We start from the raw sequence: 144,179 nt of genomic DNA, 5'->3' as shown, positions 1-144,179 counted from the left end.
TTAATCTCTTTATCTTTCCTGTTATAACTATTCCATTCAAATCTTAAATTGAAAAGCTGACATTTTTTTTTAATTGAGGTGTCCATGAGAGAAAAGATCAGTTCCCTCTTATTTATGATTGTGTTTAAGTTTGTATCACTAAACTTAAAGGACTTCCATCTATCCCCTTGTATACATTAGTAAAATTGCATTTTTGGTAACAGCAGTCCCAAAATTAAAGAACAAGTGCATTCTAATAAGTGAGGAAAGGGGAGAACCAGTGCTATCAGGCTAAGAAGGGTGTTCCTGTGCTGACAGCAGGAGTCCCCAGCTCCTGATCAGTTGAGTAGCCCATTTTTTCTTTGGAGACACAGAGCAGGGTTATTTGTACAGAACACACCTCACTCACTTCTTCAAGGCTTTGTTCTAATTTTGATTAATCAAAATTCCCCTGATGGTTAGAAGATTATTAAGCTCTAATTTTAGTTTCTATTTCCATTGGCAAATCTATCTCTTTTTCTCTTATAAAAGTTGGATGATGAAGAGGTGAATGACACATGTATCTTTCTCTTACTAGGAAATTCCCTCATCCATTTGAGCCATTTCATGGTAAAACAGCATATAAACACATAACATTTTAAATAGTAGAGGATGTTTTTATTATTGTGCTGATAAGGGCAGACTGATCTGAATTTGTTTAGCATTTCAATTCATTTGATTCCTTTCACTGAATAATATTATCACCACATAAATGTTTGATTATGACTTGGTTTCCCATAGAGGTCTCTGTTTATTACTTTTAGTCTTTAAAACATTCTATGTTAAAAAAAAAACACACAATATTTTCCCAATGGTTTTCATGTCACTTAAAGCTGAATGGCTTAATTATATGAGTTCTGAAATACTTGTTAGAAGATCCAGCTTCAGTTTGGTTTCACTACTGATAAACTTCCTGGTATTAGGCAATTCTTTTCACTTCCCTAAACTTTAATTTCATTTTTTTTTCTAATTTGGTAAAAGGAGAAAATATTAGAGTAAGTGATCTTAAAGTTTCCTTTCAGCTCTGATAGTCAAGTACTTCTATGAAGTGTTGAAGTCTGTTCCAGGTTATAAGATAAGCTAGCAATAGAAGTGGAAATAAAGTTCCAGGATATTCTTTAGCTATAATCAGATGACCTTGAGAAAAGAGAGAAATTTCATAAAAAATAAAGAGTGGAGGAATAAATGAATCAAAGGTGATATGGCAAATAATGTAAGAAATATGAAATGTGAAAAAGAATAGAGATAAAATTGTTTCAAAAACAGCCAAGGATAAACTAAAGGCATTCTGACATGAATGTACAATTTTCTTCTTATGATCTATATTTTTACAAAACCTAGATTATTCAATCTAATCATTCCTCTACCTCTTCAAAAGTATGTGTTATGCAGGGATCTGTGAAATAATAAATCCCTGTTTATATACCTCTTTTCTTCCATTTTGCCTGTACTTTTTCCCTAGAATCTTCCTGAATCAGATTTATCTTTTCCCAGCAGCCTGACATGTGCCATCGGCCACTATGAATGATTGATACTAGTCTTCTATACCACTCTTCTCTTCTTCCATCAGCTCCCTAAACTGTGGCTCATGTCTCTACTGAGAAATAATCTATGATGTTTTTCATTTTCTGATTGTGGCTCACCTATACAAAGACTGTGGAACAATGACATCTTTCACCAGCACCCTCTGAATGTGGCCAAATCAGCCAAAAGTGGTGATTCAAGAAAAATAAGAGATGTGGTTAAATTGTGGACCCAAGTGGCCAATTGCTTCAGGGTTTTATTCTAATTTTGATTAATCAAAATTCCCTTGATGGCTAGAGGATTATTGTACCCTAATTTTAGTTTCTTTTTCTATTTTTATTTTTTTAAAGATTTTATTTATTTATTCATGACAGACACAGAGAAAGAGAGTCAAATGTACATACAACCAATGGTTTTTCAATCTTTATACTTAATTTAATTTTAATTTTATTTAATTTGTACTTTAATTATTTTAATTTAAATTGATTACATAATTCATGATCATTACTAACAATAAAGTGTTAGTAATGTTAGTAATGTATGTCAGTTACATGAAAAAAATACATACATTTCCCAAGAACACAGAACGATGTAAAATGCTATATTTGGACTCTGAAGGGAAGTATATAGAATAAAAAAAAAGAAATTAAAGGAAAACTTTGCTGTTATAACCAGGGTATAATTCTGCAAAGCTCTTCTCTCCTGGTGATAAGATCAGTCCATGGCCCTAGCTGCTTCTAACCTGGGGCCAAATGACAGCTTCCATATATTGAGAGCCCTACAAAACATGTAACAATATTTTATATGCTTTATACATAGTTTTTTTTTTTAAGATTTTTTATTTATTCGAGAGGCAGAGTGGGGGAGGAGAGAAAGAGGGAGAGAATCTTTAAGCAGACTCTCCACTGAGCATGGAGCATTATGTAGGGTTGGATCCTATGACCTGTGAGATCATGACCAGAGTTGAAATCAAGAGTGGGACGTTTAACCAACCAAGTCATCTGGATGCCCCTACACATAGTTTTAAAAACAAGGGCTCATAATTACTTTTCATTTTAGGTAGTTTGGTCTTCATTTCACAGATATAAGTAATTTCTCCAAAGGTCCATACCATTAAGTTATGAGGCTGAGTTTGAATTTAAAACCTAAATCCGTAATCCTAAATCCATCTAGCACTGCCCCTTCCAACTATCTGTTTTCTTCTCTCCATCAGAAACCAGTACTCTTGATTTCTTAAAGCTCAGGGGTTTAGACACATAAAATAGGTCCAAACCTGGGTTCAAATCCCAGCTCTGCTATCATAAAAATGGGGAATAATAATATCTCAAGGATCATTGCTAATGAGAGAAAATAATATGCAAAAAGCTTTTACTCAGTGTCTAGCACATTGCAGCTCTTCAATAATGTTGACAGTAGTTATTTTTGTTTGATGTCAAGTAATTTGGCATCAATGCTTTTATCTTGGATTTTGCCCTAAATTTGTAAATAACCTATTGTCTCACCTAGAAAGCCTGAGCCCTCTTTAAGACCTCAGAGTCATACCCATACTCAGAGTTGGGTATGTTTTTTCAGACCCATGACCCATTGAAAAAATTTGTCTCGCAGAGGCCTCCTGTGAGGATGTGGTACATAGGAGCCCAGATTTCAGAATGCACAAAATGTAAAACTATCAAATATATCTCTCTAGGTGAGAGGATACTGAGGATATAAAAATTTCAGTATTTAAGAGATATTTGTACAGATGCCATATTCTCTAATAGAGTTTGTAGCAGGATCTTTATCTGACTCCACTGGAAAAAAAAGTCAATATATATTTATTTGGCATATTTCTTTAAGGATAGAGAAATGAGTATCTGGAGGCTGAGACTGAAATTATTGACTAGTTTTCCGATATATTTAAGTTTGAACATTTCACTTCCCCTTTTATTCTAATTGCTAACTGAAGCAGCACTGGTATTTCTGAAAGATCATCTTTCCTCATCCATTTAAAAAGAAAATCCTGGAAAAATGACAATTATAACTATTAGAGTAGAATTCTTCCCTTTTAGTCAAATTCATCATTAAACTCTTACTGCTACCAAGTTACTTTCTTCTTAAAAATGTAAAAAATATATATATTAAAAAGAGATATATGTATATACAGCAATATTGTATATATTCTTTATTGGAGTGAATGATCCAGAAAGTTGCATATGCATATACCTATTAAAGGCATATGGATCAAATTCAATATGCCCACACACCTGAGAATCAGCACAGCAGGCCCCTCCCACAGAGGACCAGCTAGAAGGATAGGGGAAAAGCAAGTTTTTGACCCAGCACTGGAAAGTTCCAGGGGAAGTCAAGGGATTTATAGTATACAGAATCAGAGGATACTCCCCCTTGTTTTTTGTTTTCTGTTTGTCGCCCCCCCCCCCCCCGCTTTTCTTTTCCTTTTTTTTTCTCTCTTTTTCTCCTTTTTTCAAGTACAACTTGTTTTTGGCCACTCTGCACTAAGTAAAACGACTAGAAGGAAAAACTCACCACAAAAGAAAGAATCAGAAACAGACCTCTCTCCTATAGAGTTACAAAATTTGGTTTACAATTCAAGGTCAAAAAGCAAATTCAGAAGCACAATTCTACAGCTACTGGTGGCTCTAGAAAAAAAGCTTAAAGGATTCAGAGATTTCATGACTGCAGAATTTAGATTTACTCAGGCCAAAATTAAAAATCAATTAAATGAGATGCAATCCAAACTGGAGGTCCAAACGACAAGGGTTAATGAGGTAGAAGAATGAGTGAGTGACATAGAAGACAAGTTGATGGCAAGGAAGGAAACTGAGGAAAAAAGAGAAAAACAATTAAAAGATCATGAGGATAGGTTAAGGGAAATAAATGACAGCCTCAGAAGGAAAAAATTGCAGTTTCCGAGGGCTCTGAAAGGGACAGAGGTCCAGAAACTGTATTTGAACAAATCATAGCTGAGAACTTCCCTAACTTGGGAAGGGAAACAGGCATTCAGATCCAGGAGATAGAGAGATCCCCCCTAAAATCAATAAAAACAACTCAACACCTCGACATTTAATAGTGAAACTTGCAACTTCCAAAGATAAAGAGAAGATCCTTAAAGCAGCAAGAGACAAGAAATCCATAACCTTTATGGGGAGAAGTATTAGGATAACAGGAGACTTCTCCAGAGACCTGGCAGGCCAGAAAGAGTGGCAAGATATATTCAGGGTCCTAAATCAGAAGAACCTGCAGCCAAGAATACTTTATCCAGCAAGGCTCTCATTCAGAATAGAAGGAGAGATAAAGAGCTCCCAAGATAGGCAGAAACTGAAAGAATATGTGACCACCAAACCCCCTCTGCAAGAATCATTAAGGGGGACCCTGTAAAAGAAAGAGGAAGTCCAAGGAAACAATCCACAAAAAACAGGGACTGAATAGGTATCATGATGACACTAAATTTGTATCTTTCAATAGTAACTCTGAACGTGAATGGGCTTAATGACCCCATCAAAAGGCACAGGGTTTCAGACTGGATAAAAAAGCAGGACCCATCTATTTGCTGTCTACAAGAGACTCATTTTAGACATAAGGACACCTACAGCCTGAAAATAAAAGGTTGGAGAACAATTTACCATTCAAATAGTCCTCAAAAGAAAGCAGGGGTAGCCATCCTTATATCAGATAAATTAAAGTTTATCCCAAAGACCGTAGTAAGAGATGAAGAGGGACATTATATCATACTTAAAGGATCTATCCAACAAGAGGACCTAACAATCATGAATATTTATGCCCTGAATGTGGGAGCTGCCAAGTATATCAATCAATTAATAACCAGAGTTAAGATATACTTAGAAAATATTACACTATACTGGGAGACTTCTACACGGTACTTTCTACAAATGACAGATCTTCTAAGCAAAACATCTCCAAAGAAACAAGACCTTTAAATTATACACTGGACTAGATGGATTTCACAGATATTTACAGAACTTTACATCCAAATGCAACTGAATACACATTTTTCTCAAGTGTACATGGAACTTTCTCCAGAATAGACCACATACTGGGTCACAAATCAGGTCTTACCAATAATCCCAAAAGATTGGGATTGTCCCCTGCATATTTTCAGACCATAATGCTTTGAAACTAGAACTAACTCACAAGACAAAGTTTGGAAGGATTTCAAACCCATGGAGGTTAAGGACCATCCTGCTAAAAGACGAAAGGGTCAACAAGGAAATTAGGGAAGAATTAAAAAGATTCATGGAAACTAATGAGAATGAAGATACAACCATTCAAAATCTTTGGGATACAGCAAAAGCAGTCCTGAGGGGAAATGCATCACAATACAAGCATCCATCTAAAAACTGGAAAGAATTCAAATACAAAAGCTAACCTTGCACCTAAAGGAACTGGAGAAAGAACAGCAAATAAAACCTACACCCAGCAGAAGAAGAGAGTTAATTAAAATTCAAGCAGAACTCAACAAAATCGAGACCAGAACTGTGGAACAGATTAACAAAACCAGGAGTTGTTTCTTTGAAAGAATTAATAAGATAGATAAACCATTAGGCAGCCTTATTAAAAAGAAGAGAGAAAAGACTCAAATTAATAAAATAATGAATGAGAAAGGAGAGATCACCACCGATATCAAGGAAATACAAACGATTTTAACAACTTATTATGAGCAGGTATACGCCAATAAATTAGGCAATCTAGAAGAAATGGATGCATTTCTGGAAAACCACAAACTACCAAAACTGGAACAGGAAAAACAGAAAACCTGAACAGGCCAATAACCAGGGAGGAAATTAAATTAGTCATCAAAAACCTCCCAAGACACAAAAGTCCAGGGCCAGAGGGCTTCCCAGGGGAAGTCTATCAAACATTTAAAGAAACCATACCTATTCTACTAAAGCTGTGCAGAAAGATAGAAAGAGATGGAGTACTTCCAAACTCGTTCTATGAGGCCAGCATCACCTTAATTCCAAAACCAGACAAAGACCCCACCAGGAGAATTATAGACCAATATCCCTGATGAACACAGATGCAAAAATGCTCAACAAAATACTAGCCAATAGGATACAATACATTAAGAAGATTATTCACCATGATCAAGTGGGATTTATCCCCGGGATGTAAGGCTGGTTCAACACTCGTAAAACAATCAATGTGATAGATCATATCAACAAGAAAAAAAAACAAGAACCATATGATCCTCTCAATAGATGCAGAGAAAGCATTTGACAAAATACACTATCCAATCCTGATCAAAATTCTTCAGAGTGTAGGGATAGAGGGACATCTATATAACATCTTAAAAGCCATCTATGAAAAGCCCACAAAAAAATATCATTCTCAGTTATATAACATCTTAAAAGCCATCTATGAAAGCCACAAAAATATCATTCTCAGTGGGGAAACACTGGGAACCTTTCCCCTAAGATCAGGAACAAGACAGAGATGTCCATTCTCACCACTGCTATTCAACATAGTACTAGAAGTCCTAGACTCAGCAATCAGGCAACAAAAAGAAATAAAAGGCATTCAAATTGGCAAAGAAGAAGTCAAACTCCCCCTCTTTGCCGATGACATGATACTCTACATAGAAAATCCAAAGGACTCCACCCCAAGATTGCTAGAACTCATACAGCAATTTGGCAGTGTGGCAGGATACAAAATCAATGCCCAGAAATCAGTGGCATTTCTATACACTAACAATGAGACTGAAGAAAGAGAAATTAAGGAGTCAATCCCATTTAGAATTGCACCTAAAAGCATAAGATACCTAGGAATAAAGCTAACCAAAGAGGTAAAGGATCTATAGCCTAAAAACTACAGAACACTTCTGAATGAAATTGAGGAAGATACAAAGAGATGGAAAAATATTCCATGCTCATGGATTGGAACAATTAACATTGTGAAAATGTCAATGTTACCCAGGGCAATTTACATGTTTAATGCAATCCCTATCCAAATACCATGGACTTTCTTCAGAGAGTTGGAATAAATCATCTTAAGATTTGTGTGGAATCAGAAAAGACCCCGAATAGCCAGGGGAATTTTAAAAAAGAAAACCATAGCTGGGGGGCATCACAATGCCAGATTTCAGGTTGTACTACAAAGCTGTGGTCATCAAGACAGTGTGGTACTGGCACAAAAACAGACACATAGACCAATGGAACAGAATAGAGAATCCAGAAGGGGACCCTCAACTTTATGGTCAACTAATATTCGACAAAGCAGGAAAGACGATCCACTGGAAAAAAAGACAGTCTCTTCAATAAATGGTGCTGGGAAAATTGGACATCCACATGCAGAAGAATGAAACTAGACCACTCTCTTGCACCATACACAAAGATACACTCAAAATGGATGAAAGATCTAAATGTGCGACAAGAATCCAGCAAAATCCTAGAGAACACAGGCAACATCCTTTATGAACTTGGCCACAGCAACTTCTTGCAAGATACATCCACGAAGGCAAAAGAAACAAAAGCAAAAATGAACTATTGGGATTTCATCAAGATAAGAAGCTTCTGCACAGCAAAAGAAACAGTCAACAAAACTCAAAGACAACCTACAGAATGGGAGAAGATATTTGCAAATGACCTATCAGATAAAGGGCTAGTATCCAAGATCTATAAAGAACTTATTAAACTCAACAGCAAAGAAACAAACAATCCTATCAGAAATGGGCTAAAGACATGAAGAGAAATCTCACAGAGGAAGACATAGACATGGCCAACATGCACGTGAGAAAAGGCTCTGCATCACTTGCCATCAGGGAAATACAAATCAAAACCACAATGAGATACCACCTCACACCAGTGAGAATGGGAAAAATTAACAAGGCAGGAAACCACAAATGTTGGAGAGGATGCGGAGAAAAGGGAACCCTCTTACACTGTTGGTGGGAATGTGAACTGGTGCAGCCACTCTGGAAAACTGTGTGGAGGTTCCTCAAAGAGTTAAAAATAGATCTGCCCTAGACCCAGCAATTGCACTGCTGGGGATTTACCCCAAAGATACAGATGCAGTGAAACGCCGGGACACCTGCACCCTGATGTTTCTAGCAGCAATGTCCACAATAGCCAAACTGTGGAAGGAGCCTCGGTGTCCATCGAAAGATGAATGGATAAAGAAGATGTGGTTTATGTATACAGTGGAATATTACACTCAGCCATTAGAAATGACAAATACCCACTATTTGTTTTGACGTGGAATGACCTGGAGGGTATTATGCTGAGAGTAATAAGTCAATCGGAAAAGGACGAACATTATATGGTCTCATTCATTTGGGGAATATAAAAAATAGTGAAAGGGGAAAGAAGAGAAAATGAGTGAAAATATCAGTGAGGGTGACAAAACATGAGAGACATTTAAGTCTGGGAAATGAACAAAGGGTAGTGAAAGGGGAAGTGGGCAGGAGTTTGGGGTGACTGGGTGATGGGCACTGAGGGGGGCACTTGTGGGATGAGAGTACTGGGTGTTATGCTATATGTTGGCAAATTGAACTCCAATAATTTTTTTTTAAATTCAATATGCCACTTGATTTTTTTCCCCTAAAGAAATGAGTTTTTATATTTATAAAAAGTTGAACATAAATCCAAAGAATAATATTACACATTAAAATAATATGAAATTCAAATTTCAATATCCATAAAATAGTTTTATTAGAACATAGCCATGCTCATTTATTTATGAATTGTTCATGATGGTTTTCATACTATAACAACAAACTGTGTATGGCCCACAGATCTTAAAATACTTATCATCTGAATCGTTATTGAGAAAACTTGCCAGTCTCTGATATGAAACAGATACCAACTGTAATTATATATTGTTCCCTTTGCTATACTTGAGCTCCTGCAGCCTACTGAACAGGCTTCTGTGTTTTTCATTCCCCTTACCCACACTAGCTCTCTTGTGCATTAATTGTACCCCTCTGCTGTTTCACCCACAAACTTATTATAATATAGTTTAACTACATTCCTTATCCCATGCCAGTTCTTCCATGTGTGATCACTTACTCCTCTCCTCTGCTTTTCCTCAGTGAGCACCCTTTCCCTAAGAAAAGCACCTGTTAATAGAAGACACTCATTTTCCTAACTCATGGAATAGTAAGAAAATTTTTTAATAATTAAACTTTCTAATGATAGTTTTACACCACTATCCCTCCCTATATGTCAATAACATTTTTCCCTGTACATCCACACCTCTCTTATATATTATACTCTTACTAATTTATTCATCCATTCAGCCTTCCATTCATCTATCCATTTATCCCACGAACATGTATTAGGTACATGCCAGACAAGAAGGAAAATAACATCCAAGCTCTGCCCTTGCAGAGCTCCCATCCTGGTGTGGGAACAGACACACATATGAAAATATGAGCACTACATTAGGGGAATTTATTGAGGAGGATAACTAAGGATCAGAGAGAATGAAACTTCTATATTTTACTATCACAGCCTTCCAACCTTTTCAATAGTCTTTTAACTTTGATATTTTATCAGTATTTTACTTCCACTCAATTTCTTAGCATCATTATGATCTCTTAGTACCTCAAGCTCCTCTACCCTGATAATGCCCAAATATACTTCACTGTTACTTACCCACACAAATGACCACAGTTAAGGTCTTCCATAGTGATTCTGAAATTCTTCCTCTGCCAGTATCATTAGTTCTGGTTTTCCTGCTTTACTGAAGCTATTCTTGACTCATATTATGGCCTCCTTTCTTCCACATGTACAATCAACCCACACTAACTTTGCTACTTCCATGAAACAGAGAAATCCTCCAGTGTCATATCAACTGTGCCTCACTAATCTCCCATGTATTTCAACTTTTGATCTTCATTTGTACTCATATTGCCACCCTGATACTTTTCACCAATATTTGTTTCCTTTTCTGCATTATATTTGAACGACTGCTGCATATAATCAGAAAAGAGTGCTGAGTTGTTCTCTTAATCATTTGTGCTTTCTAATATCAGCTTAGGCTTCAGTGCTATATAGTATTCTTTTAAGTGCCTATTGAAAACAAGTTCCCTTCCAAAAGCTCTCAAACTCTCTTCCATTTTTTCCACTGAGTTTCATCATAATAAAGTTTTTGGATTCTACTGTTTTCATCTATATGCCATCTGTGCCAAAATTTGGTCCCCACACCCTTCCTTGTACAGTTCAGGTTTTGGAAAAGAACCTAGGGGGATCCCTGGGTGGCGCAGCGGTTTGGCGCCTGCCTTTAGCCCAGGGTGCGATCCTGGAGACCCAGGATCGAATCCCACATCGGGCTCCCGGTGCATGGAGCCTGCTTCTCCCTCTGCCTATGTCTCTGCCTCTCTCTCTCTCTCTCTCTCTCTCTCTCTCTCTCTCTCTGTGACTATCATAAATAAATAAAAATTAAAAAAAAAAGAACCTAGGTAGTTTCCTGGACCATTAGCCAAATGGAAATTTAAATAATTTCTTCCAAAATTCATAAAAGAAGACTTCCATATTGCCTCCAAATCAGCAGATATCAAGGACTCAACACAGAACTGTAGTGGGGGAACATTCAGTAATAGGAGATAAGTGGGGTGGCAGGCTGCACCATGGTTGGAACAGAAAGTAGTTCCTTTTCTGTACACATCATAATTAACTGCAGGACAATGAAGGAGCCACACTTTCACCTGCCACTGAATTAGAATAAAATTTAAGGCAGTTCATTCCACAGAATCAGTTAAGAATGAGGAAGTAAGAATTATCTGTTTGTTATGGATGTATTAACTAACACTATGCCTTATGTACACAAATCTGACTTTGCCACTTACCAGCTATTAGGATTTGGATCAGCCACATATTGCATTGCGTTCAGAATTCTGTGTGTACAATAAAGTAATATAACCCACCCTCTGACACTGTTCTATTTAAAATGAGACATTGCATACAAAACATATATCACATATGCCTGGAACACAGTGACTGCCCAATAAATGATACTTTTTTAAAAGATTTTTTAAATTTATTTATTCATGAAAGACACAGAGAGACAGAGGCAGAGACATAGGCAGAGGGAGAAGCGGGATCCAAGCAGGGAGCCTGATGTGGGACTCGATCCCAGGATCCCGGGATCATGCCCTGAGCCAAAGGCAAACACTAACCACTGAGCCACCCATGCATCCCCAGTAATACCCAATACTTTTAAAGCCATACAGCACTATGTCAACAGATTAAAAATATACTCCAGTAATATAAAAATGATTACATTATGGATATAAAAATGATTACATCCAGAAACCTTATTCTTTTGGTTATTTTGAAGCAAAAAAAATACTTGCCAATATAAGATGAAAATAAAGCTGCTCTTGGAAGATGAGTGAAAATAAAAGTTCATACATATTTTAGTTCTCTTTACACACCATCATTGGAACTATGTACATGGTGTTACCTGACACTGCATTCACTGTGTCAGGGTCAAATTTTAAGATAAATATAGACTGTTTCTAATATGATGGCTCTTTAGTGCACTAAACTAAATGCATTTAAAAGTAAATATAGTCTGAGAAACTTTCCCCAACCCCTCAATTCCATATGTCTCCATTTAATACTCCTAATAATTTTTAATTTTTCCAAGAGAGAACTAAAATTATTTTCTATCACAAATTAACCTAAGAATCATTATGTCTTGTCCATTCCTCCCACCTCCCAAGTCCAATTTATTTTTTCTCACGCCACATGACAATGTGATTCTTATCCTCTCCATCTTTTACATTTATTTTTAATTACCCCTTCACTGCAACATACTATCATTGTCTCCTACTAAATATTCCTGCTACAGTCTCTGTCCTAGACAGTGCATGCTTCTGGCTGTTAACAGACTGATATTCCTCAAAGTACATTTTAGAAAGGCCATAGAGAGGGTACCTTAACATCTATTTGGGTAGAAGAAAGGAAATGACTTTTGTAGGCAAGTTTTTCACATCCTCTAATCACAAAGATACCATAAATTCCTTTAAAGAGAGGTCCATACATTATTCACTTTTGTAAACCCTGTACCACCCAACATATTGCCTGGTTCAAAATAAAAGTTCAAAATGTTTATTTGTTCAATAAACATTGAATGGGGCCCTTGATCCACATCATTACCTGATTCCCTGTTACTATGTTATCACAGAATGTTTTCTCTCATCCTTATTTATTTTAGCTAGGTGTAAGTGGAACATTTAACACCATTTATGACTGGCGGGAAATGCAAGAAAGATGGGGGGGGGATAAGCCTTAGAGATTCAAGAAGTTGGGTGCTTTAGCATTCTCTTCTATTCCATGTCTCAGAAATGAGGAGGCCTGCATATACAATTCGTTAATGTCCATAATGGTATTCAGAACTTCAAAACTGCATTTATGAAAAATAGTAAACTTAAGAGAATTCTAGGATTTAAATGGATAGGGTTCTGGCAGTACTCACTGGATAAAATCTAAACAAGAAGAAAACTCAGAAAGAAAGCATTGACTTGTGTTACATTCAATAACCAACATATGGGGTGCCCAGGTGGTTCAGTGGTTGAGCATCTGCCTTTGGTTCAGGTCATGATCCTGGAGTCCCAGGATGGAGTCCCACATTGGGCTCTCTGCATGGAGCCTGCTTCTCCCTCTGCCCATGGCTCTGCCTCTCTCTGTGTATCTCTTGTGAATAAATAAATAAAATCTTTAAAAAAATAACCAACATAAAGCTATACAGTGAATCAAATTTTCTTTTGTTCTTCCAGGCATATAAGTTTTATTATCCCATTGTAAAGCAGGCACATAAAAGGATAGTTAGGAGAGTTATATCAAAGTACAAGTGCTATGTTTTGTTTGTTGTGCAGTCATATAAATTAAACCTTTTAAAATATGCCCCCCATTTTTTTTCCACTCTAACTACCTTGGTTCAGGTCACTTTTATGCTAAACTATTGTCTCAGATAAGCATCTTAAATACCTCTCTACCTATTGAATGTAATCCACTGTACAGTTTTCCATCAGAGTTCCATGTGGTCCCTTGACTGAAATCTTCCACAAGACATACTTTTTCTCCCTGGAAAAAAGTGCAAGTAACTTTTAATGGGCACACTTCCCCTCAAAAATGATCCCAAAGTACCTGTATAGTTGTTGAATGCTTTCAGGAAATCATTTTTCAGAGAAATGCAGTTATAAAACATACCCAATAGGAAATAAATCCCAGAAGGTTGTGGGACAGAAAAAAATACATCATAGTAATGAAAGCATAGAGTTAAAGCAGGTTTTGTTTTTGCTGTTTATTTCTCACCTAAACTGATCTGTGCTGTGGTCCTTAAGACCCTCTTATTTGTATATTTACTAGAAGGAGTCACAAGATTCATCATTTCCTTATTTCATGGCTAAGACTTATTAAAGCGATGTTGGAAGGATATACAGTATGTGGAGTCTGGAAAAATCCATGTGCAGGATTCCTTATGTTTTCTTCCTCCCATGGTGGCTTCATGAAGTATATTTTTCTTACACAGCAACTAAATACAACAACATGGGTGCAATGTTTTTACTCAGGGAAGCCCATTAGAGACTTGATTCCAAAGTATGTATTGTAGGTGGTGACACAGTCACCTTCTGTCTAACATGTGCCAAAATCTCAGGCTCCCAGAAGGAAAGCAAATGCTCAGCATAAATCATATTGTTTGCACAGAATGTCTAGGAACAGTGAGCCACTTTTACCAATCAACTGTTACCAAAGGATCAACTTGCAAGCAGGTTTTATAAGATCACAGTCTTAGTCTTGCTAAGTTAGCCATTTTTTTTTTGTACACCCTCAGACTCAATATCTAGAAACAGAGTTTAGGAAAGTGGGAACCTGAATGTATCAGAAATAGTGATCTAATCCTAGAAGGAGAGGCATGGGGCAGATTGCATTCTATACCCAACACAGAGCAAAAGAGATGGCAGATGGAATAAATAGGATCGAAGAATATGGTTAGTGTACCTAGTTCCCTATGAATACAGGTGCACAGAAATCCTGTACATTTGGTAAGGATACATGACAATTCTGACAGGAAACACAAACCATCATAACCCAAAGAAAAGGTAGAGATGCCACCATGTGCAGAAGTATTTAAAACCAAAGTGAGTGAGAATCAGATTCCAGTGGTTGTTTCCACCCCTCATTCTGAACGTCTAGAAAGATCAGTCACATCTCAGTGTATGTCTGGAACCAAATGTCATCAGCTATTTTGCTCCAGGGAACAAATACTACAAATACTGCAAGGACAGAGTAAACTCACTTGTGCATTCACACTTCATCTTGAGAGTTGATAGGGGATGGGGTGCAGAGCAGGGAAATGACTATTTACTAACCAAAGTAGATGACCCCAAACTGAGGTCTGATATGAATGGACAAAATATCAAATTTGTAAAAAAAAAAAAAAAAAAACTTAACCTAAAAGAGATATTAATTGACCGGTCTAAGTTGTGATGCTATCTAGTAGGGAAACATTGGGGAATTCATGAAAAGGATTTCATAAATTTTATGAAATAAAAATTTATACTACCTTTCTATATTTTTGTTGTATATTTTCAAATTCACAATACAAATAATTGAACATGATACTTTTAATACTATCTTTTATACAAAGATAAAAAATAGAGTGATAGATAATGACTTCAGTAGGAAATTATCTTGTAGATTCATTGATTAGGAAGCCTCACTCTTGAAGGACATTTTTTTGAGACTTGTCAAAAAGGACCTCATAATTCAAAGTTCTCAACTGAAAATGCTCTAAACCTAGAAACAACTAGAGCAAAATCCCCAAGTGTGGAACAAATTTAGCCAGAAAAAGGAACTAAAAGAAATTAATTTTGCAATAGTCTAACAGAGATGTAACAGTAGAAGTAAAGGGATTAGTTAAGCATGTGGAATTGGGCTGAATACGGAAAGAGAAAGGGGAAAAAAAGGGATCCAGGGTGCTTTCCAAATCTTTACTTCTCTTTATCTGAAGTCCAAATAATTAAACTTATGTTTTTGGCTAGTGTGTGTGTATGTGTGTGTGTGTGTGTGTGCGTGTGCCTATATGTATGTGTATGCATATATATGTTTATATATATATATATATATATATATATATATATATATAATGGTACTTTTAATATAAGAGAGTTGCAAAGCAACACTTTAATTCTGGCTCTTATTTCTTGTGGCTTTTATTACTATAAAAATGCTTTTAAGCTTTCAGATGAAAACTAGAACAGAAATCTAATGTTCTTTATACGCTCTTATGTATTCAAGTTTGTCATGGCTAAGGCAGATAAAGCAACTGCCTTAGAATAAATAGAAGTATATAAATTCAAAGCAGATAGAACAGATACCTTAGCCAGAACAAGCAGAAGTGTATAGATTCTACTGAGGTCTGAATCATTGGCCACTTTATAATGTTTATGATAATGAAGGTGTAATTAACAGATACCTGGATGAAACGTACTTCCTACTTCAATGAAAACATCCTCTTAATTGAGATGCAATATGTAGTCTGCATTGGTATGCAACAAAATCAAAAATACTTTATCATATTAAAATTATGACACATTGCTTTCATTTGTTAGCCTTTAATCTTGGAATACATAGATTTATTTACTCTCAATTATTTTTATTCATTTTGTGTATGACTCAGATGATTTGCCAACTACTTTAAATAGACAATTGAACCCAAAAACTGACTCTTTAATTCTGCTGTTAATAAGAACTAAAATATAAAGACTTCTCCAGGAAAGACATATAACAGGAATGTTTGTTCTTTTATCATCAAAAGCCAAAATACAAAAACCAGACTTGAAACACTAAGATTGAAATCTTTTCAAAAAGAACACACACACACACACACACACACACACACACACACACTTTATTCTCTTTTCCAAAACAATTAAATATTTTTTTCATAAATAGCTAATTTAATTCATATATATTGAATTTAGTATATTTTACTAAAGCTGCTGTACAGTGCTGCAAATGTTAAAAAGGAAAGAGAATTTCTACCTACAAGGGAACCTGTGAACTAGAGGGAGAGTCTCAGGATTATACTGATTAACCCTGTAATGCACAGCCAGTATTCACATGGGAAATTCTAGCCATTAACTTCTGTACCTAGAGGAGTTTGGGGAGGGTTCAACACGTATTGCAATTCCGTAAGGGAAACTGAGGTAGAACTCTTATCCGGGAGATATTCTCTTCCCACTAAATATTTCTATCTTTGTAGTGCAGGATGAAAATGCTCCAGTTAGAGACAACAGGCATGTGTAGACTTGGAGGTGAGATACAATTCCTATATCCGAATGTGTTATGTAAGTATGAACCTGGAATATCATCTTCTGACTAAGAAGGATCAGAATTTTCTCTTTTATTTTTCTATAAATTGCCATCTGTTTATCTTGCTTTGATGTATATAACAATATTAGCACATATTTATTGACTACTGCCAAGTGCTTTGCAAAATTGGTTATATTGGTCATCAACCCAATATTCATTCTTCTCCTCTTCCTGCAAATCCCAAAGTACCTGAAGTTTGAAGAAAACAAAACAAAAACCCAGCAACTAAAAAATACAAAAACAACAAAAATACTGATGTTCTGTTTCTTTTTTTTTTTTTTGGGGGGGGGGGAAACAATCTTTATTTCTATTTTTTTTTTGTTTTTGTTTTTCTGTGTACTTACTAAAGTTTGCTCTTTTGCTACAACATCTTAGACCGGGCAGATTCAGTAATTTCTTTTTTTTTTTTTTTTTTTTATAAATTAATTGTTCTGTTTCTTATGCAGGTAGACATAAAATGAAGAGGGCAGCAGTGAATATGCCAGAAGTGCAGAATTCTTTAAAATTGTTAAATACACTGTCAGGGATCCTCTTGCCCTACCAAATTTCTTTTTTTATTATTTATTTTTTTATTATTATTTATTTATGATAGTCATACAGAGAGAGAGAGAGAGAGAGGCAGAGACATAGGCAGAGGGAGAAGCAGGCTCCATGCACTGGGAGCCTGACGTGGGATTCGATCCCGGGTCTCCAGGATCACGCCCTGGGCCAAAGGCAGGCACCAAACCACCGCGCCACCCAGGGATCCCACCCTACCAAATTTCTGACACAAAGACTAATGCTACAGAAGTTGTCACTTGCTAAGCTATGTCCCTTCAGGGCCTTGACTTGACATAGAAAGAATTTCAAACTTTCCCAACTATTTTCCCATTAATTTGATAGCCATTCTGTGGTTGAGGATCTCCTCAAATATGGAAGAGAAATTTATACCACTGTCCCTGCTTCCAATTTTAAATCATTCCAAATTCTCTCTAGGCCTCAGGTCTTCTCTTAGTATCCTTTCTCCCCAAACTTCAGAATAAAATTGTACTACCTAAAGACTGGCCACAGACCAAGATCTGGTACCAGAGACACAAGAAGCAGGGATTATAGGGGTGGGTAGGAAGGTAGGAGTGATTCGACCCATTTGTGTTCCAGCACCTGTGGCTTCAGGGTTTACTTTTATTTTTGTCTTAAACCTTACGAAATGAAAACAAAGCAATCATACAGCCTTCATGGATCGATCTGAAGAGAGCCCAGCCCAGCCCCTGATGCAAAATGGGTAGAGATTCCTGTACTAGTAAGAGCAACAGGCAATGTTTGTAATATGTTTAAATATACATCTTTCAGACACAGTAATTTTGAAAAATTTAGCCAGATTTAAAAAAATCTTTGTATGCATGCAGATTTTTACAAAAGTGTATTTGTCAGAGAGACAAACTGAAATACTATTAAGAGGAAAACATTTATGTAAGTTAAATACATTAATATACTGAAATAAAATATTTTAAAAGTTATGTTTATATATACAAAGATATCAAGTGCTTGAAGGAATGATTATAAGAGAAAATATGATATAATAATACTGATAAAATATATGATTTTAATTAGACATGGATAGGCAGGGATTTATGTATAAAAAAATCACATTTAGAACAATTTCTAACTGGTAATATTATCTTCCTTAGTATTCATTACTTTCATTATTTTAGTATTTAGGAAAAAACATGAAGGTTTTTGGGGGGGATTCTTTAAGTTCTAGTAAATTAGATTTTTTCTCCCTGATGGATGGCCTATTTGAGAAAATAGCTTTTAAAACAGTGCATAAATAGAAAACTTAGCAACATTTTTAAGTAAACCTTTAACGGGTCTCATTTTGATATGTCTTTCTTTTTTTTCTTTCTTTCTTTCTTTCTTTCTTTCTTTCTTTCTTTCTTCTTTCTTTCTTTCTTTCTTTCTTTCTCTTCTTTTTTTTTTTCTTCAATTGATTCAGTTGAAGATTTCCTGTGGGCTAGCCCATAGTCCCTTGTCTAGAACTAACCTACTGCTGGGTGGCACTACGTGTTTGTTGGACCAGTATAGTCCCCTCCCTCTGGTTATTCCTTTCCTGTAGTGAAGACTCTTCCAGGGTACTTCATACTTCATTCAGAGTCGTTTCTAACCTGTCTGGAATTATCTTGTATGATTCCTTTGTAAGTAATGCTTCTGCTTGCTTTTACTTTAATTCCTTTTTCTGTCCTTTTATTGTACTCTAGTAGAGATAACAAACTAGGACAGCTCCCAAATAGCTACTTAATTCATGGGAACCTTGTTTACACTGTTTCCTTCATCAATGATTTATATTTTCTCAAGAGGGTAGAACTGCTAGGCTGCAATGGGTCTGACTGATATTTCCTTTGGAAGATACACTCATGTAAAATACTTATTTCCCTGAAATGTTTTTTTCAAGTTTAATCACACTGGGATGCTCTTATCTTGAAACTAAATTCCCTTATTTTGCTGAACTGTACTCTCAGTAGGAAATACAGCTGGTAAAAGAACTTAAGCTGCAACCCAGCAGTTTTTCTCGACTTCCCCATTTCTAGATGAAGAGAAAATCTTGACTATCCTATTGGTATTAGAGAATCAAAAAAATCACAATCTACGAGGAGGAAACTTAGGTTAAACTGCTTTAAAAATACACACTATAATTAAAAACTTTGAATTCCAAGTGTAAGAATCACTGGAGGCATGACCTGAAACAAGTTACTTACACTAATAGCCTTTAGTTTCCTCCTAGGAAGGAATCCCCACCCTATAGCATTCTTGTGAAATTAAGTAAACTACTTCAGGTAATATGACTGAAAACTGATAGCCTTGAAATGTTTGCTATTTTCCTCATACGTGTTAAATCATCAACTATGTAATTGTGTTCTTAGACCCACTGCCTAGATAATAATGAAATAAGCTAGTTCACGTGTATCTTTAATCTATAAATCCTTGAGAGGATGTTGGGATTGTTTTGAGTTTCAGATATTGTGTTTTACTGGTGATGTAGAGTTATTGAATCTCTGAGATACAATCAAAGAACCTAGAAGATTGTTGAAACAATGTTCTGACTATGCTGACAATTCCTCTATAGGATAACTAATATATTCACTTGTGTATTCCAGTCATTCATTTGACATGCATTTATTAAGGATACTTTGCTTTCATGTTGTATAAGGCATAAAGAAGTTCTACAGATGAATATAATAATTTTTACACTTTAAAAGAACTTAGAGTTTATTCAAAAAAAGAAAGAAACAGAGTTGTGTATATGTAAATTTAAAAAAAAATAAAGATACATCCATCATATAATGGGAGCCTGGTTGTAGCTCTGTAGGTAGTTATTGTGGAGGGATCTGACCTTGAAATTTTATTTTCTAGGAGGAAAAACTTTTCCTTTACCCTCTTAGACTTTTGTGTAGGAGCCTGCAAATTAAATTGACAACTGGGGAATAAAACAGGTTTAATTATATATGTAAGCAAAAGTTCATAAAGAAATGTGACTCAAGGAGTCAGAATTTGTGGCTTATAAAATCTTAATATGGAATAGGAAAGGGTTTAGGGGCACTTCTGGGAAAACAAATGACTTCTTACAAAGGGGAGGAAAAGGCACTTAAGGAAAAATAAATGAGTTTTTGCAAAGATAAATGAACCCTTAAGAGACTAGATGGGACAGATGATAGCTTTGTGATAGTGTCTGTTTGGGTGTGGTGCTGACTTCTTTTCTCTGAGATTAGAGTTTCTCCCTAGGAGTTTATATGGCAATGGCGTTCTTCCAGGAGATGCTGCTTTTAGGCAGATATGGGATTTCAGGAACTCCGATGTTTTCCACTCAAAATTAATTTTTATGCCATAGTAGTTTATATGGACCACTTGTTTACTATCTTTAAGAATAGAGATTTGAAAATTGAATACAGAAGTGGACAGAGAGATTATAAACAGATAATGCATCTGTTTATATGCAGATGCTAGGGTCAGTTCAGTTTTACAGACCAGGGGATGAAGAAAGAGTGCTGGGTACTGTTTAAGAAAACCAGAGCTGGACATTACTTAGAGTGGTAAGTACAGATTTAGTTCAGGAACGATTCCAATAGGGGAAATGACATCTTAGCATAGGACTGGGCTCAATACCAAGTACAACAAAGACAAATGGGGATTTAACCAAGATGCAGAGTGGGATCAATAGATATAAATTTACAAAGAAATATGAGGTGGGAGGATTCTGCTTAAACTGACTTGACAAGAGTTTCTAAAGACACCTAAAGGTGATCAGATACCACGGGTAGGGAATGAGGAATTTCATCAGGCATCAAAGGAGATTATCAAGGATAGGACAGTCTGGCTAACCTGATTTAACAGGATTCTTGCTAAAACTGAGTGATGCAAAGATATCATGACCTAATTACAAGGGCGGCTCAGAGGAGCCTGAGGAAAGTTCAGTCAAAATAAATCTATGTCAGTATGAAAGTAGGGGGTGGGGAGAAAGGGTGGCAGTAACAGGTGTAAATGGCAAATAGGGTGACCTCCCAGAATTCTTGTATAGAGAATTTACTGTCTCTGATTTTCTTTCCTTTTCCGTCCTTTTCCTTCCCTTCCCTTACTTTTAAAAATTTCTATGTTAAGCTCATATTGCAACCATTGGTCTAGATTTGCTATACTGCTGTGCCTTCAGGCAGCAAATAATTTTAAATGCAAAGAATTATTTGGGAGAAAGTTACCAAACTGGCAGGACTAACTACTCTGATGAGGTCAGAGCCTTAGTGGAGAACAATATCGATCATTAAGGGAAAGCTTTGCTGTAGTTACTCTTGAATGGACTGAATTGCTCAGTGAGAAGATTTTCTATTGAAAAGAAGTTGTCAGAATTGCTCGAATTCCTCTTTCTTAATTAGGCCTTTGAATTTGAGCTATAATTTCAGACAAAAAAAGGGGGTAATGAAATTCTATAGCCGAGGAGGGATGGTGAATGGAATAAAAGGATAATTTTAAAACCTCATGAAAACAGAAAATAACAGCAATTCGGGGAGCTCATTGACATCATTTTACTGTGTCTAATTGGTAGGCAATTAGTATGCAATTGTCCCATCTTAGTTGGTTTTCAGAAAGTTTTTTTCCCCACACACTGGAAAATTATTGGCACTTTTCCTCCCAGATTCTTTTGGCCTTTTCTTACAGGTCTTACTTTTTTCCTTTTAATCATATATCACTTAGAAAGTGTATATGTTTTCCATAACAATGTTGCCAAACATAGAGTCCACATGCTTAAAGCTACAACTTCTTGCCATGGAAAACACAACTTGATTTTTACTTGCTGATGCAGGGATAGTTGTTAAAATTGTGTGATCTTAAGAGTGACAAAATTTTTTTTCTGTACCAAAATACTTTTCCAACTGATGCCTGAAATTTCCTAAGTAAAGATTAATTTATTGGTACTTAGTGAAAATTTTCCAGAAATGTAAATGTCTCTTTGTGGATATTAAATAAAATCTGAATTTAGGATGGATTTTCTGTTTGTTTTATTAAAGAGAAAATCATTCAACGATTCTTGTTAAAAAAAATAGTGAGATAGACTTTACTCAAAAAGACTGTCATCATAAGGATATAAGGGGACTATGACAATGGGGTTTTGTAGTAGGGGAGAGAGATAGGGCTGACCTTTGAACACAGAAAGGAAAAGTTGGAATTTATACCAAAGAGCAAGGCAGGAGTCAGTGAATAGAAAATTACTCAGAGGAAACATCAGGGTAAGGGAGAGTCTAGCTAAACCAATCTGACAGGATTTTTGTTGAAAGGAAGCCGAGGTGATCAGATATCACCTGGGGGTTAATAGATGTGGCACTCAATCAGAGATTAAGGATGGCTAACCCGATTTAGCAGAATTCCTGCTAAAACTGGACAAGCAGAGACAAACATGGAAGTCCAAAAGTCAAGGTCTACTTGAAAAAGAGCTCAGAAGAGTTTCAGTAGAATTTGCTCAATGGGAGAATCTTTGTCAGTGTTCACAAGTTTATTTTCAAGAATTTCCTCCCCTGCTATAGTGCAACTTTTCTGAATACAAAAAAAAAAAAAAAAAAAATTGTGCTCCCAGGCCAAAGGTGAAGCACACAGAGTTATTCAGTTACTACTTCCAGCAAAAAGGCCTGAATCCAGATGTGATCCTGATACCACTGGGTCAATGATCACTGTAATCAACTACAAAATTCACACTATATAATAATAGAAGGAAAAGAAGATAACCTAAATGGATCTTCTCTATTGTCATTTTCATGCCATGTTGTACAGAGAATCAGCTCTCCTTGTGGAGGCCGAGAAAAATCAAGGCCATTCCACCTCAAGTTCAGCGTTAGCACAAGTACAGCCATCCCAGGCCGCTGTGAAGAGCTGAAATTTACCTTACTTCAGTTACAGGAACAAGACAGTTTACAGCTTAACGTCCTAGAAAGCCCCATATTAGAATAAGAACAGAGCCCAAGCCAAGGGCAGGAAGCCCCTATTAGAATGAGAACAGAGCTCAATGCCCTTGAAAGCCCCATATCAGAATGTAAACAGAACTTGAGGAATTGCTCCCCCCCCTTCTGGAGGTCCCCTAGACCAGCCCTTAAAACTAAGCTGAAACCCACCTCGGGGTCCAAGTCCCTGCTCCGCTGTGTCGGGTATACTTGGACCCAAGCTCGAGCTTGTAAATAAACCCTCGTGTGTTTGCATCGGCGTCGGCTCCTTGGTGGTTCCTCAGATTCGCGATCTTGGGCACAACATACTTTTTCTGATCTGGAGTGTTGTTACCATTGGCAAGCTTGGATTTTCTCTGTCAACACAATCTTGAAAACACCATCAGCTACGTTATATGTCAATTCCAGTGTTCTCCAGTACTTAATAACCAGAAATACTATTGACTCATGGTCCTGTAACATCTATCTTACTTTTCTATGTTTAGTCTCTAAAACTAAAAACCAGGCAGTTTACACCTCAACTAAATGTCCCTATACTGTACCTTGTATCTAAGCAAAGTGAAATATTTGGCTGGAACAGTAAGGCATGGCAAATTGCCTCTCTGCCACTTGGCTGTCCTCAGTGAAAGGTACATTATGACATAATCACTACCTTTTCAGATCATTTGGTACTCATCAGGAGATATTTGGGAGGATCTTGAGATACCAGTCTTCTCTTTTTCTCTGGCTCCTCAAGTGTCCATCTTTTGTTAAAAGTTTTTTGCTGCTTCCTTTTGCTACCAAACATATTAGTTTACAAACATCTTTCTCTTTTATGTGGAATATTTTATTTTATTTTATTTAAAGATTTTATTTATTTATTCATGGGAGACACAGAGAGAAGCAGAGACATAGGCAGAAGGAGAAGCAGGCTCCCTGTGGGAAGCCTGATGCTGGACTCGATTCCAGCATCCCAGGATCATGATGTGAGCAAAGGCAGATGCTCAACCACTGAGCCACCCAGGTGCCCTGTGGAGTCTTTTAAAAGGATGTTGGGAGCAGCCTACACATAATCCAAGTTTCTGACTTTTTTTTTTAATTAAACTTCCAAAACTCACACAAATAAAAGAATGCCTATGAAGACTGAGAGGCTGATAGTTCAAACATGATTCAATGACAAGCATTATTATTACCATCATAATATCCTAATCAGATATAAAAGAATCTTCAGATATAAAGGGATCTTCATTACTTACCATCCCCAAATCCTGTGTATTGGAATTTGTCACATTCACCACTAGTAGTATCGTCACTATTACTCAAGGTTCAAGTTGCAAAAGACAGAGATCCATTTCAAACAAGCTTAAGAAACGAATAATGAAGATGTATTAGCTCACTTACTATAGGAGTCTAGAGAGGGAGTTGGTCTCTGAAGCTTCAGAAATCCAAAATGCTTGATTTTTCACACTCTCTCCTTTCTTATTTCTCCAAGATCCTTATAAGAGTTTTGCACTGCCGGGCACCTGGGTGGCTCAGTTGAGTAAGCAGCTGCATTTTGATTTTGGCTCAGGTAATGATCTTCGGGTTATAAGATTGAGCCCCACATCTGGCTCTATGCTCAGTGTGAAGTCGGCTCCCTCTCTCTCTCTCCTTTTGCCTCTCCCTGCACTTATGGTTGCTCTCTCTCTCTCTCTCTCTCTAAAATAAATAAATAAATAAATAAATAAATAAATAAATAAATAAATAAATAAAATTTTAAAGGGTTTTACTCCAATTTCCCTCTGTTTCTAGAAATGGAACTTTACCTACACAGAAATTAAGGCTTGAATTATCTGAAATTTATAAACCAAAAAGAAAGAGAAAGACTCTTGGTGGTAGTCAACTAATAATGAGCCCATCCTTTGACCAATCACTCTAAAAGAAGGAGCAGGGAAATGGGGTATAATGATTAGCCATTATTGGGTCACATGTCTATTTCTACAGCCAGAGAACTCTAAATGTAACCTCCAAGAACTACACAGAAATTGGGATGGTAAATTCCTCAAAGAGATAAGTGTTTTATTTTGAAAAAAGGCAAGGTATGAGCAGAAAAATGCAATAGTATAAAACAGATGTCCATATCATATAGCTTTTCTCCATTTCCCTTGAGATAAGTACATTTAGATTCAGATTCTTGAAGCAAAGCAGTCATTTTCAAATACAGTTGCTTTCCCTTTTGTTTACTATAAAATAAACAAATCTTCAGGGGTGCAGGTGTCATATTTTGATAGTTTTGCCAAGAAAAATATGAAAAGGAGCAGTTGGTTGGAACTATTTATGCTCTAAAATATTTTTCCTGCCACCCTGAGATTTCATCATCTGTAACTCCATTGTTCAAGCCATTAAAAGTCCTTACAAAAAGCTCTATAGAATTGGGATTTGATAACTGGAAGGGACTATAAGTGGGAAGGGAATTGCAGGACCATTAAGTCTACTTCCTAAACCATTCAAGGAATACTATCTTTTTAGTGGTCAGGCACTTTCTACACCTGACCCAACCTTACAGTGAGTCTACTGTACCTTAAGACAACCTGGTCTGGTGTTGGACATGTCTGATTATTAGAGAGCAATCTGAATATATTATGAAAAGAGATATAAATTTTAAATGCTACAAAGTATTTTTGCATAATATTGGGATGAAAGAAGACTACTCTCCTGTAATCTCTTCTCATTAATATTAGAACAAATAAATCTTGAGACAACCCTTCATAAATACCTGAAGTCAGCTGCATGTTCCCTATGCATCACTTCTCCTTCAAGATAAGTATTGCAAATTTCTTTAGCTTTTTCCTCACTTAAATAGGTCAAATCATTCTTTTAAAAAAAAAAAGATTTTATTTACTTATGTATTTATTTGTTAGAGAGAGAGAGAGAGAGCACAAGCAGGTAGAGCAGTAGGCAGAGGGAAAGGGAGAAGCAGGCTCCCAGCTGAGCACAGAGCTGACATGGGGCTTGATCCCAGGACTTTGGGATCATGACCTGAGTGGAAGGTAGATGCTTAACTGACTGAGCCACCTGGAGGCCCCTCAAAGTCATTCCTGTTAAAAATTAATTTCATTTTTCTTCAAGTTCTTAAAAAGTATGAAAGGAAAAAAAAAACACAAAAACTCTCCCTCCCACCCTGTCTCTTTCTTTATGCATCACAGCATAAACATTCCTGTTATAGGAATGGTTTGATGCTAATCATATCAGTTGGGTGACACCCATTTATTCTGCACTTCTAATGATTCTGAAAACAAGCTACAAAACAGAAGAATCTAAATGTTATACAAAGTGAAAGAGTTTAGTCATGGAAGACTATATATTATATGATTCCACTTATATGAAATGGACAGAAAAAAAACAAATCTATAATAGTAGATGCCTATGGCTGGGGGCTGGATGTGGGAATGGGAATAAAGTGCAAATAGATACAAGGTCTTTTAGGGGGGGATTGGGAAGGTTTCAAGAATGTATTGTGGTGATATTTGCATGATTTTAAAAAATTACTATAAATTAATGAATTGAACATTTAAAAGGGGAAAATTCTATGTTATATAAAGTCCTTCAATGAAGATACTAAAAAAGAAAAGGGCCTTTGTAAATAAAAATTAGAAAGGACTAAAGAAGCAAGCTGCAGAGTTTGTACTGTGATAATTCTACTCTTTGTGTACTCTGAGATGTTATAAATTATGTCATAGCATCATTATTATTAGCATATATACTAAATTTCTGCCAATTACACTATAACAGTGTTTATCTTATAATGTTATGTTTAACTAAAAAGTACTTTTAAATTAATTTAGACCTAAATTTGTATCATATATTACAATATGTACAACTCTGATATAGTTCACATGTGCCCTGATAATAACAACTAAATCATGATTTCTGTTTGACTGACTTTAAGACCCCACAAATTCAAAGGTACATGTTAATTTCAGAAATAAGAAAACATGAAAAGCATGTGTATTTGAGACTCTGATAAACAGCAGAATGAGAAGAAAACTAAAGACCCAGAGTAACCAATATGTGAGACGTAAGAGTCACTTAGTTTAACACCTGGGAGAATGATGTTTTACTGGGGATAAATTTGGTAAAGAAAAAGGGTCCTAAGTGGAACCAGCTAAAGACGGGCAGGGGGTAATAACCATATATCAGTATCACAACAGAAATGCATTGAGGCTGAGCCAATACCTCAGATAACCTGTCAATCAGCATTTAAGCATGCATCACATGTCTTCTCTACAAAGGAGCCATATCCACTGGGTAAACCTCCCTATTTACATGTGCTTATACACCCAGACCCTGTAGGTTAATTTATTGAAGTGTGATCTGCTAATGTCTCAAGATTTTCTAAGCTTCATCTTAACTAGAGTGCCCCCTTTCCTGGAAAAGGTTTAGAATACTCAGAAGCCCATTCACCCCTAAAACAGAATGTGCAATCTCTGTTACTTGGAGAGATGGAAGAGAAGGAAGAGTCCCAGTACCTGTGCTCAGGTAGAACTGGAAAGCAATAGACTTATCTCCCTTCCAGGTATTACTCTGTGTTTTAAAGGAAAAATATGTAACTGGGTTTATTGTGAATACTGCTTGCTTTAAACAATGTCTTAAGCATACTCTAATGAGAAAACGCATGACTTTTGAAAGCAAACAGATCAAAGTGTACATCTTATCTTTGACACTTACTAGCTACTTGACCGTGTACAAGTTATTTCAACTGCCAGAGCTTCAGTTTCCTCCTTCTGAACTAGGGACAGTAATAACGGTCTTCCTAGCATTTCTGTAAGAATTAAATGAGACTGTGTATAGTACATAATATAGTACTTGAATATAGTGAAAACTCAATAAAAGTGTAACATCATTATGATTACCAGCATTATTACCACCATTATAATCATAACCCTTTTATCATCATCATGGTTAGTTTATTACTAAGAGGCTCAATCTGGAAAGCAAGCATGCCTTTTCTTTTTTTAACTTTTTTTTTTTTTTTAATTTGTTTCTCTCACTGCAGGCTCCTGTAAGGATGAAGGTAAAGTTTTGACTTGTGAACTACCCTTACTTGGGCAAGTGAGTGTCATCAGTTCAAATCCATTACTGAAAGTATAAAAGACTAGCCATATGCCAAAATGCCTTTATTTAATGAACAGTATACAACATATTATTTTCAGAGAGTATGAAACATTTAATTCATTCTATCTAGTCTTTTTATGTAAGTATATTTCCCTATGACCTTAATGTAAACTATACTTCATAACTACAAAGATAAAGCACATGACAGCTGAAATCCAATGTACTTAAGTTTCATTTCTGGTTGTCTTTTAACTGGCTATATACTTCATCTACTTAAGTTACTGTCTGATATTCCATCACTACATCCAAATTTGATGCAGTGCAAAAATTCTTGTTTTCAAGATTATAGCACCATCTCTCAGTCCTTGGCTTGTCTTTCTGGTTCTGCAAACACTGACTTAGTAATGAGTTACCCCATTGCAAGGCTGATTCCAAAGTATGCTATCCAGGAGCACCAGTCATTGAAGTTAATACTTGTTAAAAATTAGTACCTTACACTACAAAATGTAAAAAAAAAAAAAGTATTATTGTATATATGTTCATACAGGGATATGTATGTCTCATATATCCCAGCAATACAGAAACTACACCTAAGTATGGGATAAATTTCTCTTTCTCTGTGATTTTAAAAATTACCAAACTATTGAATTGTAGTGTGGTGTAAGACCAGAGGTTTGAGGGACACCTGGGTGGCTCAATGGTTGAGCATTTGCCTTTGGCTTGGACTGTGATTCCAGGGTTCTGAGATCGAGTCCCACATCGGGCTCCCTGCATAGAGTCTGCTTCTCCCTCTGCCTCTCTCTCTCTGTGCCTCTCATAAATAAGTAAATAAAATCTTAAAAAAAAAAAAAGACTGGGAGGTTTGATATGGATGTATTCTAGGTAGAATAAAGTAGTTCAAAGTCAACAGATTTCAAAAACAGCCCACTCATTTCTATTGTAGAACACAAAATGATTTCTGTCTTATTATTTCAGGAATCATAGTAAACATATCTGTATGTAATTATTTCATATTAATTATCTTAGTCACATAATTTAAGTTGTTTCTATCCTAATAACACTCTTAATTACTGGAATAAGGTAAATTTTTCATTTTTAACAAATGAGGTGGGAATACAAATAGCAAGTCATATTAAAAATCAAGTGTACCATAATGACCTAATTTGAGTTGAAATGTGTTTAGATTTCCAATTAATCCAAATATCTGTGGCAATTCATAAATAAATGAGAAATAAAATATAAAAAATTAGGTTAATAATTCTTCGAGACAAGAATACTGTTTTTTTTACTTTCAATCATTTTCTTCTCAGTCTTTTTCTTGTGAGAAATAAATAGAAAATTTAAACTAAAAATCAAAGCGCAGGGGGAAGAAAAGGAATCCTGAGTTTGGCAGGATTACTGTATGAATCCTTTATAGTGCCATAAATAGGTATATTTAAAATTAAACTTTTTCATTTCTGGGAACATATTCTTAGTCTTTTATAATTGGAAGGGAAATTTTGTAGAATTTTGTGGAAAGAAGTACTTTACAACCCATATCAAGAAGTAGGTTTCTTTCTCTCACATGGTGCATGCCTGTGTGCATGTGTGAGACAAAGAAAGAGAGAGAGAGGGAGAGAGAAAGAGGGAGAGAGAAAAGGGGAAGAGAGAGAGTGCATGCAAGTAAGCACGTTCAATATGTTTTTGTTTACTTATTGTTTGGAGTTTTATATCTACTTTCCAGCTTAATTTCCTTCTGCTTTACTTCAACTAAAGGTGGTTGAGTTGTCTGAAGTAAAGAAAGTGAGATATGAGTTATCACTAGTAGGTGATAAGACACATTTTATAAAGAACTCAGCTATGATTCAGTTCAACTATACCCTAAGAAGAGCTCACACTTGGATGTTTGTTAAAGAGAGCAATACAGATAGGAAGAGAATGAACACAATGAGTTAGAAGCTGTATGTTATGTCTTCATCTAAACTGTGATAGACTTTTATTTCTTATAATAGTATTTGCTGAGGTATAATATAGTCTGAAATTTTTAAAAATCTACACATTTTAAACTCAGTTACAATTTTCAGAAGTTCCAAAGATGTTTGACATAGACTATATCCTGGAAAAGCTGGCTCTCTCTCAATAGAACATGGCTTTGTTACTTATGAGACACATTGCTTACTTCTGTCTCTAGACTTTAGTTTTTATATTTGGGAAATGTGATAATAAAACTTACCATTTGGAGTTACATAAGATGATAAATGCTCGGTATCATATATATAGTTAGGTACAAAGATTATTGAAGACTAAGTAGCTAGTCATCTAAAATATTGCAGTTATCAATTAAATAAAGACAAATGACTTTTATTCATGTTTCCCCAACATTTTTATTTTAAAATGTTTCCATCATACAGAGAAGTTAAAAGAGTAGCATAATAAACACTTAAATATTCTTCACCTGTTTCATTAATATTTGCTCTTACTGGCCTCATTTCTTACTAGAGGTGAATGGATAGATAGATTGACAGATAGATAGACTATATTTGCTGAACTACTTAAAAGTAAGTTGCAGAGTATAGCTAATGTCAGTAAATGGCAAAATAGATAGTTCCTAGTTTTGGTCCCCTCTCACAAAATAGCAATTAGCAATATGCATAGAAAGATTCTTTTCCGAAGATCTTAGTACCTAGGAATGAAGCTAAATCACCCCCCTTCCCATCTTAGACCATAAAAAACGAAAACAAAAAAACAAAAACAAAACAAAAAACCACACCCCCCCCCCAAAAAAAAAAAAAAAACCAAACCACCAAAGCAAACAAACAAACAAAAAACCACCACCAACAAAAAAACAACAGAAGGACACCTGGGTGGCTCAGTGGTTGAGTGTCTCCCCCCAGCTCAGGGCATGATCCTGGGGTCCTGGACTCAAGTCCCACATCAGGCTCCCTGCATGGAGCCTGCTTCTCCCTCTGCTTGTCTCTGCCTTTCTCTGTGTCTCTCATGAATAAATAAAATAAAATAAAATAAAATCCCAGAAAAGTAAGAGAAGCAGTTTCACTTTGACTACACTGCCACTCCACCAAATTAGCACAGATTCACATTGAGGGCATCCCCTAAACCTATTGTTTCTTCAGTGGGAAAATGAAATTCTAAAACCCCCACCTAATTGTATAGCCCAGCTTACAGCCCCATCAGACTAGAGAGCTTGGCTATTGACCTCTCCCAAGAGTGGAACACAACCAGTGGCTCACTCAACCATGAAGCTCAGCCTATGTTCTCACCCAAAAGTACAGGCCAATATTTATGATAAATATAGATGCAAAAATCCTAAACAAAACACTAGCAAACCAAATTCAACAACACATTAAAAGGATCATACATGATGGTTAAGTAAGATTTATCCATAGGATGCAAGGATGGTTAAATACATGCAAATCAATAAATGTGATCTACCACATTAATATGATGAAAAACAAAATCAAGTGATTATTCAATAGATGCGGAAAAATCATTTGTTAAAACATAATATTATTTTATGATAAAAATACTCAACAAATTGGGTATAGAAGGAACATACCACAACATAATAATTGCCATATATGGTAAGGCCACAACTAACATCATACTCAATAATGAAAAGTTGAAAGTTTTCCTTTAAGATTAGGCAAGATAAGCTACCTAATTTTACTCCTTTTCAATTTAGTACTGGAAGTCCCAGCTAGAGTAATTAGTCAAAAAAAGGAAATGAAAAGCATCCAAATGGGGAAGAAAGAAGTAAAATTGTGTCTGTTTGTAGATAACATGATCTTTTATAGAGAATATCGTAAAGATGCCACCAAAAAATAGCTAGAACTAATAAATAAATTCAGTAAAATTGCATGATACAAAAGTAGCATGCTGAGTTAGTTGTATTTCTATACACTGAGAGTGAACTATTTGAAAAAGATATAAAGAAAACAATCCCACTTACCATAGTATTAAAAATAATAAAATAGGGATCCCTGGGTGGCGCAGCAGTTTGGCGCCTGCCTTTGGCCCAGGGCGCGATCCTGGAGACCCCGGATCGAATCCCACGTCAGGCTCCCGGTACATGGAGCCTGCTTCTCCCTCTGCCTGTGTCTCTGCCTCTCTCTCTCTGTGTGTGACTATCATAAATAAATAAAAAATTTTTAAAAAATGTTAAAAAAATAATAAAATACTTAGGAATAAATTTAACCAAGGAGGTGAAAGATCTGTACACTTAAAACTCTAAGACACCACTGAAAGAAATTGAAAAAGGCACAAATGGAAAGATAGCCTACATTCATTGTTCAGAAAAATTAATATTGTTAAAATGCCCATACTACCCAAAGTTCTCTACAGATTCAATGATTAAGGACTTAAATATAAAGCCTGAAACTATAAATTCCTGGAAAAAAATATAAAGAAAGAGCTCTACTGGCATTGAAAATGTTCTAAGACATTGGTTTCGGCAGGGATTTTTTTGCATAGAACACCAAAAGCACAACAACAAAAGAAAAATTAACGTGGGAACATAGCACAAAAAAAGAGCTTCTGTAAAGCAAAAGAAACAACAAAATGAATAGGCAAACTACAAAATGGGAGAAAATATTTGCAAATCATATATCTTACAAACATTTAATAACTAAATGTATAATGAACTCATGCAATTTAATAGCAAAAAAAAAAACCTAAATAACCACTTTAAAAATGGGGAAAGGATCTGAACATTTTTTACAAAGGAAACATATAAATAACCATTAAGTACACGAAAAGGTGCTCAACATCACCAATCATCAAGAAAATGCAAATCAAAACCACATACACATCCACTTTTAGCATAGCTATTATCAAAAAGGATAGGAGATAACAAGTGCTGGTAAAGATATGGGAAGCCTTTCTGTACTGTTGGTAGGAATGTAAATTAGTACAGCCATTATGGAAAATATTTGGAAGTTTCTTAAAAAATTAAAAATAGAACTACCATATGATCTAGCAATCTCACTTGTAGGTATATATCTGAAGGAAATGAAATTCCTATCTTAAAGAGACTATCTGCATTCTCAGGTTCACTGCACTATTCCTTCTAGCCAAAATACAGAAACAAGCTAATTGTTCATTGATAGATGAATGGATAAAGAAAATGTAAATACACACACACATATGTATATATACACACATAATAGTGTATTATTCAGCATTAAAGAAGAAGCAACTCCTGCCATTTGTTACCACATGAATGAGCAGCAACAAGAAATGCTGCATACTTTCACCTGTATGTGGAATTTTTAAGAAGTTGAACTAATAGAAACAGAGAGTAGAAATAGGGTGGGGGAAATGGTTTTGATCTAAAGGTACAAAATTTCAGTTATAAGATGAATCTGTTCTAAGCATCTAATGCATAGCATAGTAAATATAGTTAAGGACACTCTATTGTATACTGGAAATTTGCTAAGAGAACAAATCTGAATTGTTTCACCACAAAAAAAGTAACTGCATGAAGTGATGGACATGTTAACTAACCTTAATGTGGTAATCATTTCACAATATACACATATACTAAACATCATGTTGTACATCTTAAACTTTATCAATTGTATCTTAGTGAAACTGGAAAAAATAAAAGCAAGTTGTAGACATCATGATATTTCAAACCTAAGCACTTCAGCATGCATTTCTTAAGAAATATTATTTAAGTTTTTAAGGCACGAGTATGGTTATTTTTACAAAGTCAGATTTTGTGATTATATTTGAGCCAAAGCTCAGCAAAAAATAAAATTCTATCAGTCACTTTCTATACGAGCAGATCACTGTGCTTTTCAGAAGTCATATGCATCCACTGTCTCATAGATCCAACCCTAATTCCAAGATGTGGGAAATACAGTCACTATTGTACTGTGTTTCTAGTAGTAATAGTAATTTAGTAGAGAAAAATAAGTACAAAGGATTAAGTGATTTGCTGGAAAACAAGCGGTGTGTTTTAAAAAGCTCTATAACTTCACTTTCTAATTTCTTAAGTGAATAAAAGGACAGAGGTTAATATCAGGCAGCCTGCTAAGTGTTGAAAATTTTAATTAATCTTTACCAATTTACTATCTCTATAAGGTAGGTATCATTCTCCTCAGTTAACAGATGATCCAGAAACTCAGAGGAAACAAACTTTTCACCAAAGTCACAGAGAGAGTGGTAGAACTGAAAGTTAAAAAATTTATTCTTTCTGACTTTTAAAACAATGGCACTTATATCACCAAATTGAGTCTCTCCATATGCCTTTCACTGCTCAGTGCTGTACCACTTTATTACAGAATGCCATCAATTGCAGTTAGAAGCTATAATTTAGTACATGTCTCTTTCTCTGTCTTCAGTATAAATAATAAATAAGTGGAAAATAGTAAACAAAATTTACCTGAAAGATAAATTCAAGGTATAGAAAGAACTAGTGCCTAGATGCATATTAACTGACATGCACTAGGCTAATACCTATATAATTAATCTTCAAAAGAACCCAATTATATAAAAATATTTCCATCATCATATATGAGATAAAAATGATAAATCAGAAAGTATACATTTAACTTTGGGATTTTGTATATGCTGTTTTCATTTGCCAACATATTGTATATCAATGGCAAAATTTAGTCTTGCATATTATCAAGAATGTTATTTTGAAGTAAGTTCTGGATAAGATAAATTCAGAAGACAGTGGCCACTTTTTGGAAGCTTGCTTCCTCCACCTTTCTATCCTTCCATCACCCTTCCTGACACCATGTGCTTCTTATTGCCTTGAGTCATGGCTTAGCAGAATGACTTAATGGCTTAGCAGAATGACTAACAATCACTTTACTTTCCAAAAAAATAATTGTATTTGAATGAAATCTCCAATTTGGCAAATTATCTATCATAGTGGAGACACTATCTTGTAGAGCTGGGACATTTAGTTGACAAAATGGTGGGATATAGTTGAGAAAAAAAATTGTTGGTCACTTCTCAAATCAAACAATGGTGATGAAAATTATATTATACAAAACTAAACCAGATCCGGGGCACCTGGGTGGCTCAGTGGTTGAGCGTCTGCCTTGGGCTCAGGTTTTGATCTCAGGGTCCTGGGATGGAATTCGCATCAGGCTCCCTGCAGGGAGCCTGCTTTTCCCTCAGCCTGTGTCTCTGCCTCTCCCTTTCTCTTTGTCTCTCATGAATAAATAAATAAAATCTTTTAAAAAAAAAAAAGAAAGAAAGAAAAGAACAAGATTACGTGTAGACCAAAAGAATTTACATTCAGTTAAGTTGAACCAACCCCTCTCCTCTCTAATAATAAAAATATAATAAAATAATATATATTCATATATTAGTGACACTGGGAAGGAACAGATTGTCTCCTCTGATCTCTGAAGCATCCACCTGTCAAATCAATCCTCCTGGAATAGCTCAGTTCTAACTTGAATAGAAGGGAATCCTTTTTCTCTAACTGCACATGTATTCCCTTCCTTAACAGATGTTTATGAATTTTTATCAATTTTATTTATTTTTTTATTTAAAAAAAAGATTTTATTTATTTATTTGAGAAAGAGTGAGAGAGAGAGAGCACAAGCTGGGGGTGGGGAGAGGTAGAGGGAGAGGGAGGGGGAGGGAGAAGCAGGCTCCCCACTGAGCAGGGAGCCCAATGTGGGGCTTTATCCCAGGACCAGGGATCATGGCCTGAGCCAAAAGGCAGATGCTTAATGGACTGAGCCACCCAGGCACCCGAGACTTGTATCAATATTAGAGTGATTATGATTATAAACATAAAAACACAAGAAATAGACACTTGGGGCAAGTATGTTGCTAAAGGCAGAAGTGACAATTACATTTTAATTACAATTATTTAACTTTCTAGGAGAATATGGTTAATGATCTAGAATTACTCAATTGATAATTTTTTTTTATCACATTTTAGCTGCACAGACACAGTCTAAGTCTCTCTTAGTGAGAGCAGTAAGGATTGTTCTGGAGCTTACCCAATACAGCAAAAAACCTAATCCAGGTCCATAAATGCAAAGGATAATAATAAGGATTTAGTATTTACATAAGTGCTTTATTAATATCACCATATGTTTTTAATTTAACTTTGTTCAGCATTTCCATAAATTTCTTCTCAAATAAAAAAGAAAAATGTTACTCACTTGCAACAACTTGACATGCAGATAACAGATGGCTGTGGGTTTTTTTCTTTTCAGAGTAAAAAAGCATTCAGAATGAGGCATATCATCTATTATTTTGCCTTGCCCTCTTTATCACTTTCAATCTAAACAAAAAAGTGATGTATTACAGGAAAATGGCCCCTTCTGTGACATTTCTGATATGACTATACAATTTCAACATCAGGGTGGTTCATTTTCTGAAATAAATGAGACATACTTTAACATTTCACGAATTCCATGTTTTGGAAATGAATGTTACAGAAATTCATTAAGCTACTGCAAAAATTCTAAATATCAGAAATTATATAATTTCAATGACAAAAATATCCCAAGAAGCACCTCTGTGAAGATTTGTTTTCCTTTTTCAGTAGCAAATAGCATTTGTGATGATTTATGCTGTGCTAACTGAATACTCTTCAGAGGTAAGTGTGATTTTGAATTTGCCTCACAACAACTATCCCATTAATACAGATAGTTTAAGAAACATGTTCCAAATAAAATATTTAATAAACTGTGAAAGTAGGACTTGAATACAGGGAACTTGTGGCCCAAATTCTAGGCTTTTAACCAGTTTTACAGTTTTGGGATTTTGGTTTAAAATGTCACCTGTATAAATATGTAATTATTGTGATAATGTACTATAGCTTATGATTAGAAGGAAACAAGGTTTACTCAGAAAAATAATAAAATAAAAATGTTGATAAGAGGCAGCCCTGGTGGCTCAGCGGTTTAGCACTGCCTTCAGCCCAGGGTGTGATCCTGGAGACCGGGGATCGAGTTCCATGTCCGGCTCCCTGCATGGAGCCTGCTTTTCCCTCTGCCTGTGTCTCTGCCTCTCTCTCTCTCTTTCTCTCTCTCTCATGAATACATAAATAAAATCTTTAAAAAAATGTTGACAAGACTATTTTTTAAAAGAATTTATTTATGTATTCATGAGAGACAGAGAGAGAGAGGCAGAGACCTAGGCAGAAGGAGAAGCAGACTCTTTGCAGGGAGCCTGATGTGGGACTCGATCCCAGGGCCCTGAGCCGAAGGCAGACATTCAACTGTTGAGTCACCCGGGTGTCTCCATAAAGCTCTATTTTATAAATTTTCCTTTTTTCCAAATAATTCTTCCTATCATTATTAGAAACAAATAGGTAACAGTCACTATTTTAGAAGGAAACTGCTTTTTCTTGTCTTAAAAATTATCTAAATTTACAGGGCAATAAATATTTCCGATTATTAAATAAAACTGGGAAGTTTCCACATCTCACAGACTGTGGGGGGAAAATAAGATAGCAATAATAAAGTGTTTAATTCCTCTGCTCTCCTCTGCCACTGCTCTCAGCACAGCACAGTACAGTACTGTCCTGCTCTAAAATCACTATGGTCTGTGCCTATGTGGAACATTTTGCTGGCATGATGCTTCAAGCTGTCCTCTGCATCTCATCATTATTGAAACTGAGGAAATGCCCACAACCCTGACGTATCACCTTTCTTACAACCCTGATTATTGTTCCAATATGAAATTGCTAGCTCTTCCTGTTGGACTCTTTAAGGGATATCTCTGACAAAGACATTTGGGTCCTGAGATAATTAAATCTTTTGGCATTATGTATACATAATTCTTTCTGTAGGAAATACAGACATTAGAGTGACTGGATTACAAAATTTTAATAAAAATTTCTGGAGTTTACTCAAAACTATTTCTCATTTCGAGTGCATAGGCCTTGTTTTATACATCAACCAGATGAAAACACAGCTACTCTAGATGAAGTGGGATTGGAGAAACCTAGCTGTAAAGAACTTCCCAATCTGGCTCCCTACAGTGGCACCCAACGCATACACAAGAAACAAATTGTACACCACTGATCTATAACACCAAATGATTGCTTTTTACAATATTATTTATCTCTATACACAATTAAATATTATTCCCCTAAATTAAGGACATGATTCTTGTAACTGTCTCTTGATACAAAGTCCGGGATGTAAGAAAGACATAATTATGTACCTGATTATTTGATTTAAATGTATGCTAGTATGTTTCTGGAATGGCCTTCTGTTCAAAATCTTAACATATATACAAACCTAAAAATAAAACATTTTTAAAATAAAAAATGCCCAGATTTTTTATGAATAAGAACAATTAAAAATGTAAACATTGGATTAAACAATGTAAAATATTTTTACTTTTTCCCAATCAATTATACAGATACACTTATAGTAAGGGTATTTTAAAATTAGGTTTGCTATTTCCAAAAGTAGCATGTTATAGCCAATTCTCACTTCACAGTGGAACTAAAATCCAGAAATGAATAACCTATGGCCCATGGCCAGGCACCCACAGGAGAGATGAATAGTTCTGCCATCTGGCATCCCAATGGGGCCTTCATAAATAGCACCAGACTGTCAGAATTAAACTGAGTTTAAAGAGGGACAGCATGGCAAAAACAGGAGAACACACCGAGGGCATGAGCAAAGGGGGGGGGGAGAAATCTAGACAAAATAACATTTCCCTTAAATTCTCAAGAGAGAAGTACACATATTATCTTCACTCAGAATAGAGCTCAGACTTTTTCAGGAGAAAAACAAGTCCTGATAAAAAAATGTTTGGACTTGGCTCTGCTACTAATCATCCATACAAAATGACAAAAATGTCAATTGTCTAGTTTTCCATTTATTTATTGTTAAATGCATAAATGTAAATACACACACACGTGTGTGTGTGTGTGTGTGTCTTTTTTAAAAAGCTATTCTTGGGGCTCTTACGAGTACATAGTTCTGTGATGATACATAGAAACTCCTTTCCCTGACATATTCCACTAACATTTCTGCCTACCCAAATTGTATTTTCTTTCTCTTGTTTATAGCATATCATTGTGTCTGCCTTGTTGTGCTTATGTCTCATTAAAAGGTGGTACTGTTTAATGGAATAGAAAAACTGCACTTATAAATTATTCTAATCTAGAAAAGATGGGCATTCAGCATCTCTTTTTTTGTATAATTACTCAATTGAATGTGATATTGCAAAATCATTAGTCGAATAAAACAATCAGGCGAACAAGCAATTTCATTGTGAGTCTAGGGAGATTTAAATTGGGTTCCGCACTAGCAAGCAGTATTGTTCACTGGAAAGACCTTCTAGGTATGTTCTATGTACTATGAATGATAAGTCCTGAGGTAAAAGGCATAATTTAATGCTCAAGAGCTACTGTACATCATAGAGTCATTTATTATACAAGTCTTTGTTGCGGGATATGAAGAGGAAAAATGTATTTATGTGGAGAAGGGAACATTCTGATATAGCCTATCATTTTCAATTCCTCAAGTCAGCTTAGTGGTTATTAGCATTCCACCTGGCCACATTTCCAGAAGGACTGAGGGAGCATTCTCTGCCAAAGGGTTTCAAAGTCACATGAAAATGTCAAGTTTTGAGAAAAAATCCCAGATTCCTAGACTTCGGGTTGGTTTGCTGTTTCTTAAAAGCCTGTGAATTATTACTGAATGCATTCATCATTACTGAATGCGTTCAAGAGACAACTGAATATATATGTGATCTAGTATAGTGCAGCTTGCTTTATTAAGTGAGAAGCTTTAAAGAACTTTGACAGTTGTGAGATTCTATAGTTTTCCGAAGCTTTCATTCTATGGGCAATGTATTTTCAGCAGATTCATAGTTTTACAGATGTTTCCTTTTCCTTTTTTGTTTGGATTATCTGAGTATACATCAAGAAATTCACAGAAGGAAATAATAATATTAATCGGGATACTGAGAAAATATACTTGAATTTTAAAATCTGTTATTAATCCTCAGTAAAATTTAACTAGAAGCACATGTATATATATATATGCACATATTTGTGTATATATATGTATTTATATTGCTTTCTATATATACAGAAGAATATATATAAAACACAGAAGTATACATGCAACACAATTACATATAATATACATTTAATATATATATAATATATACTTACATAAATATACATATCAAATATAAAAAGGTCTTAATGCATATTTATCTTAAAATTTTAGCTTTGAAATTAGCTTGGAAATCTATTCTGTACCTTCTCCTAAGAAGAATCTTTTAATGTACTCAAGTTTAGCAATTACATATTATTTTCATTATAAATGTTTATTTATATGCATTATATAAATATAAAAATATATGCATAGGTACTCTACATTTTATTATTTTTATTTCATGATAAAATTTTGTTAGCACATATTCTTGACCTTATTACATTGACTAGAATTTCCAGTACTGTTGAATAAAAGAGGTGAGTGGACTTTATTGCCTTGTTTCTAATCTTAGGGAGAAAGCATTCATTCTCTCACCATTATATATAATGTTAGCTATATATATCACAGAGGCTCTTTATCAAGTAGATGAAGGTCACTATAATCCCTAAAATTTTGAGAGGTCTTTTCGTCTGTTTCATTTTTGTTTGTTTTAAAGGAAGGCAGACTGCCACATGCAGTGGATCATTTGGATGTGTCTGGAGTCTTGGAAGCTTGATTACTCTACTTTTTCCTACGAATGGACTATGAAAGCTTGTTTGCAGAAGCCCAGCTATTCCTATTCCCTTGATGGAAGAACGGTCCTCCTCTATCAGGGAATGTTGCCTTCTTCCACCAAACCCTCACCTTGGAGAGGTTGCACTTGGAGCTGCGAGGGAGGAGGGAGGAAGGGGACATCCCTTTAGCCAACCAGATCAGCAGAATTAATCCTGGCAATCAAGAGGGTGATAGATGTTGCAGCCAGATCGCCCTCACATCCTATTCTGAGAGTTCTTGTCATGGACAGGTATTGAATTTCATCAAATGCTGTTTTTGAAACAGTTTGTATGATCATGTGATTTTTCTTTTTAGTCAATTTGACAGATTTCATTGGCATATTATGAATATTGAACTAGCCATGCATCCCTGGAATAGAGTTCACTTAGTTACACTGTATTCTTATGTTTATATACTGTTGAATTCAGTTTGCTAATGGTTTGTTATGAACTTATCCATTGTAATTCATGAGGAATATTGGTCTGTAGTGTTTTGTTTTTGTTTTTGTTTTGTATTGTTGTCTGGTTTTGGTAACAAGGTAATACTTGCTCCATAAAATAACCTGGGCAGTCATCCTTTTTCTGGCAGAGACTGCATAAAATTGGTGGTAAAATTCTTCTTTAATTTATTTAGTGATACCAGTGTCTACAGATTTCTTTTTGAGAATTTTTTAAATTATGAATTTTACTTCATTAACAGCTCTACATATATTCAAAGTACAGATTTCTTATGAGGTGAGTTGTGGTAGTTTGTGGCTTTTAGGGAATTCATCCATTTCATTACATCATCAGTTTTAAGGGCGTTGAATTGCTTATAGCAGCATTCCTTTATTGTCCTTATAATGTCTGTGAAGTCTATAGTGATATCCCATTTTGTTCCAAATATAGGTAATTTGTATCTTCCCTCTTTTTTTATTGTTGGTCTTTCTAGAATCTTGCCAATTTTCTTGATATTTTCAGAGAACCAGTTCTTTCTTACATTGATTTTCTCTATATTTTTTTCTATTGTTAATTAATTGATTTCTGTGCTTATAATTCCCTTCTTTCTGCTTACTTTGGGTTTACTTTGCTCTTTTTTTTTTCTCAGTTGTTAGGGTGGTATCTTAGATCATAGAGATCTTTCTTCTTTTCTAATGTATACATTTCATGCTAGGATATCCTTCTTAATACTGCTTTAGCTGTGTCTTATAAATTTTGACATGCTGTTTTTTTTTCACTTTCATTCAGTTCAATGTGTATTTTTAATTTCCCTTGAGGCTTCCTCTTTAGCCCATGGATGAATTAGTAGGGGCTTGTTTGATTTCCAAGTATTTGGGTCTTTTCCTGTTATTTTTTTTTCTGTTATTATAACGATCTCTAATTTGATACCATTATGGTCAAAGAAAGTTTGCTTTATGGTCCAAGATGTAGTCTATCCTGGCATATGTTCATTGGACACTTGTAAAGAATGTATGTACTACATTTCTGGAAGTAGTGATTAAGAGCCTTAATAACGTTAAACTTCTTGACATAATAATCCTGTTTTTATGAATATACATTAAATAATCAGAAATACCCATATATATATATATATATATATATATATCCCACAACATTAAGCATCTGATGCTTATAATAGCAAAAACTGTGTAGTTGAGTGATGTATTAATGCCAGTTGTATACACCTATACCCAATTCTGCATTTAGTGATCATATGCTAATAGCTTACAATCAGCAATAACAGGAATTTTTATATTACATAAATTGGTAAACTCTACAAATCACTTCCCATCTCCACTAACAGGGGGTAGTTAAATATTTACCAGTACCCCACTGGAAAATTTAGTAAATTATGAAACATCTACAGAAACAGTACTGGAAAGCAATAGGGTTATTTCATCAAGCAATATTTAATAAAAGGGGAAAATTCTTAATAAAATTACTGAATAGAATATAAAACTATGTGCACTCACAAACTGATAATATTTCACAGATATGATACAGTACAATAAAATATTAAGAATCTCATAAACATTCTGTATTTATAAGATATTAAGATACATTTTTTAATTTTAATATGTCAGAAAAATTATAAAAAAGCTCTACATTATAATTCTGGTTACATACATTCAGGAGAGATTGTTTTTAAATGTAGTAATAAAATATTTTTTATATTATGACATAAAGACTAGTACTGAGCAAAATCAATGCTCTAGCTTTTAGTTTATATGAAGTATCAAAAACTGTAAGTGATTACCCTCATGCTAATGTATACATATGGCAGAAAATACAGCACAAATATATAACACTACAAAATTTCCCAAGTGTCTGACATAACTAAAATAAACATTGAAGGGAATCCAAAAATTTAAAGCTCTGATCCAGATACCTGTGCTCTAGCCTAAAACAACAAACTGAGTAAATCATTCTTTCTATCAGATTTGAAAGGACTAACACACCCTTTAAAAAAGAACAATAAAAAAGGTGATACAAAGAAATGGAAATGTGTTTTGCTGGATTAAAAAGAAAAGTTGAAAAAAATGCCATAGAAGAAAGAACATTCTAAGTTTTTAATATCCTAGGATTTTCTCTTTCAAGAAGACAGCAAAAATCCAAAATATGATCACCTTAGCTTGCTGATACCATTCTTCTTGCTAAAAAATATCTCACTGCACATTAAACTTGAAGCTGACTTGGCTTCTTTCAGACCACGTGTGCCAGTTTTACTTACTAGATAGATTGTTCTTTTCTTTTTTTTTTCTGTTTTAATATGATCAGGTGGCCACTTGCTTTCTCCCTTTCTTCTGATTTTGAATGTTTTAGTTTTTCCTAATCCCTACTCCTGGTTCATTATATGCTCACTATCAAATCTTCTGTATCAGGTGATACATCTGTTGCCTCTGGCTGGAAGTACATCCCTACACTATCACTCCGGTGTCTCTGCATAATGTGGACTACCATATAGTTTGAAGACTGTGTTTTAATGACCTAAACTGGCTATTTTACCATCACATACAGCTGGTTCTTTCATCCCACATCCATCCCTCCTTTGCCCAGGGGTACCCGTCAGTGTCAAGGTTTTGACCTGCTCATTTAGCTAAAAACAATGTGTTCAATGAGCAGAGGGACCAAAAAAAAAAAAAAAAAAAAGAGAGAGAGAGAGAGAGAGAGAGAGAGGCAAACCAAGGAACAGACTATTAACTACAGGGAACAAACTGATGGTTACCGGAGGGGAGATGGGCTGGAGAGATGGGCTAAATAGGTGATGGGGATTAAGGAGGGCACTCATGATAAGCATCAGGTGTTGTATGAAACTGTTGAATCAGTATATTGTACAACTGGAAATAATATTACACTGTGTTAATTAACTACATTTTAAATAAAAACTTAAAAAAATAAAAAATGAAAAGAATTTGTTAATTGCAAATGAATATTAATATATATCGTATAAATGATTAGAAAATTGTAAAAGTCTTTTTTCTATGCACAGCTCATTAATGGTTCATCTGCTATGTAAACATAGATGTATGTGTTTTTAAATATTTTTCACCCTATTTTGTGTGTTTCTTTGTTTGCATGGTAAAATAGAACCTGCTAATTATTCCCAACTGAGTAATATGTATTTTGTGAAACTCTTCCTGAAGTGCAAGTACTAAATAGTATTTACTTTTTGTTGTAAGAAAAGAGGGATGCCTGGGTGGCTCAGCGGCTTAGAGCCTGCCTTTGGCCCAGGGTGTGATTCTGGAGTCCTGGGATCAAGTCCCACATTGGGCTTCCTGCATGGAGCCTGCTTCTCCCTTTGCCTGTGTCTTTGCCCCTCTCTCTCTCTGTGTGTCTCTCATGAATAAATAAATAAATAAATAAATAAATAAATAAATAAATAAATCTTAAAAAAAAAGAAAAGAAAATACCATTATTCAGGATTTCCTTTACATGTAAAAGGTATAAGAACATATCAAAATAAATGAGAGTTAAGATAATATATGATAGTAAAAATAAAGTACTCTAAAAGATAAAATCATCAATACATAAGCAGTTTTTTTTGCTTTTGTTTTTCTCATAACTAATGTTAGAACATTATCCTGTAAAAAACAGTTAGATGAAAATTGGAAAAAAGTAAAAAATAGGTTCCATAGGAGACTGAGCAAGGAACTGAGGAAGGATCCAGTGAGCCCCATGGTCACTGCAGTTTCCCCTCTGACAACTTTATCAAGATTTTAAGAAGTTCAGTTAACAATGTGTTTACACTAATAGAAAACTAAAATAGACAATAGATAGGTCTTGTGCAAAAACAAGAAAGATAAGGTAGACATTTATTTGCCAGTCTTCCAGTCAGTGAACAGTTTTTAGCCTTAAATACTTATCTCTATAATAGTATGCTGTATTCTGAAAACATTGCATTACGTAGACCCTGACCTTTTCTCTCAAGAAATTTATAATCTAGTTATTGATGGCATAGTCCTTCCAAGCTTCATAATACAAAGAGATTAAATAACAGTGTGAAATAATAACACTAGAAACAGCACATGACATCTTACGTAAGGCATGCAATAAATATCACCTATTATGAAAAAATATAAGGTTGCAAATAGTTTAAAGAAGGGGGACATCACTATTACTGGAATGATTCAAGATAACTGTATGGAGAACATGTACTAGGCCTAAAAGCATGGTTATAATTTAGATAGATTAGGGATATAAAAGGGAAAGTTTATATAAATACTGTCATACAATGTGAAGTACCAGAATAGCAGTGCGAAAGAATAGAGACCACCTTGGTTTATGTATAGGAATTATAGAGACTATTCAAATAGAAGAAAAGGAGAAAAGGTAGTTGTTTCCTGAGTTAAGAGGGACTTGGAGACCTACAAGATATTTATTTTTCACTGGCCTTCAGATTCTTCATATGGATAACAAGGGAGTTAAAATATATAATTTATAAAATAATTTGTTGCTTCTTCATTTTATAAAGGTGTGATTAAGTTCTATGGAAATTCTACATAACATGGAGGAAGTCAAGGATTGGTACTGTACCAGAGTCTTTTGGGGAATTGTGAGTGCTAAATCAATTTCAGGTTTAATAGAACAGGATGGGAAATCTCTCTGTCTTGAAGACATGGCCTTAAAAATCATTTTTATTCATAAGATGAAAATAGATACTGCAATGCATACTTTTCCCCTTTATCTTGCCTGTGGGGAAAAAAAATCCTAATAATGTTTCTAGTTAACAAATCAAATAAAACACAATGACAAACTCTTAATGGCTTTTTAAATGATTGCCCACAACTCTAATGAGTAATTATGTCATTTACTGTAATGGCATTCATGAAATTAATTATGGATTTTTAAGGAAAAATATATATGACATTACTGTGAAGAAAAAAGTGAGGCAGGAGTGCTAGGCTAATGATGGTGAATTGTACACATTTTGTATAATTACACTTTTATGCAGCTTGCAAACATTTTCTTTTTACATGTATTGGTTCTATGTTAGCTTTTTTTAAAGCACTATTCTCAACATTTTATTGAATTTAGTTGAATGTGGTCACCAAAAAAAAAAAAAATGCAATCTGACTTTCAACACAGGTAATAAACTAGTCCTTATTACACTGAAGGGATTTACTTGAGGACACACAGTCAATCAATCATTGGTAAAAGATAACCACCAATGTGGATTCTATATTTTGAAATTCTATTTCTCACACAGCATAATAGAATTCTGATGTTGATAAAGTGTATAGAAATTCAAATCAGAAATGTATATGTGAAATTATTTCGCTAATATTTTAGAAGGTATTTGTTACTCATCAATATAAGATTACCAATGATCAACTGAAAATGACTGCTCGGTAAAGCAGTAATGAACATACACAAATGTAATTAACTTTTTCTCTTTTTTGGTAATTTCACATGTTTCCAATTTGAATTCTAGTTCACAATCTCAAAGAATGCATTTCTAAAACAACCATGTGGATCATGAATTTTTGGCAGTTTGTCTCTAGCTGTAGCCCCAGACCCACAGTATTGTCAGAGTTCAGGTCATTAAATTTCAAATGCTCTTAAACCTTCTTAAATGGAGATTATCCCCTTAATTACCAAATTCATCTCTTCAGATCCTGCCCCTCACAGCACAAACAAAAAATGTTGGCGAAATTAGCTCTTTAATTCCTGGCATCTGGAAGGACAATTCATGAAGAGTAAGCAACTTCTCTATGTGAAATCTGTGTTGGCTCAAGGTATCGTCCCTCATAACAAGTCTCTTCTTAATGTCATTATGAAGAAGAACTTGGGTTTCAAACAAGTTTCCACCATTTTCCTATGGGTAGAAAGAGTAAGTGGATTCTTGTTCCTATGCTTCTTTCAAAAGATATCAAAGGCCAAAGGAACATCTGGAGAATTTAAAATATTTCTTCCAAGGTCATTGTCATTTTTGCTCTATTGCCTTCTCTGACACATAACTCTCCTACAAGGCAAATGTCCAAGAATCACAAATGAAAGGTAAAGAGAAAGGTGGAGTTTTCAAATTTTTTATTCTTTTTTTTTTCCTTTAAGAGAAGAAAAACAGCTTCTTTGACTTCCTAGGAATAATACGTCAATATTTCACTCATTCTTTAGTTTTTTTGTGTCAAAGACCCATAAATCTTTGTTAGATCTTTTCAAATAATCTTCTCCTTATTTGGGAACTTATTTTATACTAGATCTTCACAGGAGTTTTTTGGAATTAATAGTTATGAAACATAATTATGACAATTACAGAGATTCAAATAATTAGGAGTCCTCAGGTCCTATGGCATAAGCTAGAAATGCCTATATCCAGCCAGATTTGTTACTGAAAAAAATTTACTAAGGTCTAGATGTAAAATAAAGTTGTGAGTTTGATTTGGGGGAAAAAGTCTTTTGGTGAAGAATTTTCAATGAAAGTGTCATTGGAAATTATTTCTATGACTGGAAATACTCATTACCCATTCACTCAAACACAATGATCAGGGTCAGGAATATTGGGAAATTCTCTTAATAATTAAAAAGAGGAGGCAGTATGGTGAGTGAGTCTAACATGTCATTTAATCACAGGCCTCTTTTCTTAGTCATAGGACTCAGACTATTTATACCACACATTGGAAAATTTTACTAAAGAGATAATAGAAAACTGAGCTATTGAGGGTTTTTTTTTCTTCTAGTCTTAAATTTACATCTTTCTAACTTTATGAGTAAGACTATTCACATTATCCTCAGTGTGCTTCCATGATTTTACATATTGATGTAAACAAAATAATTGCTGAATGCTTATTAGGTGGCAGGTACTGTGATAGCAAATAGGAGATATAGGAAAATAAGAAAATACCCTCTCTTCTCTAGAAATTTATGGTTCAGGATTGTAAGTACAGTATAGGCAGGAAAGCTACAAGGAATTGTTACAATACAGTGAGACAATTGCTTAGTTATAATTAGTAATAATAACTTTTATTTAGTGAGGTCTTCCTACTATCTTGACTTTCCCACTTCATTTCATTTAATCCTCATAAACAACTACATGATGCATAAATTTTATCAGTGCTTTACAGATAATGAGATACTTGCAATGTGTAAAACCAAGTCTCACAGTTGTAAGTGGAATATATTCAAATGCAGTTCTGTACAATTACAAATTCAGTTTTATTATTTATTTATTTATTATTTATTTATTTATTTTTACAAATTCAGTTTTCTTAACTATGTCTGCTTTCCCTGAGTAGAAAGTGGTTTAACTTAAGGGAATCAAGATTTTACAAATAAAGTAACATTAGATCTGAAACTTTATTTTTTTTAAGATTTTACTTACTTATTTATTTATTTATTTATTTGTTTGTTTGTTTGTTTGTTTATGGGAGCAAGGGGAGGAGCAGAGGAAGAGGGACAAGAAGACTTTGTACTGAGCGCAAAGCTGATGCAGGGCTCAATTCCAGGACTCTGAGATCATGACCTGAGCCAGTGTCAAGAGTCGGATCCTTAACTGACTGATTGAGCCACCCAGGCACCCCTAGATCTGAAACTTTACAGATGGCTGAAGGATAGAAGAGGACACTAAAGACCAAAGATATGAAAATTAAGAAGGCACAAATGCATAAAAAGCATAATATAATCAGGTAAGATAGTGTTTAGCATGTTTAGCATGTCAGATAAGTTTAGCATGTTTAGCATAGATTTTTTTTTTTAGCATAGAATTTTTAACAGGAAAAGATGGGAGATAAATTTAAAAGAAAGATAGTAAAGGATCTTATGGGCCATGCTGAGGGTTATGAGTTTCATTTAAGAGACCATGGAGCTGCAGTAAAAATAAGAATAATTATTATTATTATAATAAATAATTTGGGAAGTGACACCATCTGATGAATACTTTCAAAGTGTATTACTGGCCTGGAATCTAGGAACAACCAAATATCTGCCCTAGTTATTACCATTTTTTTTCCAGCAAAAATCCCAGAAGAAATATCATATTCCAGTTAATGAGACTCTTGGACCAGGGTGCCACTGCCTCCAGGCTAATCATCTGAGACCAGTCTTCAGTTTGTTACTTTGTTTTTAGTTTTCCTTATTACTTTTTTTTTTTAAAGACTTTATTTATTTGCGAGAAAGAGAGAGTGCACAAGTAGAGTGGAGGAGCAGAGGGAGAGGGAAAAGCAGGCTCTTTGCTGAGCAAAGATTCCCCACACAGGGGCTCAATACCAGAACCCGAGGATCATGACCTGGGCTGAAGGCAGAAACTCAATGGACTGAGTCACCCAGGTGCCCTTCCTCCTTACTTTCTAATCCATCCTACTTATTTTGTCAAACACATTTTTGAATCTACTCCAGAGAGTAGTGAATGCTAAATCAAGTAGAAAGTCCTATAGTTATCTTGTTTATCTGGCCCCATGCTTAAATCCGATTTTCTCTCAGGAACCTGCATTGCAGCATTCAGACAATAATTTTACTTCCACATTCTGCCTGTGTTCATGCTGATTGCAAACCAACCATAACCTTTCCCCTCACATTCATACAGCTAATATCCACTCATTCAGACTGGATCTTGTCCCATCAATTCCATGAAATCACCTCCTATTACCCAAATGTATGAGCCTTCTGACACTGAAGTTCTATTGTAACTTAAAGATTATCACAATCTAACTCTAAAAAATTCCATGTGCACTTGTTATAAATGCAGACCAACTAAAATTCAACCTCAAATTTTCTTCCAGCTCTAGGATTAATTGTATTTGTTTGTAACATTCACAGTAAGTGGGAAATAACTGTGCTGAAACATACAATCTAAAAGATATTTAAAATAGTGATCCTTAAGCTTTTGCTACATAGCAGCTTTTGGTTCACATGGTTTTGGTTTACTGAACATTGTGGAATTTGTAGAACAATCCAGATTTTCTACAATGATTTCCTTTGAACAGAAAAGGAATCTCACCCCACAGCAGTGTGGGTCATAGGGAGACACCTTTGGTTGTCAGTATTCAATAAGCAACTTTGAATTATACCCAGCCTCTATAAAATGGTTTAAGTGGCCATTGGGGAGCCCCAAATGGTGTGGAACAATGAAATGCTCTGATAATGTATAAATTAATAGATGTGTGCTTAATATCTTCACAGCCTTTCCATGCTGAATGTGGGCATCTGGTATTAATATTATCTCTGCATATGATGAAGGAAATGATGGTCATGGTTTCTTACCAGTGTTGGCCTTATTCAGGGAGAGCTCAAGGCTGAAACTGCAAAGCTTTTGTTAGGTACATTAAGGTGAAAAATGTTAATAAAAGTGCAGTGGATGAGATAAGACTCAGTAGGATGGAATGCTTAAAACCATGGAATATATACCTATGAACACACAAACAAATGTCAGTATTCTGAAGAGACACAGGTGTAAGGACATCAGAAATAATGTGGGCCTATTCCCAGGAAGGCAGGATGATGTGTCACATGCATGGTACCCATGGTGAAGAATGGCAGGACTATATCTTATATATCCATAACTTGGTATTGAAGCCCTTGCAGTTTTTAGAACTATTTATTTATATCTGACTTTCATTTTCTGAATCTTTCGTATATAATTCTTAATTCACACTTACCTATGCATCTTTAGATAACTCAGTCATCTATTTTTTGTACATTTACTCTTGGGTCTCACATATTCTTCACCAGAGATTTTTTTCCCCTAGCCTAAACCAGAATTCACCTCTCCTCTATCCATTCATCCAAGGTATAATGAAAAAGAAGATCCAAACTTAAGATGGTAAAAGTTTCAATGCTGTTAACAATATTGTAGTTGCTAATATATAGCTGGTTCTCATACTTTTCAGTAATTATGTCCTACAAAATCACTAGTAACACTCAATTATCAAATTCTGAAGTATTACTCCTAGAGGAGTTACAGAGTTAAGTTCTTCTGAACTTCTGATCATAATATTTTCATTGGTCAGTAAGTACATAATCTTGTCTTATGTGTAATTTCTGTTTAAAGACACCTTGCTTAATATTTTTGATCCATCAACACTGAGCTCACAGCCAACAACATTGTAACTGACACCTAAACAGGGCTATGTAAGAAATATTTTTTCTGTAAGGCACATAGCAGCCTTCTTGTGCTTGGGGACACTAGACAGCACTTCAACACCATGCTTGGGGACCATTTTAAATAGCAAAATCACTAACAAACAGCACAAAAATATTGTAAAAATGTGACACTAAATAGGCCATGAAACAAATACTTGTTATATTATAAAAGCCAAAACAAGAAGAAGGAAGAGCATTGTTTTTGTTGTTATTGTTTTGTTTTGTTTTTTTAACCTCAGCTGAGAACATGTGTACTACGTGGCTCAAATATTTTCCCACTCTGTGCATGTGGGAAAATGATCCCCAAAATGCCATAGATATTGATTTTGGAATCAAATAAATTTTAGTGAATAGGAAAAAATTCACAAGTATGGAATCCATGAACAGTGAAGATACTGCATATGTTAGAGTCTAGAAGAAGAACCAATTTGGAAGAGAAATTAATAGCTTTATTTTGTCATATTTAGTTTCAGGAAAAGTTCTTTTGGGGTGTTTATAATTATGAGACAAGTTCCTTAGTAAGAGAAGAGAGTAAAAGACAAAAAAAATATGTTCGGTTCAGTTGTCATGAAAGAAATAACTGATAATGTATCAAATTATGTAGAAAAGTCACTCAGAGAAAAAAGACTAGAATTTGGGAAAGAACAAGTTGTGCTGAGAAATGAGAACCCTAATTAGTCAAGCATCCTAATTACTTTCTTTTTGTAAAAAGACATTTTTTGTAAAAAGACATTTCTTTTACTTTTATTTTTATTTTATTAGAGAGAGGCGGGGGAGAGGGAGAGACAGAGGGAGAGAGAGAGAATCCAAGCAGGCTCCACCCCAAGCATGGAGCTTGATGAGATATGGAGCTTTGTCTCAGGACCTGAGATCATGATCCCAGCAGAAATCAAGAGTCAGTTGCTCAACTGATTGAGCCACCCAGGCACCCCTTCTAACTACTTACTTAAGAAGGAGTATAATATTTAGACTGTGAGGCTAGCCTGTATTAATATATAATTAATATATAATGATCATATATATATATATATATATATATATATATATATATATATATATAGCCAAGAAAAAGCCATATAGATTTTTTGGCTTTTATAGTTATTGGTAAATAGTCTGCTATCTTCATATTTCCCCTACCACTGTCAGTTGGATCCATTAATGTTTCTCATTTTTAATATGCCTTCCAAACCATTTCTTATTATGGAAGAAAACTTTAAAATATTTTAGCCATTCTTAGTTCATTTAGTTCAAATATTATGGGGCTTAACATTAAATATGCCCATATTAGTTATCCTAATGTTGAAACCAGAAGTTCCCTTAAACTTGGTGATTTTATTATACCAATATGAGGTTAACTATACCAGAAGTCCAGATCCAAAATCTCAAGAGTTGATTTCTGGTTATTCTTTATAATAATAAGGTTACTCCCAGCTTAACTGTCTAGTGCCTTATTGCCTCCCTGGGCATAGTGTCAATGACTAGTGTCATATTATATGATGAGTGACTTGTACCATGTATTACCTTTCTGTCATTACATGTAATATTGTTAGCCACCTAGATTATTCACCATCATATTATGCTCAACTTTAGGGATTCTTCGTTACTTTATCTAGGGCTCTTAGTTCTTGGTATGATATACTCTGATTGAAGACTGCTATAACCTTTGAATACTGAAGTTAGGCTTCCCTATGTTTACATTCCAAACAGCCCTCACAAATCAGTGCATGTCTTCTGAATTAGACAAATCAATACCAACCTTTTGCTTAAAAAAAGTCCTACAATGAAAAAAAAAAAAAGTCCTACGATGGAAAATAAACAATTCCATAAAACATATGTAGAACTTTTGAATTCTACACTGTACTTCCAAGTAGTAAAAATCTACTATTCATGCTGATTTTTCCATCTATAGAATTAATAATGGTGGTATAGCATGTGATCTGATAAGGGTCAAAACCTTTAGGTTTTAACAACCTTTTCTTTCCCAGGCCTCCAATCATCACCTCTTTATGGTAATGCCCTTCTTACTTGGCTCTGTCATTCTACTTTCATTTTTAGTTTTTTGATACCATGTGATCCAAGATACTCATTAGTGTCTGACTTTCTTATCACTTTTTGCCTTTCACAGCATGCACGCTAACCAAGTCATCTTTCATAATCCCTCCTGATGAGCAAACTATTTCCATGCAACTTTGGTTTCCTTTGCCTCTTCAACTATTTATTGCCTCTCCCACAGTCATTTTCTATAACTTCACTACATCCATTTCTAATAGCATTGCCTTAAATGTGTATATTCAATTGGTCATAAGAGTTTTGCTAGCAGCATCCTGTCCCTATCGATTCTTCAGACTCAATATATGGAAATGATGCATTCCTACTGAAAAGCTTGCTTACTCTAATTAGCACTCCATTTTTTGCTAAAGGAAATACTGTATTTATAAGATCAACACTGCATCAGCTCCTCCACTTCTTGACTGAAGTACTTTAGTTAGCACTTTATTTTCTCACTACCTGCCCAGATCTTGCCACTTGGCATTTCTAAATAATCACACAGAAAGTGCATGCACTTGTCTAATGCATTCCATAGACAGTTGGTACTTTGCTGTTGTGGAGTGAACTTTCCAGATCATTTACCAAAGCATACTTGTCACTGTAACCTCATGCTGTCTTAAACTTCAGATCTTTACACTAATTCTTTTCTCCTGGTCCTACCCTATTAAAAGGCAGCATGATGGGGAGTAAAACAATACTGCCTGAAGACTATCTTATTTTTCTCAATCAACCTGTCTGGGTACTGACAAAAGTAGAAGAGTTTTATTATTCTCAGTCTAAGATGAGTAGTCCATGGTTCTAGAAACATTCCTTTAGGATTCTGCAACATCTAAGAACAGAATTGTTATTAAGGTTTTTCAGAGTATAACCAAAATAAAAAAAATATATACATAAGTAAATATACACTGAGTTCTTATAATGCATCTGACACTGTATTAGTGTATGTCTTTTATACTGCCTCACACTGCCTAATACTATATTTTAGGTATTATCATCTGTTTATACATATCATCTGTTTTACCCAAAAAGCCACGCAAAAGACTATATCTGGAATTGTGTAATTATACAGCTACCACAAATAAATTATAAAACATGCAAATGTCTAATTTGGCAAAGCTGCCAGGATACAATTAAAACAACATATTATCCTTATTATATATAATAATAATATGACGTATATGATTAAGTTATATTAAGAAGTAATAATATAACTTATTTTTACATTGACTTACCATTAATCAACACCTTTTCTTGTACTATTTGTTTCTGTTGGACTATTTAACTCTTTGTTTCTCTTTGAACTAGTTGTTAGCTGATTTTTAATTAGTTCAAATATCCCATTATTTCAGGCTTTCCCTCCAGACAGTGTGACAGGTAGCTATGTTAAAGGAATACCAACATGAACCCCCTAATGCTACAGTCATTCCGCCACTGGATGGGTGAATACCCCACAGTCCTCCATGCCACAACTATGCCACAGCTGGCAAGGTAATCATCCCAACTCTTCTTCCCAATACCACAGCCACCCAATATGCCACAGCCACACCATGGCCAGGGGAAAATCAGGCAAAATGAAGGAAATATGAGAAGTATTTTCCAAAGTAAAAATATAAAACAAAATCTCAGAAGAAGACTTTAATGAAATGGAGAAAAGTAATGAAGTTGATAAAGAGTTCAAACTAATAGTCACTAAGATGCTCACTGAACTCAGGAGAAGAATGGATGAACACACACATTGAGAACATCAATGAGAGCATCAATGAAGAGACAGAAAATATACGACAGTAACAAACAGAAGTCAGAGTGTTAATGAATACAATAAGTGAACTGAAAAATACAATAGGAAGGTTCAACAATAAACTAGATGAGGCAGAAGAATGGATCAGCAAGACAGAAGACAAAACAACAGAACTCACACACACACACACACACACACACAAAAAGAAAAGTGAAGCTACTTTAAGAGATCTACAGAACAAAATTAAGCAGAATAATATCTACATTATAGAAGTCACATAAAGAGAAGAGGGAAAGAAAGGAGGACATTTATTTGAAGAAATAATGGCCAAAAATGTCCCTAACCTGGAAAAGGAAACAGATATCCAGAACCAGGGATATCAGGGAATTTCTTTTTCTTTTCTTTCTCTCTCTCTTTTTTTTTTTTAAGATTTTATTTACTTATTCATGAGAAACACACACACAGAGAGAGAGAGAGAGAGAGAGAGAGAGGCAGAGACACAGGCAGAGGGAGAAGCAGGCTTCATGCAGGCAGCCTGATGTGGGACTTGATTCCAGGTCTCCAAGATCAGGCCCTGGGCTGAAGGCGGTGCTAAACCACTGAGCCACCCGGGCTGCCCTCTCAGGGAATTTCAAATATGAAGTACCCAGAGAGATCTACATGAAGACACATTATGATTATAAGGTGAAAAATTAAAGATAAAGGGAGAATCTTAAAAAGTAGGAGAGAAAAATCACTTGTTACATACAAAAGAAACTCCAAAGGGGTACCAGATTTTTCATCAGAAAGTTTGCAGGCCAAAAGGGAGTGGCACGATCTGTTCAAAGTAATGAAATGAAAAAACAAAGAGAAAACTTCTAGCTAAGATATTATACCTAGCAAGGATATTTTTCAGAATGGAAGAAAAGATAAAAATAGTTCTCCATATCAGCAAAAGCCAAAATAGTTTTTCAACAGTAAACTGGCCCTACAAGAAACATTAAAGGAACTTGTTTTAACTGAAAACAAATGGCACTAATTAATGATAAGAAAACATAGGAAAGTAAAAACCTCATCTGGAAAGGTAAATATATAGTGAAAGTAGTGAATTAATCACTTATAAAGCTAGTATAAAGGCTAAACAACAAAGTAGTGAAACTAACTATAACTCTAATGAATAAAGTGCCTGGTTAGCTTAGTCAGTATAACACGAGACTTTTAAAACTACAATAATTAGTTAAGGGATACATAAAAAAGATGTAAAATGTGAAGTAAAAAAAAAAAACTTGGTGGGGGATGGATAAAAATGTAGAGTTTGGGAATATATTCAAATTTAAGTTGCTATCAACTTAAAATAGACTGTTATATGTCATTTGCAAATATCTTATTCCATTCCTTTAGTTTATTTCTCCCATGCCTTTTAGTTTCTATAAATAACTTATCAGACTCAACAACCAAAAACCCCCCAAATAACCCAGCTAAGAAATGGGGAGAAGACACGAATAGACATTTTTTCAAAGAAGACATACAAATGGCTAACAGACACATGAAGAGATTCTCAACATTACTAATCATCAGGGAAATGCAAATCAAAACTATGATGAGATACCACCTCTCACCTGTCAGAATGGCTAAAATTAACAATATAGCAAACAAGAGATGTTATCAAGGATGCAGAGAAGGGAGAACCCACTCACACTATTGGTGGGAATGCAAACTGGGGCAGCCACTGTGGAAAACAGTACAGAGATTCCTCAAAAAATTAAAAATAAAAAAAAATTAAAAATAGAACTACTCTCTGACCCAGCAATTGCACTACTAGGCATTTACCCAAAGGATATAAAAGTATTTATTCTAAAGGGCACATGCAGCCCAACATTTATAGAAGCATTATCAACAATAGCCAAATTATCAAAAAAGCACAAATGTCCATTGACTGATGGATAAAGAAGTGGTGTGTGTGTATAAATAGACAACAGAATATTACTCATCTATAAAAAATAATAAAACCTTGTCATTTGCACCAACATGGATGGAGCTAGGGTGTATTATGCTAAGTAATAGAAGTCAGTCCAAGAAAGACAAATACCAAATAATTTCACTCACATGTGGAATTTGAGAAATAAAACAGATGAACATAGAGGAAGGGAAAAAAAAAGAGGGAGGCAAATGAGAAGAGAGTCTTAAACTATAGAGAAAAATACTGAGGGCTGTTGGAGGGGAGGTAGGCAGGGGATATGCTAAATGGGTCATAGGTATTAAGGAGGGTACTTGTGATGAGCATGAGGTGTTACATGTAAGTGATGAATCACAAAATTCTACTCCAGAAATCAACATTACACTATATATTAGCTAAAATGTAAATAAAAACTTAAAAAATAAAATATATTGCTATATATGTAGGAGGTTATATACGAACCTCATAATAACCACAAAGCAAAATCTCATATTAAATACACAAAAGAAAGAAAGGAATCTAAACACAATAATAAAACATTTAAAAACATGGGAAGAGAGGAAGAAGAAGTGAACAAAGCAGAACTACAAAAATAGCTAGATAACAAGACAATGGCAAAAACTACATATCTATCAATAATTAATTTAAGTATAAATGGACTAAATTTTCCCAATCAAAAGACATAGAGTGGTTCAATGGATAAAAAACACGACAGATCTGTATGCTGCCTACAACAGACTCACAACAAAAGTAAGTACAAACACAGGCTGAAAGTGAGGAGATGAACAGACATTTTTCCAAAGAAGATATACAGGCCCAGAGACACATGAAAAGATGCTTAACATCATTAATCATCAAGGAAATGTAAATCAAAATCAAAAAATGACATCAACTCACATCTGTCAGAATGGTTAGTATAAAAGAGACAAAAATAACAAGTATTGGTAAATATATGAAAGAACTGGAAAACTCATACAGTGTTGGTAGGAATATAAATTGGTATGTAGAAAACAGTATGGAAGTTCCTCAAAAAATTAAAAAAAAATACGAAATTACCATATGATCCAGCAATTCTATTTCTAGGTCTCTATCTGAAAAAAATCAAAACTCTAAAAAATATACACACACACATATATATACACACACACAAACACACACTCCTGATGTTCACTGAAGCATTATTTACAATAGCCAAGATATGGAAGCAGCCTAAATGTCCATCAACAGATGAATGGATAAAGAAGATGTGATACACACACACACACACACACACACACACACACACACACACTGGACTATTACTCAGCCATAAAAAAAGAATGAGACCTTACCATCTGTGACAACATAGATGGACCTTGAGGGTATTATGCTAAGAGGAATAAGTCAGCAAGACAAAGACAAATAGTATATGATTTTACTTATAAGTAATCTAAAAATCAAAGAAACAAACAAAAGAAAAGAAAGCTTAGAGAAAATACAGAGAACAGACTATTGTTTGTCAGACGGGATTGTGGTTAGAAGGGAGCAAAATGGGTTAGGGAATCAAGAGGTGCAAACTTCCAGTTATAAAACAAGTCATGGGGATGAAGAATATTAAGAACAGTCAATAATGTTGTATCAACTTTGTATGGTGTCAGATGGTAACAGCTTACTGTTGTGGTCAGTTGGCACTGTATACAAATATTGAATCTCAGTGTTGTACAAATGAAACTAATATAAATGGTATACCATTAAGAAAAATTATTAATTAATAGATAAACAAAGACAAAATAAATTGTAGCTGCTAAGGTATCCTCATCTGCACTTTATCTGGATCTTATAAATACCCAAAATTTTCAGTCAGGTTTTGTAATACCTACTGAACATCAAAATAAAGTATATAATAAGCATCTCTACTTATTTGCATTTACACACCAAACATTTCTTGGCTGTCTATATATGTCAAATATAGTGGGAGTGCTGAAATATTTATAGACACATTCAAACTCATTACCATCGAGCCTTATCAGCCAAGGTCATTTTATTTTGTCAATTATCTCTCACTTAACAGTGACCAGCTAGTGAGGTCTTAACAAAAATGAAAATATTCAGAGCTATGACATAGCCTTCACTTTCTCTAGGCCCATTCAATATCTCTCTTGACTTTTCTGCTATTGAAATTATTAATTTGTTTATTTCTCCAAGGACACTGGGAGCTTCTTTAGGCTAGAAGTATGTGTTTTATGTATAGTACTATAAATGGCAACAATAGATGATCAATATAACTGCTGAACTAAAAGTAAAATTCTCTATTCTCAAACCCAAATAAATAATCCATACATTGATCACCTCCTGTAGAAACCATTGCAACTGCTTCTATATACTTTCTCTTCATTCTTTTCACTATAGGTTTTCCAACTCCACCTTAAAAAAATCAGATCTGATTGAAATGGTTCAAAGACAGCTAGACTCCAACTAGCTAGTCACTGTTCCTGCTTTTTACTAATACAACTCCAAACTTCCAGTTATAAAACAAGTCATGGGGATGAAGAATATTAAGAACAGTCAATAATGTTGTATCAACTTTGTATGGTGTCAGATGGTAACAGCTTACTGTTGTGGTCAGTTGGCACTGTATACAAATATTGAATCTCAGTGTTGTACAAATGAAACTAATATAAATGGTATACCATTAAGAAAAATTATTAATTAATAGATAAACAAAGACAAAATAAATTGTAGCTGCTAAGGTATCCTCATCTGCACTTTATCTGGATCTTATAAATACCCAAAATTTTCAGTCAGGTTTTGTAATACCTACTGAACATCAAAATAAAGTATATAATAAGCATCTCTACTTATTTGCATTTACACACCAAACATTTCTTGGCTGTCTATATATGTCAAATATAGTGGGAGTGCTGAAATATTTATAGACACATTCAAACTCATTACCATCGAGCCTTATCAGCCAAGGTCATTTTATTTTGTCAATTATCTCTCACTTAACAGTGACCAGCTAGTGAGGTCTTAACAAAAATGAAAATATTCAGAGCTATGACATAGCCTTCACTTTCTCTAGGCCCATTCAATATCTCTCTTGACTTTTCTGCTATTGAAATTATTAATTTGTTTATTTCTCCAAGGACACTGGGAGCTTCTTTAGGCTAGAAGTATGTGTTTTATGTATAGTACTATAAATGGCAACAATAGATGATCAATATAACTGCTGAACTAAAAGTAAAATTCTCTATTCTCAAACCCAAATAAATAATCCATACATTGATCACCTCCTGTAGAAACCATTGCAACTGCTTCTATATACTTTCTCTTCATTCTTTTCACTATAGGTTTTCCAACTCCACCTTAAAAAAATCAGATCTGATTGAAATGGTTCAAAGACAGCTAGACTCCAACTAGCTAGTCACTGTTCCTGCTTTTTACTAATACAACTCATTTATTATTGTGGCAACAATTCCCCCACTGAAGCAAATAATAGTAATGCATATTCCAGCCTCCCACATAGTTAGGAGAGTGGGCATGTGACTACAAGCAGTTATTCCAGGAAAGTTCCTTAAAAGTGTTTCTACTTTTTATGACATTTAGAGCTCTGGCAGAAATGATGGATCACTCATGACATAAGTTAGAGTATGGAAAGTACTACTACACTGAAAGGAGTCTTAGTCCATGATAACCAAACTCCATCTTATTTTTGGTCTGCATGAGAGACAAATAAACATAAGTTTTATTTAAACAATAATTAGGGGTTTCTCTCAAACATAGCTAGCTGTATCTACACCTGAGCAGGCAAAATAAGTCAAAGTTAAACAATAGTCTTGTAATAGTAATTGTTAATGATAATATAATAGATAGTATTTTAAGAATATTAAAGTAAGAAATTGAAGAGGACACCAAAAAATGGAACATATTCCATGCTCATGGAATGAAAGAACAAACACTATTAAAATGGCTATACTACACAAAGCCATCTACACATTTAATGGAATTCTTATCAAAATGCAAACAGCATTTTTCACAGAGCTAGAAAAAACAATCTTAAAATTTATATGGAACCCAAAAGATGCCAAATAGCCAAAGCAACTTGAAAAAGGAAAGCAAAGCTGAAGGAAGGCATCACAATTCTGAACTTCAAGTTAAATGACAAAGCTATAGTGATCAAAGCAGTATGGTATTAGCACAAAGATAGACACATAGATCAAGAAAACAAAATAGAAAATCGAGAAATGAACCCACAATGCTATGGTCAATTAATCTTCAACAAAGCAGGAAAAATATTTCCAAAGAGAAAAAGACAGTCTCTAGTTCTATTGGGAAAAGCAGACAGCAACATGCAAAGAGAATGAAACTGGACCACTTTCTTATACCATACACAAAAATAAATTAAAAATGAATTAAGGACCTAAATGTGGGACCTGAAACCTAAAAATCCCAGAGAACATAGGTAGTAAATTCCTTGACATAGGTCATAGCAACATTTTTCTAGATAGGTCTCCTGAAGCAAGGGAAACGAAAAAAAATAAATTACTTGGACTTTATCAAAATAAAAAACTATGTACAGCAAAGGAAACAATCAACAGAACTAAAAGGCAACCTATGGAATGGGAGAAGACATTTGCCAATGACATATCTGATAAAAGGTTAGTATCCAAAATATATAAAGAACTATGGAACTCAACATCCAAAAAACATATAATAGAATATTATTCAGCCATTAAAAAATAATGAGATATTGCCATCTGGAATGGCATGGATGGAACTAGAGGGTATACTGCTAAGTGAAACAAGTTGGTCAGAGAAAGAAAAATACCATACACTTTCACTCATATGTGGAATTTAAGAAACAAAACAAATGTACAAAAGAAAAAGAAAGAGAAAGAAAATCCAAGAAACAGACTCTTAATTATAGAGAAAAAAATGATGGCTACCAGAATAGAGTGTGTGGGGGGGGATGTGTGAAATAGGTGATGGGGATCAAGGTGTGTACTCATTGTGATGAGCACTAGGTGATATATGGCATTGTTCCCTATATTGTACACCTGAAATTAATATAACACTGTATTTTAACTATACTGGAACTAAAAACTTAATACAAAATAAATTAAAATGTCCGCATAAAGATGAGTAAAATAATACTTTCCAGTTCTATTCCCATAAAAAAAAGAATACTAAAATATAAGTAAGACTAATGATTATTTTTTAAATACACAGTGAATGCATTGTTTAATGTGTACAGAAAAGTTAAGGTGGAAGGACAGTTAAAATAAACAGCTGAAATTTTGACCTGCATGTATATAAAGCTGCTTCTTCAAACAACTGGCTAGTAGCCAACTTTGACTTATAAAGTAACAATAAACTAAAGTTATCATGGATTTTCAGAATGTTAGCTATCAAAAAGAATGCAATACCAAATGAAGTATATACTTTACATAGAACACTGAAATTCCAATTTTAGGTGTTTACCCAGAGAAATTAAAACTTAGAGTTTAAAAAACCCAGAAAACAAAAACCTTCTAACATGAATTTATACAAAAACATTATTTATTCATAAATCCTAAAAACTGAAATAATTCATTCTTCAAAATTTGGAGAATATGGGATCCCTGGGTGGCGCAGCGGTTTGGCACCTGCCTTTGGCCCAGGGCGCGATCCTGGAGACTCGGGATCGAATCCCACGTCGGGCTCCCGGTGCATGGAGCCTGCTTCTCCCTCTGCCTGTGTCTCTGCCTCTCTCTCTCTCCCTCACTGTGTGCCTATCATAAATAAATAAATAAATAAAAATTTAAAAAAAAATTTGGAGAATATACAACAAAATAAAAACTGAACATGGGGCACCTGGGTGGCTCAGTCAAGCAACTGACTCTTGAATTCTGCTCAGGTCATGATCCCAGGGTGGTGAGATGGAGCCCTACCTCAGCTCCATGCTGGGTATGGAGCTTGCTTAAGATTCTCTCCCTCTCCCTTTAGCCCTCCCCACACTGTGCTCTTGCATTTGCTTTCTTTCCCTCTCTCTCTAAAAACAAACAAGGGACACCCGGGTGGCTCAGTGGTTGAGCATCTGCCTTTGGCTCAGGGCATGATCCAGGGTCTTGGGTTTGAGTCCTGCATTGGGTTCCCTGCAAGGAGCCTGCTTCTCCCTCTGCCTATGTCACTGCCTTTCTCTCTGTGTCTTATGAATAAATAAATAAATCTTTAAAAAAAACAAAAACAAAAACTGAATCCATCCATAAAATGACATTCTACTAAGCAATAAAAAGGAACAAATTATTGATATGTACAACAATATGGATGAATTTCACATGTATTAAGCTAACTGAAAGAAATCAGACTGGAAAGACACATTTATATGACATTATAAAATGGCAAAATTCTAGGGACACAGCATAGTCTTTCCCATGGGTTAGGAGTGAGGTAGGTCATAAATATACAGAGGAATGGTGAAAACTTGGGGCTTGATGTAATTGGTTTTTTTTTTTTTTGATGTAATTGTTTTATATGTCGACTGTGGATGGCCACATGACTTTGTCAGAATTTTTAGAATTGAACATTTTTAGTATGAATATTACTGTATGTATATTACATCTTAATACAAGAGTGTTACTCAATAAAAGAAAATATAAAGAGAGCAGCCCAGGTGGCTCAGTGGTTTAGTGCCACCTTCAGCCCAGGGCCTGATCCTGGAGACCCAGGATCAAGTCCAACATCAGGCTCCCTGCATGGAGCCTGCTTCTCCTTCTGCCTGTGTCTCTGCCTCTCTCTCTCAATCTCTCTCTGTCTCTCATGAATAAATAAATATTTTTTTATAAGAGAATTTAAAACCCTAAGTTTAGATGGTACCATTAGCATCTTGTATCTAATATTCATATAAAAATGAATTTGATATCTGCCATAAATTCTCCAGTGATCACAAAGAAATATATACTTCAGAACTCATTTATGCAGGCAGTGTATACTAAAAAACATTGTAAAAAAAATGTCAGAAGAAAGGGAAATAGTCTAATCTACATAATCATAAACATAGCTGTAAATTCTTAAGCAAAATAACAATTCTGATTCAAGTAATAGATAAATAGAATAATATATTCCTTAAATATAGTATGATTTATTATTAGAAAATCAATCAATGTAACCTACTATACAAAAAGACAAAAGGATAGATATAACATATGATAAACTCAAATTATATAAGAAAAAAATGCTGTTGATAAAATTTGACATACTTTGAGGCTAAAAAAAATAAAACAAAAGGTTTCTGGTTTTACATGTAAGAAGCATGGAAGTCACTGCTCTGTCCTTAAGAATAAGCAAAAAACTCAACAAACTGAAAACTAAAATACCCTTCTTGGATCTGTAAGAGAGGAGAGTACACAGAACAAACCACTGTCCCTAATTTTGGAGAGAAGTCAAGCTGATGGAGTGAATAACCAATTCCTGTAGTGCCAACTCACAAGCAGAAAATCCAGAAGACCCAGTGCCAGGGTAGGAAAACCTGAGCTGGAACTCATAAACTGCTGCTGAAAGACTTGGTGTAGATGAATCTGAGATTTAAAACGCCACAGGGACCCAGTCATAGGAGGGGGTCCCCAAAACACTGTTAAGACTTAATCTCCAGGAGCTCTATCAGGTTCCCATAGTAAACTTTAGGGGAAAAGCCCGCCATAATTTTTTGAGGAGGACTAGCAAAGGAGTCATTTTGAAATACGCCAGATCACCTTCCTTAATAAGGCCTGCCCTCAGGGGAAACTAATTAACCATATCCTAACCATCTGAGTTATTATCAGAGCCTAAGGGACTTGGGAAGAGAGAAATAACCCAACTCTAACCTTCCTGTGCACCTAAGTGGGGAGGAAAAAAAAAATGACAGTCTCTGGATTCACCCAAAGGAGTTGAAGATTTTCATTTACACAAAAACTTTTGCATGGATATTTATAGCAGCTTTATTCATAATTACCCCAAATTTTTTTTAAATAATTACCCAAACTTTTAAGCAACCAAGATATATTTCAGTAGATTAATGGATAAATAAATTGTAATATCCAGACAATGGAATATAAATGAGCACTAAAAATAAATGAGGTATGAAGCTACAAGAAAACATGAATGAACCTTAAATGTTACTACCAAGTGAAAGAAGCCAATCCGAAAATGTTACCTGCATACTGTATCATTACAACCATATGACTTTCCAGAAAAGGCAGAACTATGGATATAGCAAAAATATCAGTGGTTGTTAGAGTTTAGGCGTAGGAAGGAAGGAGTAGGCAGAAAACAGGAGTTTCAAGGCAGTAAAAATACTCTTTAAGACATCATAATGATGGAAAAGTACCTATTCATAGATGAATAGATAAAGAAGAGTGATATATATACACAAGGGAATATTACTCATCCACAAAAAAGAATGAATTCTTGCCAATTGCAGCAACGTATGGACCTAGAAAATATAATGTTAGGTACAATTAGAGAAAGGCAAATACCATATGTTTCATTCACATATGCAATTTAAGAAACTAAACAAGGGGAAAAAAAAGAAGAAAAATACTCAAATACAGAGGACAAACTAGTGGTTGCCAAAGGAAAGGTGCATGAAATAGATAAAAGAGGATTAAGAGTACACTTAACTTGAGGAGCACTGAGTAATGTACAAAATTGCTGAATCATTATGTCATTAACCCAAAATGAATATAATGTTGTATATTAATTATTGTTCAATTTTTTAAAAAAGACTGAAGAACTGTTTCAAATTGGGGGACACTAAATAAACACAATAGTAAATGTAACTTTTAATGCTAGATCGGTCTTTTAAAAAAATAAATATTTATTTATTTATTTATTTATTTGAGAAGGAGAATATGAGCATGAACAAAGGGAGAGGCAGAGAGAAAATCTTAAACCGACCCCCTGCTGAGCATGGAGCCTGGATCTGGATCGGGTGTTTTTACCATGAAGGACATTATTGGGACAATTGGTAAAATTTCTATACAGTCTGTGGATTCCATGCCAATGATATATCAGTGTTGGTTTCTTTACTTGGGTAACTGTTTTATGTAAGACAATGTTTTCATTACAGGAAAAGTTAAAGTACTTGGATATGATAGGGCACCATGGAAACAATAAAAGCAAAAATGATCTTTATAGTGGTCTCCCAACTTTTCTGGCAATCTGAAGATATTTTAAATAAAAATAAAGACTGAGGAAGTGCCAAAAATATTAAATAAGATGCACTGCCAAGCTGGCAATAATTAAAGTGTAATCATATTAAGTATTGCTGTAGTAGCAGTAGGAAGTCTCACATACTACTGGTGGATGTATATACATTCCTTAATTCATATTAGAGAACACATTGAAATTATAGAGCAAATATGAAAATATGTAAACTCTATAATCTAGCTGTGGTAGAGAGAATTTTCATGGTCCTTACAACCTTTTCTCCCTGGTTTTACTCCTACAATTATGTTAAATTACATAGCAAAAAGGATTTTACAAATGCATTTAAGGTTACTAATTAGTTGCTTTTAAAACAGGGAGATTGAGTGATATGTATGAAATCACATGGCCCCTTTTAAATCAGAGAGTTTTTTCCAGCTGGTGACAAAAAAGAGATTTGTAGCATGACAGTAATTTAGCACAGGGGTGTACTTTGCTGCAAAAATGGAGAAAGTCCATGACAAAGAACAGTATCAGTAGCCTCCAGGACCTGAGAGAGGCTCCTGGCTGACAACCAATAATGAACTTTAAAGAACTCCTGTCCTACAACCACCATCAACTGACTTTGGCCAAAAACCTGAAGAAACAGGAAACAGATTCTTCTTCAGTGCCTCCAGGTAAGAGTCTAGCCCAGTAAATACTTTAATGATGGCTTTGTGAGACTCTGCCCAGAATATTTAGCTGAGTATGCCCAGACTTCTGATTTATAGAACGATAGGATACTGAATTTATGTTAATTTAAGCTGGCGAATTTGTGATAATTGGTTATACAGCAATAAAAAACTAATACACTAGTCATTTCACCTCTAAGTATATACTGAAAAGAAAATACACATGTATGTGTGTGTGTGTATGTGTGTATGAATGACATAATCACATTCTTTTAATAGCTAAAAAATAGAAACTCCTATCCATCAATAAATAATGACATATTCATTCAATGGACTACTTCTGCAATAACAGTAAATAAACCGCAGCTACAAAACATGTGGATAATCTTACAATGTTGAACAAAAACACATAAAAGAATATGTATAATATGAATCTATTTACCTAAATTTCAAAGACATGCAAAGTCAAGCTATATTTCTAGGGATGCTTACATAGGTATTTACCATTATAAATTAAAACAAGGAAATGATAAACATAAAAATCTACATAGGGATTTTTTTTAGGCAGCCTAAACAATCTTTGTGTTTGTACAGAATGTAAACAAAAGGAAAACTATAAGGCAAAAATATTTCACAGGAATTAAGAATTCTAGCATTGAAAAGTACAACTATACCTAAATAGTTTTCTGATATCTAAGGATACTTAGGATATCAGGCAGTTCATGGGCTTCCAAATATCTTTTCTTGTCCCCAGATATCAAGTACCAGCAGTTGAAATTCTTAATGTTGTTACTTTTTTCTTTAGAATTTATCTCTGTGATCTTCTAAAACAGGAATACTTCTGAATATTACATATTAAACTAATTCTTCTAGATCACTAGAACTACTTTTTGAGCATTAACAGTTAAACCTCAAATACTAAATATTTATTGGATGTTGGATACTGAGATGAGACATAACATATTGAAAAAATGTGGGTCTCACAGAAGTACAAAAAGAAAGTAACTTAAAAGGGGCACTAAGCACACCAAGAAAGTACTTCACTTGCATCATATCCCAATTTTGGATCCTCTCCCTTTATTCCAAAACACATGCAGAGTTTGAGCCAGAACAGCTCTTACATTATTATAAGAAATAATGTAAAAATATATAACAAAAGAAATATTCAAAAAAGGTAGTGACCATGTAGTTATATGTAAATATGGGCCTCAAAAATGAACTTATACTTGGAAAGGAAATCCTTAACTAGAAAACAGAGACTATAGCCTTTAACATTTCTTTAATAAGAAAATACCATTTGCAATAGAGAAATACAGAGAAGAGAGGAAAGGGGAATGAATGGAAATGAATAAAATCTCCATCCCTGAAAACCTTTAAGCAGAAAATTTGCCCTCATTTATAATATTACGATTTTATATCTCTGTCAAATCTTGATTTCTTCATCTACAATCCATCCAGGTTTATGTTGATAAAGGCAAGAAGATGGTTAGGAAATTATGACTAAGAACAAGCTAAAGGAGTCATCAGGGTGAATGAACAATTAATTACACATCATCAAATGTACATTCTAAATTCTATTTTGAAAAAAGTGTACTATGAGAATTTGCTTTAAAAAATAAGAATTATCTACCGTACCCAGCCAGGAAAAATATAAGTAGAATTATAAAGTTTCAAGAGAGCCTTTTAGACAAAGCACTGAAAACCCATTGGAGGCTACTATAAAAAGGTGAGGGTGAATGTATATCAGATGAAGATCCTATGGACAAGTTGCAGCCTCCTTACTCCTATTATATCAGATAATCATAACAGTTCCTCCTTTCACTCTAATATATAGGTTATATAAAGAAAGAGTCTAGTGAAGTGGTTAAAAGCTCAAGATGTGCTTTAAATATGCTGTAAAAAAAATGAGTTAAAAGTTCTTCCCTAGTAATTGCCTGCTCTAAGACAACACATGCAGTCTATGACTAAAAGCTATGACACTCAAGCTAAAGTAAGCTGGTTCAAGGGAACATCCTTCCCGGAAGTACGGGGGCTTCTCAGCGTCACATGTCCAGAAACATGATGCTCATGGGTGATGAATGTTAAATAACATGCCATGAAACACTGGAACTCTTATTTTATCTAGATAACTCATTATCTTTTTAACTGTAAAATCTAATAGCAAAACCAGATTGAGATCCAGAGGGTGTCTTGGGAGTAGGAGGTTTGGTCATGGGTGTTTATGGTGTGGATGGTAGAACCAAGTCAGGGGGAACGAGTACCTCATTTTTAGCTTTCCTGAGCTACACTGAGTGCCAGAACCTGCTGTCCTACCACAAGGCCTGTTAGACCAGGGTAAGGAAAGAAAACCAGCAAGACAGATGGAAGATCTATCAGTGCCTTAAGGCTCTGCGCTAGCAGAATCTGACCTCAGCCTGGAAGAGTCTTTTATAATCCTGCATTCTTAGTTTTCTTTTTCTTAAGGTATTATCTTTCTGTCTTCTGTCGTATTCTTTCTTTTGTTGCTAAAAACTTTTGAAAATGAAAGCTTGGATAGTAGCCTGTTAGTTCTGCTTTTAGCCTTTCCCTGATACGATTAACCATAGTCCCCTGTTGAATGCGGGGAAAAAGGAAAAATATATATAGGAAGGAAATATGGAGAAGAATAAAATAAAGAACATAAATTAATATGTAGCCATACGTTAAGTGAATTGGCCTTACTGCTAGAATTTGTGTTGGGGCCCACAACCAAATGCAACATATCTGATGTCCTACAGTTAGCTCTAAGTGTAGCCTGTCTTCTCCCCTGTGTAAGGAGAGCCTCACCACAGAGGATCACCAAAGTCAGTGATTACAAAGTTATAATAAAACTATTCCATGGTCAGATCACACTTAGTTGAAACTGCTCAATAAACAGAAATGGGTCTGTCCTATTAACAACCGACCACACATTTAATTTCTTCATGCCTGTAACTCATTCTGGTTTATGAGATAATTTAACTTCGAAAATACAGAATCCCATGTAACCCCTCTTTGTTCCTGAATCCCTCCAATAGTTGTATAAGATCATGGCAAGAACTGTATTAATTGGCTATAATGATTTAAGAGTGGAATATGCTGCTAATGAACTGTGAGATGAGGATTCTGGCCAGGTCTGCTTAACGGGATGGTATGCTTATCATTTTCTAACTTCTCTGAATCCCAAAAGGAGTAGGGAGTATTTAGCATGTGACTATATAAGCAGGATTGCCAGATATAAAAAATATAAATACAGAATGCCCAGTTAAATTTGAACTTCAGATAAACAATGTTTTTTAGTATAATTATGTCCCAAATACTGCATGGAACATCCTTTAAATATTTGGACTTAATTTACCTGAAAATAAAAGTAAACTGAGGGTCCTGTATTTATTTAGCAATGCTGCAGCACATCAGTTATCCCAAACTGTAGGTTTGCATTTAGATTTTTGTGACCAGATTTTTCTTTGCCTTAAAGATCTATTCATCTACAAATGGGACCAGCTTTATTAGTAAGAAACAAAGCAATTGATTTTTCAATATATTTGATGGAAATGGGGAAAAGGAAAAACATAAGAAATGTCATACTGATTGAAACTATCTTAGGAACTGAAGCTTCAAATTCTATTATTAATAGTCCATTTCTTTCTTGTCTTTTATTGGAATTCCTTTTTAAATTTGAACTGCTAGTGTGTAGTATCACTGAGTTCCGATGCAACTCCATGTTAAAAATGTAATTCCCTTTTGTGTCAGTTTCGGGTAAGTTCCACAGATACCAAAAAGGGGCAAGTATTTTTACAGACCTAGGGTGACAGTTGTCTGTGTAGTCTTTGGAAAGCAGTTATCTTAAAATCATGTTAGTAACAATTAGCCTAATTCCCAGTTTGAGAGCATGAAATTATTAAGATTTAAATAGTTGGGAGAGGAATTTTTTGAGGGAGCAGTCCTTAATATTCAGTGAGATACCCTCTTTTCATGGAAAAGATGGAGGTTTGCTTTCTCTTGTATTACCTTGGGGAGAAGAGCTTCAAGGAGATCTTTTAGAGAACATAATGTTTTCCTAGAGTGGAATACTATTTGATTTAAGCATTAAACAAATAAATAAAAGGAAAAGAGAAAATTATCTATAAGTACAAGTCTGGCTGAAGTAGTTTGTGGAGGCAGGTTGTAAGATTATTTGGGAAAAATAACTGTGCTCTCACTGAAAGGAGGCCATAGTTTTATGCTCCTAGGGGACCAGACATGGCAGGAATGTCAGTTAGAGGTAGTTTTATTCATTTATTTATTTTAAGATTTTATTTACTTATTCATGAGACACACACACACAGGCAGAGACACAGGCAGAAGGAGAAGCAGGCCCCACGCAGGGAGCCAGATGTGGGACTTGATCCTGGGTCTCCAGGATCAGGCCCTTGGCTGAAGGTGGCGCTGAACTGCTGAGCCACCCGTGCTGCCCTAGAGGTAGTTTAAAAATCCCAAGAAGTTTTCCTATGCGAAGTGAGACTAATTAGAGACTGAGAGAAGCTAACATGTAGCAAACCAAAAATAGGCTTTGGCCATTTCTAGGTAGTTCCAGTTGCAGGCTTTCAGGAGTAAATCTCCAAGACATCTATGGAATCACTAGAAGAGACATATTCAGCTTCAAGCAATGGCCAAAGACAGGGGAAACAAAGCTAGTTCAAAGAATGCCAGTTTCACATGACATTTCCTGTACTTATCTCTACGTCCTTCCTCTCTGAAACGTACAGAAGCCAAGGAATTTAGTGAGTGGGGGAGGATGGAAGGACTTCTTAGGTAGGGAAATAGAAAAAGAGGCATCACCAAATGCCAACTACCAACTTGATGCAGGCCCAAGCTGAGGGAGAAGTCAGAGAAACTTGAACTTGAAATGAAGTTCTGAGTTTCTTCCGTTCTACAGAAAGAAATATGTTAAATACTAAATGACTCTATTCTTGGGTTGAAAGTAACCAGAGGACTGCTTATTATCTGAATTACTACAGAAATTCTGCAACTTTCCCAAGATAAATCTTATAAGGTGGTGAGGAGTAAATGGCTGACATAGCGTTTGCAAGGTAAACAGGGATTGTTTTTTGACCTCGATAGCAGGGGTCAGCTAACTTTTTCTGTTAAGGGCCAGATAGTCAATATTTTAGGCTTTAGAGACACCAAAAAAAAATTGAGGATACTATGTAGATGATTATAGCAATAGTTAAAACACAAAATTTGTATTAAATGAATTCAAAATATAATAACAACTGAGCCATTTTATTTTATTTTTTTGGTAATATAGGTCTACATATGAAAACGGAATTCTTTTTTAGGGAGATGAGATTTTACACAATTGATCTTAAAAGTCAGCACTCGCTATTATCAAACCAATTATAGATGTTCATTTGCAAAATCAATTCTTTCATAAGCCATGCAAAAATAGGCAGTGGGCTAGATTTGACTCCTGGGCCATTGTTCTTACCCCTAGCATAGAGTCTCAATGCTTTTGTCAAATTCATTACAATTTTACTTGGATAATTACCTAAGGATTCCTAAATGAAGCCATCAGGAGTGAGGCAGAGTGAAAGGCATAAGAGATGGTTGTGAAGCCCTAGGAGGAAGTGAAGAAGTGGGAGTCTACAAGGTATCACATTTTCTCTGTTTCTAATGAATACCCTTGCAGTAAATACCCTCCATGGTAACCTTCCTCCATTAGCACCTACAGAAACCTATCAATTGACACCAAAATCTACCAAAGAAAATAAATTTTCCAAAAGGCAGAAAAGAGATCACAAAGACACTCCTCTCATACAAGAAAGCAACTAAGATGCTTGTTCCATAGATTTCTTCTTATTAGCTCTCTCCCTTAAAAGAATTAGTCAAGTTAAATTGGTGCCATTTGTAAGGGCACTGACATAAGTAAATGACACACTTTGCAATATATTTAACTAATATCTGAAATTACATTAATTTTGGCCTGATGGTAGATGAGATTTCTTCAGCAGACAACACACTACTCCAAATAATATTGTATTTAAATCTGTAGCACTTTAGCATTTTCAATATTTTTCTCTAGAGTAATGTACCCTAAACTAAAAACCCCAAAATGTAGTGATATAGTTTGATTCAGTGCTGTATCCAGTAAGACAATAGTTATTGCCTTGCAGAGATGAAAGAATTTTGTTATTGTTTTTGGAGGTATAAAATGAGGAAAATATATATAGCATAAATTTAATATGAGCTCAAGGAAATACTGACAAGTTCTATAAATCATTATGTGAGACAGAAAGCAAGGAACAGCCATGAAATCTCCCCAAGATTCCTTCATTTTGGTTCAGAAGCTATTTGGTTTGCTTTGATACATTCCTAATGTAGTGTGGAAATGGGTTTACTAGATATATAATGCATCATCTGGTTACCTGTAAAAGAGGAGAAAACTCTCAGGGAATCACTTCGATGTCATTTGGGAACACCCATGTAATGCTCAGTACCAGTAATTGAAGAGGTTAAGGAGACAAGCCCTGCCTATTGTCAGATCTCTGTGTTCAGGATTGCTCAGACTCTGTTGACTCTTTCAAACAGGAGGTACCAATTATTCCATTAGATGTTAACAGGGATGCAAAGTGCTACAGGGAGCTAATCTCAGAGTGGAAGATATTAGTTTCCATGTCACCTGTCTGCCCTGGCTGAAGGTAGCTAAAGGTTATTTGTAAACCTCATGTCAACTTCTAGAGATCTGAAGATGCTTGCAACCTCAGGACTTACAAACACCTTATTCACACATGGCCTACTGGCTAAAAAGAAAATGAAAGGGACAAAACGAACAAGAGACATGATGAGTTCTTTAAACAGGAGTATAATGATGTTTAGTGGGGCAAGAAACAGCTCTAAAATGTCTGTAGTAGAGAAGAATCAGAAATGTACCAGCAATCCCTTAAAAACTGAAACCTAAGAAATTTTATCAAATATGACTGCAAAATCATTTGTAGGTATGTCATTATACTTCATATTTTCCAGTTTGCAAATGTTTTGTGTATATATATTGTTTTCAGATATATTAAAAACCAGTTCAATCATAGACAACCAGAGCCTAGGAAGGACCTTAAAAATCAACAAGGCCAGAATTTCCCTGGCTTCTAGGAAATAAATGTCAGTGGTATCCCCTAGCCACATGTCAAACAAAAACTGTCACCCATGTTACTCCTTCATTTTACAGATGGGGAAACTAAATGCAAGGAATCGGATGACAGTAAAGACATCATAGTATAGTTTTCTTAAAGCTTAATACCTAAAATAGCCTGACTCAAATCCTCATTCCCACATTTATCTCCTGGAAGATCCTGAAAAAAGTTCTCTACCTCCATCAGAATTTGTTTTTCTTATTTATAAAACAACAAAACAAAACCCATATAGCTGTATTTACCTCCAACAGATATTTTTACTTCCTTTACTGGTGATCTTAAGAATTTTATAGGCAAAAATATTATCTTCAATGTTTCTTTGTTGGAAATTTCTTATTAATTATGATAGCTAACATTTAATTTTGTGATTAAGAATCCTGTACTTCAAAAGCTTCCTGCTACTTCTCCTTAGACTCCACCTTTCATTTTTTCAAAGATTCAGAAAATTCTGAAAAGATCCATGAAAACTGAAGTTCAAAGTCTAGTTCCCAGACCAACCACCAATTCTGTGGTTTAGGCACCAAAAAAATTTATTTCTCTGAGTTATAATGTCCCCATCTACATACAATATAGTGACGATAAGACAACATATATTATTAAACATGTTTTCTCTGGTTATTAAATAGGCACAATACAATTTAAAAGTATACATGTTCTTAAGAGAAGATTTGTGTCTAGAACAAAGATTTATTTATGATTTTCTTTATACTATACCATCACTATTATATAGTTGAGCAAAAACTGTACTTTGTAGGGTTTAAGGGACAGGGTTTCTTCCTACTCAATTCTAGTGTGTCTTGTGATTTTTCACAATTCCTAGCTACACAGTTCCCTGATTATTGAGAGTAGGGTGCTGATACTTTCCTGGAAGGCAAGTTGTGACAGCTGGAAGCACGCATTAGGCATCACACAGTTTAGGGGTAAAATGAAAAAGCAGCTGAGACATTATCATGATAGCAGCATAGGTTGTCCCACTTTCAGACCCACTCACAGGAAGATTGACTAGCAACTATCCATAGAAAAAACACTAGTGAGAAAATCCTGGGAACTAACAATGAGGCCAAATAACCCCCAGACCCACAGACTGAGAAGGACCTCATTGAAAGGCTAATGGGAGTGTCTATACTAGGATACCCCCAGGTCAGAAGAGTACCACACTGAGAGGTCCTCAGTTTGGGCTTACAGTTTCTCCAGTGTAAAGTAGTTTCTCCAGTGTGAAATAGTTTCTCCAGTGGATGTCCAAAGTGGACATCCAGCTTCTCCAGAATTGTAGGGTACTTCTTAGGAAGCTACTTGGATCTTATCTCAAAGGGATCATTGTGGAAATCTGCTGGGTTTAACAACTGAGGGTCAGAGAGACTTGGAGAAGGGCAGTGGGCCACCAGAACTCAGATTTTGGCAGACTACATTCTTCCTCACACTTGTACCCAAATGGAGATCTCAGCCAGTAGCTCTGCCCATCTGCAAAGTCAAGTTAGTGGCCTTACTTGCTATGAAGCTTAATGGACAATTTTATCTGGTGCAGTTTACCAGCAAGTAAACTGCAGACCATGGAGAACATTTTATGGTCCCACCTAGGCAGTGAACCAATTTTCAAGCCCCAAGTACTGTTACACATAGCCCACATACTGCCGGAGCAGAAGCCTAATCATAGAATCCATGTAGCTATGTAGTCCATTTTTCAGCCATGCTTGTAGTGGCACCCAAACAAAGGAACTAGCCACTAGCTCTGTCTGTCTGCAGAGCCAATCTGGTGATCTTATCAGGCCAGGAAGTTTGGTGTGTTAGTTCTGCTTGATTTGCATCACTAGCCAGTAAGCCATACTACCTGTGAGTATGTTCTATAGCCCTGTCTTGGCAGGGAAGAAAATTCAAAGTCCTGCCCAACCGTTGATTATATATTTTCCCAAGCCTCTAACCAGGATGCCTGATCTAGAATCTAAATCGCCACAGATGCCATTCTACAGTCATGTTTGGACAGAAAGCCAAGCCAGCAGTCTTACCTAACTAGGAAATATAGATTCTGGTCCCATATAACCAGGAAGCCTTAAGAGTGACACTGGGAAGTCTTAGAATTCAGCCAATAGTACCATCCAGTTGAGGAACTCACCCTACAGCCTTATCCCACAGTACAGTCCAACTATGGCCTTGCCCGATAGATGAATATAGCCTGCAGCCTCACCCAAGCAAGAAGCCCAGCCAATGATCTAGTCAGATCATGGAGTAAATCTATAGCCCCACCCAATGAAGGAGACTGGACAGTGACCCTTCTTAACCAAAGTGCATAGTCTCTAGACCTATCCAACTGCAGAACACAACTGGAAGCCCCTCCCAACCAGAAAGCCCAGCCAGTGACCTTCCCCAAAAGCAGAATAGAACCAGTGATCTATCTGATCATGAAGCCCAGCTTGTGTACATGTACAATTTGAAGATACTCTCTGAGTACCTACCTGATCACAAAGTAGAGCCTGAGAAGTCCTATCTATAGCCCTGCCTAAACTTGAGAGTCCAGCCAGAATCACCATCTAATCAAGAATCATATCCTGGAATTCCATCCAACCATGAGTGATTGTGGACCCAAACCCATAGCTCTGCCAATCCAACTAGTAGCATCATAATAAGGAAGTCGGACATCAAACTCATGCAACCAGAAATAATGGCAAAGCCATTACGTGGTCCCACATAGCCACAGACAACAGCAAAAAGCTGATGAGAGAGTATACCCTACAGTACCACATGAACATGGAACCCAGTCAGCACACCCACCAAACCACAGGGTTTAGCCAGTGGCACTTCTATTCCCACCTCAGAACACAAGCACTGATCTCACCCAAATAGAAACCCTGATAGAAAGCCCACCTAAGGATACTACCAGCTTACCTATTCAGAACCCTAAGCTGAAGTGACTGATGGAAGATTGCCTTTCAAACAGAATCTTCAAGTCTGGAAAAAGAGACTTTTTACTAAAACACACACACACATCAGTGCAAGGACATAAGGATCATGAACGATCAGATAAACATGATGTTACCAAAAGAAAATAATAAGCTCTAATAAGTGACCCAAAAGAAATGGACATTTAAAAACTCTCTAAAAAATGATCCAGAATAATCCTCTAAAGAAGATGAATGAACTACAAAGATACAAGAACAGACAACTAAATGAAATTAGGAAGCCAGAGCATAGGCCAAATGAGAAGTTCAACAGAGATTTTTAAACTATTAGAAAAAAAATCTTAGAATTGAAGAATACAATGACTGATTAAAGAATTCTATGGAAGACTTCAAATTCAGACTGCACCAACCAGAAGAAAGAACCAGTGTATTAGAGGATAAGTCATATAAAATTAGCTGATCAGAGGACTAAAAAAGAAAAAAAAAAGTGAAGAAAGCATACTGGACTAATGGAACATATTCAAAGGAACAACATTATGACAATCACAGAAAGAGAAGAGAAAGATAAATGGATTGAAAGTCTTTTTAAGCAATAATAGGGGATCCCTGGATGGCTCAGTGGCTTAGCGCCTGCCTTTGGTCCAGGACATGATCCTGGAGTCCCAGGATCAAGTCCCACTTCGGACTTCCCACATGGAGCCTGCTTCTCCCTCTGCCTGTGTCTCTGCCTCTCTCTCTGTGTCTTTCATGAATAAATAAATAAAATATATTTTTTAAAAAACTTGCTTTAAAATAAAGAAAAATAAACAATAATAGCTGAAATTTTCTCAAGTGTGGAGAGACAAGTAGATATGCTGATTCATGAGGACCGTAAGGTCCCATTGGGTAAACCCTTAAAGGGCTGCACTGAAACACATTATAATTAAATTCTCAAAAGTCAAGGACAAAGAGAGTTTTGAAACCAGCAAGAGAAGAGCAACTCATCACATACTAGGAAACCCCCCGTAAGAGTGAGTTTCTTAACAGAAACTTTGCAGGCCAGGAGAAAGTAGGATTATACATATATTATATATACATATTAAAAGGGTATAAAATGATATGTATATATATTTCATATATATATATATGAAATACTGAAACAAACCCTTTTAATCACGAACACTATGCATAGTAAAGCTGTCCATAAGATAAAAACTCCCAAATAAACAAACAAAGCAAAAATTGACAGAGTATATTAAAACTAGAACTTCCTGGCAGGAAATGTTAAAAAACATTTTTCAAGCAGAAATAAAAGGATGCTAATTAATAACACAAAATATAAGAATGTGTAAAACTCACTGGTAATAGCAAATATATAGTTAATGTTTGATTCTCTAATATTGTAATGGTGGTGCATTCACTTAGAACTCTAGCTTAAAAGTTAAGAGTCATATTAAAAATCACCATTACTGGGATTCCTGGGTGTCTCAGTGGTTTAGCGCCTGCCTTCAGCCCAGGGCGTGATCCTGGAGTCCCGGGATCGAGTCCCACATCTGGCTCCCTGCATGGAGCCTGCTTCTCCCTCTGCCTGTGTCTCTGCTTCTCTCTCTCTCTCTCTCTCTCTCTCTCTGTGTGTGTGTGTGTCTCATGAATAAATAAATAGAAATCTTTAAAAAAATCACCATAACTGGAATAATTTTTATTGATTATATAATATTTTTTTAAAAAGATGTAAATTATAACATCAATAACTTATAATGTAAGGGTAGTTAAAAGTATAAAGTTTTTCTATCCTATTGAAATTAACTTGTATTCAGCTTAAAATACCATGTTAGAAATACATTTTATGTAAGTCTTCTTTCACAAAGATAAAAACAGTGGTAGACAGAAAAAAAAAAGATTATGATAAAGGAGTCAAAATAACACTACAAAAATGCATCACATTATAAAAGAAAGCAGCAAGAGAAGAAGCAAGGAATGAAGGACTTACAATAGTCAGGAAAAACAATGAAGAAAGTGGTAAAAGTAAGTCCTTAACTATTAATAGTTACTTTAAATGTAAATGAATTAAATTCTCCAATAGGAAGACCCAGTGTAGCTGAATGAGGAACCACAAGAGGATTCAACAATATGCTCCATCCAAGAAACTCTTGTAGCTTTAAAAACACATATAGACTGGGAAGGAATAGGAAAAGATATTTTGATCAAATGGTAACAAAAACAAAACAGGGCTAGCTATATTTCTATCAGACAAAATAGATTTTAAGTTAACAATGGTAGAAAGAAACAGAGAAGGTCATTATATAATGATAATGATATAACAGCTAATCCATCAAGAAGATAAAAATTGTAAATGGTTATGCATCAGTATCAGAGGACCTAAATATATAAAGCAAATACATTTAAAAAAGGAGAAATGAACAACAAAACAATTATTATTTAGGGACTGTACTACTCCACTCTCATCAATGGATAGATCATCCAGACAGAGAATCAAAAAGGAAACAGAGGATGTGAACATTATAGATCAAATGTTCCTAAAAAACATTTATACAACAAAGTATGGAATAGTAGCAGAATAATACACCACTCAAGTATACATAGTACATTTTCTAGTGTAGAGCATATGTTAGGCATCAAAACAATTCTCAAGAATTCAGAAGATAGAAATTATGTGAATTATCATTTCTGAACACAATGGAATAAAACTAAAAATCAATAATAAGAAGAGAATTGGAAAATTCACAATTACATGGAAGTTAAACACCATACTCCAGAACAACCAATGCATCTAAGAATAAATCAAAAAAGAAAAAAAAATCTTGAGGGGAAAAAAAAAAAAAAGGGAAACTCAATGGAAATCCAAAACTTAACAGGATGCAGCAAAAGCAGTTTTAAGGGGCAACCCTGGTGGCTCAGTGGTTTAGCGCTGCCTTTGGCCCAGGGCGTGATCCTGGAGACCCAGGATCAAGTCCCACGTCGGACTCCCTGCATGGAGCCTGCTTCTCCCTCTGTCTGTGCCTCTCTCTGTGTGTCTTTCATGACTAAATAAATCTTTTAAAAAAAAAAAAAAACAGTTTTAAGAAGATTTCAGTGATAAATACTTACATTAAGAAAAAAGATTGTCTAATTCAAATTCTGGGTTTTTATTTGATCTATGTCACTTTTAGATGATTTTATTTTCAATCACATGGAAACGTTATAGTTATCTTATGCTAATATTTTTTATTATTTCAATCATTTAAAATTTTCTAATTCCCTTATAGTCCAGCAAATGGCCAATATTCCAAAATGTATGCGTTTCTCTTGAAAAAAAAAAAGGTTACTTTGAAGTCACTGCAAGCAGTTTTACATGCATTTAATTTAGATGTACCTTATTGGTGTTTCAATATCTTATAAAATATTCATTTTGCCTTTTCAGCTTTTATTGATCAATTACTGCAGAAAAAATCCATTAAAATCTCTCTTATTAATATTGACTTGTCTATTTTTCTTCTATTTTTGTCAGTTTTCCTTTATATATTTGAATGGCATTTATTATTAATTTTGTATAATTTAGTACTTTTTAGCATCATAATGGATTAAATTTTTTACCTTTATGAACTGTTCTTTGTCTTTAGTGATGATTTTAACTTCAAAATGCCTTGCTTGATATTAGTATAGATCAACTGGATTCATTTTTGGCAGCATTTCCATGATATATTTTGTGATCTAACACTTCCAGGTCCTTATATTTAAATGTATCTCCTATAAGCAATATATTTGATTTTTTTTTTGTTTTTTTTTTTAGTGCAATTGCTCAATCTGTATCCTGTCATAGCATGGTTTTTCTGTAATGCAATTACCACTGTTTGGGCCTTAAATCTAGTCTCTTAACATTTACTGTGATGCTATTAGGATGTATTTATCCAAATTCTTGTCAGTAGTGCCTTCTGATATTTTATTATCTTTCAGCAGTTTTGAAAAAAAACTTAGTAATTACATCTTCAAAAATATCTCTCTTTTACTAAAACTCAAACTACATTTAATATTAGATTATTATACATGTTTTATCATTTTAATGTTCTCTTTCTTCCTATATATATTTCAATCTATATATTTGATTCTGTCCAATATTCTACACAATTCTTTCTTCTGCTAGGTCTAATTTGCAATATTATCCATTCATTGTATCCCTAATATTAGCATTGTATTCTTTCAATTCAGATATTATTTATTTTTTATTCTTCAATTATTTACTAAAAGTCTTCATGTTGACTTTAATTTTGTAAAATAGTAACAATAATCATTTCAGTATATATTTGATTCCTCTATTATTTGGAATTCTTATGTATCCGTGATCTTTTGTTTTTCTAAATTTGTGGTCAAGTTGTATTTTATTTCACTCCTGATTAATTTTGATGGAATTCTAGACATCATTTATTAATATTTGGAAAGGTAATAGGAGCAAATCATTCAATACAACATAGTGGATTGAGATCATTCAATCTTTAGTTCTGAGTTTTGATTTATTTTCTTTTCATTCTTACTACATTTTTATGTTCCTGTCGGATCTCATTTGACAGTCTAGATACCTACTAGGCTATTGCTTACTCAGGAGGCCCTGATCTCATATCTGGAAGATTTACTTATCTTCCTAGCTTCTAACTACCAATTTTATAACTGACAAATCCTTCAATGTGAAATACATCCCTAAAATTCTGCCTTTCCTGTGCAGACCTTCTTTCTCTGAATTTTTAGCACCTAAATTTCATTACCTCTATATTTCATTATGCCTTCAAACAATTAAAACAAGTAAGCAAACAAGGAAAAAAAGACATTTTTAGTAGGACAGTAACCTATAAAAACCTAATTTATTCTTGGACAATACCAGTTATCTTTAAACAATATGATGGCAGGTTGTTCTTTTGTTTTTTGTTTTTTGTTTTTCCTTTTTTATAAAACACAAATTTACCAAATTTTCTAAGTGGTGATATTTCCTTCATGGAATTTATTAAACAACAATATTTTATCTATAAAAATAATATATAGGGAACATCTGCTTTCAGGTCTGAAATGAAAAATAGTAAGAAGTCATTACTCCTATATCTATATTAAGAAAAAAAAAAGCAGCTTCCATCTCTGATAAGTCCAAAAAAGGCAATGATTTTCATTTTGTTTAGCTTTTTTTCTTGAAAGAGCTATAAAGCTGAGACCTCAAATAAATAGTCCTTAGGAAAACATGAAGACAATAGAGAAGACAAAAACAAAGACCCTAAAGGAATTTGAAGCATCTTGCATGCAGAGATATGACAAATATTTAACACATTCCAATTCCTAGCCATATTGACATAAAGCCTATTTACTTCAATAGGCTTTACTTTACTTTACCTATTTTACTTTCCAATAATTATGAAATTATTTACTTTACTTACAATTACCAGATATATCATGTTTGGCTTTCAAGAAAAATGTGAGGCATGCTAACAGATAAGAAAAGAGAATAGGTTAGCAGTTCAGCAACATCATCAATATAAATAGCATTTTCATTATAGGGATCCCAGAAGAGAGAGGAAAGAGGTCAAAAATTTATTTTGAAGAAATAATCCTGAAAACTTCCCAAATCTGAAGGAAACAGAAATCCAGATCCAAGAGGCATGGAGAGCCCCCAACAAAACCAACTTAAGGAGGTTCATACCAAAGCACACACTAAAAGTAGTGAAAAGAGAGGATTAGTAGTGAAAGTAGTGAAAAGTAGTGATAAAGAGAGAATTTTAAAAGTATCAAAAGAAAATAAAAGTTATATACAAGGGAAACCCAATAAGGCTATCAGCTGATTTTTCAATAGAAACTTTGTAGGCCAGAAGAGAGTAGCATGATATATATTCAAACTACTTGAAAGAAAGGGGGGGGGGAGGGGAAACAACCAAAAACCCAAAAAACAAAACAAAACAAAACAAAAAACACAAAAAACCCTACACCCAAGAATACGCTATCCAGCAAGGCTCTAATTCAGAAGAGGATGAGTGATAAAGAATTTTCCAGATAAACAAAAGTTAAAGATACTTATCACTCCTAAAATAGCCTTACAAGAAATGTTAGAGGGAATTCTTTGAGTAGAAAGGAAAGATCATAAATGTAGGAATAAGGAAACGTAGGAAGCAAAGAAGGGGCAAAGATGGTGGAAGAGTAGGGGTCCTTAACTCACCTGGTTCTATAAACTTACCTAGATAACTTTCAAAATATCCTATGAATTCTGCCTGAGATTTAAAGAGAGAACAGCTGGAATGCTACAGAGAGAAAAGTTTTTGCTTTTAACAAGGTAGGAAGGTGAGAGAAATAAGAAGTAGGTAAGTAAGTAAGTAAGTAAGTAAATAAATAAATAAATAAATAAATAAATAAATAAATAAATAATAAATAATAAATAAGAATAAAATAGGGGAGGGGAACCCAGAGTAGCCAGGCTAAAGCAGAATGGCAAAAGCATCTGGTACAGGAAAGCCTAGCCCTGGAGATGCAAGAACTTTGAAAATCTTCCCCGGAGATTTCCCTGATGGAAAACAGCTTAGCAGGGAAATCAGGCAAAATCCCAGGGCGGGCAGTGAAGCCTCAAGATTCCCTGAGTCACTATAAGAGGAGGAGCACCCGGGGGAAAGCTCATTGCAAACCAAAGTCGAAATAAGTAAAGGGCTGGAGCGCTGCAGGCCTCAGGGCATTTGGGAGAAGCCAGTTAGTTAGATGGGCAGGCTCCGGATTGAGGTGGCTGAGCCCCCTTCCCCTCCGGAAAGGCAGTCCCTGGGAGCGCAGGTCCAGTGGCACAAGACACTACTGGATCCCACTGTGCACAAGAGAACAAAGCCAGCGATCCTGCATCCCCCCTGGGACAGGTGGAAGTGGGGATGGCACAGGACAACGATAACTCTCCTACTGATGGGCACCCCACAAACTGTACAGATCAGTGCACCCACACTGGCCTGGGAGCATCTAGACCAGTGCAGACTGGGAAACTGAGGTTAGTTACTTCTGGGGAGCCTGACTCCAGAGCTGGAAATCTGGCTGCTGCCATTGTTTTTCCTCTTTGTTTCACCTTGTGCCTGGGAGAGGCGGCGAATACGCAAAATGTATTTTTTTTTTTTTCAGGTTTAATCGTTGTTCGTGTTTATTGATAAAAAATATTTTGGAATGTAGGCCATTTGTGAACAATTCCAGTTTCCTGGTGTAGTAGTAACTGACCCCCACAACCTTATAAAGTGCTCCACACGTGAAACTGCGTCGGGAAGAGGGGAAGGGCTTCGAGGGCAGACAGCCTGACTTAGTATGTTGACCCCCCGCGCCTGGGTCCACACCACAGCCTGCGCCTTCTGCTGTGTGTGCAGGTGACTGCGGGTGAACATGGGCCGGGTTCCACTCTAGCCTTCCCGCAGTTGGGAACAAAGGGGAACAAAGGCCTGACAGGATAAATAGCTCATACTGAGCCTAGAACCTGGCAAGGAGCGGGACATCTCTGCCCAGGCACAGACACCTGAAAATCAGCACAGCAGACCCCTCCCCCAGAAGACCAGCTGGAAAACAAAGGGAAAAGCAAGTTTATTGACCTAGCAGTGCTGGAAAGCTCCAGGACCGAGGGAAAATTGAGGGAAAATAATATATACAACTAGAGGGTCCCTTTCTTTTTCTTTTTTTCCCCTTTTTCCACTATGACTCATTGTTATATCAGACTAAAAATTTCCAATGTTTTTTTTTTCTCTTTTCCCACTTTAACTACAATATTTTACCAGCTCTTCATTTTTAAGTTTCTTTTTCCTTTTGACTTTCATATTTCTACAATTATATGTCTTAGATATATTTTTCATTTCTGGATTCCCTTCAATGTATTCAATTTTTTTTTTTTTTGGTAGATATATGACATATGGGTTTTTGTTTTGTGCTTTTTGTTTTTTCTGCTTGCTTTGTTTTACAATGGTGGAAGTTAATAACTTCTAAAACATGACCAACATATACTCAGAACCAAGTGGAATACCATGCTGGTTCATGCTGCAAGATTATATTCTCTCTTCCTTCCCATTCTGCCCTCTTCTTTTATTTTGTTTATGTTTTGGTGGTCAATGTTGGGGCTTTCTATAAGTATTGCTGATTTATATAAATTTGGGATTGAGCATCTTCTAACGTACAGAACAAAATACACTCAGAACCAAGAGGATCACCCTCTAGGGCTTCTCAGGTATACTACATTCTCTCTACGCTACCACTTTTTTTTTTTTTTTTTTTATGATAGTCACACAGAATGAGAGAGGGAGGCAGAGACACAGGCAGAGGGAGAAGCAGGCTTCATGCACCGGGAGCCCGACGTGGGATTCGATCCCGGGTCTCCAGGATCGCGCCCTGGGCCAAAGGCAGGCGCCAAACCACTGCGCCACCCAGGGATCCCTACGCTACCACTTCTTTACCACCACCATCACCCCCCCCCCTTTTCTCTTTTCTTAACTTTTTTTGTTTGTTTGTTTTCTTTTTTCTTCTTCGTGGTTTTTGGCCTTTTATTTTTACTACTTTTTTTAAAATTTGTTTTTCACTTCACTGGTCCTTTTGTTTTATTTTGTTCTATTTTTTTTTCTTTTATTTTCTGGTCTCTGATTGCTCCAGAATCATCTAGGGTGTATTATTACTTAGGTCATGGTTGATATTTTTTATTCAGCTGCTCATACAGCCACTCTGCACTGGAAAAAACAACTAGAAGCAAGAATTTACCACAAAAGAAAGAACCAGAAACAATACTCTCTGCCACAGAGTTATAGAATTTGGATTTCAACAATGTCAGAAAGTCAATTCAGAAGCACAATTATAAAACTACTGGTGGCTCTGGAAAAAAATGCATAAAGGATTCTAGAGACTTCATTACTACAGAGTTGATATCTAATCAGGCCGAAATTAAAAATAGATTAAATGAGATGCAATCCAAACTGGATGTCCTAACTTCTAGCGTTAATGTAGTGGGAGAGTAAGTGACATAGAAGACACATTGATGGTAAGGAAGGAAGCTGAAAAGAAAAAGAGAAAAACAATTAAAAGACCATGAAGAAAGGCTTAGGGAAATAAATGATAGCCTGAGAAGGAAGAATTTATATATAGTTGGGGTTCCAGAAGAGGCTGAGAGAGAGAGAGAGAGAGAAGACCACAAAGTATATTTGAACAAATCATAGCTGAGAACTTCCCTAATCTTGAAAAGGAAATAGGCATTCAGATCCAAGAGATAGAGAAGACCCTCCAAAAATCAATAAAAACCATTAAACACCTTGACATTTCATAATGAAACTTGCAAATTCCAAAGATAAAGAGAAAATTCTTAAAGCAGTGTGAGAAAAGAGAAATATGAGGAGAAATATCAGATTAACAGCAGACCTCTCCACAGAGACTTGGCAGGCCAGAAAGAGCTGGCAAGATATATTTAGATATTAAATGAGAAGAACATGCAGTCAAGAATACTATATCCAGCAAGGCTCTAATTCAGAATAGAAGGAGAGATAAAGAGCTTCTAGGATAGGCAGAAGCTGAAAGAATATGTGATCACCAAAAAAGCTCTTCAAGAAATATTAAGGGGGACCCTGTAAAAGAAAGAGGAAGCCCAAAGAAACAATCCACAAAAACAAGGACTGAATAGATATCATGATGACAGTAAATTCATATCTTTCAATAGTTACTCTGAATGTGAATGGGTTAAATGATCCCATCAAAAGATGCAGAGTATCAGGCTAGATAAAAAAGCAAGACTCATCTATATGCTGTCTACAAGAGACTCATTTTAGATCTAAGGACATCTCCAGCCTGAAAAGCAAGGGGTGGAGAAACATTTACCACTCAAACTGTCCTCAAAAGAAAGCTGGGGTAGCAATCTTCATATCAGATAAAGTTTATACCAAAGACTGTAGTAAAAGATGAAGATGTGCACTATATCATACTTAAAGGGTCTACCCAACAAGAAGACCTAACAATCATGAATATTTATGCTCCTACTTTGGGAGTTGCCAAGTATATCAATCAATTAATAACCAAAGTAAAGAGATACTTAGATTGTAATACACTAATAGTTGGAGACTTCAACACAGCACTTTCTGCAAATTGCAGATATTCTAAGCACAACATCACCAAAGAAACAAGGGCCTTAAATGATACACTTACCAAATAGGTCTCACAGATATATACAGAACTTTCCATCTGAATGCAAGTGAATACACATTCTTCTCAGGTGTACATGGAAGTTTTTCCAGAAAAGACCACATACTGGGTCAGAAATCAGGTCTCAGCCTATACCAAAAGATTGGGATTGTCCCCTGTATATTTTCAGAACATAGTGCTTTGAAACTAGACCTCAATCACAAGAAGAGATTTGGAAGAAACTCAAACACATGGAGGTTAAAAAGCATCATGCTAAAAGATGAATGGGTCAACCAGGAAATTATTATTATTATTATTTTTTAAAGATTTTATTTATTCATTCATGAGAGACACACACAGAGAGAGGCAAGAGACACAGGCAGAAGGAGAAGCAGGCTCCATGCAGGGAGCCCCACGTGGGACTCGATCCCGAGTCTCCGGGGTCACACCCTGGGCTGAAGGTGGCGCTAAACCGCTGAGCCACCCGGGCTGCCCCAACCAGGAAATTAGAGAAGAATTAAAAAGATTCATGGAAACTAATGAAAATGAAAATACAACTGTTCAAAATCTTTGGGATACAGCAAAAGTGGTCTTAAGAGAGAGATACATCACAATAGAAGCATCCCTCAAAACTGGAAAAACCTCAAATGCACAAGCTAATCTCTCATCTAAAGGAACTGGAGAAACAACAGCAAGTAAAACCTACACCAAGCAGAGAAGAGAGATAATAAAGATTTGAGCAGAACTCAATGAAATAGAGAACAAAAGGACTGTGGAAGAGATCAACAAAACCAGTTCATTCTTTGAAAGAATTAATAAGATAGATAAACCCCTAGCCAGCCTTATTAAAAAGAAAAAAAAGAAAAAAGACTCAAATTAACAAAATCATAAATGAAAGAGGAGAGATCACAACCAATACCAAGGAAATACAAATGACTTTAAAAATGTATTATGACCAACTATATGCCAACAAATTAGGCAATCTAGAAGAAATGGGTGCATTTCTGGAACACCACAAACTATCAAAACTGGAACAGGAAGAAACAGAAAACCTGAACAGGCCAATAACCAGCAAGGAAATTAAAGTAGTCATCTAAAACCTCCCAAGACACAAAAGTCCAGGGCCAGATGGTTCCCAGGGGAATTCTACCAAATGTTTAAAGAAGAAATAATACTTATTCTACTAAAGCTATTTTGAAGGATAGAAAAGGATGGAACACTTTGAAACTCACTTTATGAAGCCAGCATTACCTAGATTCCAAAACCAGACAAGGACCCCACCAAAAAGAATTATAGACCAATATCCCTGATGAACACAGATGCAAAAATTCTCAACAAGATACTAGCCAATAGGATCCAACAGTACATTAAGAAGATTATTCACCATGACCTAGGGGGATTTATTCCCGGGATGCAAGGGTGGTTCAAAACTTATAAAACAATCAACATGATAGATCACATCATTAAGAGAAAAAACAAGAACCACATGATCCTCTCAATAGATGTAGAGAAAGCATTTGACAAAATACAGCATCCATTCCTGATTACAACTCTTCAAAGTGTAGGCATAGAGGGAGTATTCCTCAATATCTTAAAAGCCATTTATGAAAAGCCCACAGTGAATATCATTCTCAGCTGGGAAAAACTCACAGCCTTTCCCCTAAGATCAGGAAAATGACAGGGATGTCCACTCTCACCACTGTTATTCAACATAGTACTAGAAGTCCTAGCCTCAGCAATCAGACAACAAAATGAAATAAAAAGCATTCAAATTGGCAAAGAGAAGTCGAACTCTCCCTCTTTGCAGATGACATGACACTGTACATAGAAAACCCAAAAGACTCCACCCTCAGATTGCTAGAACTCATAAAGCAATTTGGTAGGGTGGCAGGATACAAAATCAATGCCCAGAAATCAGTGGCATTTCTATACACTAACAATGAGACTGAAGAAAGAGAAATTAAGGAACCAATACCATTTACAATTGCACCCCAAACCATAAGGAACCTAGGAATAAACCTAACCAAAAAGGTAAAATATCTACACTAAAACTACAGAACATTATGAAAGAAATTGAGGGAAACACAGAGAGATGGAATTATAGTCCATGCTCACGGATTGGAAGAATTAATATTGTGAAAATGTCTATGCTACGTAGGGCAATTTACATGTTCAATGCAATCCCTATCAAAATACCATGGACTTTCTTCACAGAGTTGGAATAAATAATCTTAAGATTTGTGTAGAATCAGAAAAGATCCCGAATAGTCAGGGGAATATTGAAAAAGAAAACCAAAGCCAGTGGTATCACAATGCTGGATTTCAAGCTGTCCTACAAAGCTGTGTTCCTCAAGACAGTGTGGTACTGGCACAAAAACAGACACATAGGTCAATGGAACAGAATAGAGAACCCAGAAGTGGACCCTCAACTCTATGGTCAACTAATATTTGACAAAGCAGGAAAGACTATCCACTGGAAAAAGGATAGTCTCTTCAATAAATGGTGATGGGAAAATTGGACAGCCACATGCAGAAGAATGAAACTAGACCATTTTCTTACACCATACACAAAGATAATCTCAAAATGGATGAAAGATCTAAATGTGAGATAAGTATCCATCAAAATCCTAGAGGAGAACACAAGCAACAACCTTTTTGAACTTGGCCATAGCAACTTCTCCAAGATACATATGAAGGCAAGGTAAAGAAAAGCAAATATGAACTATTGGGACTTAATCAGGATAAAAATCTTCTGCACAGCAAAAGAAACAGCCAACAAAAACTAAAAGACAGTCTACACAATGGGAGAAGATGATATATCAGATAAAGGGCTAGTATCCAAGATCTATAAGGAACTTTTAAAACTGAACACCAAGAAACAAACAATCTAATCATGAAATGGGCAGAAGACATGAACAGAAATTTCACACAGGAAGACATAGACATGGCCATCAAGTACATGAGAAAATGTTCCGCATCACTTGCCATCAGGGAAATACAAATCAAAACCACAATGCAATTCCACCTCACACCAGTGAGAATGGCAAAAATTAACAAGAGAGAAAACAACAAATATTGGAGTGGATGTGGAGAAGAGGGAACCCTCTTGCACTCTTTGTGGGAATGCCAACTGGTGCAGCCACTCTGGAAAACTGTGGAGGTTCTTCAAAGAGTTATTTATTATTTATTTATTTTTTAATTAATTAATTAATTTATTTATTTATGATAGTCACAGAGAGAGAGAGAGAGAGAGAGAGAGAGAGAGAGAGAGGCAGAGACACAGGCAGAGGGAGAAGCAGGCTCCATGCACCGGGAGCACGACGTGGGACTCGATCCTGGTTCTCCAGGATCGCGCCCTGGGCCAAAGGCAGGCGCTAAACCACTGCACCACCCAGGGATCCCGGTTCTTCAAAGAGTTAAAAATAGAGCTATCCTATGGCCCAGCAATTGCACTACTGAGTATTTACCCCAAAGATACAGATGCAGTGAAACGCCAGGACACCTGCACCCACAATGTTTGTAGTCGTAATGTCCACAATAGTCACACTATGGAAGGAGCCATGATATCCTTCGACAGATGAATGGATAAAGATGTGAGATATATGTATATATCACATACACAGATATATATACATACATACACACACACACATTGGAATATTACTCAGCCATCAGAAAAGACGAATATCCACCATTTGCTTTGATGTAGATGGAGCTGGAGGGTATTATGCTGAGTGAAGTAAGTCAATTGGAGAAGGACAATCATCATATGGTTTCACTTATATGGGGAATATAAGAAATAGTGAAAGGAATTATAAGGGAAAGGAGGGAAAATGAGTGGGAAAAATTGAAAGGGACTATGAGAGACTCCTAACTCTGGGAAATGAACAAAGGGTTGCAGAAGGGGAAGTAGGCAGGGGCTTGGGGTACCTCGGTGATGGGCACTGAGGAGGGCACTTTATGGGATGAACACTGGGTGTTATACTATATGTTAGCAAATCGAGCTTCAATAAAAACAAATTTAAAAAAAAGAAAAGTAGAAAACACAAAAGCAGTCAAATCAAGAATATCAATGAAGATCACTGAGGGATTCACAAAATAGAAGGATATAAAATATGATATCATAAGCCTAAAATGTCAAGAGGGAGGATAAAAATTGAGTGCTTTTAGAATGGGTTTAAACTGAAGTGACAGGGGATCCCTGGGGGCTCAGTTTTTGAGCATCTGCCTTCGCCCCAGGGCATGATCCTGGAGTCCTGGGTGGAGCCCCACATCAGGTTCCCTGTATAGAGCCTGCCTCTCTTTCTGCTTATGTCTCTGTCTCTGTCTCTGTCTCTCTCTCTCATGAATAAAAAAATAAAATCTTTAAAAAAAAAACTTAAGTGATAACTTAATACAGACTGTTATATACATAATATATTATATATGAACCTAATGGCAACCACAGATCAAAAACGGGTAATAGTGAAAATAAATAAAGAGAAAGGAATCCAAGTATATCACCAACGAAAACCATCAAACCATGAAAAAAGTGAGCAAAAGAAGAAAGGGACAGAGAAGAAGTGTAAAACAAGTAACAGAATGGCAATAAGTGCATACCTATAAATACCTTGAATGTAAATGGACTCAATGCTGCAATTCAAAGACAGAGGATGATGGAATGAATAAAAAAGCAAGACTTATCTATATGCTGCCTACAAGAGACTCATTTTAGACCTACACACATGCAGATTGAAAATGAGGGGATGAAGAACCATTTATCACGGAAATGAAAGTGAAAACAACCTGGGGTAGCAATACTTAAACAAAAAAGCCACTAGAATAAAGACTGTAACAAGAGACAAGAGGATAGTTTATAATCATGGTAGTGATGATCCAAAAAAGAAGATATAACAATTATAAATATTTACCCAACATGGTTCATAATCATGCATACAGTGGCTATGAGCACACACAAAGGAAGTAAATGATACTAATAAAAAGTTGAGGAATTTAACATCAAACTTACATCAATGGAAGATAATTCTAACAGAAGGTCAGCAAGGAAGCAGTGCCTCTGAATGGCACAACAGGCCAGATGGTTCTATCAGATATATTCAGAATATTCCACCCTAAAATAGTGGAATATACATTCCTTTCAAGTGTACATGGAACATGCTACAGAATAGAAAACAAGGTGGGCCCCCAAAAAGTCTCAATACATTAAAAAAGATTGACATCATATTATGCAACTTTTCTGACCACAATGCTATGAAACTAGAAACCAATCACAAGAAAATATTTGGAAAGAACAGAGGTATATGGAGGTTAAATAACATGCTATTCAACAATGAATGGGTCAAACAAAAAAATCAAAGCAGAAATTTAAAAACACATGGAGACAAATGAAAATGAAAACACTAGTCCAAAATCTTTGAATACAGCAAATGCTATTCTAAGAGGGAAGATTATAGCGCTACAGGCCTACTTCAAGTAGCAAGAAAAATTTACTCCCAAAGGAGCTAGCAAAAGAGAACAAACAAAACTGCAAATAGGAGAAAGAGGAAATAATGAAGATTAGAGTAGAAATAAATGAAATAGAAATTTTAAAAAAGCAATAGAACAGATCAGTGAATCCAGGAACTCATTCTTTAAAAAGACAAAAAAAAAAAAAGTGGACAAATTTGTGCCAGACTAATTTTTAAAAAAGAGAGAAAGGGAAAGAGAGAGAGAGAGAGAGAGGATTCAGATAAAATTAGAAATCAAAGAGGAGAAATAACTAACACCACAGAAATGCAAAGAACTATAAAGGAATGTTATAAAAACCATATGTCAACTAATCAGACAAATTAGAAGAAATGTATAAATTTCTAGAAACATATAACCTCCCAAAACTGAATCAGGAAGAAATAGAAAAATTGAACACACCAATTACCAGCAATTAAATTTAACCAGTAATCAAAAAACTCCCAACAAACAAAAATATAGGACCAGATGGCTTCACATCTGCATTCTACCAAACATTTAAAAAATAGTTAACACCTATTCTTCTCAAACTGTTATAGAAAATAGAAGAGGGAGGAAAGCTTCCAAATTCATTCTGAGGCCAGTATTAGCCAATACTAAAACCAGATAAAGATGTACAAGAAAATAAATTAATAAAAATATAATAAATAAATAAATAAATAAATAAATAAATACAAATTACAGGACAATATCTCTGAACACAGATGCAAAAATCCTCAACAAAATATTAGCAAACCAAATCCAACAACACATTAAAACATCATTCAAACAATCAATTCAATACTCACAAATTTATCAACATGATGTATCACATCAATAAAAAAGGATAAAAACCATATGATCGCTTCAACAGATGCAGAAAAAGCATGTGACAAAGTATAACATTCATTCATGATAAAAATCCCTTAAAAAAGTAGGTGTGGAGGGAATACACCTCAACATAATAAAGGCCTTATATGAAAAACCCACCATACTCAATGGTGAAAAACTGAGAATTTTTTCCCTAAGAAACAAGACAAGGGCCTTATATGAAAAACCCACCATACTCAATGGTGAAAAACTGAGAATTTTTTCCCTAAGAAACAAGACTCTCACCACTTTTATTCAACACAGTACTGGGAATCATAACCATAGTAGTCATACAAAAATAAGAAGTAAAAGGCACTCAAATTGGAAAAGGAAGAAAAATATTTTTCACTATTTGCAGATGATATGACACTATATACAGAAAACCCTAGAGACCCCACTGAAAAACTATTAGAACTAATAAATAAATTCAGTAAAGTAATAGGACACAAAATCAATAAACATAAACCTACTATATTTCCATACATTAATAATAGAGTGGCAGAAAAAGAAAGAAAAGACATCCACTTACAATTGCACCAAAAATAATAAAATACCTAGGAATAGACTTATCCAAACAGGTGAAAGTCCTATACTCTGAAAACTATAAAATACTGATGATAGAAATTTAAGATGACACAAATGGAAAGTGTCATAATTGAGGGAAAATATTGTTAAAATGCTCATAATTGGGGGAAAATATTGTTAAAATGTCCATATTATCCAAAGTAATCTACAAATTTAAAGCAATCCCTATCTAAACACCAGCAATATTTTTCACAGCACAGAACAAGTAATCCTAAAATTTGTATGTAACCAAAAATGACCCCAAGTAGTCAAAGCAATCTTGAAAAAAATAATAATAAAATTAGAAGTATCATGGGACACCTGGTGGTTGACTTGGTTAAGCATCTGCCTTTGGCTGAATTCACGATCCTGGAGCCCCAGGATTAAGGCCCATGTTGGGATCCCCAAAGAACAGGGAGTCTGCCTCTGTCCCTCCCCTTTGCTCCTTCTTTCTCTCTCTTGCTAATTTTCTGTCTCTCTGTTTAATAAATAAATACAATCATTGAAAAACAAAACAAAACAAAAAGCTACAGGTATTACAATCCCAGTTTCAAAATATACTACAAAGCTATGGTGTTCAAAACAGTATAGTACTGGCACAAAAACAGACACACAGATCAACAGAACAAAATAGAGATCCTAGAAATAAACCCAGGCTTATATGGTCATTTAATCTATGACAAGGAAGGCAAGAACATGCAATGGAGGAAAAAAGAAACTAGTCTTTTCAACAAATGGTGTTGGGAAACTGGACAACATGCTAAAGAATGAAACTGGACCACTGGCTTATACCATGCACAACAAATTAACTCAAAATGGATTAAAGACCTACATGTGAAACCTGAAACCATAAAATTCCTAGAAGAGAGCACAGGCAGTAATTTATCCAACAGAGGCCATAGTAACATTTTTCTGGATATGATTCCTGAGACAGGGGAAACAAAATCAAAAATAAACTATTGGGACCACCATCAAAATAAAAAGCTCTGAAGATCAACATGAAAAAATCAGTAAAACTAAAAGATGATCTATTGACTGGGAGAACATATTTGCAAATGACATCTCTGATAAAGGGCTAGTATCCAAAATATATAAAGAACTTGTACAACCCAACATTCAAAACACAAATAATTCAATTTTTTTTAAAAAAGGGCAGAAGACATGAACAGACATTTCTCCAAAGAAAACATAATAATGGCCAACCGACACATGAAAAAATGCTCAACATCACTCATATTCAAGGAAATGTGAATCAAAGCCACAATGAGATATCACTTCACACCTGTCAGAATGGCTAAAATCAACAACCCAAGCAACAAGTCTTGGTGAGGAGATGCAGAAAAAGGAACCCTTATGCACATTTGGTGGGAACACACTGTAAAAAAACAGTATAAAGGGTTCTCAAAAAATTAAAAATAGAACTACCACCGGTTGTAGTAATTCTTCTAATGTGTATTTACCCCCCAAATATAAAAACAAGTAATACAAATAATTAGACAAGATATATGCACCCTTATTTTTATTGCAGCATTATTTCAGCAGCCAAATTATGGAAGCAGCCCAAGTGTCTATCGACTAATGAATGGATAAAGAAGAGATAGTATACAGATACACATACACACATACATATGTACCCTACATACACAATATATATATATAGTATATACTATATATATATCTTTACACACACACATAATGGAATGTTACTCTGCCATAAAAAAAGAATGAAATCTTGCCATTTCCCACTATATGGATTGGAACTAGAGAGTATAATGCTAAATAAGATAAGTCAGTCAGAGAAAGACAAGTACCATGAGATTTTACTCATATGTGGAATTTCAGAAACAAATCAAATGGACAAAGGAAAAAAAAAAAAGCCAAACTAAAAACAGACTTTTTTTTAAGATAATAGTATCAAAAAGTAAAGATAATAGTATTTTTCTTCTTTTAATTTTTCATATAGCTCTCTTTTTTTACTTCAAATTTTTATTTCAATTCTAGTTAGTTAACATATAGTGTAATACTGGTTTCAGGAGTAGAATATAGTGATTCGTCATTTACATATAACACACAATGCTCATCACAAGTGTCCTCCTTAATACCCATCACCTATTTAGTCCAATCCCTGCCCACCTCCCCTCCAGAAACCTTCAGTTTGTCCTCTATAGTTATGAGTCTCTTACAGTTTACCTCCCTCTATTTTTTTTACCCCTTTCTCTATTTTCATCTGTTTTGTTTCTTAAATTCCACATATGAGTGAAATCATGTTATTGTCTTTCTCTGATTGACTTGTTTCGCTTAGTATAATACACTTTAGTTCCATCCATGTCATTGCAAATAGCAAAAATCAGTCTCTTAACTATAGAGAACAAACTGATGGTTACCATAAGGGAGGTGGGTGGGGGAAATGAGTGAAACAGGTGATAGAGATAACCATGATGATCACTGAGTAATGTAAATAATTGTTGGATCACTATATTGTACACCTGAAACTAGTGTAACACTGTATGTTAACAATACTAAAATTAAAAATAAATAAATAAATAAAATTTATTATCATACATGGGTATAATGTAAACTTCTTTGATCCTAAATGGAAACAAATTTATTTGGGTCTCTAATATATATTGAGCGCTTATAACTTAATACATTATTTTAAGGACTTCTTGTATTTTCTCTCAGTACTGAGAACAACACATGAGGGAAGTATTCTTTCTTTGCTATTTTATAAAGAAGGCAACTGAAATACAGAGATTTTGACAAACTTTCACAGCACAGGGGGTAGAATAGGAACCCAGTAACCTTTTCTCAAAGCCTGTTTTCTTTTCATGGTATAGGTAGGCTCCCTACTACTCTATACCTTTCCTTAGTTTTCTGAAAATGTAATATCTCTCAACAACACTATAAGTACTCTGAGGTCCAGATATACCTCTGTTTAACCTTTTATTATTCAATAGTACTCAACATATAAAAGCAAGCTTTTAAAATAAAATGAACAAATGAAGAAAATGAATGAAAGAAGAATATGAGAAAGTTATTATCAGTTACTATGGAAGTTTTATGGAAATATGGACTTGGATCCAGGAAAGCTGGTTGGCCAATGGAGTCTTTGATCATTTCTCCTGACAGTTATTGAAGTGTACCTCAGTTGTCAGGAGTACCAGGAATAATGTCATGATATTTTTGGCTTCCTTTGTTGAATTAATTCTACATCTAACTCTTGGACTTACTGTGGTGTGGTTGTTAATCATATTTGGAAGCTCTGACAAAATAGTCTAACTGGGGAATAATAAACAAAATGAGTATGTTTGGAGTATCTGCTAAGATGAACTTTATTACATATATACTCTTAGGACACTGTATATAAATTCTTTCCCATTTCTTACAAATATTGCTATTTATGCATAAAAAAAAAGAAAGAAAAGGGGTAAATGCCAATAGAATTTAAGCCAGTGCATGGCAACTGTCTTTATGTAACTACAAGTCAATTCATTACCTGTTATTTCTATTGTTCATTCATTCCTTTATTCATGGACCATTTTAAGCATGGAGGTGGAGCATAGAGGTGACATGGTCTGATATAGTTTACTAAAGCATGAGAGGTAAGTGACATTTAGACTTTCTTCAGCAGGCCATAGGGTATAATTTAAAGATTTTTTAAGCAGAAGAGTCATATGTTGAAATCTATACTTTAGCTCTCAGCTTCCTAGCACAGACTTTTCAAAAAGAGAGTATGAAGACAAAGGAGAAAATTACTGATGCAAATATGATGCATATGCATGATAAAGTTTTTAAAAGGTTCCTTTCTTTCCTGAAGTGAAGCACCTAACTTTCCAACAATTGTAAATAATTTTAGGCTCATCAGTGCCCTCCAGGGTAAATATGCAGCAACCAGCACTGCAACCTTGTGGAGGCCAAAGGAGAGCGATTTATCACTTACTGATCCAAGAAGTAAATAGAGATTATAATCAATCTGTACCTTTCAGCACACTCTAGGACATTAGAATGCATCCCCAAAGGGAATATGCTTCAGGATAACTGTTCTTTAAACAATTATAAGGTAGAATTCAACCTGGAAATAAACAACAAAAAGGATGATCTAAGAATACATTTATTTCAAATATTATAGAGTGCATGTATTTATGTGAGTACATATGTATGTGTTATAGAATAACACACAAAGGGATTGGTTTTATTTCCTGGAAAAAGAAGATAACTTCATAATCAATGATAAAGTCTAATAAGATAAGGCAATTTATGTGACATTCACGAACGTCCTCAAGTTTTAGTGTTCTCTTCCATTGCAGCTATATACATATATAGTCATAGATACACATTGAGGATACTAACAGAATAAAACATCCATTATATAATTTTTATCAGTTTCCTTCCACAGGTCTCATCTTAGGGTATACTATGAATTCATATTTTTCAAAATCTTCCTTTTATCTTGTTTTATACTGTTTATCTTAAGTAATTTCTTTGGCTACCTTTCTTTAAATTTTTATTTGTCCTCATGTCTAAGGAGAGGAGAGTTAATATTTATTGATAACAGCATCTCCTAGGGACTACAAACACACTGTCTTACATCATATATACATTCACACATGTGTATGTAAATACACACATCATAAAATTATAAAGATTACTTATTTTACTCATGAAGGAACTGGGTATTCAGTGGTTAAGATTTTAGCACCAGACAAGACAACAGAGAAATCGTTTTCAGGAAAATCTTACTGTCCCCTTTAACTCGCATCACATAGGTGACACACTCAAGTGCCTTCACAGCAGATGAAAGGCTGACTGAAGAAATCAGAGAATGGAATGCCTCTAACCTTCTTCAAAATGAGGCGTCATTAAGAATCAGAATGTTAGTTAGGGCTCCAATATTTCAGATGCCTATTCAGAATCCATTCAGTGCTCCCTTCCATGAGAGGAGTTAAGTTTTCTGGCCAATAGGATATTGTAGTTAAAGGTATGTTTGTAAAGGTAAATCCTGTCATGTTATAATGTTATATGTCACAAAATTTTCCCTACTTATTTTGCATACAAAAAAAGAAGCAAATACTAAAAATACAAGGTGGATTTCATGATTTAACCCTTTTATGCCATAATCACAAGCCTGTTTAAGTCATTAGGCCTTTCTTCAATTTCTCATATGCATTTAATGTTCTGACCTTGGGCCTTTGTTCACTTTTCTCTGTCCTTGGAAAGTTCTCCACATCTCCTTATCTCTTCTACTCTCCTTTGTTTAAATATTTTTTCTCATGCATCAGAACTTACCTATTTTTTTCACTTTCTTAAGGAAGCTACCACTAGTTCTCTATACTAAATGAGTTCAAAGAGACGCCTTGTAGCTTTGTACCTTTTTCAGTTATAATTAGGATATTGGTTCCTAAGAAATTCACTAAACTCATCCAAAATATTAACAGAAAGATCTCCTTCAGTCAGAATTTTAATTAAATAACCTCCTTTAATGTGAAGATAGCCCTCCAAACAGTGGTTGTAAACTAGTAGCCTATAGTCCAGATGCAGCAAGCAAATGTATTTGTTAGGCTCACACAGTGTTAGAATGTGATTAGTTGCAAGTATGTTAAGAATTAAAAATTTAACAAAAAAACTATTTCCTCTCCTGAAATTCAGGAGATCTAACACATCTAAAATCTTTCTTGAGTGACAATAATCAACAAGAAACATGTGGCTTTTGTGCCATTTTAGATAGAACATTTATAAAATATATTTCTTAACACTACTCCTGTCTGGTTTTATGTTTGACTTTCTTGTCACATTTCATCACCTCCATGTCTTTTGTAGGCATTTGAATAGCCAATTCAGCCTAGAAGGTTTGCATCTCAAATCATTATCTACCCCTAAAGCCCTTAACCAGCGTTTTTCATTTTATTTATTTAATTTTTTTTTACAATTCTTTATGTAGCTATGTTTCATTTTTCTTTTTTTTTTATTTTTTTTATTGGAGTTCAATTTGCCAACATAAAGCATAACACCCAGTACACATGATGTCAAGTGCCCCCCTCAGTGCCCATCACCCAGTTACCCCAACCCCTTGCCCACCTCGCTTTCCACCACCCCTTGTTCATTTCCCAGAGTTAGGTGTCTCTCATGTTTTGTCACCCTCACTGATATTTTCACTCATTTTCTCTCCTTTCCCCTTTATTCCCTTTCACTAATTTTTATATTCCCCAAATGAATGAGACCAAATAATGTTTGTCCTTCTCCAATTGACTTACTTCACTCAGCATAATACCCCCAGTTCTATCCACGTTGAAGCAAATGGTGGATATTTGTCATTTCTAATGGCTGAGTAATATTCCATTGTGTACATAGACCACAGCTTCTTTATCCATTCATTTTTTGATGGACACCAAGGCTCCTTCCACAGTTTGGCTATTGTGGACATTGCTGCTATAAACATTGGGGTGCAGGTGTCCCAGGGTTTCACTGCTTCTGTATCTTTAGGGTAAATCCCCAGCAGTGCAATTGCTGGGTCGTAGGGCAGATCAATTTTTAACTCTTTGAGGAACCTCCACACAGTTTTCCAGAGTGGCTGCACCAGTTCACATTCCCACCAAGAGTGCAAGAGATTCCCCTTTCTCCACATCCTCTCCAACATTTGTTGTTTCCTGTCTTGTTAGTTTTCACCATTCTCACTGGTGTGAGGTGGTATCTCATTGTGGTTGTGATTTGTATTTCCCTGATGGCAAGTGATGCAGAGCATTTTCTCATGTGTTTGTTGGCCATGTCTATGTCTTCCTCTGTGAGATTTCTCTTCATGTCTTTTGCCCATTTCATGATTGGATTGTTTGTTTCTTTGCTGTTGAGTTTAATAAGATGTTGGATACTAGTCCTTTATCTGATATGTCATTTGCAAATATCTTCTCCTGTTTTGTAGGTGGTCTTTTAGTTTTGTTGACTGTTTCTTTTGCTGTGCAGAAGCTTTTTCTCTTGATTTAGTCCCAGTAATTCATTTTTGCTTTTGTTTCCCTTGCCTTCATAGATGCATCTTGCAAGAACTTGCTGTGGCCAAGTTCAAAAAGGGTGTTGCTTGTGTTCTCCTCTAGGATTTTCATGGATTCTTGTCTCACATTTAGATCTTTTATCCATTTTGAGTTTATCTTTGTGTAGGGTGTAAGAGAATGGTCTAGTTTCATTATTCTGTACGTGGCTGTCCAATTTTCCCATTACCATTTATTGAAGAGACTGTCCTTTTTTCCAGTGGATAGTCTTTCCTGCTTGTCGAATATTAGTTGACCAAAGAGTTGAGGGCCCATTTCTGGGTTCTCTATTCTGTTCCATTGATCTATGTGTCTGTTTTTGTGCCAGTACCACACTGTATTGATGACCACAGCTTTGTAGTACAACATGAAATCTGGCATTGTGATGCCCCGAGCTCTGGTTTTCTTTTTCAATATTCCCCTGGCTATTCGGGGTCTTTTCTGACTCCACACAAATCTTAAGATGATTTGTTCCAACTCTCTGAAGAAAGTCCATCTAAAGCTGTTCCAAAAGATAGAAAGAGATGGAATACTTCCAAACTCGTTCTATGAGGTCAGCATCACCTTAATTCCAAAACCAGGCAAAGACCCCACCAAAAAGGAGAATTATAGACCAATATCCCTGATGAACACAGTTGCAAAAATTCTCAACAAGATACTATTCAATAGGATGCAACAGTACATTAAGAAGATTATTCACCATGAGCAAGTGAGATTTATCCTCGGTATGCAAGGCTGGTTCAACACTCGTAAAGCAATCAACATGATAGATCATATCAATAAGAGAAAAAACAAGAACCATATTATCCTCTCAATAGATGCAGAGAAAGCATTTGACAAAATACAGCATTCAGTCCTGATCAAAACTCTTCAGAGCGTTTCTCATTTTAATGTACCTATGAATCCTGAGGAATCTTGTTAAAATGCAGTTTCTGATTCAGTACATAGAAGTGGAGGGTTCAGTGACCCTCGATTTATAACAGGCTCCCAGATGATACTGAAGCTGTTGACACATGAGCCATATGTTAAGCAAGAAGGAAGAACTACATGTACCTAGGTAAAAAGATTCACGTGGAATTGCTCACGAACAGGTTAATTTTGGTACTGGGCAAATTAATGAGGTTGGGTCTGTGGTCTTCTGTCCTGACTCAGGGAGATTTGAAGAATTCTCTGGAGTGAGGTGCTCTGAACTATATGAATGGAAGGCAAAAGTGAGTGGTACTGAAGGAGAGTGCCCTGAGGTACTAATGGTAAACTTGGCCTAGATCATAGGCATATATTCTATCTTGACAATGGATTGACAGTACTATAAGGTCTGGATTTTTAAGAAAGCTCTAGAACATATGTCACAGGTCACAGGATATGGTAAATTATGCCCTAACTGGTATAAGGTTCCTTTTATAGAGAAATAGAGGAGGTGGATGAATGTATTTTCTCTGTTTATCTGATTAATCATGTTACAATTTAGAGAGCATATAGAGTAATTATTAGGTTTCTCTTCATTGTATGATTATTTCTAAATAATATTGAGTCTAGTTAGCAGTAGTGCAGTTTAGATATTATGTGTTGAGTTCCTGTTTTGAAGGATCACAACGTTTTTGGTAGTTACTCTGTATTGTGTCATGGATGAAGTATGTGTGAGTTGGGAGAAGGAATGAAAAATCAGTGACTCATATTATCATTCCCTTCTCCCAGTCCCTCTACCTCATTTATTACTTAAAATGACTTACATAAGTAACAGATGAAAAACAGTACACCCAAAAGATTGTGGTAGATGGAAAAGGAGAGGGGAAAATAAGGAAGAACACATGGCTGAATTTTGGGTAAAAACAGTGAAGGAGAGATTATGGGGAAGATTGTCCATATAAAATCAGTTATTAATTATGTCTTAGAGAATGAACACTGCTTCTAACTTTACTCTTCAGAGAACTTCAGTAGACATGATGTACTTATTCTGTGCATTGAAGTTAGTATAATTTCTCTTCATATTATAACTATGCCATTATAGAATTTAAAGGAGGTAAATTCTGGCATACTTTTATTAATTTTATACCTAAAACATAGTCTTACATATTATAAATGCAAAATATATATATATTAATTAGTCACTGATTCAAGTTAATATTTTTTTCTCCTAAGTCTGGCAGGTTTATGTAATGACTAACTTTTTGCATGCAACTTAAGATATTTGTGTTAAAAATGAAATTATTAAAGCTGGAGATCTTTAATTCAGGGATAGGCATGGTGCATTTACTGTAACAAATGATTTCTCAATTTCATTTGATTGACATTAACATACTGGTCTCAAACCCACATCATAGAATTTAGGAGTTGTTTAATTATATGTGTATATATATATATATATATATATGTACATGTATGTGTAGTAGTATTAAATGTTTTAGTTTATATTGGAAATATCTAAAAATATTTGATAGTTATAAATTTATTATAAAATTGATAAGATAATTACAAAACTGGTTCATAAATACCCTAAAAATATAGAAAAGAATATATAGAAGATTATCTATTTTTGAAATACAAAAAGATGAAGATAAAAAAAATTGAATTTAATATGCAGATTCCAGACAAATCAAGTAGTAAGTCTTGATGAGAGAAAAATGAATATTTATGACAAGTGAAGATACACAAATACATATATATTCACATGGATTTTTGAATCAGAAATATCTAGAAAGTAAGCTAACATTTGTAATGCAGTATTACTCTTTTATCCAGTGTCCTCTTTAGAGAATTATGAGCAGAAATCATAGAAGTGTTTTAAAAAATTTAATTCAAGAATTGCTAGAATATCTAAAGGGGTATTCACCTGCACTATTCTCATCCTTGTTCACTTTCTCTGTCTCTTCTACTTCTCCACTTTTTCCCCAAAGTGCATTAAAGTCTACTACCAAAAACTGCCCTGTCCCTATGCAGAAGCCCATCTTGATGGTGGTAAGAAATACAGTCTCAGACTCTTACTACATAGAACTTAGAATCCAGCTACTTATCCAACTTATCCCTCAAGATGAGACTAGACCTTGGAAAATGGTAAATTATTAGTAAGTATTTGGTGAAAGATTAAATAGGTGGGTAAATTGTTTTCCAGCATCTTTTGTTCTGGAGTATCCTTTCCTGCCAATTAGATCTGAGGTTCTCAAATGCACTGGAATGCCTTTGAGGCTGAGGCTCCTATGTGGCTCCCAAATTAGAATTTTACATCTTGTCTGCCATGGCTTAGGCCTGAAGCTCATTGTCAGGCCATCAATATGACCACTTGTTTTCCCAACTAAGGATATCAACTGTTGCATCAACCCCTTCATCTTCTTTTAGATTTTGTACTTCCCCATTTACCTTCAACATCAGAGTCCTACCTCCATAGTAGGGATATGTTTTCTCATCAGGGTTTATACAATATTTTCAAACTGATCTCAGGCTTTCACAAGATTGGGACAAAGGAAGGGTGGGAAAGGTAAATTATATCAGAGAATATCCACAGATTTTGAAACCATGAACATCCATATTAAAGACTTAAGTATGTGAACACATAATCTGTGTTTCTTCTTAACTGACTGACTAATTTTATTTCAAGGAATGCACAGTGAGATTCTTGTGGGAAAGTGTGAAGAACTTGGCATGAAGTAAATGGAGGAGAACTTCAGAAAATGCCAGAGGTAATTAAATCATTACCTAAATTTTAAGAATCTCATCTAGGGCAGAAATTATAGCCCTATTTATTATGGTGGAAGTTAACTGGGCCATCAGTAAAATGTCTGAATGGAATTTCTAATGGTTCCTTGCCCAGGTCTAATTCCACAATAGTTCATTTGTTAAATGTCTGTTAAATGCTAGGTTTGTGTGCAGGAGCATATAGGGGTTATTGTATTGTGGCTTTATGAATGAAAGTGACAAATAAAAAAAATCACATATCAAATGGAAGAAAAACAACAAAAACTTTACAACTTGGAGAAATACATTAAATTTAAATGTATTAGCTCCTTTTGAAGTTTTTACTATTTTTATTAAATGAAGAAAACCATTATGAGGTAGGAGAGAATGTGAAAATCTATGAGAAGTGAATGTTTCTTGGTCATTCCTCTTGGAGGAGGCTGCCCACTGCTTTTTCACAATATTCAAATTCTTTGGGATAGCTTTTTACAGAATCTTTCCTACAAAACAGAGGCCAAGGTTCCCATCATTGCCATTATTCAATGATCATTTATTTTCCAGCTTGTCTACCACCTCCATTTCAATGTTATCACTGTTGAGTAAATTGTCCAAAGGCAACAATCTGTCATTCACCAAAGACAACTTCAATCCTCTCAGACCTTTAGAGGGAACATAGCCGTAGCACTGTAGAACATAATTTACAAAATGACATCGCAGGATCATGAAATCTTTCGTTTACTTCACATGATAAGTCATTTCTCTGAAAGTGGTTATGTCATCACTGAATTGTGGCAGAGGGCCAAGGGCAGACCTTTTTAGCTTGCTGAGGTCATTTGGCAAGGCTGCTGACAATTCTGGTCATGGTGAGATTGATCTCAGTGACCAAGTAAATCTTCATTTGGTAAAATAAAGCCATTGAGCCCTGTTGGCTAGAATATACTAAAACAGTCTAATTACCTATATAGAGTTCTATGATAAAATGAAATTAAATTTTTTATAATTAAATAAATGACCATAGAATGGTCATATAAAAAATGAATAAATGATTGACTTATTAAATCATTTATTCCCTCAACCAAACTTATAGAGTCCCTTCCATAGCACTGCATCAGATATAAAGGGAGAAGGTTAATGAATTCATATAAAACAGATATCTTTCCTGCCAAGAGTTATGTAAGAAATTTGGAGGGATGTTTAGCAAGAAACAGAAAATGATTTCTATGAAACTATTTAATTATAGGTTAGGGAGGAGTGGTGTGGGTAACTTTTCCATTCCTGAATCATCTTCTAATCTCCAAGGTAACTATGCAAAGAATCCAAATAGTTCCCTGAATGTGAAGGCACAACATCCCACAGAATCTCCTATGATTGAAATAAGTCACCTCTAGGTAGGGCTCCCTTAAAGGAGAATCTGGATTCTTTCCAGAAATGTGTTAGAAGAGCTGTCCACAAAAGCATGAGGTATCTTCTTGGGGTATGGAGGACAAATCTTTTTATTTTACCACAATGTCCATGAAGAGGTTTGCCATCAGAGCAGACAGACCCTATGTGGTCAGTGAGGAACATGTGCATTTTGTGTAGTTGTTTGCTGCTTCCCCTTATCTTTTTGCCTTTATGATTAAAGAATAAAATTTCACAATAAAACTAATATTTCAATTACAAAAAACACCCGAATGTCCTCTAGGTCTGATCAGACTTGATAAATCCAGCCTGATCAACCCATTACCAATACAGATTTGCTTCCTTCCCCTTCTGGGTCCCTACTCTCCTCCTCGGCTGATATTCACATTCTAAATTGCACAACCTTTTAAAATTAAGGCAGGCAAAAGAGATTCTAAAGTACTTCAGTGGCCACAATAAACCCATTTCTTTCATCTTAACATGTATCAATAATTTTGGAACAGAATGAGTTTTCTTAGGAATCGTGATCTAATTCATTTCTTTTTTGGAAAAAATAAAGACTAGTTAGTGGCAGTTAATTAGCACTATTCATTTCTGGGTTCATGATCCAGAATTTTAAAACACAAGCTTACTGGTACATCTGGAAGAATCAAGTTATAAGATCGGAGGTGATGGAAAAGACATACTGGAAGTGAGAACAACATTTGGCAAGTTCTGCAAGCCAGTTAGAATGAAAGAAAGAGAGAGAGAGGCAGGAGAGGACTGCTAGTCTAGCTAGACACCATCAATTCCATTCTACTTAAAGGCATAAACAATCTAAATAAAAGGTAATAGAGAAGATGTCAGTTGGATAGAAGTTAGACAATCTTAGTCAAGATGCTTACCATTTGGGAGAGCTGTTTACTTCATAAACTTCAATTTTCTGATGTTTAAAACAAAGATTAGTTGTTGTGAGGATCAAGTAAGAGCATACACATGGAGTTCTGTGTTCATAATCCCAGGTAAAAATTTGAATCCTTCCTTGTTCCCCTTAGTGCGGATAGCTTGTTGTTTTATCTAATTCTGAGACAATCACCATAAGGTCCCAAAATATTCCTATTAATTTTTCTCCTAAACACCAAATATATAAAACTCTGAGCTGAATACACCATGGGAATACTTTTTATCCTTGTACCTAATATAATAACTTTTGAATATATTCTTATGAATCTAGATTCTTTTATATTGTTGTGTTTGTATTGGCAGATCAGTGGTGTGAGAAAACATACTGGAGCCTGGAACAAAAGACAAAACTTATCATATCTCCATTTTAAAATCTGACTTATAGTTCATCGTAATATTTTGCAATAATTTTGCTTTTATTTATTTTTTTAATTTTTTTATTTACTTATGATAGTCACACAGACAGAGAGAGAGAGAGAGGCAGAGACAGGCAGAGGGAGAAGCAGGCTCCATGCACTGGGACCCCGACGTGGGATTCGATCCCGGGTCCCCAGGATCGCGCCCTGGGCCAAAGGCAGGCGCCAAACCGCTGTGCCACCCAGGGATCCCAATAATTTTTCTTTTAAAAAATAGTGTATTAAATTTTATTATCTTGACTACTGATTCTTTTGGAATCTCCTTAAATTGTATGCCTAAAAAAAATATCTGATTTTCCTTGCCCCAGTCCTGGCCCTGTGGGATATGTTTTTTTATATGTAGATTCTGAGATTTTGTTTTTGTGTTACAATACATTTCAAGATGAATCTCACCAGAGTATTTTCTGTCAAATTAGCAATAAGCATTGAGGTGAATAAAAATCACCATCAGAATAGGAGTGGGATTAGTTTACTGTAACCAACAAAGGAAGAATCCCCTAAATGGTTCTTCCTTTACTTTTATTATCTTCTGTGGCCCAGTGTTTGAAGGTCCCTGCAAGGTGTGTCAAAGGACAGTAATCCTACTGGAAAACCAGCATTTACTCTTTTCATTAAGATATCTCTAATGCTTTTTTCTAATAATAAATTATGATTCATTGAGCATTTATATCAGGTATTGGATATATATTTGTCCCCGCCTTGTTTAATTCTCTCAAAAAAGCCAATAGGAAATTCTTGCTAATAACATTTTAGAGATGAAGATTTTAACAGATGAACAGATTTAACATTTACAATGAAGAATCTAAAATTCATAAACATTTACCAATCTATCAATAGCCTGTTCTTTTAAGTCAAGCCTCAAATATGGCAGCCTTTCTCAAGGAAAAGAAAACAGGCAGAAATTAGACAAATTAGAGTTTGAACTCTGAAGTCTGGAGATAAGAATTAGACAAACTACTGATGTAGGAAAAGACATTAGGGTTTGAAGCTGTCTACCAAGAAATAATTCTTGAGATGTCTTGGTGCAAAAAACTGATTGTATTAAAGCACGGGGATAGGACCTGTGGACAGAAAGAGCTGTGCTGGAGTCATAAGGTGTGGCCCATAATATACTTTCAAGTTGGGAGGGGTTTAGAGATAGTGTAAATCTCTAAGGAATTTCAGAAGCAAGGTTCCCAGGACCTTGAAGAGTCTAGTTATCATTGGAAAAAGGTAATTTATTACCGACTAATAAAACCTTAGTCATGAAATTCTTCAGATGTATATCAGTAGACCATATGCTTGTGGATGACTGCCAACATGTATCTTGGGGGTGGCTAGCAATAAAGGAAATTTCTAAAGAAACTTTTGTATGTTAAAGCAGATTTACGGAATTTGGGGATTGGGTTGAGATTGCCTTTTGCCCTTAGCAAAGTATTTGCATGGAGGGAGTTGAGTCCCTAGAGGAATGTCACTCTGCCTGTTTCAAGGACTTGTCAGTGGCTGTTTGTAGTAAGGAAATTTAATAATTTTTCTCCTGCTTTTGTTTCCCACATCAACTACTATGTCTATACTTGGCAGATCGTTATGATCCACATAAAATCAGGAACAACATCCTAATTAGAATATTATAACCTTGACAAAAATCAACAATGTAACAACAACACACTCAAAAGTAAGATTGTAAACCCTGGGAATAGAGAAAAAGACACGAGGCAAGGATATTATCATAGAAGAGAAAAACTGGCTAGGCAGTAGGGAAATCCTAGGATGTCATATTGGCAGAGGCTGGAGAATAATAGAACACTATGATTAGTCTAGAAAAGATACAGGCCATTAATCAGCTAGAGCTTGGAAAGCTCTCTGGTGATTAAAAGCCTAACAAAGACAAGGGGCATAATTATCAGAGAATATGTAGAAGATAAACCATCCTGCTTTTACCTGGGACTGAAGATTTTTCCAGATATAGGTTATGCAGTCCTAAAAGTAGGACAATCACAGGAAAACTGGGAAAGTCTCAGGCAAGCCAGGATGGTTGGTCATTCTCGAGTACATTAGAAGTCCAAAGTCTTAGCAAGCAATACATGGAATGGCATAACTGGACGAGGCAAGCAAAGTTAAGAGTGAAAGATTTGGAGATAGGAGGGTGAGCAAAGTAGTAGGATAGGACAAATTCAGAAGTGGAGGTATAGACAGAGAGTCAAAGGTCTTAGACATTCAAAAATCCATTAGGCTAATTAGTAGATAATACATGTACACAGTGTTGCAAAGTAAATGATAATGAATTTCATGACAGAAATAGAACAAGTGTTATGGGAATTCAGAGAGGGTAGAAAATTGCCAGTTTCAGTGAGAGAGAAAGGACATATTGAAACTGAAGTTTTTAAGCATGACTGGTTTGTTATTAAGCAGATTTGGAAGAAAGTCAGAAAAAGAAAATTCAGTATTGGAATGTATATTAGATGTACAGGATATATACTGGATCTGCCCTTTCATTTGAGTGGAATTTGAAAGTAAAATAGAGTCTGTAGGAGACAGTATCTGGAATGAACTTTGTGATTTGTCTTTATTGTCAAGATAATCTTTTCAGATAGTATTCATCAAATATCAATGAACCAATCATTTAAAAGATTTTGATCAGGGAAGTGGGCAGTTGAAGCTGATCTATGCGTCTGAGGAATTTGTACCAACAACAGTGAACAGATAGCTTTGGGATAGGGAGTCACTGGACACAGAGAGTTCTTGCAAAGGACAGGGATAATTACACAGAAAGTGAGAAGAGACAGAAGCTTGAAAGAATGAGAGGAGGATGGAAAAGATAAGATAATGAAAGGATTAGAATCCAAGGTAGTGTGGCAAAATAGGATAAACTCTGGCTTTAGAAATAGACAAACCTTAACTGATGTCACTGATCCTCAGCTTACTGAGGACCTGACAAAATGGCCTGACATACTGACAATATAGAATCAAGAAGAAATCTCAACCTGGATGGTTGGGTGGCTCAGCAGTTAAGTGTCTGCCTTTGGCTCAGGGCGTGATCCTGGAGTCCTGGAATCCAATCCCACATCAGGCTCCCTGCATGGAGCCTGCTTCTCCTCTGCCTATGTCTCTGCCTCTCTCTCTCTGTGTTTCTCATGAATAAATAAATAAAATCTTAAAAAAAAAAAAAGAAATCTCAACCTTTTCATATACATAAAATATGGATGGATAATATGACCCATCAGAGGCCTTTTGTAAGTTATCAAATATGATAATAAAGTCCATATTGTAATGTACAGTACTTAGGCCTTCAGTGAATGATGACTATAACACTAAATTAACAGAGGTTGGTTAATTGATTGAAGATGACAGTAAATGGTATATAAGTGTCAAAGATATATTCAAAATTTTATTTTAGAGTTATATGAAATTCCTCAAACGTTTACAATAAAGTTGTGGAGGGTTTCCCCTCCACTATAGAATAGTTTTAAATAATTTATCTGGTTTCAAGTTTCATTTCTCTCACATTCTAGCTCTATAGACTTGAGTATTCACTTAATTTTTCTGGTTATTATATGGCATATGTGCACACAAATGTAAATATATTTTTCATTTACTAGTTGACAAATATCCTAAAAAATGCTTATATTCTTAAATTTTTCTTTAGGACTAAATTTTAGTATCAGGCATGCCAAAACAAACAAACCCTAAACAATCAAAGAATCACTCTCTAAAGAAACTGACTTTCAATTATTTGCAACATAAAATAGGTAATAAGGTTATGATGTAATGCCTGACTGGGTGGTACTGAATTAAATCTAGTTGACACTCAGACAAGAAAGATTGTACTGTGGGATGGATTTTCCCATGACAAGTCCTTGGAGGATACAGGATTTGAGCATTAGTATATAGTAGGATTCATTTGATGTGATTCTTAAATAGAAATCAGAGCTGTGTTTTCAGTACTCCAACCTGATCCTTAGAGTGCAAGTGCCTTGGTCTATGATAAAACCCCATAGAGTATTTCCCTTTTCTAGATTCATAAGCTGATTCTTCTTACTGCTTGGAGATCCTGATGATGGAGATTTGCATGTTAAGGTGTTAAAGTGGGACCAAAAATTTTCCAGGAGCAGTCATCTGATACCAAGTTATAAAAACGTCTTGAATGATGGCAACTTAAAAGACCTAATGATCCAGACTAAATGGAAAATAAACCTGAATATAGTACAGAACCATTTCCAAGAAATGTTGGATTTGAAGGAAGTTCATTTTGCATGCCACATTGGTCGTCTCTGAAGATGATTTTTTAAAAAGAGGCAAACTGAGGACATTCTGTACTTCCAACACAGCCCATAGTAAAATATGAGAATATCAGTGCTCACATTGGAATTTCCATAATGACTAGAGAATATATATCCATATGGCTTGGGAATGCCCCTCAGCCAATAATTCTTACAAGGAAATTATAAGTGCACTAAGGGGCATTGTTAACAATGATATTCTCTTAACCTTACAGCAATGTATTTCGGTTTATGGAACTTATACCAGCATTTACAGATCTTTAGGGAAAGTACTAAATATGAGTTTAATCACCATGGTTAGATATGAGAATGATGAGGCTGGTAAAACCGTTTTTGAAAGCATACTTTTTTTTTTTTTTTTTTTTTTTTTTTAGTTTCAACAGGTATTGGAAAATGAATCTGCATGGAATATTCATGCCTTTGTACAAATATATCTATCTAGTAAAGAAAATGAAAGGAGCTCTATAAGAATTCATTACCAATATGAATATATTAAGAAAATCAAATTGCTGGTTGCTAACATAAAATTAATTGTGCTTTGTTAGAGAGAGTTGAATCCACAAAACAATTGTGAAGACATTCACAAGACTGTAGGCATTTATTGAATACAACAGCTCAAGCTAACACATTTTTATGAGAGGTAGATATGATTCAATTATTTGTTGTTAGGTTACACTCCCTTCCCTCCCTCTGTGTCTAAAGCAGTTGCCTTAGCAACACAGGTGCCCAGATGACTCATCATGCATATTGTTTTGTCTTTTCCTCTGCTTTGATCTGCTCTCTAATATGTGAGGTTTGAAAAAATAGAGAGGGATTTTTTTTTTTAAATTGCTTTGGAGACATTTATCAAGAAAATACCCCAGGAAAGTGGAGTTTTAGATACTTCTTTTCCTCCCACCACATACATTTAATCATGTTATTCACACAGTGTGATTTCTGCACTCTGCTCCATTCCCTATCCATTCTTCAATGCTAGTTCAACTGGCTCCTCCGTGAAGTTCCTTGGTACCATATTTGCTCAAGTCTCTGCTGCTTTTGAAGTTTTGCAACAATTCATAGATGGACCATTCATCTGGCTGCCTTGTCCTGTGGTTGTTGTTTCTTTGTATGATAATACTGAATAGTTAGGACTATGGTAGAAATGAGCAGTTTGCAATATGAGCACAAAGGAGGAAAATCTGATCCAGTAAAGTTAAAACTTGCTTCATGTCTGGTGCATAAAGAAATAGCTACCCTGAACAAAAACAAGCCATTATTGTACAAGAGCACTGCTCATATATATAAGCAAAAGATGGTCATTTTAATAATTTTCCTTGCTGGCTAAAAGGAATTGTATCTCAAGTGTAGGCATATATGTCTAAATAATTTGATTAGAGGTTATTGCCAGAAAAGATTATGGGGCCTGGATTTTACTTCTACTTGTTACACAGAATGAATTAAGTGACTAATTAGTTGACTGTACATATATTACACAGAACCTACTCTTAACAAATGCATAAAGTGGATGAGTACCATTTTCAACATAGCTCAATGTCTCTCTTAGCAATCACTTCTTCCCCACAAAGCTGCTGTAGTACTTTCTGAATTTCTGAATATGGCAATTTCTTTTTCATTAGCAACACCTCATGGTAACCATGACCTTCCCTCCCCACTGTCCTATGACTGCATCATCCTCAGAGAGAAGTTAATCTTCACTAACATGGTATGAATGCTGTTTGTCAATCATGTTTAGTGCATTAAATCTCATACATAGTACATTTTTATTTAATAAATGTCCAACAGCATAACTTCATAGTGCTATGGAAGATTTGTGGATAAAACCCATTTTGGTGCATACCAAATCATATAGAGTAAATGCCTTTCTCTGGCACTAAGCTTTCCTCTGCTACTAACCTGGCAGTGCAAGTGAAGAAATACCAATTATCTAAGTCCAACTTTCTTGTGGAAGATGGAAATCTTGCATTTTTTCCTGTCTTTTTCTCCCTTTAGAAAAGATTACTCCTTTCACATGGACTATGACACATACTTCTCTTTCTTGGAGACTGTAACATCACTTAGGGGATTATGAATTGGGGTGCAGTGCAAATTCACTTATTAGAAGAGAGGGAAACAGTGAAGCCTTTTAAGCACTTTCCTTTTTCTCATTAGTAAACCTAACTTCATGGTGTTGTGCAGGCATGATCATATTGATCTAGATCTTTGCAGTTCAGGAGCAATGTGACTCATAAATCTTATATGAATCTGTTCTAGTGGTAACCAAAGAGAAATAAATATGTTGATTAAGTCAGCATATGAAACATAAACTCAACAGAAACAAATTCTTCAGTTAAAAAAAAGTAGGTGGAGGCATGCTACAGTACAACTGATTAAGTCTCTTCTGAATACCTGAGATTTAACTCCTTGCTCAATTTATCAAATTGTCTCCCCAATACACATTTTTGGTATAAGAAATCCACATGATTTTTATTAGGATACTCTCCTATGATCCTTTATGGATTTCTTTTTGCTTTACTTTCCTTCTGCTTCCTGCAAAGTGTGAATCTTAGCTCAATGAGATTATAAAGCAGTTCAAGACTACTTGCCTTTCCTTCTACCTACTCATAGGAATATATTCATATACCAAATATGAAGTAACCATTTAGTTCATTAAAAATAAAAAATATATATAACCTCCAATATTCCCTCCATTAGTGCTCCTAAGCATGGTGTAGGTGGCAAGAGGAGGGATTAAGTAAAGTGCTAGAACATTGGGCATTAGTGATTTTCTGGGCACCACACTGAATCTCATTGCTGGAAAGTCAGCTCCTTCCTCAACTTCTTTCAACTCTTATCATTCATGGTATAGGAAAATCTGGTTTATGTCTAGTCTATCTGTATTAATATCACTCTACCACTTGCCAAATAAGTCTCTAAGTTATAGTTTCCTTATCCTTAAGGAAGAGATAATAAAATCTCCTCCTTTAAGCAGTTTTCAGGATCAACTGTGGCATTGTACTCATATGAAATATTTAGAAAACAAAGTGCCTCCACATGATAAAAGCACAAATTCAATAAGCAATCATTAATATCATTACTATTTTCCATTAAAATAAAAGGAAGACTCTGGACTCAGATTCTTACTTAGGCATGCAGACAGGCATCAATATTTTACAAGAATTCAAAGACTTGCTTTGCTTTCAGTTTACATTATGCTTTCCTATTATTTAAAGCATATTTTCCATTTGTGGACGTGCTACAATATTTTCTTTATAAGTAAGTTGGAAAAAGTAAGTCAATATAAAGAAAATATGAATTAAAGTGTACTTCAGCTCATACACTGGTATAGCAAAATCTCTGAACAAATGATTTACACCTGGGACTATGTAGTGTGCAAGCTGGATCTTATCATTTTTTTTTATTTTTATTTATTTATGATAGTCACCCACAGAGAGAGAGAGAGAGAGAGAGAGAGAGAGAGAGAGAGGCAGAGACACAGGCAGAGGGAGAAGCAGGCTCCATGCACCAGGAGCCCGACATGGGACTCGATCCCGGGTCTCCAGGATCGTGCCCTGGGCCAAAGGCAGGCGCCAAACCGCTGCGCCACACAGGGATCCCCGATCTTATCTTTTTTATTGTCAAATGCTGCCCCCATGCACCCCAGAACCATATCCCTGCCTTTATCAATTATGCTGCTCTTCTGCCTAAACACTCCCAACTCTCCCACTCATAGTTTGGTTCATCTTCTTCAAGAAACCACTCCCAATCACCGTGACTTATAATTACCTTCCTGTTTTGTTTTTAACTAATTCTGTGGTTTTAGAGGGCTTTGTGGTCAAACAGCACTGTGATCACTCACAACTCTGTCCCTTGTTAGACATATAACTAGACGAGAGATACTTCACAGTCTCCTCAGCATTAGTATAAAGAACATAAAAATAATGACTATATGTATGTTAGTGTAAGGATTAAACAAAATAAAATATAGGAGACATATATTAGCTACACAAGTTCAATAAAACTTCAGTGGTATGACAGTTATACTTGTATTTTAGAACCACATTTGTTTTCATTTTCCTTCCTTCTTCCTTACATCTTCCTTCTACATCTATTCTTTAAGGATCATATTTGGGTAGGGACTTTTCTCACTATAGATGGTTCCCAAACTTACATGATTTGACTTATAACCTTTGACTTTATAGTAGTATGAAAGTGACATGCATTCAATAGAAACTATACGTCAAATTTTGATCTTTTTCCCAGGGAAGTAATATGTGGTATGATACTCTATCATGAACCTGAGAAGCGACAGCAAACCACAGCTCCCAGTTAGCCATGTGGTCACAAGGGTAAGCAACCAATACAACCAATTCTGTACACGTGTTTTTTTTTTTTTAACTTTCAGTACAGTATTCAGTAAATTATAAGATATCAACACTTTATTATAAAATAGGCTTTGTGTTAGATGATTTTGTCCAAATGTAGGCTAATTTAAACATTCTGAGCACATTTACAGTAAGCTAGGCTAAGTCATGATGTTTGTTAGGTTAGGCATATTAAATATATTTTCGACTTAATGAAATTTTCACCTTACAGTGGGTTTATTGGGAGGTAATCCCACTGCAAGGAGAGGAAGATCTGCACTATTTGTAATATAGACTGAATAGTCCTGCTATCTTCCCAAAGTCTCTCACCAAAAGCATGTATATTCATTAATTTCTGTTTACTAAAACTTTAATTTATATCTCCTTTAAAAGTTTTTGAGTTTACTTACAATAAAAGACATTTAAAATAAGACCACTTACATTTCAATGTTAAGTTCAAATATTATCTGGAGGGAATGGGATATAAATATGCCAAATACTGCAGCTAATAGAATTACTGTAATTGGATATAAATTCAACTGCAGTCTTGGCAGCCTGGGCATAAGGAGAATTGAGACAGGTTATGAGTCTGATGAGTATTTTCAAACTTTGGCTAGACCTAACTCTGGGCCCTGAGAGCTGAAAGTTGCCTTCAACAAGTTGGATCAGGGATAGTTGATCTATAAATTATTTTCCTAAGTGTTTTCTCTTGGGGAATATTTGTCATATAAGCATGATAAAAGTTTATTAAATATAACTAAGTCAGGCTACATGTTTTTTTTTAAAATCTGTCAAGCTTGCCACTGTTTTTGTGTTTTCTTTAAAAACTTTCAACTATAAATTGGAATTTGATATATTGCCCACCAAGTGACCAAACTGAATGCATAATGCAATATTTGGAGCTGAGGAACAATTTTTGGATAGCTGGTGTATCAACAAACTAATTCTTTCCATTTGCTTAGTATTTTACAGTTTACAAAGTACTTTGGAGTATTATCACTTTTAGAAACACAGCTGAAATATATTAGAAAGAGCTCTGGAGTTGAAGTCAGATGATTTTCATTCAATTCTGCCCACCACAGCCATATAACTGCTCCCCCTGTTTCTCTAACTTCCTTTTCCTGATTCATCCAACTAGAATGATTCTGTAGATAGACATCTCAAAGTTAGCACAGATTTTGATTATTAATTATTTTATAACTTTTATATTCCTACAAGGGAATGCTGGTATAGACCATTATATAAATGAAAATGATTAATAGCCAACCATTTGAAAGGTCAAAAATATGTTATTCCCTGAGTTTTTTTTTTTTTAAACTCCGTGTTTCCATGTACCACTGACTTCACATAGTAGTCTAGAATCTCTTCATCTTCTGACATTCTCAGTCACCTTCCCCCTTCAAACTCTATCCCTCTGCACTGCTGTCTCCATTCTGGGGGCAAATAGAGAGCTGCCATTGAGCTTAGTATTGACTGTTAAATCAATCAAAGAAAGACAATTTTCATATAGTTTCACTCATATGTGGAATACAAGAAAAAAGTGCAGAAGATCATAGGGTAAAGGAGGGAAAACTGAATGGGTAATCATCAGAGGGAGAAAAATCACGAGAGACTCTTAACTAGGAAACAATCTGAGGGTCACTGGAAGAGAGGTGGGTGGGTGTGGGGTAATTAGGTGATGGGCATTAAGGAGGGCATGTGATGTGAAGAGCACTGGGTGTTATATGCAATTGATAATTATTGAACACATCTGAAAGTAAGTATGTACTATATGCTGGCTCACTGATTTAAATTAAAAAATAAAAAAAGAAAAGAACAAATGAACAGTGAACTCTGGTTTTTCAGATAATATTGGTTACTTTTAATGTAACTTCTACGTCTTATTTTACTAAAAATTTTCTGTCTAGTTTTGCTCTGTCACCAGTGACTTCTCCAAAGAGTTGGAGAAGGGAAACCAGGGAGTAATAGAGAGGAAAAATGTGTATGTGCCCCAACACCCAGTAGATAGAAGAGACCTTGGAGGAAGATCCAAGGTTATTCAATGTTGTTGTTTTATCATTCAGTTAACTCCATTTGAAATGGGTTCTACCTAATGTCCAGTCAGTTTGAAAATGAGGGATCCCTGGGTGGCACAGCGGTTTAGCGCCTGCCTTTGGCCCAGGGCACGATCCTGGAGACCCGGGATCGAGTCCCACGTCGGGCTCCCGGTGCATGGAGCCTGCTTCTCCCTCTGCCTGTGTCTCTGCCTCTCTCTCTCTCTCTCTCTCTCTCTCTGACTATCATAAATAAATAAAAAAAATTAAAAGAAAATGAAAATTGATGAACTGATGAGAGAAGTTATGTACTTCTTGTGAAAAAGAATATTGTTCTTGGGTCCTAATTCTAAGAGAGTTCTTTTCATTTTATTCATCAGGTACATAACATTGATTTATTTACAATTTTTAGTATGTGGCATAGTATATCATAGGTATCTGATGCTAGGTGAGTATATATTTCTATTTCCATCTCTGTCTTTATCTCTATCTAGCTTGTTTTGTCTTTCTCTCAGATCCTCACTTTCATTCAATCCTTACACACACCTTTATAAGCACCAACTCATTGTATTGGATATTTGTAAAATATATGGCAATAATAAATCCTGTCTCTTTATTCCTTTGATACCTTTAAAAAAGATGTATCCATGCTGTCTTATGTCTATCAGCCTCATGTCTTTGTACTGCTCCACAAAATTCCATTGCTATTATTTCTGAATTCTATTTTCTATTCCAAAGATGATATACATCTAGATTATCTCCAATTCCTTGTTATATTAGGTGCTACAACCTTCCCTGCATAGAACCCTCACAAATCATGTGAAAATTCTTCCTGAAAACACACCCAAGATTGAGATTGCTCTGTCAGGGGGTATTCATACTCCTCATACCACAAAATGTCACCAGTATTACTACCACCAATAGTATACAAGTATTCCTCTTGTCCCAAATTCTTGCCAACAGTTGATTTTATCCAACTTTCTAATATTCATGTCTAATGGGTATATTGTAGTATTTTATGATCATTTTAACTCACATTTATCTAATAATAGATTAAATTGAACATTTTATGTTCTCATGTCCACGCTATTTTTTAAAGACAATTTTTAGAGCAGTTTTTGTTTTACAACAAAATCGAGGGAAATCTACAGAGATTTCCCATATATCCTATGCCCCCACATAGGCAGAGCATTTTCATTATCAACATCCCCCACCAGAATGATGCATTTTTTATCAAGCAGCAACATGAATCTACCGTGAAACTACATTGACACTTCATATCACCCAAAGTCCATAGATTACATTATGGTTGGCTCTTAGTGTTATACAATCTATGGGTTTAAACAATGTATAATGACATATATTCATTGTTATAATATCATACAGAGAGAGAATTTTTTAATTTCAATGAAGTCAGCTTATCAATTATTTATTTTGTGGATCTGTACTTTGGTGTGGTATCTACAAAGGCATCACAATAGCAAAAGTCATCTAGCTTTCCTCCAATAATGTCTTTTAGAAATTTTATAATTCAGCATTTGACATTCTGGTCTGTGATCCATTTTGAATTAATTTTGGGGAAAGGTATAAGATCAGTACCTTGACCATTTTTTTTACATATAGGTGTAACATATAGATTGTTAACCCAGCACCATTTTCAAAAGACTATCTTTACTCCATTATATTGCCTTTCCACCTTTGTCAAAGATCAATTGACTATTTATAGGGGCCTATTTCTGGGATCTCTATTCTGTTTTTATTGCTCTGTTTATTACTTTGCCAATACCACACTGTCTTGATTACTGTAGCTTTATAGTAAGTCTTGAGGTCAGGTAGCCTCAAGCCTTTAACTTTGTTCTTCCTTTTCAATATTGTATCTGCTATTCTGGATCTTTTGCCTTTCTATGTAAACTTTAGAATCAGTTAGTCAATATCCACAAAATAACTTGCTGGGATTTTCATTGGCATTTCCCTGAATCTATATACCAGGCTGAAAAGAACTGACATCTTGACAGTATTGATTCTTCCTACTCATGAACATAATCTACCCATTTATTTATTCATTTATTTCATCAGAATTTCGATGTTTCTTTCACAGAGCTCTAATACATATTTTGTTATATTTATACCTAAATATTTAATTTTGGGGGAGTGCTAAAGTAGATAGTACTGTGTATTTAATTTCCAATTCAGTTTATTCATTGTTGGTATATAGGGAAGCAACTGACTTTTGGTATATAGGAAGCAACTGATAACTTTATATCTTGCAATCTTGCTATAATTACTCATTAGTTCCAGGAGAGTTTTTGGTTTTGTTTTGGTTTTGGGTTTTTTGGTCAGTTCTTTTTGGATTTTCATGTCATCTATGAACAAAGACAGTTTTATGTCTTCTTTTATAAAATGCATACTTTTATTCCAGCACTACTTTTTAATAAAGATGACTAACTTCATGAAGTCTATTTGATTTACCTTCTGTGAATTCCCTATTCTCATTCTGTTGTTGTTTTCTTTTTTAAATGTTGGATGTTTTGTCTTTCTTTGTTGTTAATTTTAGAAGTTTATTATAAATTCTAGATATTAATTTGTTATTGGTCTTAAACATGAAAATGTGCTATTCTGTCGGTTGTCATTTTGTTTGTCATTTGTTAAAGAAAAATCTTAATTTTGCATAAGTGTTTATGTAGGAATTTAAAAAAAATGATAGATAATATTTCTAAAGTTAGTTTGGCGAAAAAAATGTAAAAACCATTCTCCATATTCCTCATTCAAACATAAACCTTAAATACTGAATGCACAGAATTGAGGCTCTATCTACTTAAAGAGATGAACAGACCAAATCTCTGTTTTAATAATTGATTACTTGATTTGTTGGCATTTGTTTACCCACTGTCTGTATAATCTATTTGATTGTTTCCTATTGGTCTAGTGATTGTTATAGTTTCTATTTCTTCATTAACTATGCTATGAATAATCCATGTAATAAAATCAATAAAATAATTGTATAATAAAGATGAAACTTAATCAGAAATACAAAAATCGATATGGAAAATCAGAAGAAGTTATATGAAACGATAACCTAAGCCAAAACAAAGTAATTGTATATCAAAAAAAGAGAGACAGAAAGAAGAAATTGTCTCACAAAATACAACTGATTACATCATTTTTCAAAGGCAGAAAAGGAGTTAAAAAGTTTTAAATTTTATACTTGAAATTTGTTCTTTAGTGGATAATAACCAAAGTTATCCCTTTGGACTTCCTGATCATATATAATATTTTTTTCCAACTCAACAATCTCCAAAATTTTTGAAAAACTGAATTTACTACTTTCCTTGATGATTTCATGGCATGTAAGGCTGTACTCAAATTTTAAAAGCCTTTTAACCTGTCATATTTCTTTTTAGGCAGGTGTTCTGAAGAAGGAAATATACTCACCTTAAAAACCAATAGGGTCAAATCCGCATGATGCCAAAATAATAGAGTGATTTGTACAATACTGCTAAAGAGTCTGTCAAGCTGGATTTTAGTGTAATATTAAACCAAGGAAAATATTACCAATGAAATCTAGATGATAAGACCTAGAGGGAAACACAATAGTTTGATCAATTATTTGAAAAACTCTCAAGTATAAGAATTTGACTTACCCTGGACTGTCTCATAGGAAAGAATAGCAGACAGTCAAATTTTAGCTTAATTTAAGAAACAATATTCTAAAGCTAAAAGAATTCTACAATAAAATAGATTGATTCAACAGACAGAGTTTGTTACAAAAGTCAAGCTGACCCTGGAATCTTAGTGTTAGGACCTGGAAAGGACAAGAAGAAAATGGTGAATGGAAATTTTGTAATTTTACTTTCCAAAGAGCTACTCTTCTTTTGGACAGGTAAAGTGGTAGAAGGAATTAGTTTTGTTTAAAATCATTCATAATGCCAAGTCCTCCAGTTTCTGTACTTTTTTCTTCCTATTTCTTCAAAATATTCAAATACCAAGTGTCCTTGGCTCTATTCTCCCTTCTACTATCAGTAAATCCCATGCTTATAAAATGACCTGGAATTAAATACACAAATAAAGGTCTTTAATAATATTTGCATTTTACTCCAGATGGAAGTTTGACATGAAATTAAGATAATGTAATGTTGGCATTGTTCACAGAGATTAGAACTATTAGAGAAGTTCAAATGCCCAGAGGTAAAGCTTGGGCATGTTGATATTGGAAGCACAGTTCTAACACATTTTTCACCAGTAACTATCTCCATGTGAGGACACGCTTGCATACTCCTTCATTAACACACGTGACTACCTGTAGGTGTGTGTGCATGTGTGCATGCACATACACACTCACATCCCATTCTTACAGAGAAATTCTGTTATTTTTTATCTAGCACATAGTTATCAAGGAATCAAAAATTATATCTGGGCCAGAACTGACTGTTTAAATCTCTAAATCTTGGGGGTTCTTTAAGGATCAATATAAACTATTAGTCCAGATCTCTTGAATACAAAGGCTTGTGTTAGGTCACAACCCTCACTGTACCCAAATTTAAGATCTATCATTAATTTTCAGATATTTCTGGGGATCCCTGGGTGGTTCAACGGTTTAGCACCTGCCTTTGGCCCAGGGTGTGGTCCCGGAGTCCCGGGATCGAGTCCCACATCGGGCTGCCTGCATGTAGCCTGCTTCTCCTTCTGCCTGTGTCTTTACCTCTCTCTCTGTGTGTGTCTCTCATGAATAAATAAATAAAATATTTTTTCTTAAATTCAGATATTTCTGCTTCTGAAAGGCCTTATTGTCTGATAATTTGTTTCCATTGACTCTCTGGTGACTTGCCACATAATGTAATTTAGTTTCCAGGAAATGGGTGATCAGGGCATTGCTGTAGAAAACAGTTCATTTATATGAAGTACTTTTGCATCTTCTTTATCTAACTCTATATTCCAGTGTTAAATGTTGACATTTAACTTTTGCTTAATGGGCCTCAGAATATCATCCTGGAAGTGATAAGGGACCCAAATTAGCAGAAGAAGGAGCTAATGTGAACTTGGGGGTTAGGGACTGTGTAAAGTAACTCATAAATACTTGAAGAAATGTCATATCCAAGCAAGAGTGTAGACAACTTTAACCCAGGGAAAGACCCAATCCAACAGACCCAATCCAGCATACAATCTAAGGACAAAGAAAAATATAGCACTTGGAATATCAAAAGTTAGTGAGAGAATCAAAGTCTAACTGAAGAAAACCCTCAGAAAAAACAAAGTGCATATAATAAATATGGAAGCCATAGAAAAGAGCTTGAAGGAAGAGGCAAGAATATAGCACATAGATATTTGGCTGGGAGCTAACTCCACAGGGTTACACAATGGACAAAACAAAAACATAAACAGACAAAAGAACCTTGATTTCTAAGACACAGGCTTAAATAGAGCAAGTGGTAGGATCTGGTTTCAGCATGGGATACTCAGAAAAGACCTCTAGAAGACATTTCTTGAATTGCTCACTACAGCTACCCAGGAGTATTTCTAATCTAATACCATTACAATGTGGGCTAATCATCACCTCTAGTTCCTAGAATGGAAGGTTAGTCTGCAGGTGCCTGGGTACTCATTAGACTGGTGCAGGATGGATCTACATGTAGGAAAGAATTTATAACCACTTTGTGCTACTTGACATAGACTTAATTTTTTCCCACAATCCTTATAAACTAATTTCCTTTACATATTTGTTATTACAAACTAAATCTTTGCTTTGTAATGAGAATAACTATAGTTTTAATTAGCATGTGAATTTATAGCTTTTGTAATCAGCCTCACATAATTTCATATGGGAGAAAGTTTAAGTTTAAGCTTTGCCAGGAAGTCTTCCTTATGTGTTCACCAGGTTTATGGGTTTAATTATTTTTTTAGGATATATTAATCAACATAACACCTTTGGGAAGGAACATTTCAAGATTAGAGTCACAAAATCTGGGAATATAAAAGATTAAAAATGGGCAGTAAGAGAGGAAAAAAGCCCAGAAGTATTATGGATTAATGCTTTTTTTGGGGGGAAAATGGTGTTTAATTGACTGCCTTAGTGGCTGTCACTTTGGCTCCCAAATAGTTACTTATAAGCATAATTTTGTTGATCTGTTGTCAATATCTGTTCCCAAATCGAGTTCGGGGCTCTCTACTGGGGATAGGTGGACTTGATGAAAAACTGAATTCAACTAATCTTTGCATTTTGTAATTGTCATTCTTATTGGGAGATGGTTTAGGAATCAGGAATCATTGTAATTTCATGCTTTTTAATGTTGCTCTCTCTCTCTTCACCCAGAATCAGTATTTTAGAGTCACCCTGATATCTTCTTGCTCCCCTCCCCTCATGTCAGCAAATTATATTATTTTTCTTCTAAGATATCTCTTATATATATGTTTCATTCCACCATAAAGAACAGAAATAATGATAATGCAATCTTATTAATAATTAACTATTGGACAGTTGTTAAGTGCTAGGGACCTTAAGTAATTTACATGCATTATCTCAATTAATTATCACAGTAACACTGGAGTTCTCCATCTTACCATTAAGGAAAATGAGGCTCAGAATAGTTAAACAATATTGCTCCAAATCACATAGCAGGAAAGTAGACTGGGATTGAATCAAGAAAAATTGAACTTTTGAGTGCTGCTCTACTCTTCTTTCCATGTCATACTTTCTGTAGACACTAGTCCTAGTTTAAACTTTCCTAATATTGCTACCTGATTTAATCTTCCTAATATGGATCTCTAATCAGGTCAGTTCTCTTTCTCAAGAATTGTTCCCACTCATTGAAGGGAGTGTAATAGTGACTCAGTGCTCTAGCACCAGACTGTTTAGATTTGAAGTTTTGTTCAAGTATATCAAAGCTTCTAATGTCCTCTCTGTTGGATGTTAAGAGTAAGACTGAGTCTTACTGATCCACGTATCTGTGATAAAATACCTGGCTCACAGTCTTACACATAGTACTCACTCTACAAATATTTATAGGAATGATCTGAACTGAAAAGAGATGAAATTTTTTAAAAATATGACTTTGATTACATTAAAGAGGCTAATGTTGCCACTTTTTTGAAGATCAATGGCATTTCTGAGATGAGAGAAATTCTTTGCTAAATTATTTAGAAAAATACAAATAACAGAGAATGACGTAGTAAAATGTTATAATGTAAGGCCCATCTCTACTTTGCTGTGAAGAAATATGGCATATTGGAGAACTCAGTAAGCTCCTGTGTCCTAATAAGTCACTAGTCAAACAAGATAGTCTCTGCTGGGCTGTCTTATCCTCTAATACCTTCTCATCCTAGTCTGTGTCTCACTGTGCTCCTTCAGTCTAATGATGACTTCTAGGATCTTCTAAATTATAAAATCTATTTTAGGTCTTCCAGAACCTCCTTTACCTATTTTTGGTTCTGTTAGTAAAGGAGGAATTTTCTTCTGCCATGGCTAGAAATTCTATTCAGGAAAAGAAATTCTATTCAAGAAATTCTCTTCTCCCAAACTAGAAATTCCATTCAAGAACTAGGGATAATGGACACATCTTTGCCTCAGATGTGTCACATTGGGCCACCACTAAAATTTGTGACTGAAGAATCCCACAATATATAATATTGATAACTTACCTCTCTTATACCAAGTGTAAGATGAATTGTTTCTTAATAAACACCCACTTTATAGGTAAGGATGTGTAATTATTCTGGGATTCTCATAGATATTGAAATTATATTAGTCAACAAGGGTGGTTTTGTGAACATATTTCTAGAACACTTAAATCCAGGGTATTAAAGTTAGATTTCCTTGGCTAAAATCATGAACTACCATTTATAATCCATATGCTATTCAAAAACATGCTTAATTTCTCTGTTCCTCCATCTGCAGTATAAAACTAATAGAAGTGACTCCTGTAATAAAATTATTTTGAAGATTTATGAGAAATTAATTGTAATATCTCCAAACATAATAAGTGGACAATAGAATAAATATCAAATGTTAAGTTTATTTGGTTATTATTATAAAGTACTACTATATAATTATTCTTAACCTGACTCTACACAGAATGAACCTAAGACGTTGTTTCTAATAGGATTTTTTGGAAGGGTATTAAAACACCTCTGCTTCCTATAACTGGGCTAGTATAGTGCATTGATTAGTTTAAATTTTGTAGAAGAAACATTAGGAAGAAAGGAAAGATCTAGCCTACAGCCTACAGAGCAGGCCCAGGGTGCAGCATCATAAGGGAGAAATCCTTTTTTTTTTTTTTTTTTTTTTTTTTAAGTAGGCTCCACACCCAACATAGGACTTGAACTTAAAACCCTGAGGTCAAGGTCATGCTCTACTAACAGAGCCAGTCAGATACCCCGGGAAAAACCTTTTATTAAAAAAATACTGAGCATTTGGGGCACCTGGGTGGCTCAGTTGGTTAAACATCAGCTTTGGCTGGGGTCATGATCTCAGAGTGCTGGGATCAAGTCCACTATTGGACTCCCTGCTCAGCAGAAAATGTGCTTCTCCCTGTCCCTCTGACTCTCCTCCCCACTTATACTTCTCTCTCTCTCTCATACATAAATAAATCTAAAAAAATTATTGAGCATCTAAAATGTGCCAGGTTCTATGCAAGATGCTGTGGGATTGTATATTGTATATTGACAACCCATTCATGCCAGCACACTCAAGGATCCATATATATTCCCCTCCTAGAGAAAGACAAGCAGGAAAACAACTGCAACACAATGGCATAAGTACTCTAACATATGTAAATGCAAGATCTGTAGAAAATGAAGTGCCTAATACTTTCAGGGGAAGTGAGAATGCTTTATAGGTAAGGTGACACTGTCTATACAGAACAAATGTTTATGAATCAGTTTGTCAGGCAGACAAAAGAAACCAGCTTGTGCAGAGACAAGAGGAAGAAAAGCAAGGGATCTCTATAGATTCAAAAGTAATTTGGTATAACTAATGTATAGTATATAGTGGATGGAGTCCAAAAGCTTTAGCAGGAAGAGAGGCTGGAACTTAAACCTGGGATTTATTCTTAGAGATCTTACATGGGAAGCAGTTTGTTCTTAATTCTACCTGAAAATTGCAAGCAAAAGGCTGATACTCCCAGAATTCAGAATTTATTTCTGATAGTGAAATATAAGGAGTGTGAATGGAGGAAGAGAATAGAGACTGGAGTTCTGGAGCAGCCCTTCTCCAAATGTGGTCCCCGGACCACAAGTTTCAGCATCACCTGGAAACTTGTCAGAAATGCAAATTCTCAGTCTCTACCCCAGAAATCCTAAATCAGAAACTCTGGAGTGCAGCCAGTCACAGGTGTTTGAGCAAGTTCTCTAAATAATTCAGATATTCAGTGTTTGAGAACTATGTTTCTAGATGGATTTGTTGTCTTCATCCAGGTAGAGTTATATGCTATTTCCTACCAGCAGAGGCAGTGCAGATGGAGTTAGAAGAATAGTCCTGAGTTTAAAATGGGCCATAACTGAGTGAACAGATGTGGGTAGTTTGTGAAAGGGAGATGCTGAGGATGAATGTGGTGGGACAATCAGTCTATAAAGCTTAATAAGGAGATAAAAAATACAAAGTGATGTAATGGAGCAATTTGGAGTGACAGAAAAGGAGTTTTAGAGACCTGTAGTGGTAAAATATGACAATCAGAATTCTGAGCATCTGGCAGAGATATCTAACATTGGGGTGTGGAGAGAAAAGAGAAAAACAACTTTCTTTATATTCCAGACTTCATCTAATTTTATCTACATTCCTCATGAGCTTCAGTGGATTTTAGTATTGGTCTGTATGAAAATAATGATTATGTTTCTTTTTAATAGGAAAGGACTAGAGCTGGAGAGAAATTTGTGGAGATATATTCTATGAAATCTTGGTATATAGAAATATAATTTCTATTCTCTTCCCTACAACAGTGCTAAAAAAATCCCATCCTCCACCAATTTACACAAGCCCAGATATTTGTGAACTCCACACATTTCATACAGAAGCTCTTTGTTTCTGTCTCTTAAGCCCTTGCCAATTCTCAGTTTGACAGTGTTCTTTTTCCAAGCAATTTGAACCAATTTTACATGTGAAACTTCATGAGACACTTCATCAAATTCTTTGCTTCAGCCCAGATATATAGCATCCACTGCGCACTCTCAGCCACTAATCATATAATTCTATCTCAGTGAGTTTGACTGGCATGGAGTGCTTTCCCTTCCAGATCCACTTAAGCACCCTGTTAAATTCTGAGATCTAGGGTGGGGTCAGACAAGAAGACCCACTGTTCCTGAACAGTGACTAGGGTGAGAAACTGGGGGACACATGGGGAACCCTAAGTAGTTATAAATATTCCTAAGGAAGTCATATGTAGAATGGAAAAGGAAGGAAAGAACCCAGTACTGCATACAGAAGGTGAATACAAATGGAAGAAATATTTTTATATGGTCAACCCTAGGTATTATAATGAAAAGGTAGTCCCTTGTTTTCATCAATCTTCCTTAAACTATAAGAAGGGAACATTTTTTTCTCCTTTACCATTCTACTCTAATGCCCACTGCAAATCTCGTCATGAATTAGACACTTCTAAATAATTTGTTTTGATGTGTGAATGAATTCACTTTCACAGATACCCAGTTTCATCTTCTTCCAGCACTGACCTTGTACTTCATATCCACAACGCCACTCCTAGGGATGTATCACCTACTGGATATTTCTGATGACCTCACCTGGGGCTAGAGATCTTGCCACTGCATTTGAAAGCTAGAATGAGACAGGTTGTTCGTTTCAAAGTATAAGATGCTTGGTTATCTTCAAGTGATTCAAGAGAGAGGAATCAAGTCTATAGGATGCCAAGGATCATCACATTTCTCCAAAGGGACAGAGAGTAAATAGTTTATGGTGTTTGCAGTCCATAAGTCTCTGTTGCAATTACTCCACTATGTAATTGTAGCACAAAAACAGCCATAGCTAATACTTTAAAAATGTATTTACTGGGCATGGCTGTGCCCAGTAAAATTTTATGTATGAAGACAGATGTTGGGGAAGATTTAGCTAAAGGGCTTTACTTTGCCTTTTTTGCCAGAGATAGACAAAGTCTTTGTGTCTATGTCCCAAAGCAGTTCTAACATTGCAGCAAGATGTATTGTCAAAATATTGATGTCCACACACCAATTGAATATTGAAACCAGCAGAACTCTTTGAGGCTAATATATAGATTGCAAAATCATGAATTTGAAAGCCAGGCTACTGGACTTTATACCAAGTTTTTCTATTTACTATATGTTCTTGCCCAATAGACAAGCTTTCTTTAGCCTCTGTTTTCCTGTCTTCAAAATGAGGAAATACCATGTACATATATTTTAAGGCTTTTCCCAAAATAGTTGATGTGAAACATGACAGAGACTAGAACAGAATAAGAATTCAGGGGAAGGAGTACTGGAAAAGAAATTGAAACTCAAGATCAGGTGATTTGCTAAAGTTTCAACAGCTTTTGACACAGGATGATGTTCCATATAACCACCATGATGCTTTTTCATCATGAAATAGTCCTTTCCATACTAGGCATCTGTGCCCTGAAGTTTTAGAGGTCAGAGTAATGAGTTCACCCTTTTTATGTGTCATGTACCAATACAACTGAATCTATTCCAAAAATACAGCATGCCAATCAATAAGATACAGATTTAATCACTGAGAGCAATGTGCTAGTACTGTCTTTCTATCTAGTGATCAGTGTCTGGCAACATATGAAATGTCTGCATCAATGAATCTGAAGTCTTGTTTCTGGTTTCTCCTTAGATGCCTGTGGACTTCTGGGTCCCAGGAGTTCCAACTTGCTTTGGTGAGTGCCCTGCATAAGGTTTAGCTTCTGATCCCAGAGGCCAGGGTGTCTCTCATGTAGGAGGAAAAAACAAATTCTACTCTACCTTCTTTGGGTCTCTGGCTGGTCCTAAGAATTAAACTGATATAAACAGGAGAAAAGCATGCAAATTTTACAAAATTTTTACATGTACATGGGAGTTTTCAAAAGAGAGTGAAAACCTGAAAAAGTGACCAAAGGAGGAAGCCTTTATACCATGTGGGCAAAGAAACAATGCATTTGTAAAACTGACAAGACATAGGGGTTTGGGCTAGGGGTAGTAAATGGTGAAAATGTTAACAGGAAAATAAAGATTAGAGTAAGAAAGTTTGTGCCTATAGATTTGCTGGACCCAAATTCTCTGACTCTGGTGATAAGGACCTTTTCTATCCTTCTGCTACAGGGGGCATACTTCTCACATGGGAGTTTTATATCCTGCTTTCAGGAAGACAAAGGGGGTAGTGGTGGTCAAAATTTCTTCTTTACAGGTATTGTTTCTGAAGTGCCTTTATTTCAAAATAATCAATCAACATGTCAAAGTGACATATTTTGGAGATGACATGTTCTGAACTCCTTCAGTGGCATACCAAACATGAGCAACTGCTTAGACCAAGCACTCTAGAAGTAGTTTCCATTATGCCATCTTGCAATGTTATGTCCACTATCATCTTTAAGAGAGGGCTCTCAATTAATTGATATGCAGCAGAGAACAGTGATAAGCCACAAAACACTGTATTCACAAAGAGCCCATCTAACCACAAGTACAAAATTGTTGCTGTGTATGTCCAGATTCCATGAAGGGATCAAAAAAAGAGGACATAATTCAGGAATTAGTAAAATTTCTAAACACACTGAATTATCTATAAGAGCTTATTTAAGCTATTTATGATAAAAGGTAGAAGTTTTAATATTTAGAGTATTACTAAATATAGTTAAATATTTGGAGATTTGTAAGGCTAAATATTTAAGCTGAAAGGAATTTTTTTTAAATAGGAAGAAATAAAATGTTTTAGATTGGGAAATATAACTTTCTCAGCCAGTCTGTGGGACAAGGATCACATGGAAAGGAAGCTCAGCAATAGAAGTGATGAAAGAAGATAGTAGGTTTTAGGACCTCAAAGGAAACAGGTGAACTGGATATGCCCATAACCGGTTCCCCAAATAAGACAGTTTAATTTAAGGATGGATAAAAGGAATAAAACTCATGATGTCATTTTTATGAGACTGATACTGTTAGTATGTATTTTAAGTAATATGATTATCATTCCCATTTTATATGAGGACACTGAGTCTCAAAGAGGTTAAACAATGTTGTTAGGACCACCTATTAGAAGCTTGACTTACGGGATCCCTGGGTGGCCCAGCGGCGCCTGCCTTTGGCCCAGGGCGCGATCCTGGAGACCTGCGATCGAATCCCACCTCGGGCTCCCGGTGCATGGAGCCTGCTTCTCCCTCTGCCTATGTCTCTGCCTCTTTCTTTCTCTCTCTCTCTCTCTCTGTGACTATCATAAAAAAATAAAAATAAAAATAAAAGAATTTCTAAAAAAAAAAAATTAAAAAAAAAAGAAGCTTGACTTACATGACTGCCTGAGTCAACTGCAGAACATCTGAGAGTATAAATCTCTAGAACCTCTCTGTAGCCTAAATTTTGGGGGGTGAGTAAAGTGTCCACGAACACAAAAACAATAAAATATATGTATATTATACCTATATATCAAAATAAATTGGATTTTAGATGGCTCAATCTATCTGTGTTAATATAAGTGAAGATATGTATCAAACTATAATGCTGTGTCAATTTCTGGAAAGATTCTTCACGTTAAAAAATGTGTTTCTTTTTTATTTTTTAATGCTCAAAAAACGATATGGAAAAAAGTGATAGAACTCATCAATCAGCCTTCAAACACAGCTCCACAACTTCTAGACTAACGTGTCTTTCACAGACCTTGGAATTTTGTTGATACTTCTTTTACAAGAAAGTTCCAGGGATATTGGAAGAGAGGACACAAGGCCAACAAATTTCTCCACAAATCTTCTGGAAGTAGAACATATGACAAAGTGATGATGACCACAGGTTAGTTTCTTTAAACTCAGAGAAAATTTAGGGAATAAACAAATTTTAGAATAGTAAAAGATAATCCATCAAATTTAACAGGAAGCATTACACTATAATTTACAAATTATTTCAAGTATCAAAACATTAAGAGGTCTTTATTAAGTTCTTCTGTATCTCTTCAAGATCAGATCTAATCAACTGCAGCCCCGGTGGCTCAGCGGTTTAGCGCCGCCTTCAGCCCAGGGCATGATCCTGGAGACCTGGGATCTGTTCCCACGTGGGGCTCCTTGCATGGAGTCTCTGCCTCTCTCTCTCTGTCTCTCATGAATAAATAAATAAAATCTTTTTTTAAAAAAAGAATAGATCTAATCTTTCGATACCAGGAAATGCCAATTTCTCTTAATTCAATAATATCTGTTCTTTTGGGGGGAAGTAGGCAGTAAGAGAACCACCTGGAGGCCAGCAATTTGGAATTTCTGTATCACTTTATTATAATTTTTGTTTTCTCATTTCTAATGGTAATACTCTCATATTTTATATATGATTCCCCTTTTAAAGGATTTTATTTATTTATTCATGAGCAATATAGAGAGAGGCAGAGAGATAGGCAGAGAGAGACACAGGTTACCCATGGGGAGCCTAATGCAGGACACCATCCCAGGACTCACGACCTGAGCCAAAGGCAGATAGATGCTCAGCCACTGAGCCAACCAAGTGACCCTATATATAAGATATATATATATATATAAGATATATAAGATTCCTAAGGTAAAATATATGAATACCTGCCTTTTCATTTACTTTTTTATCTTTTATGAAATATTATTGACTACTTGCTCTTTTTATTGTACTGACTCCTCGAATCAATATTCCACCAGGCTGTTGTCTTATCAGCTGGTATTTATCATATATAAAATGTGCAAAGGTAAGAGCAAAATCTTCTCTGGAAAACATGTAATTAAATACTACTACTACAGAGAAGGGACCTGTTAATCTCATAAAGAGTATCCACATATATTAAAAGGATTAAAAGCAATCCCATGATTATATATTTTGGTAGAAGCAAGGAAAAATAGTTGATTCCAAGGCACAAATAGATAAAGATCAATATCTGATTTAATTTGCATGTTTTCAAATTGATTATTATTATAAATTGTTGAACTCTATCACTGCCTTAAATTTTCAAGATTTAAAAAGTGAATTCCCATCAATTCAGATTTTTTCCTCGTATTACACTTCAAAAACTTAATATCCATCTATTAGATGATATATAGAGATTAGACACATTAGGTTCTTCAGCTCATAACAGAAAATGAATATTCAAGGAGTAAGAAATAAAAGATTCATTATATGCTTAATCAAGCAAGGAACATGGAGAATGATGTTCCCTATGGACAGAAGAGCTCACTTAGCCTTTGGAATCTTAAGGCACTAATCAAAAAAATCCTATTGTTTTAAAGTTGAAATTTGAATCAATCAAGCAAAAATGTAGTGGTGGAGAAAAATATCCAAGGTCTTTGAATGGAAGTCTTTTTATGAGCCTACTTTTTTCTTCCTAGCTAACTATACGACCTTAGACAATTGTTTTAAAAGATTCTATTTATTTACTCATGAGAGACTTAGAGAGACATGGGCGGAGGGAGAAGCAGGCTCCCCAGAGGGGACTCGATCCCAGGACTCAGGAATTACAACCTGAGCCAAAGGCAGATGCTCAATCACTGAACCATCCAGGTGCCCCAAACTTAGAAAATTTAATTAAGATCTCTGGCCCTAATCTTTACCATGAATAAAACTCTAGGTGTTTAAAATATGTTTTTTTTCCAAAATATATAACAAAAGGAAACACCTCTTTAAAATGTTTAAATATGGGGTGCCTAGGTGACTCAGTTGGTTAAGCATCTGTCTTCTGCTCAGGTCATGATCCCAGAGTCCTGAGATCTAATCCAATATTGGGCTCTCTGCTCAGTGGGGAGCCTGCTTCTCCCTCTCCCTCTGCCTGCCCCTCCTGCTACTTGTGCTCTCTCTCTCTGACAAATAAAAAAAAAAATCTTAAAAAATATTTAAAATGTTTTTCAGTCAACTTTCAATTACCTTCATATAGATTGCTTTATTATAATATCATACATGTTACTAAATTATATGGATTAGATTCTCAAAGAATTTATAATCCTGATTAGTTCAGGAAAAACATCTAACCCATCATCTACTTGTTCTGAGATTTTTTCCTATCTAACACTTATCATTCCCATACACTAAAATTTAAAATCCATTAGAGTAGGGACATTGTGATTTTTGCTCACTGATTTTCTTTTGCATAGATTGATATATAAACTATTGTTATTGAGTGAAATATGTCATTCAGAATTCCCTAGATTATGCTATAGTAACTAAAATCCAAAAGTCTTTGGTACTCAACATATGCAAAAATATATTAAAGATTTGTTCATACTACATTTCCATGGTGAGTTAGCAAGAGGGTATGCCTAATGGTAGTGTTATGGGCTGTGTTGTATGTCCTCATAAATTTAGGTTATACAATTGTTTCTTAAATATGACATGAAAACTACAAAGAAACCAAAGAAAAAATAGATAAATTGGACTTCACCAAAATGAAAATCTTTTGTTCTTCAAAAGACAGTAGCAAAAAACTAAAAAGACAACTCCAAGAATTCAAGAAATATTTGCAAATCATATATCATAAGTATCTGACACTCACAATACATAAAGAACTATTACAACTCAATGATAAGACACATAACCCAATTAAAGATGGATTTGAACAGATATTTCTCCAAAAGAGATAGACAGATGGCAAATCAGCACATGAAAAAACCCTCAATGTTATTAGTCATTAGGGAAATACAAATAAAAATCATAATATAATACCACCTCACACACACGAGGAGAGCTATTATCAAAAGGCAAACAATAATAAATCTTGGTTGTAGAGAAACTGGGATGCTCATACATAGCTGATGGGAATGTAAAATGAGGTATCCATTTTGGAAAATAGTCTGATAATTCCTCAAAAGATTAAACAGAGTTACTGTATGACCTCGCAAACCTATTCCTAGGTATATACCTGGGATTTCTAAACATGTGCCCACACAGACAAAAACTTGTATCTGAATGTTCATAGGGGCATTAATTCTGTTAGCCAAAATGTGAAAACAACCCAAACTTCATCAACTATTGAATAGCTAAACAAAATGTGGTGTATCCATACAATGGAATATTATTCATATACAAAAGAAAATAAAATCTATAGAAAGAGCTAATTATTTATGTTATCTTTCTACCACTAGAGAATGAAACAATGATCAGCAATAGTCATTTTTAAAGGTTTTGAACTGAGAAGTTTCATGGAGAAATGTTATACGAGTTGTTATGTTTTATTTTTAAAAGATTTTAAAAATTTATTTATGAGAGAGAAAGAGCATGAGTGGGGCAGGGGAGAGGGAGAGGGAGAAGTAGACTCCTTGTTGAGCAGACAAGGTAGAGTCCCTCTCAATTACATTCCGGTACCTGGGGACCATGACCTGAGCCAAAGTCAGATACTTAACCAACTGAGCCACCTGGGTGTCTCTTGTTTTGTTTTCTTCTGTTATATTATGCTATGGGAAATTGGAAAGAGAGAGGGAAACATTTCAAATGGTGACAATACTACATTCAAAGTAACTAGATTATTAGGAATTCACAATTTTTAGTTAGCTGACTAGCTACTTCAGATACGGGAAGTTTTAAAAAATGAAGGTACCTAGACCTAACTCGAATTAATTATTGAATTACAACTGATGTAGGAAGTTATGGTGAAAGGGTCCTAGGAATTTCTATCGCTGGAAATGTTTCCTGGATATTTCTAACATGAAACAATACATAGGAATCATTCCTATAACTAGTCTCCTGGAGGGCAGAGACTGTGGTTTATTCATATGTTTATCTTTCAAACTCTATCCAGAGCAGTTTTTTCAATAGAAGGTGAACTAAAGTTCTCATTGTAACTTGATACATGTGAATAGGTAAAGGTAAGTAATTCATCCATTATTTAACTAGCAAGATCAAATTATATTTAGGACTTTGGCCATAAATAATTCCTTAATATTCAAATTACTAAATGGATAGCCAAAATTTTTAGTGATCCTATCAAATAATTCAATTTTTTTTAAATCAGCAAACTATATTGATTTGGCTTCCTTTTTCAGATCTCAGTCTGAGCATCTGTATACTTTATTAATGCTATTACCTTCCATATTTCAATGTGAGGCATTTTATGGGAACCTGTCATTAACAGTATAAAAACTAATTGCAAGTTGTATGCTACATTAATTCTCCCCATAAACAAACATCCGAGAAGTGAAACATATGCTAATAAAGAACTGATAATTTTATCCACATACCTGCCAAGACAGATGGAAGGTACCTCAGACAGAATTTTGATAAGTGGAAGATTACAAGCTAAAACACTGTTTCATAAGGTTGACAAGTTGCATGTGATCTGCTGTCACATTTACACCTTCAGGTGCCACTTCCCTACATAAACTTGCTTTTCTTTATATTTGAACTCATATTGTATTTCCTGATGAAATATGGATATTTTAGGTAAAGTACAGGTCTGTGTGATGACTGCAATCCATATCAAACACACAGCTTTAATCCTTACGTTCCTGGGCTAATAGTTGTCTGAAGACATCACCTGGTCCTTCCCCCGACTTTACATGGGTGAAAATCTGCTTCAGCTGGGATAGATGGCTTTGTCTTCTCCTCTGACACATAAAATACACATTCTTTGAGTATTCTTTCAGACACTCTATGAGTATTCTCCAAGGATTAAATCTCATATACAGCTTGATTCAGATAAAGGGGCTTCCTGACAAGTAAGCACCCTATGCATATTTTCCAGGCCATGTTAGAGCAAACAGAATGATAACCTCCTCTCAGTTGATGGAAAAGGAGAACAAGTTAGGCATGTCACTGTTTGCCTTTTTACCACTGGAAACCTAAGGAAGGTAATATAAGACTAAGTCTATTCATGTTTTTAGCTTGACACATTTGCTATTATTTCTCTTTCAAATAAATATTGATAGTTTTGCCTGACTTTTTTTACCTCCACAGGATTGAACAATTTAGGGAAAATTGCTGAACTGGCTTTTGGTAAAGTTGTGAGAATCAAAGATAAAGGGTATATTAGGAACTTTACAAAATTCATTCGACCACTATAAACATAACTGCAATTGAAAAGGCAGAAATATCCAAAAGGTGACTAATTACTGAGAGCTGGCTTGGTTTAGTTGAATGTTATAGAAAATACATATTCTCATATACTGCTTACCAAACACACATGTGTTCTTCCTCCATACCCAGTCTTCTTACAGTGGAGTGTCCATGTTATCAGCTCTTGCCAATTGATTCTGAAAGAAAGTGACAAGTATCTCTTCTGAGCCAGAATATAGAAAATGTGTGTCTTCTCCAGGCACTTTTCTTTTTTCCTCTTGTCACCCTGGAAGACACACATGGGGATTACAGAGCCCCTGAAAGAAGTATAGAATAAACCTCTACAGGCTAAGCTCTTGAGATCTGGGGGTTAATCTGTTACTTTAATATAACCTAGTTTATCCAAATTGATACACATATAAATTGAATTTATAATAAAAAAAAACCTCTGAGTTTTAATCCCAGCTCCCTTATACTCTTTATTGTATTGATAGTATTAGGCAACTTCGGTTAATAACTTCTTCATAAAGTTACTGCTCATCAAATATCTACCTTTTCTTCTACATTTCTCACCCTAAATTGTACTTAGTTTGCAGCCCTATGATTAATTCTGGTTAATGGACTGAAAACAATAACGATATGCATTTCTTATAACCAAAGGCAATAAAGAACTGGTATTCCTTCTTCATCTCTCTTTTCCCCTGTGATGGGGATACAGAAGCCAAATGTTCCAAGTGGCAGAGCTATAAGACAGAGAATCATGGCTTGACCCACAGTGGACTCTGACTGATTGAGAAAGAATGCTTTATTATTTAATCCATTGAGATTTTATGATTGATTTTAACCTTATCATAGATTGGTCTATCCTCATATATTAAATGATCTTTTTAAATAGCATGCTTTGATTCCTCAGTAACTATCATATTTTCTAGAGCAGTAGTACTCACAGTGTGATCCACAGACCTGTGCTGAGTCCCATGCTGAATGTCACCAGCTAGCAATTAAATAAATACAGATGAGCACTGGGTGTTATGCTGTATGTTGGCAAATTGAACTCCAATAAAAAATATACAAAAAAATAAAATAAATAAAATCACCTATATATTTGTTACAAAAAAAGGAATTTGAGAGTAAGACTAGATATAGAAATTGACAGTAAGATTACACTTTTTATAGAAACTGAATATTTCCATGACTTCTAAGAGTGTGATTATGTTTCAAGTGATTCATTTTCATTGTATTTTATATGTATATTGTATTTCATTCAATTGTATTGTTCCATGATTGATTTCAGGAATAACAAGGCAGTTGGCCTCTACATGTCAATAACTTCAATTTTACTCATCACTATTGATATATACCTATTTTTTATTGTATATACATATCATAGTTTTTTTTAATTTTAATTTAAATTCAATTTGCCAACATATAGTGTAACACCCCGTGCTCATCCCATCAAGTGCCTTCCTCAGTACAAATTATTCTGATAATTTTCAACCATTTGTCATCTGTGACAAATGGTAAACCCATAAACATACTTACGAATACATATGTTCACATGCATATCATGTTCCTTAGGGTAAACTGCACAGTATCCCTGAAAATGAGTATGCCTATCTACAGGTAGTACTGATTTATATTTTGAACAAGGGCCATTTCTTCACCGTTTCTTCAAACACAGAAGTAAGTATATGAATTGGATAGTGGCTGTCTTGTATCTCTCTCTTGGCCATTAAAATATACACACACACACATAAATATATTCTTCACGTTTTACATTTCTTTTTCTACTCATAGAAGTAATGTAGTTCTTAGGGCCTGTATACATGTGATATGGAATGGGCTGCAATAAATATAATTTACTTTTATATTATTGGGAACAAGCCAAGGACAAACCCAGCTGGCCAGTAAGGCCAGCAAAGCCATTCTCTTGGATGGTTGTAAGTATATGAATTGGATAGTGGCTATTTTGTATCTCTCCCTTGGCCAGCAGGTGTAATGGGATGAGACTAAATGTTCCTTGGTGAGCCCATACTTTTATGATCCATCTGTTCAAGTAGGAAAGAATGAGGCAGGTGGGATTCTTCATGCTACAATAGGGCCTAGATAGAAGCAAATGGACACAATGATTTTAATAATCTTTGCAGAGCTATAACTCATAGTTTATAATTTATATTAGAATTACATTCCCACTGTCATGAAAGCTATGACGAAGGAAGGGTGAATTTTAAAGCAAAATTCTTTATCTTTAACATATTACATTTTTTCGTGGATCTTTTCACTGGTGGCAGATGAGGCCAGGCAGGGCAAGGCCTACCTGGTGCTACAGAGGACAGAGGCAGGGGACAGGCCTGCACAGTGGCGCTCCAGACGGTCGGTAGCCAGAGATGCAGCTTGGCAGCCATGGCCTGGGCCTGGGTCACTAAGCAGTGGTCAGAGCAGCTGGGTCGTCACAGTGGTAATGGTCATGAGCCAGGATACCGCCAAGAACGTAGAGCCTAACCCGCCTCTAGAGGCGCCCCCAGAACGCAGCACAATTGGAGAAGTAAAGTGCGTGGTTAGAGGAGTGTGTCCTGTCCACGCAACCGGCTGGCTGTGCGCACCGGCAGTGGCAACCAGAGCGCAGCTTTGTCTGTGCTTTGCGAAGGCCTAGTTCCAAGGACCAAGGGCTCTGGGTTATGCCAAGGAGCCCTCCTACCCTGTTTGTCGTGGAGCTCTGTGAAAGTGAAAACCAATGCCAACAAAAGTTTCATGCTGCAGGTCACAAAATCCATGGCCTGCCCAGTGACGTGAAGCCAGGTAACAGCCTCATCACAGAGTGGTCTGGCACCGCCATCCAAAAGGTAGCTGACTTTGGACTAAACAAACTGCATCTCCCAGGCAAAGAGGCAATCAAGACAACAAAAATGCGAATGTGAATGAATACCTGCTGTGCTCAGCCTGTGGCTCAGACTTCTATGTGGTTTGTGATGTCTGGGATAGACACCAGACAGCCATTTTAAAGGCTGACATCTTTACCTTGGGCATTAATACCTCGACAAAGATAGAATCATTTCCATTGACTCTGAGACCAAGAAGGACCTCTTGAGGACCTATATCAAACAAGGGACCAAGGTGGTCTTTGTTGGTGAAGGACTGCTTGAAAACTCAAAGATAGGTTGCACATATATCTCTCAGAAACACAGGACTTCCATGTCTGAGGGGATCAAGCAGCTCTTGAAAGATATGTTAGCTTCTAACCCACAAGCCAGGCCTGATATCTTTGAAGTTGAAACCAGAATGGACAGACCAGGTCATATGTGCTGCTTAAAATTCAGGACAAAGCATCTTGAGTGTTTTTAAACTAGGTGAGTGTACTTATTGTTTTGCATGTACTTCATCCTAGGCCCTACTAGAATGGGCCCCATGTAGTTGAGGAGAAATACAGGGCTGAAGAGAACTAAGTACTTGTTATCAAAATTACACCCCCACCCCTCACTATCCTTGAGATATGTGGGATTATTTGACTATGAATTGGAAGGTCTAGAGCAGACTTTTGAGTGGTTTGCATCTGAGGTGTCTTTTGAGTTGTTTTTAGAAACACTTTATCTCATCATCAATTGATAAATGATTACTGTAGAACCTGCAAGAAAAATGCTGGATAGTTCACTTGAAGAGCAACTTTTAAGTTAGAAAGATCAGGAATTATCATCTTCTTGAAATGGAAAGAGACAGTATTTTCCATAAGTTGCACAGCATGTAAGAGATTCTCCACATTCTTTCCTTCACATTTCAGGGAGCTCTCTACATTTTGTTGTTGTTGTTGTTGTAGTAGTTGTTTTGTTTTGTTACATACACACAACCTTCTGCCAATACTATTGCTTCAGTAGTATCTGGAAAAGAAAACACAAAGAAAAAGATTTGATAGGAAATGCTACAAACAGGAAGTTCATTCCACAGGAAGGAAGTATTTTTTTGGATAAAGACCCATTTCACAGCTATGAAAGGAATGACAGGAGAATATATTTAAGGAAGAAAGGAGGTTCCCAGTAGTTATCATTGGAAAAATTAACAGATCTTCTCTGGAACCTGGAATCTTACTGTGGGACTACTTATTAATTAAACATTAATAAGAGACCACTTTGGTTCAATTTAATTTAATTTTCAACATGAAAATACAACAAATGCCATCTAGTTCAAACATGGACATTCTAAATAAGGATTATCCAAGAAAGAGAAAGAAAATGAGGCAATTTCTTTTATAACAATTTCATTCCATTTCAAACCTTGCTTTAGTGTGTGTCTGTGTGTATAGGTGTTAATTCACACCTTTGGCATTGAGGCTAGGAATGTCATGGAAACTCTAGGACCTCAGAGACTGTTCACATTTTTAGAAAAGATGGAATTCAGCTTGCCTCTGTGACCTTTATGTATAATGCAGGGATATTTGTTTGGGAAAATCATTTTTTTAGCCAGATTGAAGTGGCTTGCATAAGTATTTAGGACCCAGTTTTCTAGAAGACAATCTGAGACCCTAATATTCTTTAAATCAGTACAAAATCCATTGATTTTTAATTGATTCACCCTTTACAGCAACTCAGAAACTTCTTTTTTCCAACTCTACAGAGATATAACTTACATATAGCATTGGGTAAATTTTACAGCATATAATATGATGGTTTGATACACACAAAACATTTGTGAAAGAGTTACTATAGTAAGGTTAGTTAACGCCTTCATCATCTCATGTAATTACCTTTTGTTTTATGGTAGAACATTTAAGATTTACTCTTTCAGTTATTACTAACGATTGTCACCATGCTACACATTGCATCCCCAGAACTCACTCATAACTGGAAGTTTATGCTCTTTCATTTGATCTGTGTCTCCCTATTTCCCTCAGGTCCTAACAACCCCCATTCTATCCTGTGAGTTTCTGTGAGTTCAGCTTTTTCAGAGTCCACATATAAGTGAGGTCATGTAATGTCTTTCTCTGACTTAGTTCCTTTAGCATAACACTCAAGGGTCCATCCATTTTGTACAAAAGGTAGGATTTCTTTTCTTTTATTTAATGGCATTTTATATATATGTGTGTGTGTGTGTGTGTGTGTGTGTGTGTGTGTGTGTGTACTGGCAATTTAGAAGAGGGGCAGCTCTACTTTTTTGCATTCTCATCAGAAACAGTTGCAAAAGAGAACTGAATATTTTTCACTGGGAAGATGGACCTTTTATATTTATTGTGGAGTAAATATAAAGCAGCATTCCAATTGCTTGCACATCTCTGGACCCAGAAGATTCGGCATTACTGGGGATGCAGTTGGAACCTGGAGCTGCGAGTCCCAAGATGAAGGATCTACAGCAATTATGCTTGAAATTTTTATATAAATTATTTTGTCATCCTACCCTTTCCCTCCAAAACAAAAATTAGAGGGTTATTTTAATACTTTGGATTCTTCCCCCTTTTTGAGAAATAAAGTTCTTATGAAAAAAATGTGTATCTCATATTTTCTTTTTTCATTCATCTGTCATTAGACGTTTAGGATTCCATGTCTTGGCTTATGAATAATGCTTAAGCAAACATGAAAGTACAGGCTTTCTCTTTGAGATCTTGATTTCATTTTCTTTGGATATATACCCAGAAGTCGGATTGCTGGATCCAATGAGTTAATTTTGTTAGGAACCTTTGTTAGTTTTTTGAGGAACCTCCATAATGCTTTCTAGAGTGGCTGTACTTGTTTATATCCACACCTACAGTTCATAAGTGTTCTCTTTTCTTCACACCCTTGCCAATATTTTATTGTGCTTTTGATGATAGCCATCCTAACAGACGTGAGGTATGATCTCACTGTAGTTTTTATTTGCATTTCCCTGATTATTAGTGATGTTGAACACCTGTTATGTACTTGTTGGTATTTTTATGTTTTCTTTGGAAAATTTGTGTATTTGAGTTTTTTGACCATTTTTATCTTTTTGTTTGTTTTGTTTTGTTTTTAGTTATTTTTATTTTAAATTAAAAAAATTTTTTTTAGGAAAGCTCTTCATCCACCAACCGGGTTTAACTCATAACGCTGGGATCAAAAGTCACATGCTCTACTGACTGAGCCAGCCAGAAACCTCATTTCCTAACTCATGATGAGGTCAGCATTACATCAATACTAAAACCAGACAAATGGTATACAAAAGAAAGCTTAAGATAAATAACCTCATAAACATAGATGTCACAAATCCTTAACTAGGCATTAAGAAATTAAATCCAGCAATATATGAGAAGAATAATGCACCATAGCCAAATAGGGCTTGTTTGACCATTTTTAAATTGGATTACTGTCTTTCCTACTCTCTTCAATGTATCTTTTCTGTGCTTCATCCAGGTGTTGTCATCCATCACCAGGAATCCTTAGCAATTGTGAAGGTATTTTCCTGTGAAGGTATTTATTCAAATTGATGTTTCTGGGAGGAGAGAGTAGAAATTTCTATACCATAATCCTGCTGATCCCAGAAACGTTTGTTTCTCCCAACCAGGCCATAAACTCATTCACATGGTCCATCCACATTCTGATTTTTGTTTTATGCCTGGAGCATCTTAGATACCTAGATACACATTTTAACATTTATGACTCTCCCCCATGTGCAGCATCTACAGAGCAGAAAACACTATTAAATTAGTCAAAATATCTATTAGGAAAAGATTAAAGTGTAACATTCATGTTATAGTACCGC

At 35.2% G+C, this 144,179-nt stretch overlaps 1 pseudogene; it reads left to right on the top strand.

Annotated features, from left to right (window-relative positions):
- Positions 1 to 67,106: 67,106 nt before the first annotated feature.
- On the top strand, positions 67,107 to 140,822 carry LOC129501206 (serine/threonine-protein kinase 35-like; annotated as a pseudogene).
- The last annotated feature ends 3,357 nt before the right edge of the window (positions 140,823 to 144,179 follow it).

Source organism: Nyctereutes procyonoides, unplaced genomic scaffold (genome assembly GCF_905146905.1).
Source record: "Nyctereutes procyonoides isolate TBG_1078 unplaced genomic scaffold, NYPRO_anot_genome, whole genome shotgun sequence".
Taxonomy (NCBI): Eukaryota; Metazoa; Chordata; class Mammalia; order Carnivora; family Canidae; genus Nyctereutes; species Nyctereutes procyonoides.
The sequence above is the reverse complement of the archived record's forward strand: the minus strand, read 5'-3'. Positions and strand labels throughout refer to the sequence as shown.